Source organism: Xiphophorus maculatus, chromosome 13 (genome assembly GCF_002775205.1).
Source record: "Xiphophorus maculatus strain JP 163 A chromosome 13, X_maculatus-5.0-male, whole genome shotgun sequence".
In the NCBI taxonomy this organism is placed as follows: domain Eukaryota; kingdom Metazoa; phylum Chordata; class Actinopteri; order Cyprinodontiformes; family Poeciliidae; genus Xiphophorus; species Xiphophorus maculatus.
Genome location: NC_036455.1, coordinates 21,498,156 through 21,615,357, shown reverse-complemented (window position 1 = coordinate 21,615,357; position 117,202 = coordinate 21,498,156). Strand labels below are relative to the sequence as shown.

At 41.0% G+C, this 117,202-nt stretch overlaps 5 protein-coding genes across 15 annotated transcripts; 4 read left to right on the top strand and 1 right to left on the bottom strand.

The window, feature by feature from the left end:
• The first annotated feature begins 376 nt into the window (after positions 1–376).
• On the top strand, positions 377–20,068 carry col1a2 (collagen type I alpha 2 chain). 2 transcript variants are annotated; one of them, XM_023344976.1, is made up of 50 exons: positions 377–586; positions 2,190–2,191; positions 3,350–3,385; positions 3,789–3,872; positions 4,334–4,390; positions 4,570–4,614; positions 4,784–4,837; positions 4,923–4,976; positions 5,094–5,147; positions 5,240–5,293; positions 5,709–5,762; positions 5,921–5,965; positions 6,066–6,164; positions 6,266–6,319; positions 6,564–6,662; positions 7,287–7,331; positions 7,753–7,851; positions 8,276–8,329; positions 8,408–8,515; positions 8,599–8,652; positions 8,738–8,836; positions 9,520–9,573; positions 9,669–9,767; positions 9,869–9,922; positions 10,025–10,078; positions 10,187–10,240; positions 10,655–10,708; positions 10,801–10,845; positions 10,922–11,020; positions 11,116–11,223; positions 11,320–11,373; positions 11,469–11,522; positions 12,507–12,560; positions 12,664–12,717; positions 12,841–12,948; positions 13,074–13,127; positions 13,478–13,531; positions 13,627–13,788; positions 13,922–14,029; positions 14,271–14,378; positions 16,072–16,125; positions 16,219–16,326; positions 16,416–16,469; positions 16,580–16,687; positions 16,778–16,831; positions 17,432–17,539; positions 17,673–17,916; positions 18,017–18,201; positions 18,293–18,535; positions 18,634–20,068. In XM_023344976.1, the coding sequence occupies exons 1-50, from the start codon at positions 517–519 to the stop codon at positions 18,778–18,780; spliced, it is 4,056 nt and encodes a 1,351-aa protein (XP_023200744.1). In that variant the 5' UTR covers positions 377–516; the 3' UTR covers positions 18,781–20,068. The 2 variants fall into 2 exon arrangements, with proteins under 2 accessions (XP_023200744.1, XP_023200745.1); XM_023344977.1 differs by lacking the exon at positions 10,922–11,020.
• A 3,071-nt stretch (positions 20,069–23,139) lies between these two features.
• On the top strand, positions 23,140–36,888 carry casd1 (CAS1 domain containing 1). The gene is made up of 18 exons (XM_005802746.3): positions 23,140–23,761; positions 24,881–24,977; positions 25,759–25,879; positions 26,331–26,375; positions 26,471–26,533; positions 27,543–27,587; positions 27,704–27,827; positions 29,285–29,499; positions 29,600–30,019; positions 30,921–31,010; positions 31,106–31,225; positions 31,330–31,486; positions 31,844–31,923; positions 32,043–32,144; positions 32,230–32,370; positions 32,449–32,526; positions 33,946–34,038; positions 34,715–36,888. Exons 1-18 carry the CDS (start codon positions 23,521–23,523, stop codon positions 34,973–34,975), a joined length of 2,493 nt encoding a protein of 830 aa, XP_005802803.2. The 5' UTR covers positions 23,140–23,520; the 3' UTR covers positions 34,976–36,888.
• A 49-nt stretch (positions 36,889–36,937) lies between these two features.
• sgce (sarcoglycan epsilon) lies at positions 36,938–56,314 on the bottom strand. 3 transcript variants are annotated; one of them, XM_023344827.1, is made up of 12 exons: positions 56,150–56,314; positions 44,079–44,201; positions 43,251–43,408; positions 42,921–42,993; positions 41,594–41,792; positions 40,993–41,155; positions 40,088–40,302; positions 39,608–39,634; positions 39,021–39,209; positions 38,663–38,706; positions 37,950–37,987; positions 36,938–37,546 (listed from the first exon to the last, which is right to left on the bottom strand). In XM_023344827.1, exons 1-12 carry the CDS (start codon positions 56,184–56,186, stop codon positions 37,496–37,498), a joined length of 1,317 nt encoding a protein of 438 aa, XP_023200595.1. In that variant the 5' UTR covers positions 56,187–56,314; the 3' UTR covers positions 36,938–37,495. The 3 variants fall into 3 exon arrangements, with proteins under 3 accessions (XP_023200595.1, XP_023200596.1, XP_023200597.1); XM_023344828.1 differs by lacking the exon at positions 39,608–39,634; XM_023344829.1 differs by lacking the exon at positions 37,950–37,987 and having other exon boundaries at positions 56,150–56,313.
• On the top strand, positions 53,473–109,416 carry ppp1r9a (protein phosphatase 1 regulatory subunit 9A). Of its 8 annotated transcripts, none has more exons than XM_023344821.1 (20): positions 53,473–53,920; positions 62,574–64,067; positions 79,501–79,633; positions 80,242–80,362; positions 87,378–87,482; positions 91,889–92,024; positions 94,705–94,854; positions 95,943–95,996; positions 96,660–96,889; positions 97,976–98,072; positions 99,098–99,233; positions 100,787–100,866; positions 101,473–101,563; positions 101,644–101,701; positions 102,119–102,167; positions 102,403–102,447; positions 104,121–104,243; positions 104,414–104,437; positions 104,767–104,949; positions 106,158–109,416. In XM_023344821.1, exons 2-20 carry the CDS (start codon positions 62,676–62,678, stop codon positions 106,338–106,340), a joined length of 3,390 nt encoding a protein of 1,129 aa, XP_023200589.1. In that variant the 5' UTR covers positions 53,473–53,920; positions 62,574–62,675; the 3' UTR covers positions 106,341–109,416. The 8 variants fall into 8 exon arrangements, with proteins under 8 accessions (XP_023200589.1, XP_023200591.1, XP_023200592.1 ...); XM_023344823.1 differs by lacking the exon at positions 53,473–53,920 and adding an exon at positions 56,300–56,382; XM_023344824.1 differs by lacking the exon at positions 53,473–53,920 and adding an exon at positions 60,530–60,901 and having other exon boundaries at positions 94,708–94,854.
• Positions 109,417–110,511: 1,095 nt separating this feature from the next.
• On the top strand, positions 110,512–113,607 carry asb4 (ankyrin repeat and SOCS box containing 4). Its single transcript, XM_005802748.3, has 6 exons — positions 110,512–110,935; positions 111,114–111,413; positions 111,497–111,739; positions 111,839–112,086; positions 112,279–112,392; positions 112,501–113,607. The coding sequence occupies exons 1-6, from the start codon at positions 110,626–110,628 to the stop codon at positions 112,687–112,689; spliced, it is 1,404 nt and encodes a 467-aa protein (XP_005802805.2). The 5' UTR covers positions 110,512–110,625; the 3' UTR covers positions 112,690–113,607.
• The last annotated feature ends 3,595 nt before the right edge of the window (positions 113,608–117,202 follow it).

Here is a 117,202-nt window from a genome sequence, read left to right as displayed (position 1 = left end):
TCTTGTGCGTATTATACGCACAAAAGTATCAGCGCGCAGGGCCAGACGCCCATCGCCCTGCGTGCTGACCTGATCTGCACCGACGCTCTGTAAAAAGACTCGAGTTAGGCCTTCATCTGCCTTATAAACCTCGACGCTGTCCACGTCCTCAAAAAGAATGGATCTAATTAAAACGTTGCACTCGTCATCATCGCCAGAGCCTCTGCCAAACTGTTGCTGGTGGAGAGGAAAAAGGCAGGGAGATGCCGGACCACATGACTGCCTCCAAGCTGCAGAGGGATGGGAGTCAGATTGGGTTTCTCCTCTCCCATTGGCTGACGGGCCGACTTTTGACACGCAGACCAGGGACCCTCCTGCCGTATAAATAGGCCTGATAGATCTTTATTATTCTAGCATCACGGCAGCAGGCATCTGCTAAGTTTGGAGTTATTCGTGTCACCACAACTGTATGCCTGCTTAAAGGTGGTTTAAAGACAGGGGCTCTGCGGCACAAGGAGTCTGCATGTCTGCTTAGACATGCTCAGCTTTGTGGATACTCGGATTCTGTTGCTGCTTGCAGTAACGTTATATCTAACATCATGCCAATGTAAGTTTTGATTGTCTACTCTTTCTCTGTGATGGATCTATACTTTTTCCCCCTTTGGGTCCCTACTTCTTGAGGATGTTTTCGCTTGGCTTTTGTTTGGGACCTACATGATGATGGTCAACCTGAACTCAACCGGACTGAGCTCATGCAGAGGATTCTTCACTTTATCAAAGGATACAATTATTATGTGATTAGTTTTCTTTTGTTTTTGTCTCTTTTTTAAGGGATAAGTAAGAAAAATATTTATGTGGGTGAGACCTTCATAACAAGTCTCCCCCCATCGTTTAATGCATGTTGAATTAACATTGGCACTATCCTTTAGAAAAGTTGGATGGAAAGCTTTTGTGGGGCGTTGGACACATTGTTCCATCCACACAGCCAAGAAAGGCAGCTTTGCGTTTCACGTTGCAGTGTCTCCCCCTGGTGGCCATGGAGGCTAGTACCAATTTGGCACGAATTTAGACATTCTTTTGAATTAAATCAACAAGCTACAATTTGCCTAGTAAGAAATAACATATATAGAAATAGTACTAAATTAATAAAAAATTAAAATAAAAACAATTTAGTCTTTAATTATTTTTTAAAAGTTGTCTCTCTCTCTTAAAAGTTCCTGTTTTTAAGGCTAAAAGTAGCCCCCAAATAACAGAGAATTTCAAAGAAAATACCTCATACCATTCACTTAACTTTAGTTTGAGGTGTGACCCTTTGAGGCTGAAAGGGATATGAGGCGACCAGTCTCACATTAACGCTCTAGTATGCCACCTGCTGGATCAATGTGGACATGACATGCCAGAGTTCACAGGGAGGTCCCAGCAGCTCCAATCCCAGCCATGACCACCTGATCCCAAAGCCATCCAGGGAGGAACTGGCGTTCACCTGCTTCAGAGAATGAACAAGAGAAGCAAACTGTCATCAAGACAAACTAAATACCACCTTTGTCTTTTTCAAGGAGCTCAGCAACAGAATCAAAGCACATTGCAGTATACTGGAAGTATACAGATGTCATAGGAAATTACCTACATTTGGCCCTGTTTTCAGTGGCAGGCAAAAAATATTCTAGTCCCGAAGGCATACCCTGCTAGTTCGGACCTGTTAGCAATTTGCAGCTTTAATATCTGGAATGCTGCAGGTTCCCAAGAGATGAACTTCCATTACACGGTTAAAACATCTCAGAGTGGTTACAGTGAATCACTGAGTTTGTTGAGCCTGCAGCTCCTAGTTTTGTCTGAGCTGAGACGTGTTAGGCGGCCCACAATTTGAGAGGAAACTTGCTTGTTTTATTATATACTTTATATTCTTTAAATGTCAAGGAGGGCATGAGTGAAGGAAAAGCAATCCTACTACGTTCAGGCAACACAGAAAGCCAGGTTTTACGTTTCACCAGGCACAAAATATAACCAGTATGTCTTTATTTTAATATCTTCAATCAGTACATCATGTTTTTTTAATAGATAATGTATTATCTAATTAAAATAAGGATGAATACATCAAGATTGTTTGCTCTGTACATTATGAAATTTTCTAACAGAGTATTCCCTTTTCTCCCCCTGCCCTCTCCTTTTCCTCCCTCCTCGCCCGCATCATCATCTCTACAATGCCACAGCGGTTAGTATGCATGCATGCTACCATCATAACAACATATCTAAAACATAGCTTTACCTCATCTAGTCCACCTTGTCATGTCTTCCAAATCCCTTGAAACAAGTCAGGAAAAAGCCACTGTCAGCTACTGCTGACCTGTGTGAGCTGTCTCAGTTATGGCATGAGGATTTCTTTTAGACTGAGCTGAGCTGTTTCTCTCAGCAGTTTCTCTTTCTTCCTGTCCATCGTTAGGTAAGGGTCCTATTGGCTCTAGATCGTGTCAGTGAAAGCTAAAACCGTGGTGCAGAGGCACCCATGAGAGCCTGGCACAAAGGATCCTTTCTGAGGACAGCAGAGAAGGGGCCAAAGGGAGGTTTTTCACGACTAGCTGACTTTGAGTCAGTTTGGAATCTATATTTGCCTCTCGTTTCAGATAGATGCAAAGACCAAGGTCTGATCTCAGGCCTGTGAGCTGGAGAATAGAAAGAAAAGGCCATTTCTGTCTGATGCGCTCTGCTTTGATGGAGATTGAGGTTTGGCAGTTGGAGCTTTAGCAGCAGTAGCATCTTAAGGTGTACACTGCGTGGTTTTGGTAGCATTTTAGAATATTACTTGCCTTTAGAGCAAGAAATACTGTGAATTGTTTCTTTATTCTCAAGAAACGATTGAGCTCAACTTTGTTGTGCACTATGTTGAACACTTATATTATATACGCATTACACTGTTGAGGCCTTATCTTATTCTGATATTTTTGAAAGCAGTATTCAGAGTTTGTCTTTCATTGACTGAGAATAATCACAGGTTCCCACAAAGTAAGACAACAGCATGCTGAAATATCAATACATGTATTTATTTCCATTATATACAAGATTGTGTTTAGATAACTGCATGGTATAGGACGGATCTATTGGCCTAGAACTTGGAATGTTAGACCCACAAAGCACAAGGTTGACTAGAATATAGATTTGCCATTTCCAGTAAGATCATTTAAGATGGCCTTTAGCTTGTGTCTACCCCCAACTAATGAATCAGATTGTTCAGTGCATGTTTAGCGTTTTGACAATATAGCTCTCACTCATGCAATGAGGCCTAAGTCTCCTACTTGATTCCTGGTAGGAATACTTGCATCTTAAAGCTGTCTAATCTGTGTTGTGGTCTAACCAAGTGATTTCTGCGCTCCAGGGTCCCAGAGGAGACAAAGGACCTCGAGGTGACAGGGTAAGCTGAAATAAAACTCTGCTAACTTTGATCTGCCAAGTGAATTCACATATGCATTATTTGATGTGTGCGTTCTTTATGAAGCATGATTGGTGAAGTTTCTTGGTGCTGTCTGACCTGTCAGGCCCAGTTTGCCACTCCCCTTTGTTTATCGTGCATATGATCCCCTTGATGGGAATTTTAATATAAAGGTTTACAGGACAAAAATTTCGGGTTTTTGCTTGTATCAGGCGTGTCTTGCTACGTTACAGTCACTGAAAATGTTTCACAATGACAAGCATTTATGGTTTTTTTACAACAAATTTGCAGCATGTAGTTTTGTAGTAGTTTTGTCCGATGGCAAACATGCTTTGTTTGTTAAATCCGTAACACGTCATCACTCGGATTGTCTTCTTTTCTCCAGGGTTTTCCTGGCCCTAATGGAAAAGATGGCAAACCCGGACTGCCTGGCCCCGCTGGCCCTCCAGGCCCCCCTGGACTCGGAGGAGTACGTCTCCCTTTTACACTCAAGAAATACGCAGTTTTTCGAAAAACTTTCATGTATCTTCGAAAATAGTCTCAAGAAACGTTGATGTCACAAAATCGTGTCTTCATTTGAGTTGTATGACAGACGCATGTATGATTTTAGTCATTGACTCCTGACCTTTGCCCTTTTGAACTTTTCTAAGACAAGACATGCATGCTGCCAAATTAGGTCACTGGTGGGCAACTGGAATGTAAAGTAGGTTTACAAACGCTAAAAATGTCTTAGTCAGTAATATTTTAGGTAAAAACTAGTATTATTATTTTGTCAGAGAATTTCTTTATAATATTAGATTGTCTTTTATGTAAAGACTGAATTTACTGTGGCCCTGGTGAGGCCAATGTTAACCCTGGCAGTAGCATCGTAAGGTTTACTCATGAATTAAATTGAATTAATTATTGTTCTGTTTTTTACCTACTCAACAGAACTTTGCTGCTCAATATGATGGTTCGAAAGCCCCCGATCCTGGACCCGGACCCCCAGTAAGTTTCCTACCCTACCTCAATAAGTCCTATTTTGTCTCAAATCAATAACGCCAAATATTAATTTGTATAAACATCTAAAAGCAATCCAGATAAGCACAATTTATCTGCATTGCTTTCCAGATTAAATCCATCACAGCGTGACTTGGAATTAATAATTTCATATTTCTTCTTATCAGGGACTGATGGGACCCAGAGGTTCCCCTGGAATGCCTGGACCCCAGGTAAGGGCATAGTTCAAAATTTACCTTGAAATTCAAAATCTATTCAAATCCATAAAGACTTTAATAATCCGAAAAGACAATTAAAAAGACACATTGTTGAAAGAGCCCAGAGAGGCAAAGCAGAAATGTTCTTACATCAATTCTTAGCGATGTGTGTGTTATTCAACAGGGACCTCAAGGACAGACTGGACACGCTGGTGAACCCGGACAGCCTGGAAACGACGTAAGTGTACTCCCTCAAATCTTCCTACTAGCTTGAGTTGCCATTGCAATCTTTAAGTATTTAATGCTTGATTTCTGTTTTCCAGGGCCCTGTTGGAGCCCGTGGACCCCCTGGACCACCTGGCAAATCTGGAGAAGATGTATGTTTGTGACCTTTTTTCACCACTTCTTTCGATTTAATTTGAGTAGCTTCGGCAGTTGTTTTTTTTTTTTATCCATAAGCAGCTAATGGTGAGTTCTCTTCTATTGATTTATAGGGAAACAATGGCAGACCTGGCAAGCCCGGAGACAGAGGTGCCGCCGGCCCTCAGGTAAGTGGTTCTTACCGGGACACGGAGTTGTGACTTAAATTGAGATTCAGTATCTTTATTCCTTCTTAACCTTCTTTACTTTGGAATTGTAGGGTGCTCGTGGATTCCCAGGAACTCCTGGACTTCCAGGGATGAAGGGACACAGAGTGAGTGATTTACCTTCTTTTAACCTTTTCACCCTCGGCCTGTTTGCCGGAACTGGAACTTGGAATAGAAATTTATTGTGGCTCATCATTCATTATCTGACCCTTCTCTTTTTACCCCCCAAAAATTCCTGGATAATTTGAACATTTAAATTTTAATAGTGGTGCCTTTCATATTGACGCCTAGTGAAGGCCTCCTGTTAAAATTAATTGAGTTAAGTCTTCACTTGAACTTTGGCCATTGGGACAGAGAAATAAAGACACATTTTCACTTCACTCCATCTCCCTTCGAGGACTTTCCTATAACAGATCCTTAAAAAATAACACCTACTATATTAGATTTTTTTTTCTTAAGTGTTGACCTTAAGTTTGTCCTCTTAGTAACAGCTTTAATCATCTCTACTCTTCTGTGTTATAGGGTTACACTGGTATTGATGGACGTAAGGGAGAACCCGGTTCTGCTGGCGCCAAGGTACGGCACCATTCAACACGTAGATCACTTTCTCACTTTCTGCTCATCTTTTTATTTTTATTTTAAGCCTGTCTCTTTATTTGTGCTTATCTACTTCATATGTTAGCATATAATTACATATATAATGGGGATTTGTTTTTTTCCTAACTCTCCCATAGGGTGAGTCTGGTGCCTCTGGATCTCCTGGAAGTTCTGGACTGGCTGTAAGTTCACAATAAAACTAAATGTTCTTCATCTTATATTCCTGTAAGTGTTTCCATCAGCTGTGGTCTTGACTAACTCTGTTGGATGTTCGGTCTTCAGGGACAACGTGGTCAGCCCGGTGAGAGAGGTCGCCCCGGCCCTGCTGGTCCTGCTGGTTCTCGTGGTTCTGATGGCAATGTTGGACCTTCTGGCCCAGCTGTGAGTAAACCCTCTTTATTTCCAATCAAAGGAACAAACGAGAGACACTGTGGATGTCAGAAAACTCCTTACACCATGATTGTTCTTCCTCTTTTATCCAGGGTCCTTTGGGTGCTGCTGGCCCCCCAGGCTTCCCAGGCGGTCCTGGACCCAAGGTACATGTCTTGTCACTTCCTGTTAAACAGCCAAAAATCTTGTCACAAAAAAGTTAGAAAACAACATAGTCACACATATACCTTGCAGTCTTTTTTTTTTTTACTAAATCTCCAAATGAGAAGCACAAGTATTGTATATTTTCAGCAATATATACATTTTTGAACACACACTTCTTCAAATAACATTTAATTCTTCTCTCTACCTCCAATAAATGAAAAATAATTCAAATATTGTCATTAACAGGGAGAACTTGGAGCCGCTGGAGGCACTGGCCCATCTGGACCTCAGGGATCTAGAGGAGAGCCCGGATCCAACGGTGTTGTTGGCCCAATTGGTCCCCCTGTAAGTAAAAAAAACAAGAAATAGTCAACTGGCATATTTTTAAAACTATTTTTTGTCTGGGAGATGACTCTAAGTCCTTGATATACTACTGAACACCGGAAAGAGGCTTGTTTTGTAGTTTCTCTTTGAAAATAAGGGGTAACTTCTATTATATTTAAAAAAAAATCATTCTTGTTTTGGCATGTTCATGTTCTAACATGTACTTCTGTGTACTGATTTTTATGACTCACTTGATATATAGAAATAATAGTTCATATAATTTTTAAAACCGAGAGAGGAATAGTGCATCTATGTTATGTAATTATATTGTACTGTTAGGGGATTCAGGCACTTGTGTAAACATTTCATTTGAAAATATTCAAACATCATAAAGATTTATTAGACTTTTTAGATAATCTTCATGTACTAATTAGGTTTTCATAGTACTGTATGTAATTAGACTGAAATCAACTGTATGACCACATTGTACTAGAATTAAATTTGAAACTCACTGCATTCTATAGAGCTGTATTTTAACTGAGATTGCTTGTAAATTGCCTTTTGATAAGTTAGATTAGTTGTAATTTGGGGCTATATAAACATAAATAATTAAATCAAATTAATTTTTCTCTACTTTTCCCATAGGGCAACCCTGGTGCTAATGGTCTGAATGGAGCCAAGGGAGCTGCTGTGAGTATCCACTCTCTTACTGAATCAGTTTTTGGTGTGTTCTATGATTTGCATACATGTAAATCATTTTTGCAGTAGGTTCTCAGGCCTACCTTAAGAATGTAGAAAGCTTTATACACCAAATACACTCAGTCTATACAGTCCCTAAAAGAAAAGTGTGTACTTCCTTTAGTTGTTGAGCTGGACTGCACCCTATATGAGATTTTAGTTGCATACCTGTCAGCTTCTGTCTATGTATACTCAATAAGTTGGATGCATTAAAAAATAATCTCGCTTTGTAACACCTGACACACACAAACTCAACCGTTTTTGTATTCCTGTTGATGATCAGTTGGACGTCAAAACCAAAAGAGGGCATTATGTTGAACTCTGGCTCTGAAAGATTGATCAATGCTGACCTGTCACCCTTCCTACTGTAAAGGGAACCCCCGGTTCTGGTGGAGCTCCTGGTTTCCCCGGACCAAGAGGAGGACCTGGACCTCAGGGACCTCAGGGTGCTGCTGGACCAAGAGGACTTTCTGTGAGTATAAAACTCTCTGGAAAGATGAATCCACTGGATCAACTGTTCCATCATAACATCCATATATCAGCCTCACACATCTCAGCCTTCGCTGATTCTGACTTCTTATTTCAACTGGTCTCAAGTTCCAACATGTTATCTCTTAACTTTTTTTATTAATATAGATATATATATTAATACACGTTTATAGCACTTTCCGTATGCACTACTACAATAATAATGGAGTAGAAGCAGTGCTTGTACTGCACAAGCTTTACAAAAGAAAGCCTTTTGCTTTGCAGGTCCAAATGCAGACACAATGCTACTGTTTAGCAATGCACACTAATCACAAATGATGCTTTACTGGTAAATGTTAAGAAAACACTTATAACATATATAATTTATCTTTGGTTGAATTGCATTTCTATTTCTCTGTATGTTTTAGGGTGATCCTGGTCCTCAGGGTGTCAAGGGAGACACTGGTGGCAAAGGAGAGCCTGTAAGTTTAAAAGATGATTTATTCAAAATGCAAAGCAAATCTGTTCAAGACGCTAAACTTCATTACTGCCTCCCTCAGGGTAACGCTGGCCCTCAGGGACCTCCTGGAACTCAAGGTGAGGAGGGCAAGAGAGGACCCACTGGTGAGATTGGTGCTAATGGGCCTGCTGGCAGCCGTGGTGCTAGAGTAAGTGTCCTACCATAATCTGTTATGGTAATGTTTGACCTCTGACCTAGCTTCAGTAGCTGATAGCCATGTGTCACCCTCAGGGTGCTCCCGGAAGCCGTGGTCTGCCTGGTTCCGATGGAAGAACTGGCCCAATTGTGAGCATTACGCGAAAGACACTCAAACATCTGTCCATTCAGTGAGCTACTATTTCTAATTTTGACCACTTTTTGACCACAACAGGGTATGCCTGGTGCCCGTGGTGCTTCTGGTGCTGCTGGACCTCGTGGACCCCCTGGAGATGCCGGTCGTGCTGGCGAGCCTGGCCCTGCCGGTCTCAGAGTGAGTGTTTTTAATCATTTCTTCATGTAGAGCAGTGGTCCCCAAACTACGGCCCGCGGGCCAGATGCGGCCCGCCTCCACATTTGGTCCGGCCCCCTGAACAATACCAGAGTATTTTCATATATGTGCATTTTTATTTGACAAGTTGGACTTTTGCAATAAAATAAATGTTCCTTAGTAATGAACTTTATTTATTATTAACTACTAGTTAGTAACTGTTTTATACATGCATATAATTGACCCTAACCCTTTTTTTTATGTGGAGAACCCAGTGTTATTTGGTTATTATTTATTTCATAAATAGTGTTATTTCCTGACTTTTGTTCTCTGAAGAATCCAGAAAAGGTTATTTGATTGTGCTTTCTGAAAAACAATACATTTTTATGTTTAGCACTCTTACAATCGTCACACTTTTTCTGTTACAAACTGACCCCGGGCCCCCATCAGAGAAGGGACAAGTTATGTGGCCCTCACAGGAGAAAGTTTGGGGACCCCTGATGTAGAGGAAGAATAGACCATCCTAGAGTGACAATGAACTTGATTTATAAAGGGACAATGCACAACTCAAACATAAATGTCATCAACCGATGCACTGTACCAGATTATAGCAAAAGCTAATTCGCTTCTGCGGTCCCCCTGAAAATGTGGACTCTTCATAACTTCTCCATGTTTGTTTTCTAAAGGGTCTCCCAGGAAGCCCTGGAAGCTCTGGACCCCCAGGAAAGGAGGGACCTTCTGTGAGTAAACCTTAGTTCTACTCTCTCTAGAGAGTTGCTGCTGGTCTCATGACTGTTTCTCCAATGGATTGAGGTGACACTTCTTCGTCTTCCAGGGTCCTGCTGGACAAGATGGCCGTTCTGGACCTCCCGGCCCAACTGGACCTAGAGGCCAGCCAGGAAACATTGGTTTCCCTGGACCCAAAGGACCCTCTGTGAGTGGGCATTATGCAGGACCTGAAGAAAAAAAAGAGCAGTTCAAATTGTACGCATTTGTTTCAGCTCCGTCTTACCTATAAATCCCGTTTTCCCTCAGGGAGAGCCGGGCAAACCTGGAGAGAAGGGACCTAGTGGCCCCACTGGTCTGAGAGTATGTCAGAGAATATAATGTTATGAAAGCATAAACATTTGCATAATTTCTGTTTCAGTTGTTCAGTGTTGCTGTATGCTTAGTTGCTATCTCTGTTATCAGGGACCCCCTGGACCTGACGGCAACAACGGAGCCACTGGCCCCATGGGAGCTGCTGTAAGTGTCTCTGCATAAAAGGCTTACTGTAATATCCGTTCTTGCAAATGAACCATGCAAAATATGATTTCAGCATCCATTTTCAAGAATGTTTTCTCCTTGATGTAGGGCGGTGCTGGTGAGAAGGGAGAGCAGGGACCAGCTGGAGCTCCTGGCTTCCAGGTTTGAACATTTCCCTTCTCTGATTACCAAAATGGAGGCAATACAAGGAGATAAAAGCATTTCTGATGGCTACATATCGTCTTAGCATTGAATGTTTATGGACATCTTTCTTCATGGCCACTTAAGACTGGCCTGCCCTGATCTTAATAGCTTCAATAATCTATAAGTTCCATCCAGATTTAGCAAGTTAACCTTTAGCATTTTCATGTTGTTTACACTGAGGGCAACATCACCATTTTTGTCTGTTTAGTGAGAAATATTCTGAGGGTTTGAGTTTTAGGTAATAATTTGACAGTAAAGAGCACTTTGATATTAATTTCTGTATTGTTTTTTGTTTTGTTTTTAAATTATACTCAATTTACCATTTTCTTGTTTGACGCTGTTGGATCTTGTGTTGACACTTGGTGTTTGTAGGGTCTGCCTGGACCTGCTGGATCTGTCGGTGAGGCTGGCAAGCCTGGAGAAAGAGTAAGTAAATGAACTCAAAACAAGTTTCGCGGATGAAACACAAATATTGGTGCAGTCTAACCAAATCTAACCAAAACGATGTGGTGCTCTAGGGTATCCCAGGAGAGCAGGGAGCCGCTGGACCAGCTGGTGGCAAGGTGAGGTCACTTTGCTTTCACGTGCATGTACAAGAACCAGGAGATCAGAAATTAAATAAGCGTCTATACTCTGCAGGGAGAGCGTGGTAACCCAGGTGCTGCTGGCGCTTCTGGAGCTCAGGGACCAATTGGACCCCGTGGACCAGCTGGAGCCCCTGGACCTGATGGTGGCAAGGTAATCCAAAGGAAGAAAAAATTGTCAAAAACCTATTATGATTTTTAAAAAATGTAAGGAAGATAAACAGATTTTTTTTCCTTTTCTGCTGCTAGGGAGAGCCAGGAGCTGCTGGAGCTGCTGGGGCTGCCGGACATCAAGGATCTGCTGGCATCCCCGGTGAGCGTGGTGTAGCTGGTGGTCCAGGAGGCAAGGGAGAGAAGGTAAATTTAAGAGAGAAAAAAATCTACCACATCCACATATTTTACTATATTCTGTTTGAAAGTTACAGCCCGTCTAACTACTGCTTTCATTCTCAGGGAGAGACCGGACACAGAGGCCCTGATGGAAATTCTGGCAGAGATGGCTCTCGTGTAGGTTAAACTCTCCTGTTCTTTTAGGATACACCTAAAAACAAAATATTGGAGCCTGTACCCCTTATTGACTATCCCCTTTAATCTCCTACCAGGGCCCTGCTGGACCTCCTGGCCCTCCTGGACCCACTGGAGCCAACGGTGATAAGGTCAGTTGGTGTATTAGTTGTGAGAAATAGATAACTGACAAATCTTGGCAAATATCACCAGCGCAGGACTATTCCTCCCAAACAAACAAATATCAACAAAAATAAATGTAAGCTATGAATGACTCCTGCCAACACTTACCTGCCAACACTCAAGGTAGACTTCTTAAACCAAAGCTTTGCAACAATAAGCTATCAGGAGAAGCCGTTGGGATTACAGAAGTGTAAAAATATGAATTCTGAACAAACCTGTACTTCGTTTTCAAATCCTTTGCTTTTCTCTGCGGTAAAATCCAAATTAAACCTGCAGCAAATTGCTATATTTATAGCAACAGTCTCACTGCTGCCATCTGGTGGCTGTTTTATAAACTGCAGCAACATTCCAGCTGCTAACCTAGCAAAAGATGGCAGTGGATATGATTCAATAAAACAACGTCCATACATATTTTTTTTTCTTCTTCCATATCTGTAATTATTTATAATCCATTTTGTTAATTTAAAAAAAAATAATAACGTGACTATTTTAATATGCACATACAGCATTTACATATATTACAGAACATATGCAAGGAACATATTTTCTGCTTGGTATCTATTCATATAAAAAGATTGTATAATTCAGGACTGTCAGGCTCATTTTCACTTTGGGACACATCAAGATCAGGAATATTCCCAGAGGGCCAGTTTTGACCAAATATACTGCTAAAATCCATTAATAAGCTTTAAAAATATTAATACAAAAGCTGTGTCTGCATTCGATAATACTTTTTCTTTTCACATTAATGTTATTTGGCAGAATATGGATAAAAAGTGCTTTGACTTTATTGATTAAAATAATATTTAAGCACACACCTGTTATCTTGAAGACTCTATTTATGTGGCCCTGTAGAGTTCAGACGGCCACATTAAAAGGCATTGAGTCTAATGCATATGTTGCAGTTGATTAAGCGTTAGAGTAATTCTTATCCTGTCTTTTGTCTCTTCTAGGGTGAGGTTGGTTCCTTTGGACCCTCTGGCCCTGCTGGACCTCGTGGACCCTCTGTAAGATAGATTTCCTATTATTTACATACCTTAACTACATCATATGTCATTATAAAACAAGGTCTTAGGGAGCCTTTTTTGACAAAGTTCTTCTTATCTACAGGGTGAGCGTGGAGAGGTTGGACCTGCCGGATCCCCCGGATTTGCTGGACCCCCTGTAAGCCTGATTCTTTCATAGGTTAAAATTACAAAGAGATTTGGGTTAACGCATATACTGAAGATTTGCTTAACAAGCACAAAAAGCTTGTCCGGACGTTTACATCCTTTGGTTCTCCCACAGGGTCTTGATGGTCAGGCCGGAGCCAGAGGAGAGCGTGGACCTGCCGGGGGAAAGGGAGAGTCTGGATCCGCTGGCCCTGCTGGACCCGCTGGACAGTCTGGACCTGCTGTAAGCACACTCACAATCTCGCTTTCTTACTCTTGTTACGATTGCAGTTCAAATAGTGTCATAGGGTATGGTGAGATTTGAAGAGATGAAGAGATTTTTCTTGTTTGTTTTTTTTTGCTATCTAGGGCCCAGCTGGCTCTGCTGGACCTCCTGGTGCTCGTGGAGAAACTGGCCCTCCAGTGAGTACTCGATTAAAAGCTCAAATGCAGTACCATATGTTGTATATCCACCTGCAACACACATGCTTTCTATCATCGCTTTTCAGTTCAGTTTTGTGGCGTACCTCCTTATTCCAAATAATAATTGTGATACAGCATCGGTATCTGCTAAATTCAGGGATATAACACACGTTTAGCTTTTATAAATATCACACTCCTCTTCAAAAAATACACATAAAGCTTAAAGACTCTTACTGGATAAGATATATTGTATTAATTCCTTGTGTTTGGTTCAGTTTTTTTTTTATTTAAAAAGCACACGCACACCTATAAGACCTCTGTTTCTAACCTCTGTATGTGTTTTTGTTCAGGGTCTGACTGGTTTGCCTGGTGCTGCTGGCAGAGTTGGTGCTCCTGGCCCTGCTGTGAGTACTTTCATTGTGCAATTCTCCATAAAACCAAACACACACACAAATAAGCCACACATTACACAATGTACTCCTCTCTCCTTTTTCCCCAGGGTATTGTGGGACCTCCTGGCCCCTCCGGTAACGCTGGAAAAGACGGACCTCGTGGTCTCCGTGGTGACTCTGGTCCTGCTGGTCCTTCTGGTGAGCAGGGAATGGTTGGACCACCTGGTCCTCCTGGAGAGAAGGGACCCTCCGGAGAGTCTGGCCCCGCTGTAAGTACTACAAAATCACATAAAAGAAATATGGAGAGGGAAGAAAAAAATGATGAGAATTTAATGAAATGTCCCTACACATCGCCTCAAATTGTTATGGTGATTAATCATGAGTGTTTGTGCATATCGTCAGGGACTTCCTGGTGCTCCTGGACCCACTGGCCCTCTGGGAATTACAGGATTCGTTGGTCTGCCTGGTGCTAGAGGAGATCGTGGTACACCTGGTGGTGCTGGTGCTGTGGTAAGTGCAAGTTAGTACCTAGACACCCCCCTGCCTAAGGACAGGGTAAAAAGCCATCTTATCAATCCCATGTTATATCTCAGTAGCACAGAAATGTAATAAAACTGTTCAAACAAAGGATCACGGATCTTTAAACAGCCCCAGTGATAAACTGGAATATACTTCAACTGATAATTAGCATCATATCTGCTTCAACATGTGTTTTGGTCCATGTCTCATTTTCTGTTTTATAATATTCCAGGGAGAGCCTGGTAGACCTGGACCCGCTGGTCCATCTGGAGCCCGTGGTCCCCCTGGTAACATTGGCATGCCTGGTATGACCGGACCTCAAGGAGAGGCTGGACGCGAGGTAACACTTAGTCAGAAATTTAGCCAGTTAGCTAGTTAGTTCTTGTTCAAAATGTTGAAAGGAATGATTGCTTAAAAGAAATAGCTGATAGCTCCTAGTGTAGTTATTTTGAAATATATTTAAACTCTATCAACTTATTTCTCAACCAATGCAGACTCATTTTACACAGAACAAGCAACACAACTAGCCTAAATGAAACAGAAAGTCAAGTAACTGTAACCAAACCAAATGGAAAAAAGTATGGAAAGTCGCTGGTATAAGGAAGCATCCTATAATTTCCAGGTTCCACACAGCACCATTTTGCTTTACCTGATGACATGTATTCATATTTTTAATAAAAACTACATTATTTGATCAACTAACAAGACAATGCAGACAAAAGTTTAAGAAGTCCATCATTCACAATAGTTCAAGCCGTAACATTCAACTCATCATTATAATTTTTTGTGTGTACTATGAGGCAGATTGATTTCTCCGTCAATAATTAAGTATGAATCCACTTTTAGAAGCAGTAGACTGACTAGTTCACCTCCTTAAGGGGTAGGTGAAATGTTTTCCCATTTTCTGACAACTTCAACAAAGCCGCATGGTTAGCCTGGATATGTTGCTAGGCTATTTCCTTGTTCTTATTCTCTGTATGCATTCCTGTCTCATGGGCAGATAAAACCTCATTTGCTTCTCCCAGATAAATCAGATTATGAGCACATTTTAGCAACAACAACAATGACATACTTCTTACTTCTGATTCTAGTAACAGGATGAATTATGCTTTTTGTCAAATGAGAATTTGTGTCTAACTATGATTTTAAAAAAGTCTAAATACAATCCAAATGCACAAGACTTATGTTATTTACAGATAGAAAATGGTTAAAAAGATTTCAGAATTGTAGAAAAATATTTACAACCCTACTTGCCAAATGTGGGTCATCTGTAAAAAATAATAATTTTTAATGTAGGCTATTTGATTGGCTGAGCTAATGACAGATAACATCTTTGGTAACTTTTATTGCGGTTTGTGCTTAAATGTGTAACTATGCTGCAGTTTCTTCATAGTATCAAACACCAGCAGGAATATTCTGAATGAGAAATTTTAGAAGGCAAATTTCAGCTTTTAAAAGTCAAACCTTGAAGTGTACTTCGAGGTTTGAGACAGTCATATTACAGCTACTGTAAGATGAAGAAAAGTGGATAAAACTCTCAATGCTTCAATAAATTTCAAGTTAATACATCATTTATTGAATTGGCATACTTATTCACAAAATAGTTGTAGAAAGAAATGGGTTATATGTTGATCTAGATACTACTTTTCTTCATTAGTCCATGACTTAACAAGTATAAATTATGTCCGAAATGCAGATAGTAAGCCTACCTGCCTATGGTCAAAATTAAGGAGATTATAAATTTCAAGCTTCCTTCAAATGATGCTATTGATGTTTTGTCTCTGTATATACCCAATCAATATATTGGATATACTGATTTCATTCCTTTTACTAACATGAAAAACAGAAATAATTACATTAGCAGTGGGTTTCATTATTGTAAAGTAGACCACTACAACTGTATACACAGAGAAACTGGAGCTAATCAAGAAGAGTTAAGGACAACATCACTTGCTTTAGCATCTCATATGTATATTTCACAAAGTTTGTTAATGAATGTTTTTGCCTTTATACCCACTCTTTCTCCGAAACAGGGTAGCCCTGGTAACGACGGACCCCCCGGTCGTCCAGGTGCCTCTGGATTCAAGGTAATGTCCTGAGGGTACATTTAAACATGATTGTTTTCAGGAGAAAAACACAGTACGCTCTGAGCTGCCTGTTCTCTTGTTTGTCATGCTTAGGGAGATCGTGGTGAGCCTGGATCTCCTGGTGCCTTGGGACTTGCTGGTGCTCCCGGACCTGCCGGACCAACTGGAGCTGCTGGTAGACCTGGAAACCGTGGAGAGGCTGTAATTATTGTTCTTCCTTGTCTATTCAAATTGTTTACCTTTAAATATATCAGCTTGTCTCATTCATATATTTGTTGATGTGTCCCTAGGGCCCATCAGGTCCTTCTGGACCCGCTGGACCTGCTGGAGCCAGAGGCGCTCCAGTAAGTACAATAAATATGCCACACAATTTGGTTCCATGAAACATGACTTCAACACATTTCTATGACCTTGTGTGACGACTGAAATAAAGGCTGATATCTGTGTGTTGTAGGGACCTTCTGGACCCCGTGGTGAGAAGGGAGTTGCTGGAGAGAAGGGAGACAGAGGCATGAAGGGTCTTCGTGGACATCCTGGTCTCCAGGGAATGCCTGGACCTTCTGTGAGTATCATTTTATTGACTCTGGTGTTAATTTTGGAAGATGGAGGGCATATAGAATGTGTATGATTTGGGACTTTCCTTTTCCCACAGGGACCTCCTGGTGAGAGCGGTCCTGCTGGAGCCCTTGGACATGCTGGACCCAGAGTGAGTTTAATCCTAAATTAGAGACTATTCTTTATTTGTTCTTGGGGTGATCATAAGTGTGAAGCCACTGTCTTACCTAAAACTTAGTTCAAAGTTGTCCAACATAGTGGTGTGTTTTAATTAAATGTGGATTTTTTAACTTCCCATTCATAAATGCAGCAATAATCTTCTTGAAACTCTTAGAGGGAAAGTCTCAAAGAACCCCCCACGTTAATGCAGGACAACCTCTATTTGCAATCATGGTGCTTTAGAAAAAAAATGTTGCTATTAGCGTGCACTGCTGCTTGAACTTAGCATCACAACAAGCAGCAACTACTACAGATTTTCTGGCTTGCAACTTGAAGGAGCTTATCTGGGGTATTGACTTCACTCCCAGGACTTTAGCTCTGACTTTCTTGATAAATCAAATGCAGCATTTCTTCACATTAGCAGATTTCTTTCACACAACATTGCAAAAAAGAAAAAAGAAGAAATGAAGAAAAAAAGAAAGAAAAAAGAAATGAAAAGACTTCTTTGACACGGGGGCTCCAAGTTCCATGCATGCTGTAATTGTTAGCTGTACATTATTCTAATAGCTGTAAACAATCATCTCTTCTTTAGGGACCTTCTGGACCCAATGGACCCCCTGGTAAAGATGGTAGAGCTGGCACACATGGTCCTATGGGTCCTCCTGGTTCCCGTGGACCTCCTGGATATGTTGGACCAGTTGTAAGTTTGACTTTCCTTCACCTATGTATCAGTATTTTAGACAGATTTGTGTGCTACGATTTGTGTTCTATGTCTAAAGTAGAAGATTCAGATAGGTTTGCAGCCTATTGATCAACTGTCATATCCATTGTAGGGCCCTGCTGGATCTCCTGGTCTGCCCGGACCTCCTGGCCCATCTGGTGGTGGATACGACGTCTCTGGATACGATGAATACAGAGCTGATCAGCCAGCTCTCAGAGCCAAGGACTACGAAGTCGATGCCACCATCAAGTCTCTCAACACTCAGATTGACAACCTGCTTACCCCCGAGGGATCCAGAAAGAACCCTGCCCGCACCTGCCGCGACATCAAGCTCAGTCACCCCGACTGGAGCAGCGGTAAGCAGCTTATAGGCCCTGATTTAGTATGATGCATTTATATTAGCTTTCCACCCTCCTCCAAACCCAAAACATTCGACTGATGCCTTCTCCTCCTCAGGATTCTACTGGATTGACCCCAACCAGGGCTGCATCAATGATGCCATCAAGGTCTTCTGCGACTTTACCACCCGTGAGACCTGCATCTATGCCCACCCAGAGAGCATTGCACGCAAGAACTGGTACAGAAGCACAGACAACAGGAAGCACGTGTGGTTCGGAGAGACCATCAACGGCGGTACCGAGGTGCGAGGGGGACGCAGTCAAATAAGAATGCCTACCCTGAATTTGGCAGTCCTTTGAAATCCTAACTTTTCTGCTTGGTTCTGTCCTGCAGTTTACCTACAACGACGAGACCCTCAGCCCACAGAGCATGGCCACGCAGCTGGCTTTCATGCGCCTGCTTTCCAACCAGGCTAGCCAGAACATCACCTACCACTGCAAGAACAGCGTTGCCTACATGGATGGTGAGAGCGGCAACCTGAAGAAGGCCGTTGTGCTCCAGGGCTCCAACGACGTGGAGCTCAGGGCCGAGGGCAACAGCCGCTTCACCTTCTCCGTGCTGGAGGATGGCTGCACTGTAAGTACAGTTTTTGCTTTTTTAGGCTCTTTGTAGACATTGAACTCCACCGTTTTTCAATGTCTAATTTCCATTTTGTTTTTCTTCACCTTTTGCAGACACACACTGGTGAGTGGAGCAAGACAGTGATTGAGTACAGAACAAATAAACCAACTCGCCTCCCCATCCTCGACATTGCACCTTTGGACATTGGTGGACCTGATCAGGAGTTTGGTTTGGACATTGGCCCAGTCTGTTTCAAATAAATAGACTCATGATAAATTAACACCAAAAAGAGAGAAAGAACAAAAAAAAAAGAAATCTCTGCCCTTCTCTGTTTTTTTTTGTACTGAATGCTGACTTCTCTGCACATCCACTTGCTTAAGATGGGCAACTATCGGAGAGGACCGAACGGACTGAACGGAGATTTTGTGCAATGCAAATTAATACAGCCAAACCCAAAGGGACGCGGGATAACACCTTGTTGTGGAACATCATGGCATCTTTTTTTGTAAAAAATAAAAGAAGTGTAATAAAAATGCTGAAAGTATGCATCACTTTTTGTGGTCTTTGTATATCTTCCAAAGAAGAGGTTTAAAACCACAATTTCCAAGAACAAAAAAGGTTTGAACTACCTCATGCCTGTACTCAAAGAAAATAGTATTGACAAAAACCTGAGTCCACAACCGAGATGTTAAGACTTCTAATGCTTCAAGCTTTGTCCTGCTTGGAAGGTGCTCAGTTACTTGAAGCAGAGACCTATGGTGCTAAAATGCAGCTGTGGAACGAACCACTTTTTACTGTATTACTTTGTATTGACCTATGAGGAGTCTAACATCAATCCCGCTGATACTCCCCCACTTTAAGCAGGTGGAATGTTCCTAAACTCTTATGTCTAATGTCTGTTTTCTGTTTTATATTTTTTTTAATTTTCTGACTTTTCTTGTCCTTCAAAGTTTTTTCAGGCTTTTCTTATGTACTGCCCCAGTTCCACTCGCAGTGTTCACATTGACAGCACACTTTTCCTCCAGTCCCAAATGGTTTTCAGGCGGCCTTTCTCTCTCTCTCTCAAACAATGACACCACAAAGTCTATTGTACCTATTTTGTATATGTGAGATGTTTAAATAAATTGTGAAAAGTTCTGAAATAAAGCATGTCCAATGTTCCAAAACCCACAAACCATGCAGTGACTTTTATGTTTTAATGACATCATTGAAGGTGTGTCACTGTAATGTATTATTATTATTATTTTTTTTTTTAGTTTCTTTTATATATAATTTCATCTGGTCTTAGTTGTGCTGACGATTTATGTATCAGCATTGACTTAAACATCTTCCTATTGTGGAAGCAGAACACTATCATGAGTCACATCCCCCTTTATGTTGCCTCTCATCAGAACATCCAACTTTAATGTATAGTAAACTTCTGTTTACACTCTCCATGTCATTGTGTGATTTCTAATGTGCATTTTCTTGTAAATATGCATTCTCCAATGTAGCTTTTTTTCCTTGCATAAAACAGCTTTTGCATCCAAATAAACCTCTGAGTTTGGATCAAGGCTTAAACTGTATTGATGCATGACTATAGACATTAGCTTCTTTATATGACCCAGCACTGCAGACATTTTAGTTGTTTACTTGACTTAGAAGCACTGGGGACAGGTATTTAAAGACCCTTTGGAGACTTATTAGTGGTGCCAATACTGCTGAGATAGGCTTCAGTACCACGAACGGTACAGGAAATAGGCGGGGAAATGCCTCGAAAGAAGGGCGCGACGGATTTGTAAAAGCTGCAACTCACGTCACTGCTATATGTAGACAGCTGCAATACCAATTATAACCACAGGATGGCAGTGAGGTATAAATGTTTCTTACACTGCAAGAGCTGCCAAAAAGAAACACGTTGAGCACTTAATTTTAATACAACTGGCATTAGATTTATAAGTGTCAATGAGTCGGAGTAAAAGCTAATTTATATTTAGAAATGTAAAAAATAGCAGTTGATGCAAAAACACAGACAATTATTGATAATACAAACACTGAAGGGAACATATGACAACAAATATCTGGGTGCAATGGTACCGCAGAATCTGCTTGAAAATTCAAGGAAGACATGCAAAAATGAAAATAGTGCTACAGCTTTGGGGAAAATTCAGATAATAGATTCATGAATATTCTATATAATTCACTTGAAGTGTCATGTATTATTCAGTGTGTGGAGGTCTAGGGTAACACCTATTCAAAAATCTACAACCCTTACACATACCACAAAAATGAGAAATTACAAATTAACTGTATTTAATGTTACACGTGTTAAAACTTGCCGGTTTGATCAAATCCAAAGTTACAATAATTATGTCCAATTTACTGAAAAGCAATATCCTAGAAGTGTTTACAGAAAAGGCAGTTTATAATTTAAGGTGCAAAGAGAATGTGTGGGTACAACAAAAAGGAGTTTGTGTATTTCAATTTGGGTAATGGCTTAGAACAAAGTCAAAATATGAATGAAATTTTTTTTAAATTACAATAAAAAATACTTAGGAGAGACATAAAGCTGAGGATGTATGAGTTTTAGTGATCACTAAAACCCTTCAAATGTTATACTTTGCAAAACCTTTTCATACAGAAATGGGATGTTTTAGATTTTATGTTTTGTTGGTATATGCAAAATATTTAGGCAGCTTGCAAAACTAGTTTGTGCAATTTTATGCACAACTAAATTGACCCTTGTATCTTCATCAAAATGGATGGCACACCCTAATGAATTTAGAACATATCACAGTTTCTATGGCAGTCTATATCCATAAAAAAGTCAGCCACACCTGTACAAAGTAACCATTGGAATCCTATTCCTGTAGGGCAGATTGCACAGTGACACTTGTATTGTGCGTTGTGCTGCCGACCATGAGTGTTTTGTTCTGTTCTAGTGGGGATTAGTGTTGATTTTGTCAAGGGTTTGTACAACCTTAGCCTTTTTTCTCTAGAGTATGACTATGTGGTCAGACCAGTATTTTCTGGGGTTTTTTGCAGGCATATGGGTGCAGTTGTTTTCCAGATTTTCTGGCTTTTTTAACATTGCCTCAGAAAAAAAAGAAACAGGCCAATTATTTTTCAACCTAATAGTACTAGTTTGCTTTTTCCTTACTATATCCTGAGCAACGATACAATGTAATTAGTTTAGCTTCTCTAAACTTTACCTTAATATGGATCTTAGTAGAGATCTTAGTACAGTATTTTCACCAGATGACCAATGGTTTTATTACATATGGACATAGTGGTCAGGAGTTTACACACTGATCGTGGATACAGAAGGTTAAACATTACACTTTAACAAGATTTGAGTGCTGTTTGTTTGTTTAATGTATAAATACATCCACACTAATGTGCTTAATAAAAAATATCTTTAAGACACTTTTTGTAAATTCTTATTTTAAAGACCCTATCCTCCCTTGTTGACAGAAATGTTGTTCATCTAATCTGTTTGGTTTCACTGCTCTGGCTTGTAAGCATATGTAATGCATTGGTAACCGTGCTGAGGTTTGGATTTTGTGTAAAAATGAACCAGTTAAAGCTTAGGACAATTTGTGGCAAACACCGCCTTGTTTGAGAACATCTGCCACGATGAGCTAAATCGATAAAGAGCCAAGTAGAGGTCTGTTTGGCCAAATGAGCAGCAAAATGGCCAAATGGCCCACACCCATGTTTTCACATTGGTTTTTAGCCCTTCCTCCAGGAGTGAAGGTGTGTGAGCGAACCAGCTGGAAAAGCAGAGTCAATGTTTGTCCTATTAAAATCACATGATCGTCATCAATGTGTTTGGTTAAGGTGGTTACAGCACACGGCACACAGAACTTGTAAAATACTGAGGTGTGTTCTTCTGTTTTCATCCAACCATAATGTTAATAGTGTTTCACTGGTAAAACCTCAGACTGTGTGCTATAATTTAACATGTGAGGAAAACAAGTAACTTATCAAAGAACTACAGACTGACAGAAAAGTCATACAGTCACCCACTTTAAAGTATGAAGCACTCAGAGGAAATATTCAAGTAGTGGAGTCCTAGCAGAGAAGCTGGGCTGTAGGGCGAGCAGATAGAGCATCCATGGGAGCAGCCAAGAGTCCCATGGTAACTCTGGAGGAGACCCAGGTCACAGAATCTGTCAACGTGATTTTCGTGCTTTCCACTTATTTGCTGCTAATTGAACATTGGCATAAAGAAAGAAACAGAATGGACAAAAATATCAGCCTCTAGACATAATCCAAAACACTTGCAGCTGCAATTGCACTGAGAGATGGTTATTAATTTACTTGACATTACCTGACTATTACTCAAATTATTAAGTGTAAAAATAACATTTTAGCACTTTGTATAATTTTTCTTCCGTTTCAGAATGATCGACTACTTTGAGTTGGATTATTGTATGAAACTTATATAAAACACAGTAAAGTTTGTGATTCTGAATCATCAAAATGTAAGGCTGAAGGGGTACAGAAACCTTTGCGAGGCAAATTTACCCAGACTTCACCGCTCAAGGTTTTAGTATTGGACTTTGCCCAGTAGATTGTACGTGGTTTATAACAGACAAAAAGGTATGCTCCGCCCAACATAGCATTTTCAAAAACTCGAACAATCCTTTCTAGTACTATTAATAACAACAACAATGTTTAGCCCTAGACTTTACTAGCTCCAATCCCTATATTTTTGAAACCTAAAGACAGAAGGTATGCAAGACTCTGCACATTGTTCAGGACAATCCGGTCTATCCAGCTCGAACGCTAAGAAAGATTCACAGTATTTTTAAATGCCACTGTCCCCAAAAGGAGAAGGCGCGCTATATTTACTGGAAACACGGGAGTTTTAAAAATTGCACTCGAGGCACTTGAAAACTTTTCTTGTTTTCAAGACTGAAAGGGGGCACGGTTTTACATAAGCTTGGGAAAAAGTTAAATCGTTAGGAATATAAACAGCCATCCTGAACAGTCGCAGCGAGTCTGCTGAGGCGGTGATGGAGACCGAAGAGGAGGCAGTGCTGCATGAGCCGAAGCGGACAGGTGGTGTTGCGCCGCCGCCGCTGCTGGACGACACAGCTGCCTGTTGTCATGGAGGAGCAAAGATGGCGGTCCTGGCCTATAGCCGGGGCAAACGCGAAATAAATCAATATTTTACAATCAAGAATGCTAAATTGATATCACTGGCGGCGGTGCTTTTGCTGCTCTTGTTCCACACGGCTTTGCGGCATTACGGAGGTAAGTGGAGCGCCGCTATTTGAACTGACTGTTGATGCTCCCCACACTTGACACATGCTAACAGCAGCTAGCTCACTGTTTGGGTCTGGGAGCGCTTCGGCTCGCCGGTACAGCGCAGTGTTAGTTTCATGGTAGGTGGGTAAAAAGATTGGAAATGGCATAAAATGCATGTAATGTTGAAACTAAACCAGGCAAGGCTCGCAGCGGAAGCGTGGATGCTAGTTAAACGTGCTAGCTAAATACGAAGCTAGCATGCTGTAAACTCTACTGACTTGTGTCAAAACCTGCTTTAACATTCGTAAGATTGAAATGTTCATGACGCAAACGCCGGATAAATAGAACCAGTAAACTAGTTACTCGTAGCTTTCGTGTTTTTCTTGTTGGCTTAGTGTTGGGCAAAGTCTTGTAAAACGCATAGAAAACTTGAGAAATAACCCTTAAATATTGTCATTACAAATGTAGAATTCTAAAGGTGCATTTCTTTTTCTGAATATTAATAATAATAATAATAATAATAATAATAATAAGAGGAATAAGAATAGTAAATAATTATTATTTAATTTTGTTAGTAAAGTGACTATTTAAAAAAAATCTGAAACGACAAAGTGTAGTGTTTTTTTAATCATTGTCTTTAGCTAAGCTTTTTTTTTTTTTAAATATAGATTTTTGAACCGGAACACAGCCTCTAAAATGTATTTGAATTACGTAATAGGTCGTGGGGAAATGTAAAACTATAAAGTGTAGTCATAGTGTAAAAAAAATCCTTTTTAATATGTGTGTCCTGCTACCAGTCTAAAGAGACTTATACGCTAAGCAGCTGCTCTGAATAGGTGGTGACAGTAAAGCCTGTGTCAGTCACCAGCTTCCGTCAGTCTTTCATGTTTTGTCAGTTTCAGCAGACAGGGTCAGTTGCAGCTGCATTCATTTTGCACATAAATGAATAGCCAGAGTGAATTACACTCAAGCCAAATTGCTCACGGCTTTGTTTTGTACAAAGCCACCCAACCGGAGCTGTGTATTGTATTGTCCTGTGCTGAATGAAATGACACAGTACTGTTTGCACATCAGTGAAAAGTGAGTTATTTGCTGTTCACACTTAGATTCTGTGTGTGTCTTTAGGTGGAGACTCATGTGAATGGCTGCTGTCCAAAGGACGCTACTTGGGGGAGAATGCATGGCAGCCTTATGGCTGTATGATGCACAAATACAAAAGCATGTGAGTCATACGAATAGCTGTTCCTCTGTGTGTTTGTTTGTCTGCAAGAATGGATGGGCAATAGTTACATTTAGTGAATTAAATGGAAATGTTTGCGTCGTTCCTACCTCAAAGGTTTGCACAATATGCAAAGATGAATGAAACATAAAGTAAAATGTTCCGACATAATTGGAATCAACATGCAAGTGAATGAAATATTTCAAGCAACTGCGAATATGATCTATTTGTTTTAAATCAGATTTTTATCGTTGTGAAACAAAAACAAAAAAACTTTGACTTCAACTTTTTAAATGAAATTGACTAAATGTTTTGCACCACATTCTCTTTAGTTTCCTTCAGATTTCTTTGATATGAGTGCATGATGTTTAGGCCTGAATGCTGAAAATATGAGGATGATACTACCACTACCTTATTTCTCATTAGGACTACAGCCGCTACCATAATTTGGCTTTTTGCTCATCATTATTACATTTTTTTTTATGGTTTTTAAGCTGATAAGACTATAATTTTCCACATTACCTCAATTTTTTCTGGTTGAAACATGTTGCATAGATCAGACTTTGGTGGAGATTCTTTACATAAACCCGGACGTTCAGTCACTCCTGATTGTCAAAGCAAAATATTAGCTCTGATTTAATCTTTTAAATTGAACTGATGTTCTTAAAATGTTCACACAGTGTTGCCACTTACTGCTAATTTGGTAACATCCAGTTGCTACTAAGAGGTTTTCACATTTATACTTCTGATTTACACATTCCTCACTGATGTTTTTGTCTTGCAGTGAAGCCAAAACATGCCTTTCCAAGAAAAGGGTGGTCTTTGCCGGTGACTCACGAATCAGGCAGCTATTTTACTCCTTCGTCAAAATTATCGAACCTGAGAGGACAGAAGATGGAAACAAGGTATAATCGCTAGACATGGCATGTTTCACACTCGGGGGGCTATTAGAAATATTTCCATTCCGGTTTAACAGGATACATTCTACCTGAATCCCCCTCGGCAAATATATGTTGGTTGTTTAGCTCTAAAGCCCTATAATTAGATCTCAGACTCTTCCTGAAAGATAAAAGGATTGTTTTCCCATACCCTACGAAGTTGAGCCGTTTCTGCTAGAAACTTAAAGCCTTCCTGCTTGCTTAAAAGCGAGATTTCTATTATCTGTTTCAGCCTAAATGTTGATAAATTACTGTGCTTGTTCTATTTTTGGTAAATGACTCAAACTCCTGATATGTGCAGCAGAGTGACAGACTAGTTTTATTCTGAGCTGAAGCAAGCTGGTGAGAGGAGAGTGAGAAAGGAGAGGTCATTTTCCAACAGACCCTCTCTTTGTCTGCTTGCATGTAACGCCTGCAGCATGAGGACATCTTCTTTCAAGATGAGAAGTCCTCTCTTAATGTGGTGAGCTTTCTATAGAGTCACTGTTATCTTTCCTGTTAAGAAGAACCTTTGATAAAAAAAAACAAAACAACTTCTTTTCTTGTTTTTATTTCTAGAACTTCCTTTGGTATCCAGAGGCAAATAACTCGATGAAGGACCGCGTGGTGTCATGGACGCATGTGAGCACTGACAGCATCAAGTTCTATTTTCCAACACCACTTGAACGATTCTATGATAGATCCATTTTCTATCCTCAAAGCAGATCACTTTTTCTCTGTCTTGATTGCTTGGGGCAGATTTTCCTCGATCCTCTTCATATGTCACGCAACACCATGCTGTGTCATATCTGACTGTAGATATTACTCAATCTTTACGTCTGTATTTTCGTGTCATGAGCACAGCAGGCTGGTTAAGGAGGAAGTTGTTGAAATGTTTAAAACAGTGTTAAGTTATGAAGCAGTATTGCAAGTTTTGGATGTCTCATGGATGAGTTTTTCTTTTTGTTTGTTTTCTAAATACTACAAAGACATGGCCGTTCTCCTGAACTGACAAGCCGGAAAACAAGAAAAAGTCGCTAAGATGAGAGGATAATGAAACCTTTTGGCCAATGTCTAAAATCCTATCTAGCAGTAAAGTTATACTGCATATTATCCTGAAAAGCCAATCCATATGGTGAAACAAGGTAGAGACAGGGTTTACAGTGGAAAATCTTTATTTTTTTATTGGGGGCCAGGAAGCTGTTTAGAATTGATAGGAAGATGGATGGAGCTAAGTATATGGCAGAGGAAAATATATCACAGGAACAAACACTTGACACTGTAAATTCAGTCACAGTCCAGGTCTAAAACATACATCTTTGGCAAGACTTGATAACTGTTTCTTGCAGTCATGCATCATTGCATCTGAAATTGAGTCATTTTGCAACAAACACTTGGCAAAAGTCTCTCTGCGGAGTTGGTAAATGTTTGCAGATATGATTGCAGCAACTGGTGGTTCTCCATATTGATTCAGTGGAGCTAAATGCAAATGTCTGAAACAATTTCTGGCTTTTTGTCAAGGAAAAACTCCCAATTAAAACAATGTATAAAACCTTCACATTTCCTTTTTATTGTTGACTTAATATGAAAACAAATGAGGTTGTCTTCCTCTCATGTAAATCTGTCAATACTCTTAACCTTTGTGTTGCAGGAGACCGCTGCGAAACCTGATGTTGTTGTCCTCGGAGCGGCAACTGTAAGATGTCTAAAAGAATGCCTGTCAATATTTGCAGATCAAGTAGTGCATAGAGCAGCAAGGTGTTTGCCAAATACCGTCTGTCTTACTCTCACTTGTTTTGTCACTTATCACAGTGGTCCATCAAGTTGCACAGTGGCAGCAGCGAAACCCTGCAGCAGTACAAAGCAAATCTGACAGCAATTGCTGTGCATCTGGATAAACTGGCTGAGCATGCGGAGATCTACTGGGTCCTGCAAGGTGAGCTCCGCTCCAAGCAGATTACCCGCTTGGAAACATGATGATGATTAACTTTTACGTCAGTCAGCCTGGTCACTATTACTGTCTGATGGCTTCGCTGCAGCAATAAATCTCATGTGCATTCTTGTAAAATGAGATTACCGTACTTTAAGTGGGTGTAAACATCTGAACACTATTAGTGTTTCTGTTTTGTCCTTTGCTTTCTACATTGACCAACACTATCATTTGAAACCACATAGATAGGAAAACTAGGAACTAGACTATCAGTATTGTTCCTGGAAATTGCTGTTGAATTTTTTGACAAACCAACAAACAATATGCACTATATCAGTTGTGATTAAATGACATTTTCCTCAATACCTCATTTCCCTTCCAGAATTTGCGTATTCGTGTAGCTATTCAAAAGGAGGAAGAAAGTGGTACAAACAACTCTAATGTGAAAGCACGGTTTTTACTTTAGAGTGAAAACTTAAAAACTGAGAGCTGGTTATTCCTGTTTGAATTAATGTAGCTCTACCTAACTTTTATGTTCTTGGCCATAAAGTCCTATATCAGCCGAGAGTTCAACAGTGAAAGTGTTTCTAAGTCCCTGAATTGGCCAGCAGAGTTTTGACGTGTTGCCAAGGGTGTAACTTTGTGTTGCAAGTTGGTGGGGATGCGTTGTGGGCAAGAGGAGGGCGTTGTTGTGCCCACAGTTATGCGATTGGAAGGCTTTCTTTAAATGTGAATGCCATACATTCTTATTCAATAAATGAGGATGTACGTCCTGATGAGGCTTGTCAAATTAATAGTACCTTTTTAAAATAAAAACCTTTTAGCAGCAATTAAACATACTAAAGGATATAAAGATGTTAAAACATTAGTTGTCTTATTAATCTATATAATGTCTTTCACTTGGTGACGGAATTACTAAAAAATTAATTTTTCAGTCATATTCCAAATTATGGAATGAGCCTGTATGCTTGCTCAGTTCTTGCCTACAGTTGAAAAGTTACAAAATTCACTAATATTTTCTGTAAAGAATGATCACAATGATGTAGTTGCCTATATCATTGTAGGCAACTGCAATATAGTTGCCTACAATATCAGGCAACTATATTGTAGTTGTACAGGCAACTACAAAATTAGGTGCTGTTTTTGAGCACCTGATTTTGTCAAGTGCTCAAAAACAGAGACAAGAGAGGACAGTTGGGGAGTAGAGTGACCATCGATGTTACTGGATTGGACGACGTCTATTAGCCGCTACAGCTAGTGACGTTTACCTGTGGACGCCATTGCTATGCATTGAGTGATGTCCACAAAACCATACTGTTCTAATGCAAGAAGAGCAGGGATCTGTCACTTAAAATGGTGGGAGCCCCAATATTTCTTATCCACTTGATCAGTTTTACAACAGAAAGTGGTCAGTAGTCAAATGTGTACCATGTGACGTACTGCCATGCTGTTCTGTTTTGCAGATCCGGTATACGAGGACACGTTGAGTGAGAACAGGAAGATGATCACCAACCAACAGCTTGACCTGTACAATCAAGCGGCGATGGAGGTGCTCAACAGCAGCAAGTACAGCAGGAGGTCTCGGGTCAAGCTGCTGGCGGCGGCCCGTGAGGCTGCTCTGGAAACGATCATAAACTCAGTCGATGGTTTACACCTACCAGAGGGCACCAGGAATGTGGTAGGCAGGGCATTTTTTTGGGGGGGGGGTTATTTTTAATGAGATTTTTTAATATTTCTCCTGTTAGTTTTTTTTTTGACGTGTGAAATCATCCCTCCAGGGAGCCATGGTCCTCATGAACTCCCTTTGCAACAAGCTGCTGAGGCCCATCGACGGCTCCTGCTGCCAGCCCATTTCCCCGCCAAACCTCATCCAGAAACTGTCAGCTTGTTTCTTCCTGGGAGCAGCCGTCGTCTTCGTGGTCCTCCACGTCCTCGGCTGCAACCGCCATCGCCGGCATGCCACTCCCGACGTGGAGAGCCTCGAGGAGAAGAAGCCTGCCACTGCGGCCGCGCCCCTCGGACCAAAGGCTCCTTTCCAGGCTCTCTGCAGGATGGGCGTCATAATGTTGTACTTCTACCTGTGCGACCGAGCTGATGTGTTCATGAAGGAGCAGAAGTTCTACACACACTCGGCGTTCTTCATCCCTCTCATCTACATATTTGTGCTGGGAGTGTTTTACAGTGAGAACACCAAGGAGGTGAGGAGACGCTTTACTGCAAAAAACACCCATTTTTAAGTATTTATAGTGCAAATATCTTAGTTTTATCTTATTTCAAGTGTACTAACAAGTAACTTTTCGGAGCTTGTCTTGAATCAATAGTTCCTTAATATCGATGGAGAAAAAAAAGTACTAATTATAGGTGAAATAATGTGCCACAAGACATATTGGCATATAACATGAGGGAAAATGTCTTGTTCCCCAGCCACTATATTTCACTTATAACTAGTACTTTTTCATCAATATTAATAAATTGACCCAAAACAAGCTCCTATGTTAAACTGAAAAGTTGCTTGCAAGTTAGTTTTTGTCTTATTTCAAGTGTACCAAGATATTTGCAATAGAGACTAGACCAAAAATACTTGGTAAGATTTTGTGTTTGCAGTGTTCACTGTAGAGGTTTCTTGTCTTAATTCTTTGAAATGCGTAAACACGGTTCCCACAGTCCGGAAAACTCTAGGGGAAAAAAAATCTAGCATAGAAAAATGTTTGTGCTTTCAGGCTTTAGAGTTTTTATAATTAACAAGAAAAAGCCCACAAATCTATATAGGATGTTTACGAGCCTAAACGGCCTTTCAGACCTATGTTGAAGGGGAGCCTAGAACATACACATAGATGTGGTTTAAATGAGTAAATGGGTCAAACTTTACCAAAGACTGCTCCTTTTTCAGTTTGATATTTTTGCACTGATTACGAATCTCGTTAGTTGAAATGTAAACTTGCTCTGCAGCCGTCTGCTGTTGCCTCACTGGCTTAAAAAAAGTGCACCCATTCAGGATTGTGATGATTCAGCACTTTTCATTCAAGTTGAGTGTCAGATCTGACTGAAAGATCAATTTTTTTTTTTTTGTTTAATCATCTTCTTTTCTTTGGATTACAGGCCAAGTTGCTCAACCGAGAGCAAACGGATGAATGGAAAGGCTGGATGCAGTTGGTTATTCTTATCTACCATGTTTCGGGAGCAAGTGCTGTGAGTCCCAAATGTGTTCCCTTTACATGCAAGCTGTTCTTTGAGTCTGATGCGGATGTTTAATAAATAACAAAAATGTTTGTCTTGTATTACAGTTTGTTCCTGTGTACATGCACGTGCGTGTATTGGTAGCAGCATACCTGTTTCAGACTGGCTATGGACACTTTTCCTTTTTCTGGCTCAAAGGAGACTTTGGACTTTATAGAGTGTGTCAGGTAAGATTACACTCAGTTATTCTTTAACCTTTTTTAGGAATCCCCAACTTGAATGACATGTGTGTGCCTATGAGTGTTATTTCTTTTTATGTGTATGCTTACAGGTGTTGTTCCGGCTAAACTTCCTTGTGGTGGTACTTTGCATTGTAATGGACAGACCATACCAGTTCTACTACTTTGTCCCCTTGGTCACATTCTGGTTTGTTCTCATCTACGCCACAATGGCCATTTGGCCTCAGATCCTTCAAAAGAGGACTAACAGTAGGTGTCAAATATGAGATTATTATTCATTTCACCACCAAATTTGTATACTTTTTTTTTATCATTTTAAAAATTACAAGTTTTCAATGAAAAGTTTACATATGCCCGTAACCGGCATGACTGTTATTCATTTTGGGATTTCAAAGTAGGGTTTGGACCATTTTTCAACTTCAGTTTGCGTGAGCAAGTTTGAAATGATTTTCTTTAGAGCTAAAAGTAATGACAATATTGCCCAAAACGAGTGCATGTAAACATTTCACCAAAACTCTATTTGCATTTGGTTAACAGTACAAATATTGCATTGTGTGTAGTTTTAGAGATGAGTGTCTTTTTAAAGAAATCATGTTGTCTGGACAGGTAGTGGTATCTGGCATCTTGGCATTCTGGCCAAGTTACTGGGCCTGTTGCTGATTATCTGCTTCTTTGCCTTCTCACAGGTGGGTTCATTTACTCAGCTTTACTTAATTTTATAGTTACAAATTGGTACAAGTCTTCTGTATTTTGGCATGATGTGCAGCACTTTTAGTTTGATCTTCATCTCAAATCTTGCCTCCAGAGTCTGTTCATGAGCGTGTTCTCAGTGTGGCCCGTCTCTAAGCTGTTTGAGCTGAACGGAAGTGTCCATGAGTGGTGGTTCAGATGGCAGCTGGACCGATTTGTAAGTCAAATGTGGCGACCAGCGTACTTTTAACCAGTTTCAGTTTTACTGTAATCTGAGACGGCTTCAACTTGTTGGCACGCAGGCTGTGATTCATGGCATGGTGTTTGCCTTCATCTACCTGGTGCTGCAGAAGCGTCAGGTGTTGTCTGAGGGGAAAGGAGAAGCTCTTTTCCCTGCAAAGATTTCCAACTTGCTCCTTTTCTTCTCGGTGGTTTCCTTCATAGTAAGACCTCTTCACATTTTGTTTCTCAGTCGACCTATGTTGCAGAAATGTGCCTAACCCCTCTTCCTCACTTTCAAGACATACTCAATATGGGCGAGCAACTGCAAAACCAAAACGGAGTGCAATGAGATGCACCCTTACATCTCTGTGGTCCAGGTACAGTCTTACATTGTTACATTTGGAATTTTCTTAAGTTACTTGTTGCAGAGGTATCAACTCAGCATGGCAACCTTGTTCCCAATAAGAAAAAACGTCTTAAGCTGATGTTAAAAGCATCAGATTAACTTTTCTGGCGTGTGATTAATGCATCTGTGTACATAGGGTTATGTGACTTGGCAGGAGTTGTCTTGCTAACTGTTATGAACTCATTTAGCATTCCCTGTTCAGGCGAACCACAGCAAACCTGCTCACATACTTGCCGGTAGCTTTGTGTTTCCTTTCAAAATACAAAATGATGAGATAATTTCAGGTGCATGGGGAGTTGTCTGTTTTTCAAGATAAAAGAGTTGCCTAAAACAAATGTAGACATAGATCTACAAATAGCTACCAGCTGGATCTCATTCCTTTCAAAATGGCTTTCAGGTCTTTACACAATATGACAGTCATAACTTTGTGATGCGATAACTTATGTTTGAACATAATTATTTCAGGATAGAGTGATCAATTGTATTTTTAAAGCTATGAATTTGATGCTCAAGTTTGCTCTAAAACACACTGGGAACAGGCTGGGATATGGAGTCAATCTAGCACATTGGAAAAGCCTCCCTAAAAACCTGATGTTTGCCCAAACCGGTTATGTAGCAGCTAAACAGACCCATAACATAATATCACCACCACCATGCTTGGTGCAGTAGAGGTCAGGTGTAAAAACCTCATTTTGACTCCTTCCAAACACTTCTTGTCAATTCTGTAATACCAGTTGGTTCAGTTCTCGTCTTGCCTGGACATAAATGTTTCCTCCAGCAACATGGGCTTCTCCACGGGGGCAGCTGCGCTTTTCAATCGAGCCGTTTTGGAGCAAGGGGGTTTTTTTGGGTCAAGGTCCTCTTAATCCACTATAAATGACACAATTTTTCACTTTGAAACAGCTTGTACACCAGTGCTGCAGGTCAATGACATGGCACCCTTGAGCCTTGGTAGTCTTATCTCCATACCAAAGCAAGACACTTTCTCCAATCTGATTATTTTGAAGTTTCCTTTTTTAGAACCCTCAATGATTTCTTTGAACTTTCATCTATCAATCAGATCATTTCTTGCTGGCAAGGAGAAACTACTAGCAGCCAAACAATCTTAATCATTCAGCAGTTATCATGCCTTGACCTTATCGACTGAAGACAGTTGTTTTGATTTTGCACCAAGTAACTCCCAGGCCAGCACCATTAGGAGAACTTTTTTTTTAATGTATTCAAATGTTAACTTACATTTGAAATAATGAATGTAATAAATTACATTTATGCCCATGCTGAATGTTTTTACTCTACCTAATACCTACTTCCAAAACTTGAAGTTTCATAAACAACACACCGGTGTTTTCCTGACTTGACTTAGAAATGTTTCCATTTTGTGTGTTGACAGATTTTGGCCTTCATTCTTATCAGGAACATTCCTGGCTACGCTCGCTCTGTTTACAGCTCGTTCTTTTCATGGTTCGGAAAGATCTCCCTGGAGGTAAGATGGTCCCGTCTGCACAGGCAGGTACATGTAATAATTCAGAGTTGCATAATACATTGTAAATAGTGCATTAAAACAGTAAGTGATGGCAATCTTTAGGTGACTCTCAATTCAGTAAGATGTAAATAACTGCAGTAGTTAAATATAAGTGTTTCTTGTATAAGGTACAGTCATATATTTCAAATATTTTTAATTTTATTTGGTTCACCACTATTGCAAACTCCAAGTTTCTGATTGTCATATTAAAGATATAAAAAATAACATCCAGTGTTTATTTCTTATATTCATACAGAACAATAGAAAGTAGTTTACATTAGGTAAGAGGAGTAGATAACATGACCAGTATAGTCCATTTCTGGATTCGAACTATTTTTATTTTCTTGCATAAATTTTACTTTCCAAAAAATATATATTTCGGGGTTTTCATTAGTAATGTCATAGCTGAATAAAAAGACCTGAAATGCTTAATATGTCCTTCTGTCTAACAAAACTGAATGTTTCACTTGTTGAATTTAAAATGTTCAGCGCTATTCAAATTTGAGTTCCTTTGTCAACTTGGGAAAAAAAAAAAAAAATACAGATCTTAACTAATTGAGTTGGACTTAAAGGTCTGAACATGTTGTAAATCTTAAGATGGACCTGAAAATATGTGCTTTGACTTTGTCGCCCCCAGCTGTTCATATGTCAGTACCATATCTGGCTTGCGGCAGACACCAAGGGAATCCTGGTCCTGATCCCGGGCAACCCTTCGCTCAACATCTTGGTGAGCACCTTCATCTTCGTTTGTGTAGCTCATGAGGTTTCTGTCATCACCAACGACCTGGCTCAGGTGGTGATCCCCAAAGACAGCATGGCCCTGCTGAAGAGACTGGGAGCTATGGGGGTCCTGAGTTTATTTGTTCTGATGTCCCAGCTCCTCACACCTGGAACTTAAAGGATACTTTGAGAGGACTGGGTTACAGTCTGGGGGCCTGCTATGACTGAAGTGGCAGATAAAAATCAAACTGAATTTTTTTCTTTCATGCTGCTGGTGGCCAGATGAGACTCGGTAATGTTATTGGCTGCTGTAAAATGAGAAATCTCGGCAAGAGGAATATTTAAAAGGACAGAAACACTGAAATGTTTACATTACCTTCATGTTAGACTTGGAGACCCAAAACCACTTTCTCTGGGCTCAGGACCTCATGCTTGCTGTGAACTTCGCAGCACTTCTTCTGCTTAGCCAAACTTGTTTGATATGAAGTTTGTTCCTCGTTTCCTCCGAGGATCTCTCCGTCCACGTGGCAGTAGGACCACCAGCATATTTGGAACTTTTTCTCTTTTTTTCTTTTCCAAATAAGCTGATCTGCATAACGTCTCGTCATTGACCTTCTATATTGCTGGTGTGAGATATTTACACAAGGAACAAAGTGGATCAATGTGGACTGATAACAAACCTGCCGAGTGTATAGTAAAAAAAAATGTCAGTGCAATTGTTAAAATTTTAGGGACTTTTTTTAATTTTTTTCATTTAAAGCAATGTTTGAGATTATTGCGTTTGCAGAAAGTCGCTGTAGCTCAGAAATGACATGTGACATGTACAGTATTTAATGACTTAAATTAAGCTTATATTTTATACAGTTTTGGCTTTGTTTTGTACTTTGCGTCCATAACTGCTGTTTGTGAAGTATCGCATTAAGAATTTTGTACCCAAAATACCCTTGTAGACAAGGTTGAGCCTTTCAGTCAAATAGTTGTGTCCTATTAGCACCACATGCTGTGTAAATATATGTATATTTGTATGATACAACAGATTTATTTTGTACAGCTGTTCATGTCCTGTCCTTCAAAACATGCCTCATACTAGCTGTGGTGGAAAATGCACAATATTGCACATATTGTTCTACTATAGAAGAAACAAACGTCCTTCCTCAGACCGACCCCCCCTCCCAAAAAAAAGATTTGTTTTTTTAAATAATTAGGTGAAGGCTTTTTGATATTTTTTTCTTTTTTAACTCCAGACGGTTCTGTAAACAGCACATATTCAAGTGTGTTGTTTAAGCACTTGAAATCAGGGCCACTTCAGCATTATAACCACTTTGTAATGCACTGACAGACCTAAAAGGATACTTTTATCCTGCATAGATGAAAATATTGTTTAATATGTCTGTTGCCAGGTGGATAATTGGTTCTTTGCCTGTTTCTACTCATTTGAGAGGAAGCACTTTTATTTTGAACCTGCTTTTTATTTTCCACTTTCATCTTTAAGATGAAACCCAGATTTTAGTACATTCTTGTTTGGCATATTTATTTCTTTTTTTTTGCTTAAAGAAAACGGTTATATTAAACTTGGTGTTTAATTGCATCTACCGTTGGGTAGTAAAACATTGCGTGTCAATCATTTTGTATTTATGTTTGTTTTGGGGTTTTTTTTCCCAGGAAAATTAGGGGACACATTTCTGTTTTTGTTACAATCTGCAACTTTTGAGGCTGTTCACACTCTCAAAGTGAAACAAAGCCAAGTTGACCTCAAAATTTCTACTAATAATCAGAACCTTGTATAACTTTCAATAATATGGTATTTACCTGCTATCATTTTCCTTTGATATATGTATAAAGTTTACTGACCTCTTTTATTGATCAACAGCAAAGCGGTACATTTGGCAGTTGTTTCATGCCTTAATTGATCTGTGTGATCACGTAAAAGCAACAAATATTACACCCGTTTTTAGGGCCTAGTCAAATATTTACATGTTTGTTTGTGGTGTCTGACAATGTGTGGAATTGTCTTCATATTTATAAATGCCTTTATTCTGTTGTACATTGTTTTAAAAAAAATCCCTTGATTAAAAAAAAATGTTTTGGGGTTTGTTTTTCTTTTTTTTTTTTTGGACATGTGTATTGGTCAAAACCATAAAATATTTTATAAAGAATTTATTACCAACTTAGACATTACATAAAATTGACACATTACAAACTCCATTTTCTCTGAGGTCCATATGTTTAACATATACACATCTTATGGATCTGCTACTCCTCTGTTACAGATTCTCACCAACCAGGAATGATATGTGACCGAAACCTTCCATGTGAGACATGCAGGTTGATGACCGGGAATGCAAAATAGTTCAAATATTGTGTGCGATGTTCTCACAATGCCCATGTGTCGTGAATTAACACTTTGCATGCCAGCAACCCACTCATCTGTTGGATGGAGTGTCGCTGAAGTAGACATCAACACCTGACATAGAGGGTTGTGCCTAAGATGCTAAAGGTTACACAGTTGGAAGCATCATGAGTGGAAAAAGAGATGCATTAACCGCCACTGACATCACTGTTGCAGTATTCGGCAATAATATGGCAGATACATGACTTGTTAATATCATGCAGCCCTAGTTTGGCACAAATGTTAGAAAACACACACACAAAAAAAACCCAGACAGATTGAAGGCAGTTTCTACACTGGCGGTTCTGGTCATAGGTTAAGGGCTTCAGCCACCTTCCTTTCCTCAGGGATACCATTTACCTGGGATAGATATCAGAAAAATGTTGTTACATCCTGCTGCACTCTTAAGAGATCAATCAGATTATGTATGGGTGGGTTATCACAGTATGGCCCAGGTTAAACAGTTTTTAAAAATGCTAAAATTCACATTTCGGTAATTTTAAATCCTTTCAGTGAAATGTCAGAAAAAGTATAAATTTTCTCTTAATTAAAAGCATACTGTTCCACTTCTCTAAAGAGAAGAACAGCTCAATTCTACGACTATAAAATTTGGTACATTTTGTGCAAAATCTTACCGGTGATATATCAGGTTATCATACCATGACAATTTCATACTGGCCCATAACTAGGTGGAAAAAAAATCCTGTACAATCCAAGGAAAACTATTAAAATGACACAATCATCTCAACATAATTGCACCTACCTCCAGTCTTCGAAATGTTGACATGACATAATTATCTCCTTTGTTAGCAGTAAACAGAGAGCAGTTGGTTAGTGCATCATGCAGCTGATTGTCATGCTCACTAGAGGGCGCTCACACACCGTCATCATAAGGGTGACAAACTGAGGATTCTTCTCCAAAATGTGTTTTGTTTCTTTGTTTAGGAAATATTCTAAGTACATCCACTGACCCATACGTATCTAGGAAGCAGATATAACGTGATTATTTAAATAATCTTAAGGAAATCAAATGAAGTGGCTTTTATTTGCTGCTAAAGAGAAACACTGTGGCAGTGTGTGTGTAAGATTAAATTTGAATGCTTAGACTTGTCTAGTCAGAATTCAGAAAAATCTTTTACTGTTTCAGTTTTCCTCATTTTATTTTTAGCTACTTTTTACACCTTAAACATTTGATGTCTCACTCGATATAAGTACATTCAAACAGTGCCACTTTTGCTAGAGATGTTTGGTAAAACCCTCAATTTGGGACATTAGTTATTTGTAAAGTTTCTGGTAGAGTGTTGTCACTTTTGTTACATTTTCAAATAAGGTTGACGAGTTTTGACATGGTGTGATTAGGGATGCTCAAACAGCACAACAAACATGCAGTTGCATGCAGAATGAGCCGTGTGTAGTTTGCTGTTATGTCTGTCTGAGTAACAGACTGCATTTTATGACGCCTATGAGCATACTAACCTGATGGCCTCTGCTGTGGTATTGTAATCTGATTCTGCAGATTCCTGAAGACAAAAACAGACAATAGGGTAAATCATGCAATTTTTTCCAGTGATTATGTTTTTTGGGGGTTTTTTCACACTTTATACTATTATTGTCTACAAAATGCATCACAGCCTTTTCTCTTTTTGTCGGATTACAAAGACAAATTTAAGTAGTGCATAATTATGAATTGGAAAGAAAAGGACTTTGTGCTTGACAATCGCATAAAATACATCTAAGCATGTAAAAATATGTAAAGCTTTAGTATGACTCCTATAAACTTGACGTCTGTGTAGTGACTGAACAAGCACGACTCCAAGCACATCCCTTCACTCACGCCTGTGTCTGCATGAGAGGCATGCTGGTGGTCTCGTAGTTGTCGGGGTGAATGGGGGGCACCACCTCCCCGCTGACCGGGTTGAAGACGGGCAGGGTGGACAGAGGCCAGGAGATCTCACGGTTCTTGGACATCCCCCGCAGCTCCTTGGTGGACTTCTGGATGGAGCTGTGGTGAACCAGCTGGATGCTGGAGAACAGAGAAGCGGTGAATATTTGTTGCAGTGTGTTACTTTGTGTATGGCATGGTGAAAGTTTTCTCATCCTGCACTTCATTTGTGTTCATGCACAAAATAAACAGAACGCCCACCCTAATCTGGAGAATGCAGAGGAGGATTTTATTTTGTTTGACAAAATTGCTCGTGTTGAATTATTGAAGTCTTACTACCCCTAACTCCCTACAGCGGGTCATTAATTTTCAGCAGCCCATTAAATGAATGGATGGCAACACACAGATGAGCATATGAATGGAAATGAACAGCCATAAGTGACAACAGAAATAACAAAACAATAACTAAAGAGAGGGAACAGAAACAGCCCAAAAACATAAAGGGGAAAAAAAAACCACAGGAGAGGTAAAACACTTACGCTGGTGTTTGCATGTTTCTTTTTTCCCTAGAAACAAAACAAAATGGATGAATTAAATACTAATATTAATAGTTGAAGCAACATCTAGACACAAGTGAATGAAGTGTTGCATTAAGTCAGAGTGGAAGTGGAAATGGAGTGGAACACTGAGTGAACAAACGGGGCGCTTCTCTTCCAGCCTGTAAATGATGAAACAACACGAATAAATGACTTTCAATGGATTGAGAAGCAACAACAACAAAAATCACATAAAGTAATGAGAAACTTAATATAAATGGATCACAATATCAGATGGTAATGACAAGCTGCAGCTTTCAGTCAAGATTTGATTTTTGTCTAATCAACCTGCCCCTATCTGGACCCTTCATTCCCATTTCTCATTTGACTCTAGGATTTTTCAGAAACCCGATCGCGACTTTTTTTTGAACGTCTTTGGGACGGTATTAGTGCAAAAACAAATGCAAGGCCGTGCACACTTACACCCCCTCCCGCCTGCAGCACATAGTGTAGCCGAGGATGAAGAAGAGGACGAGGGCCACGGCGGACGGAACGGCCAGCGTCACCAGGAAGTCAAAGAAGTAGTCTGGGCTCCTCAGAGACTCCGACGGGGGGTTGTACTCTCCGAACTCGGGCAGGATTCCTGTGCCCGGATCTGGGCGGGAAACGTACACTGGAACCACTTTGTTGATATCGACCTAGAACAGAAACTCAGCGGTAAGTTTTAGTTGATACAGTGTGGCTGATGTGATGAATTACAGCGGTTTCCACAGATACTGGAATGTCTGATCATATATTTTTCTGTTTTTCAAACAGCATTTTGAAAAGTCAAACTTTTTAATTTGAGTGTATATATTCAGTAGGGGGGGGGGGGAGAATTAAACATGACAAACAACCAGTCCCCACATCTCTGGTAACACATCCTTCCCAAGGATGTGGCGAGTGGCAAAACTCTGCAAAAACACAAAATCCTGCCAAGTATTTTTGATCTAGTTTTCTAGTAAAAAATATCTTCTTATATTTTAAACAACAATAAAACAAACTTACAAGTAACTTTTCAGCAAGAGATAAGAGCTTGTTGCAAGTCATTAATTCTTAATATTGATGAAAAAGTACTTGTTTACTTATAATAGTGGAAAATGCCTTGTTCCATTTATAATTAGTACTTTTTATCAATATTAAGTAATCATTGACTTAAAACATTAAGTCCTATATCCTGCTGAAAAATTACTTGTAAGTTAGTTTTGTCCTATTTCAAGTGTAATAACATATTTGCACTAGAAACTAAGCCAAAAATATTTAGTGGGATTTTGTGTTTTTGCAGCCTGTTATCGTTTTGTTAGGTGGCATTTTGGTGTCATGGCAGATTAACGCCGGTGTGTCCTCACCAGGGAGATCTTACACCAGTCGATGTGAAACTGAGCTCTGAATTTCTTGTCACAGCTGATGACAGGCTCCATCTCCTGGCTGCAGCGCAGCTGGTTATGTGGGTTCTCCACCTCCCGCAGGCACGACGAGAAGGGAACGTCAGCGCCGACCATCACATACACACTGAGGAGGGGAGGAGAGAAGAAAGGAGAAGGGAAGAAACGAGAAGACAAGACTTATTTTCTATGTTTATAAGGAGGCTTGTAATAAAGCACTCCTGCTCCTCTGAGTTTTCTCCTACATGCTTTCATCTTCCGACACATTAGCATCAATCTTTGATGTACAGCTCACAGCAGGTCATGTGGGCTTCCCTCCCAACTTAACAAGCTGAGTGTCTTGACAGTGCAGATGGTGAGGTGTTTTTATCTGATTCACAGGGAACTGAGCGATCCTCAAAGCCCCAATTAAATAAAATGTCAAAGAGGAGCGAGTGGGCTGAGAATTTGTTGGCTTAGACAGGATAAGAGGCTGCTGGGGAAAAGTATCTTCTGAAGAATTAAACCTCGTAGACATGGAGCGCATCTCAAAGTTAATGATGCAAATCCAAGTTCAGATCCTCACCCTTCCTTTAGGTTGTTGATAGGCAGGGGCACCCGGCCGCCGCGGTCCAGCGCCGACGTGATGTTGATAGCGTTGAGCCGCTCGGGCTGCCACACGTTCTTCACGGCGCCCAGAAAGTCTCCCAGCACCTCGCTGGCCAGCATCTCCTCCACGTTCATGTTTTTGATGTAAAACTCAGCCTGGTAAGGCAGCGGGAACTCTGAACACAAACACAGGGAGGAGGACAAGCAAGAGGCGGGCTCAATGAAACGCCGGCGATGCAGATTAGACCCTGGAGCTCCTGGTGAGTTTTCAGGTTTTGGACTCCTTCTGGCGCCAGATGGCAGATGACATCACGCTGCACAAAGAGTGATGTCACACCAAGGCAGCAAACAGCTGCTGAATGTAACCCCCTTCATTGGTTTACAATTTAATGCATGCGCCGCGGCCGGGCAACAAGCCGGGCAACACACAGATGTGCTCCCAGAGGAGCATCTGCTGCCTTCCAATGGACCGCATTTCGCTTGAAACCGAACGTTATTATTCCTTTGCATAATGAGCTGCATAGTAAGAAGCAAATAGCATCACTTTTGTAGACCTTTGGATTGAAAACCATTCAGTTATAAAATGATCTTTGCAAGTCATTTGTATTTCCTATTAAAACTACTACTAAAATAAATGGGACAAGCATCATTACAGGAAGTTATTGCATCATTTCAGGCAAATTAGGAGATCCAGCAGAGCAGAAAAATATGTTGTACTACCTGCATAAGTAAAACAAGTTTCTGGACAATAAGCAATAACAGAACAGTTAGTCCCAGAAATGTAACTGTCAGACCAAGAGAGCTGAAACAATTAAGCACGATTAATCGATTGAAATAATCGCCAACCAGTAATCATTTAATCATTAGCTGGAATATAAAGACTCTTAAAAACAGCCATTTGTTGAAGGAACAACAACCTCAGAAAAGTAATTAAGCCAAAACTGTTCAAAAATATATACACATTTTGCATGTAAGATAAAAAAAAAAAACAACCTTCTTTGTCTATAAATATGTTCTACACAGAACTTCTCGAGTGGCATAGATTTAGCTTTTTATGGTTCAAATTCTGAAAAGAAGGGAAAAAAATCCTCTCAGAAGCACCTTTTGCTCTCCGATTATTAAAACAAAAAATAAAATAAGATTACTATTCTTTAAAGAGAGATTTGATATCTGTAGGCAATGAAAATGTTCAAAGGCCTTCTTTTTCATCCTGTTTTATAATACCAAATGTGCCATTAATTAATTAGCAAAACTTTTAAGTCTCACCTCTACTAGCTCTAATCATTCATAGTGGCGCCTCTTACCTTCTGTTGCCATGATGTTGATGACCAGGTTGTGCCGCGCCGTCTCAAACGTGCGTCTGTTATAGGCGGTAATCTGCAACACAGAGGTGAAAGTTTAAGCCCAGATCAGTGTAGCTTAGATGGCTGGAGCTCCCAGGACGGAGCTGAGCTCGATGCAGGATGTAAGGCGCCGTATAGAGACGTACATGAGCCGTGCTCGACACGCTAAGCCTTTTGGGAATGGAAATTCAACGTTAGCTTATGGGCCGACAAGACTGATCAGAAAACACATAAAAGAATTCAGGTCTGAAAACGGCACGCGTAGTATTAGAGAAACTCTGAGTCGCTCACCTCTATCACAGTAGGCTTGCCAACGTGCTCTGCAGTGGGGGAACCATAGAGCACGCCGTCGCCGTGAGGAGTCCTCTGGATGTAGCGCAGCCAGCCGGGTCTGTCGGGGAAGCCCTTCAGGTTGGTGTTGAAGGTGATCGGATCATTGCTGGCATCACCTGGGAAGAAGTCTGTTTAATGATGACTGCTGCTGCTGGGATTTGCTTTGGGTCAGAGCCAATTCCATAATGAGCATTTAGACCGACCAGACGAATAGCAGACATGTGGCTGAAGCCAGCAGAGAATCCCTCTCTAGTGAAACTGGAGATAAAAACCCAAACATTTCAGCTGTAATCAGCTGATGTACCAATTGGAATACAAAAAGAAATAAAAACAGTACTCGTGATTCTCTTTTCGACGCCATCTGTCATTAGCGGTTGTTGGAATCACGTTTGTCTGAGCAAGTAGTCGCTACAAAACAAGGTTTCGCTAATATATTAAAGCAACCACAAAATAAGGAGCTCATATTTTAGTTTTGGTATCATATTAAAGATGCAGATAAAATGGCAAACCTTGAGTCTTCTTCGCTTAGTAACAGCATCTACATCAAAGAGTGTTGCTGCTGTGTTCATTGATCTGGAACCCCAAACTGTGCTCTACACAGTTTGGGGTTCAATTCCCAACCTTTGGTGCTTCTGCATCATATTTCCCCGTCTTTTTTCTCTATCAGTGTGCTGTCTGATTACTGTGTTCACAACCGTTTGTTCCGATCAAGATGAAAATCAACAGATTCTCATCACTGGCTGACATTTTTGGTGCATCTCTAGGTTGTGAATGTTTGTGTTGTACCTGATTTGGGGTAAGGAGGAAACTCTCCTTTGAAGTGCTCTCTCTCCAGCACGTGGACAAACAACACTCCAGCTGATGGATAGACATTACGGTCTGCGTGGGATCTTGACAAGATGGTGACGACTGAAAAACACATTTCAAAGAACATGGAGGTTAGTTCCTCTTAGCCGAGCAAATTGTTAACGCTTCTTCTCTGCATGCATACTAGGGAATTTATAGAAAGGGAAAGTAAGTGAAGAAAACTACTAAAAAGCAGCAATAAGAATCCATCCAGAGTGCACTGGATCATTTTATGCTTTGAGATTAGACCCACAAAACTTAAAAAAAAACTACTTATTAGTCAGCACATTAAAAAAAAGTATTACATTTGAAGGATTTCTGAGTATGCTAATTGTTGTTTTTCTCCTCAGCAGCCTTCCTTTTGGCTCAACCTTTTAACCTTTTGCCGCATGATTTTCATAATCTCACTTTTTTTTCTTCTCCTCTGTACCACAGCAGGTGGAAACTCAATTTTTAATCACCATGGGAGACTGAGTGGAGAGCTAAGAAGAGGAGGAGGATGAGGAAGGAGCTGGGGGACCGGAGAAATGTGCTGTAAAGTGAAGGTTAGGGGCCACAAACCAGATTTGAGCTTCTCTAGCTTCCAGACAGACAAATTCAAGATGCACTGCACAGCTGGAAAAAAGCTCCTTATTAATTCCCACTGGCGAAATGCTGCATATTTAAATTTTTTTAGGCTCTTATTTAAGAAATCCTTTTGTAGATTCAAACCACAACTTGCATTTTGAAGTGATCAGTGTAGCAACCAGGCACGTGTAGAGGGAGGGGGGCAAAGAGAGGTTTAGGGCCTGCCCTTTTTATCCTTGATGCCCTAGTGCCCTTTTTGAGTTTTTGGGGGGGGTTTCAAAAAAGATTTTTTTTAATTTTTTTATTTTTAATCTGTATGTCAGATGGCCTGTTTATGCCCCTCAGCAATAATATTTAGCTAAATATAATAATTTAGTAAAAATAAACTAGTCTGGCTGCCCTCAGTCTAATAATGACTCTCAGAGCCTCCATGTTATTCCGACTCCGGGTCCATGGTGAGGAGGAGGAGGGCGGATCTGTGTCCTCTAACTATCAAATTATGGGCAAGAATATTTTTTCATACACTGGTTTGTGAGTAAAAACGTAGGTCTGATGCTGACGTTAGAAAAACTGTTTCTATTTATATTTTTATAATTGTCCTTGCAATAGCAGGACAACCCTCGCCTCACCCCTAAACACAGAAATGTTTCAGCTGCAGAGAAACTTCTGACTTTAACTTCATCATTCTGCTAGAAGACCGGTTCGCTACAGGCAGCTTGAGTCGGTCCACCGACAGATATAAAGAATATCTGTCTTTATATCAGACATCCTGATATAAGACACGGTACCTACTGTCACCGCGAGTCGCAACACAGCTCAAAGCCCCGGTACCATCTGGTACCGGGTGGTACCACCTACTGACTGTTCGCTCTGCTTCTCCTTAACGTTTCTACCAGGCAGGTTAAAGTCTCTGCTGACAGGATCTGGGCTGGAAATAAATATATATATATATAAATCTATATCAATCTATCTAGATAGATAGATCTAGATTGATATAGATTGATAAATCTATATCAATCTATATCGATAGATTGATATAGATTTATATATACATATATACAATATATATAAATCTATGTATCTATCTATAGCTAGATAGACAGATCTATAGATCTCTATCTATCTATCTATCTAGATATATGGGTAACAATTTACATAAATTGTAAATTGATCTTAAAAGCCATACATAGGTATATATATATATATATATATATATATATATATATATATATATATATATATATATATATATATACATAAATAAATATATATATAAATCTATCTATCTAGATACATAGATTTATATATATATATATATATGAATGTATAAATCTATATAAATCTATCTATCTAGATAGGTAGATTTATATAGACTTATATATATATATATATATATATATATATATATATATATATTTATTTATTTATTTATGTTTATAAGAACAATTTACAATTTATGTAAATTGTTCACCATATATCTAGATAGATAGATAGATAGATAGATAGATAGATAGATAGATAGATAGATAGATAGATAGATAGATAGATAGATAGATAGATAGATAGATAGATAGATAGATAGATAGATAGATATTTACACATCTGTAGATATCTATATATCTATATAGATGGATAGATCAGAGGAAACAATCCTTTGGATCCTCTTCGAGCTTCCTAGTGCCCCTAGTGACCCTTTGTCGCTCCCTAGTGACCCTTTGTCGCCACCTAGTGTTCCCTCGTCCCCTAGTGGTCCCTGTGTTCCTTTGTCGTCTCCTAGTGCTTCCTCCGAGTCCCCTAGTGCTCCCAGTGTTCCTTCGTCGCACTCTAGTGATTCTTTGTTTCCCCCCAGTGTTGCCTCATCTCCTTCTAGTGTTCTCAGTGTTTCTCAAGAGTTTCTTCCCCCTCGTGGTCCCCGTGTTCCCTCGTCATCCCCTAGAAGTCCCAGTGATCCCTCTGAGTCTTCCCCTAGAGCTCCTCCCGAATCCTTGCCTGTGGTTGCTCCTCCCTAGTCCCCGGCGGCACCAGAGACTCCTCTCCGCCGCCTCTGTCCGGCACCAGACTCCTCGCCGCCACCTCCTAGCGGCACCAGAGATTCCTCGCCGCCGCCTCCGGGCAGCACCAGAGACTAATCGCCGCCGTCTCCCGGCGGCACCAGAGACTCCTCGGAGCAGCACCAGAGACTCCTTGCCGCCTCCAGGCAGAAACCAGAGACTCCTCTCCTCTGACTCCGGGCGGCACCAGGGAATCCTCGCCACCTCTGGGCGGCACCAGAGAATCCTCGCTGCCGCCTCCGGCCGACACCAGAGACTCCTCGCTGCCGCCTCCAGGCGGCACCAGATACTCCTCTCCGCTGCCTCCATCTGGCACCAGGGACTCCTCACCGCCGCCTCCGTACGGCACCAGAGACTCCTATCCGCAGCTTCCGTACGGCACCAGAGACTCCTCGCCGTCGCCTCCGGGCGGCACCAGGGACTCCTCACCGCCGCCTCCGTACGGCACCAGAGAGTCCTCTCCGCAGCTTCCGTATGGCACCAGAGACTCCTCACCATCGCCTCCGGGTGGCACCAGGGACTCCTCTCCACCGCCTCCGAGCGACCGGCCTCAGCGCAGTGAACGGCCGCTGGATCTCCTCCGTGGGTCCCGCCTTCAGCGCCGCCGGACCTCCTACGACGGCCCTCCTCCTGCATCTCCGCCCACACTGTTGGGTTGCTTTCTGGTTTTGTGTTTGGACTCTTGCCTCCGCCCACTCTGGTGGGTCGTTTTGTGTTGATTTTTGGATTCTGCCCCCCCCCCATCCAGCGCCCCTCCTCCCACCATTGTTGTGCTTTTCGTTTCAGATTTGTTTTGGGCGTCTGGTAGCCGCCCTTGAAGGGGGTGGTACTGTTGTGATTTGAGTTCTTTGTGTGTTTATGTTGTGTTTCTGTGTCTTTGAGTGGCTGTGCTGTCCTGTCCTCAATTTGATTGTTCCCAGGTGTGTCTCGTTCCCTGATTAACTCTGGTGTATTTAGTGTCACCTGTGTCTCTGTCGGGTCCTTGTCAGATGTGTTCCTGACACAGAGGGACTCAGATACAGGTCCCGACTCAGAGGACGGTCACGAGTCAGAGGCAGGTCCTGACTCAGAGGCGGGTCCCAACTCGGAGGCAGGTTCCGACTCAGGGGCAGGTCCTGAGTCGGAGTTTTGTCCTGACTCAGAAGCCGGTCCTGACTCTGAGGCCGGTCCCGACTCGGAGGCAGGTCCGGACTCGGAGGCAGGTCCGGACTCTGAGGCCGGTCCAGACTCGGCGGTTGGTCCTGACTCAGAAGTCGGTCCTGACTCTGAGGCCAGTCCTGACTCAGAGCTCGGTAGTGACCCTGAGGCAGCTCCTGATTCGGAGACAGGTCCGGACTTGGAGACAGGTCCGAACTCTGAGGCAGGTCCTGACTCTGAGGCCGGTCCTGACTCTGAGGTCGGTCCAGACTCGGCGGTCGGTCCTGACTCGGAGACAGGTCCGGACTCTGAGGCCGGTCCTGACTCGGAGCTCGGTCCTGACTCGGAGACAGGTCCGGACTCTGAGGCCGGTCCTGACTCGGAGCTCGGTCCTGACTCGGAGACAGGTCCGGACTCTGAGGCCGGTCCTGACTCGGAGCTCGGTCCTGACTCGGAGACAGGTCCGGACTCTGAGGCAGGTCCAGACTCTGAGGCAGGTCCAGACTCTGAGGCAGGTCCAGACTCGGAGGTCGGTCCTGACTCAGAGCTCGGTCCTGACTCAGAGCTCGGTCTTGACTCGGAGCTCGGTCCAGACTCGGAGGTCGGTCCTGACTCAGAGCTCGGTCCTGACTCAGAGCTCGGTCTTGACTCAGAGGTCGGTAGTGGCTCAGAGGTAGGTCCTGACTCTGAGGCCGGTCCTGACTCTGAGGCCGGTCCTGACTCTGAGGCCGGTCCTGACTCTGAGGTTGGTCCTGACTCTGAGGCCGGTCCTGACTCTGAGGCCGGTCCTGACTCTGAGGCAGGTCCAGACTCTGAGGCAGGTCCAGACTCGGAGGTCGGTCCTGACTCAGAGCTCGGTCCTGACTCAGAGCTCGGTCTTGACTCAGAGGTCGGTAGTGGCTCAGAGGCCGGTCCTGACTCTGAGGCCGGTCCTGACTCTGAGGTTGGTCCTGACTCTGAGGCCGGTCCTGACTCTGAGGTTGGTCCTGACTCTGATGCCGGTCCTGACTCTGATGCCGGTCCTGACTCTGAGGTCTTCTCTACGTCTGGTCCACTGTAAAAGGGTTCTTGAGTTTGAACAATGTCCGAATCGTCTCCACAGCAGACAGCATGTTGAATCCATTTCCAAGCCTTTCTGAGATAGTCTTTCTGAAAATGAATTTTTCTAGGAGTGGCCAGGGTGCTTCTAAAACACTGTATAAGTTTGTGAATAACTATCGGGTTGTCACTTTTGATCATCTTGAACAGCAGTTCTTTAACCACATCGTCATTGCCGCTGAGAAGTTGAATGATGTCTCTGCAGATTTTTTTTTCCATGTCATCAAAAAAGACAAAATCTATATCCTTTACTTCCTCCCAGAGTCTAGGGGCAAGCCTTCTGTGGACAGGCTCGGTGTGCTTCTTTTTGTAAGCCCCATAAGTAGATCTGTAACTCGTCTTATAAATCAATCGCCAAAGAATTAAATACACCATATGTCTCCTTTCATTTTCGGTTCCCCGTTTGAAACCCATCTCGTTTGCGTCCCTCAAAAATCGTTCAGGATCCATGCCTGCCTGACTATAATCCTCACTCAAGCAATTTTCAGCAGAATACAAGTCCTCATTAGGAAAAAATGTCTTTCTGATCTTTTGTTTTGTAGATGCAAACATTTTCTTTGGAGGAACAGGATTCTCCAGGTGGCGTTTGAATTTTTCCACAATAAATTCGTGTCCTTCTGGGTAATCAAGAAGCGCAATCAAATTGAGTTCAGAAGCGAAGTGGAATGCATCTCTCGCAATGCTCTGGAAAATCCTCTCACTTAGTTCCTCTGACACTTCTGAAAGAACATCCACATTTACTTTTCCTGTTCTTCTATAAACTAAAAGCAAAAGTTTGCGATGTTGTTCGCAAAACGTTTCTCTGACAAGATGCATTGTTGGACCATCTGCCACTTTCTCAATGATTTGCCACAGAAGATCACTAAGGAATTTTCTCTTTTGGTAATCTGGCGTTGTATGGCCAGGATGAACTTTATTGGAGCAAGTCTTCTTAACTTTATTCCAAAAGGAGACCTTGGGTCTCACGAAAACGTCACTCTCTGAGCTTTGGTCAGCCATCTTTATCGGTCCAAAACGTCCAAATGAATTTTGTGTTGACTGACCAGAGAATTAACTGATCAGTTGGTCATGATATGGACTTTATGACATCACAGAGGCATCCTTAGAAGGGGCCTCATGACAGACATAATTTGAAGTCATGCTGCTAACAATGATGTCATCAGCATGACAACTGTTGCTAGGAGTAATAATAGCACACAGTGAGCATGCGCTATGAAAAAAAAAGAGAATCTGTGGGCACTATATACATTTTTCCCACAAGTCTGAACTGGAAGTGACCTGCGCAGCTTCGCCGGAACAGGGGGAGCCAGGGAACCATTGGTCCCTCCACTTTACCGCCCTACACATTTTTTTTTATATTAAGTTCCACTTTTCTGGTTGCTCCATAAATTTCGCCGCGCTTCTTCTCCTGCATACTTTGCGCTATTTTCACCATTCAACTTTTATATTATTCAGCTTGCTCTCCTAATCCCGGCTACATCTCTTGGTATTCATAACCTTCATACATTTTATAATATTCAGCTTTTTATTAATTTTTCGACCCGGGGGGGAAACCACTCCATCCTGTGGCAGAATTGAGAATTACAATATAAAATGTCGTGTTTCACAGTGGATGTTTTAGGTCCTGCCCATCAATGGCAATCTGTCACTGTCACTTTTTGTAGTCACCGTGCTAAACAATGCCTCCAAATAAATGTTGATATCTCAGGAACCATAAAAGGTATGGACTTCATTAACCCACCATTTTTATCAGAAGGAATAGGGGAACGGTTCTGTCTTTTTCTAATTCTAGGTTTTACATGAGTTTTTTACATTGCATAGAATATATTACTGTAACTCTACATGCAAGTGGAAGCCTAGATGCAACCATTAGTATTTTAGCTACTTTTAACCTTTTGTATAATTGTATCTAATAAACTGCAGTGACCCTATGGTTTAGGTCTTTAGCAATTTCTAATACTGTTTAGGTGGACTTTTTCCTTTATTCAAAAGCTTTTACTCCTCTTCAACAGTTTTTCTGTTATAATAATCCCATTTAGCACCTGTAGCATCATTCTCTATAAATGATGCGACAGGTTTAGATCTATGGTCTGTGTTACAATTAAACCATTTCTAGGGGCCCCTGAGTGTCTGGAGGCCCCTGAATGTCTGGAGGCCCCTGAGTGTTTGGAGGCCCCTGAATGTTTGGAGGCCCCTGAATGGCCCCTGAATGGCCCCTACCAGCAGCTATTGAGTTTTCTTTGCCTTGATATCTCAGTCTTATAATTCTAGGTCTCAGAGCTTCTAACATCAAACTATTATATAGAGTTAACCCCTTTGAGCTTTTTGGATCTATAAATCAGTCTGCAGCCAGGTTGTTCTAGAGGTTAAATAGATATTATTAGGGCTTAATTAGTAAAATGGCAGCAATTTTACTTATTTCATAACTTTATAACCTTTGACCTTCTCTCCTCTGATCTGTTTAACAGCTACAGTCTCAGATCAGCTCAGCCCTCCAGGACTGTCAGCAGCAGAAACAGAAACTTTATACGTGTTGGGGAAAATATAGACTATATTTGCTTTGCATTTCCCCACATGATGGCAATGATACAGTAGGATCCAATTAGATTCTTGATTAATATGGGTTGTTGCTATGTTGTAGTATGGAGTTTTTGTTCAATGTGCCCCTTTTTTAAATTTGAGCCCCTGCCCCTCCATAGGTCTCTGCACGCCCCTGGTAGCAACAGTCATTGTTCTGCCTTTGAACCGAGATGCCGCTTTTTGATTAGGAATTAATTTTCACACACAAAAAGCAAGCAAACAGGGTAACCTTTATGATACTCTTAACAAGTATCATAATGCTAATGATGTGTTAAAATCTTTACACAAATGTACTGTATGTCTTATTGCAACAGCATCATCTCACAATAAAAAATGTTCTCATTTTTAATTGATTTTTTTCTTCAGCTCACACCCTTTTAGACTAGCTTAGCTTAGCTTTTTAGACTGAAGGTGGTGATGAAGGTTGATTCAGTGTCTGGTGAATCATTTCTCTTTTGAGTTAGCCATATTTATTTATTTATTGGTCATTATTCTGCTGAAACAGCCAAACATGACATGTTTTCAATTTCCTGGCAGAATATATTAAATATTATATATTTTTAAACTGTTCATAATCCCCCTGCAGTCCCATAGAGGCTGGAAGTCAAATAAGACCCACAGCATCATTTGTGTGAATTGTTACAGAATTACTCTGAGTAATTCAGGCACTGCTAATTTATAAAAGCAATTATTTGTTGACGTGGGATATCCCCCCGTCCCCTCAATTAGTAAATGTACTCAGATTTTTTTAATTCCTTTTTTAAAAGGATTTTATCAAAATTCATTTTTACCAAGTATCCCACTGACTTAGAAGGCCGCTGTCCATTTTGATCTGTCTCTATGAAAATAGTACTGAGCCAAAAAAAAAAAAAGAAAACATTGATGCACACAGAATGGGACATTTACAATTCAAAATCACAGCAACACAGACGCTGACCCAGCCATATGTCTGGTGTCCCGAGGGGCGCAGTCACAGCTTGATACAATCAATAGCATTTAGCGGCCTCTAAATCTAAACCTGAGGTTCTGTCCACCACATCTCTTTTGAAGCAATCACCTGAGCATGACTAATCCACACAATAGCTCATCTGGCTGCAGCTATTGCGCCCAGGCCAGCAGGATCTGGGTTAGCTGAAGACCAAAAACAAAACCTCATTTAATTTCATCAGACCGGTTCCTAAGTAAGAATCCAGTATGAATGGGGGCGATTTATTTCTATTACCTGACCATGTGGGCCACGGCAACTATCCCAACATACAAAGAACCTCTTTCCGACACTCCGGAAAGAGTATGCTCCTGGAGGCTGGATGGATGTGGTGTAAAAATTTGTGAAAGGCAGAGAACATAAGTGAAAATTTAGCAAACCCATATCACCTCTCAATAGGATTAAAAGATAACCAAACATAAATCTTTCACTATACAGGAATGACTAAGGAGAAAATACACTCCTACCAAACCAATGGTAATGAGTCGAACGTATTGTCTCCTTTGGATTGTGTTTCACCTCCTTTCTTAAGCCAGCATAAATAAAGATCAGTGACTTTAGCCTCACTGGGGATCTGCTTATAGCGCTCAATCTGCTTATTTGTGGCCAGGGTGAGCCTGCCAAGCGTTCTCGAGATGATGAATCGCAGCGCGTCACCCAGGTGTATAATACATCACCAATTAAAGGTTAATGCTAAACTGTACACTGAAATCTGTACCTGCTGGCTTCAATTCTGGGAAGAAAAAAAACGAGAGAAAGAACAAGTTGGACATTACTTTTAATACGGCACAGATTCCAAAAAAACTCTGTCCCCAAAAATAATAATGAAAAATGTTCAAAAAATTTGAACAGAAGGTTAAAAAAAAAAAGACGTATTTGACAGTAATATAACCTGGTAGATCACTTACAGACCTTGAGAGTGATGGAAATAGGTAACCAGATTTAATGCATTTCTTAGCCAACCTTGCACCAGCTCATAGCATGCCTCTCAGGAACTCTGAGCTTCCATGACGGTTTTAGCCAGCAGAGCTCTCTAACTAGCTGACGGCTGAGGTAGAGGAAAGGAAAAGCGCGCCTGTCCTTCTGTCCTGCTGAAATGAGCCTCATATGCACACGTCTGCCGAATCAGGAGGAGTTCATGTGCTTCTTTGGTGCTTAGCAAGAAAGCAGAACCAACAAGGATTGCCACTGTTTGCGACTGACGCCCTGGCATGCCCCTGACGACCAGTTTGAACTTGTTATTCTGAAGTCACCCATGGAAGTGAAACTTGCTGCTTTCGCAACAAGCAGAAGGACAGGGCTGTGGACAACAGTGGACACGAAGCAAAAAGACCAGTCCTCTAGAGCGCTAAAAAAAAAAGAAGGTAAAAGCAGATTTTTTTCTAAAATTATTCGTTTTCGATTATTTAAAGCAACGAGTAAATGTAGGTATATTTTTAATCACAATTAGAATGAAATTTCTAGCAAGGACAACATTTAAAAAGAACAAAGAAGAAGCAGGAAGGTAAAAACAATGATGCAGCTATTAGGGGAGCTGGCTGAACTTGTCACTGTGTTATGACAGGGAGGGATGAGACAGCGGCTCAAGTGAAGTGCACCACCGCACAAACCCACTCACCGTCTTTGTACAAGGTTCGTCTTTGCAGCAAAGCCGCGGCCTGCTCCGAATGGACATTTCCTTCATGAAACTCTCTGAGTGTCACTTCTTGGGCATGCACAATGTAAGCTACTGGATCAATAAAATAGAAGCACGTATAAAACAAAGGGGCTTTTCTCAGCAGATTCTGGAATAATGTTCCTCCCACCTACACATAACAGCTTGTAAGATACAAGAAGAAAAAGCAGTTTTGCAAGAAATCCTAAATTTAGTGTTTTGTTATTGTTACCCCTGCTTAAGTTATGGTTGGAATGAGCCCGGCTTAACTGCGGATACATTTACGTTTTTCTGTACTTATAATGTAAATCGCGCACAAAATGAAAAAGTCCCTCCAGAAAAGCAGTACGAAGCTGCTAAATTGCTGCAGTTTGCATCTGAACACTGTTTTCATGTAGAACAATGGTTTTATTGTTACAGCACTATTATAAGTCAACACAGACACAGCCAATGTTTACAATCTGTGCCTTAGACTATCGCAACAAGTAATCATCTTTTAATGAGACCTTCTGCTTGACAGCCTTTACATTAAATTTTCCTTTATGTTTATCCACTGTGGTTTTGATCTGAGATCTCGCAGCTTTTGCAAGAATTGATTAACTTTTTATGTATTGGTTTCTATATTATACGACTGGACGGAAGTAAAAGGGGAACAGACGCTCACCAGGCTAACTTCTAGTAGCAATACAAGTTAATAACAATGGATTTACCTGCATTTTGTACTTAGAACTGTAACATACTCACTAAAAATGTGTGTGAAAGACCTACTGGATCACAGACAATCAGAAACCCCCCCCCCCCGTTTTTTATGCCGCTTTCGTTAAGTATAAGCACCCATATTGAATTTTGAGGTCAAAGGTGGTGGGAAACCACTCACTTTTCCATTCAAAATTGCACATTTTAGCACCTTTATATGCATTTTGCAACTTTGAACAAGAAACTTTCACCTCTTGGACACATATTTAAACCATATGATTCAACTAATCAGTGCCAGTCAACATACTGTATATGTTTACATATTTCTTTATTGTGCCTGTTTCTTTTTTCCTGTCAAAATTGTGGTACTGGAAAATCTTTGTATTCACCTAAGCAGTACCAGTATAAAAGGTACAAGCGGTCATGACTAATTTTAAGCCAGGTGCATCTCAGAAAATACTGGTTCTAATTTAATTTCAGCATAAGACATTAACCTCAATGTACACATGGTATTATATTGGCTTTATATTGCCTGTCTTTTGTCTCTCACCTTCCTCTCAAGACTTTGATTATTCTTGTTTAAACACCTGTATCCAACATATTTTTTCCTTCCACTTAACTTTCCATCAAAATGCTAAGCACTCTGTGAGCAGCCACCATTAGCAATTACCTTTTATGGCTTGTGGACGGTGACAAGCAACTTTCCCCGTGATTTCGTAGAACTTCAATGGCCATAAGAAAAGCCATTTTTGTTTGCCAATATTCTACCCAATATTCGGTGTTAATGAGCCGTAAGCCAAAATAAAAAACGAATGTGTCAATATACGTCATGTGAGTTTCATATTTTAATAGAGAAACTAAATAACTCTCGTCTGATAATTTACTGAGATGCACCTGTAAGTATAACTCGAGGAGCTGAACTACTATTAATCAAAAACATGAACATTTAGAATTATTGGTTAAGCGACTGAAACGATGTAACAGCATTATTATCGACTTCATAAAAAATGTCCTGCATACTACTTAATATTTTCTGGTTCTGTTTGTGTTCTGATGCATAAGAGCCCCGCTTTAACGGTCTAGCTGTCAGCTGGTAGCCATTTTTCCACGTCTCCTCCTCAGTCAGCCTTTTTGGAAAAAATGACCGAAGCAGCTAAAACGGGAGCGGGCTAACTAGCCAGCTAACTAGCATCGACGACGAAACGTGAACGACACATGATTGTCGGGTTAAATCGACACCTACCCGTTCCGAGCAACACCGTGGCAGCTGCAGCGAGCATGGTGTCAATCCTCCACGTCAACCTCGCATGGAAAGATATGCTTGGGGTTTTGTTTTTTTTAATCCTGTCGTCACTGAGGTTTGACAGCCATGATAATGTGCATCCTGCAGCATTCCTCCCTCCGCCTCCTTCCTTCGCTGGAATCAGCGCCGCTTCTTATTGGCTGAACATCTGGATGGAAATAGATGGTTGTCGCGTGAGTAGTGGACTAACAACGTGTTGTGCATAGCAAAAAGAAACGCCACGCCTTTACTTAAAAGACCCTTAGGAAGAGTTTCAGTTGCATTATGCCTGCTCGTTCTACTCTGTTGTATAAAGCACATCTCGTGAGACACACCCTCACTTTTAAATGCACTGGGTTTTTCCTCCAAATTCACAAAAGGTCATTTGAAGGCAGAGCCAGCCAGTCTCCAACACCTCCACACAGCTTGACCCCCCCAAGCACAGCTGAGGGCAAAAGGTTGTTTTGAAAGTCTACTTCAATCTGTCCCAGCCTCCTGCAGTGGCCGCCTTAGCAGACAGATGGTCGTGTTTTGGGCCGTGCTGGATCCCGGTCATGGTTTCCTAATGTGCTTTGGGACCCTTAATTTACCCCACATGCTCCCCTGTTGTCAGTCACCGCTAAGACTGCTCTTTGAAAGCAGCGATAAACATCTTCTGTTTGATAAATTCTTATTTGATACTAAATCCTTGGCTTTCGCAGCGAAAGCTCTGTGGTGATTTGCTGCTTTCTCCCATCTATCCCCTTAAGATTATTTTTAGGTTGCTTAGCAACATCTTACACAGCCGGTGTTTATACAAGTATGAATGCATCACAAGAATCATTGTATTTGTAAAGGAGGCGTTACACAGCCACCCGATCAAGGGGAGTGAGCCTACCGCATGTTTGGGCTGGAAAAAAGCTTGATTTGGGATTTTAATGTATAAATTCAACTTTCCTACACATAGGGGAAAAATGTATCTACTGTATCTCTCTAGACACTAGAGGCAGGTCTTGAAAATATAAAAATCTGGATGATTTTACATTTTGCGCTTTTAAATTCGGACTGGATAGAAGTTGTCATCTTAGGTTCTTGATCTTTGAAAAAGAAACTATTTAGTCTGTCACTTACACAGGACGGCATTATATTGTTCTTTGGTAATAAAGCAGAAAAACAACCTTGGTCTCATATTTGATGAGGATGTGTCATTAAAATTTTATAATAGAAATTATGTTCTAATTTCAGATCCAAAATACTTCCAAAAATAAACCTATCCTGTCCAAGAGTGATGTAGAAAAACTAATCTAATGCTGGGTTATTTATATTTTTTATATAATTCTTTATTGTCAAAAAGTCTCTGCCTGATCCAAGATGCTACATATATCAGAAATCTGACTATCCATCTGTTCCCAACAGAGCACTTCCCTCTCATACTGCAGGTTTAATGGTCTAAAAGTATAATGAGAGACAGATCTTTAACTGATCAGGATCCTCTCAAGTGGGACCAGCTCTCAGCCTATGTGCAGGCAAGTGGGTTAAATTATCCTGAGTTTTCTCTGTGTTTCTGCTGTTATAGGCTTAGGCTGGTGGAGGACATACTTCTCCTAACTCTACTACACTTTCCTATTACTCTCAATTTTTTTATTATCTGACATTGTTTCTCCTAATAACTTTATTTTCGGTTTTTTTCCCCCTTGGCTGGCATTCTGTATTGTTGTCATACTTTTCTAGAACAACATCTGAAGTGTTGCTGTTAAGTTCATGTTCTCATTCTAGAGATGATGCACTGGATCCTGGCGTTCTTCCTTTAACTGCTTCACTCTTCTAGAGAAAGAAACTGAATGAACTATTTCTGTGACTAACTGTGTGTACTGTCTTACATCCTATAAATTTTACAGCCGGTTTACAGTTGTGTTTCTCACCTAAATGAAGCCAATAAATGTAATGGGCTTTGCATAATGGGACTGAATTATGTGGTTGCTTTTCACAAAGTAACTTGTGCTGACATTTGCTGCGATTTGATGCTGTATAAACAAACCGAACTGGATTGAATTTAAATGGTGAAAGCTATTTCAAAAACATAAAACATAACGTCAACATTTTTTGTTTTTTTTTAATTCGTATCCAATGTGATAGACCGGCACTGTTAACGGAAAATATCTAATTGTCTAAATTGTTTAGAGTAAAACCTAAAATCAGTGATAAGCACTTGTTACGTTGTTAGATTGTCTGTACATGTGAAATTAACAGTGGTCTCTATTTTATCGCAACAGAATCACTGAAGTAAATCTGGACCGTCTGTAAAAGTAATCACACATTTCAGTGTTGACAAAGCTTCCCTGTTTCCTCGTGATTAATCACATGATTTTCTGCGTTAGGTGGTGTGTCTGTGAACTGCTGTGTGACCCAACCAGCTGGAAGGTCTGACTTGCATAGATCCCGCTAAGCATGAATGAGGAAAAACAATATTCATATTCCTAAATTATTTGGAAACTAAATTCTTAAACATTGCTTGTTAGAGTTAAGAAATCCAGACCTAGTGAAATAATGAGATTTGAGTGAATTAATGTCAGAGATTACTTTATATTTAGTTTTTATCCCAAACAAATTTGAACTGTCTAGTCATTTCCAATACAATCAAGGCATACATAGGCAGATGTTTGTTGTTAGTTCAGGACTAAACTCTAACTATATGAAATCATGTCACAGTGGGCGTATACGGTTTCATTTTACAGTTAGTGACCCAAAAATATATAAAAATTTCATGGGCATAAACAAAAAAGCAGCTTGTTAGCTATATTGGACTTTAATTGTTGACTCATGTCAATAAAACATACTTTTAAATCCTAAAAATGCAGAATTTATGATTATCTCAACTCAAAACACGCCTCTTTTAAATCTTAGAGTTTAGAGCCAGTTATTTAAAAGACTAGTTAAAACAAAAACAATTTGATATTTTATGAGTTTATTAATATGTGGCTATTGAAGGAGCAAATTAAGAGTAGCGAAGGTATTTTTAAAACTGAACGTTTGTCTCTAAAACATGATGTTGTAGTGGAAGAAACTAGTAATATGATGTGAACGTGCAACAGTTTTGAGCATTTGAAGTAAGTTCCTGTAAAGTTGTTATTTTGCAAGTAATAACCTTATGTGGGTTCTGCAGGTATCTAAATCTGGATAAAGAGAAAGACGTTTTGACTGAAGATTCAAGCTAATGACAAATCAGACCAGGGATAGTTTCAGAGTAAGGTTATGCCTAGGATCTCTTCAATAAATTAAACACACCTTGGCATACAACACAAGAACATTCATTCATTTATTTATGTCAGTCATAGCAACCCTTTAGGGGTGTCTGCCCCCGCCTGTTGCTAGAGGCTGCGGCCCAGAAATGTCTTTTTCCACCGTTCTATTTTCAAGCATTATCAATCCTGCTAAAACTTTCTACGGCTGATTCAGATCGCTGAATCAGCAATTAGTGCAACACTTGTGTTTGTTACGTCTGTCAAATGACTCACACAATTCAGAGCATTTCCATCACCAAAGTTCAAAATCTTTGGTGATTTTGAAAAGTAAAATTCTGCTGGAATTTTACTTTTAGTAACGAGAACAAGCGGGTCTGATCACATTCAGTCTGACTTAAACAAAATATGCCCTTCTTTGTGACGGAAATGCCTCATGACGGAAAAAAAATACACACTCGTGTTTGCTGGGATAACGTTGAACACAACGGTCATTTTTCATATCGCACGTTTTGTCCTGTTACCCTCGCAATGTGAGTTTGTTTTGCGAAACAAATTGTGCTCATTTCAGTATGGCAGAAAAACTGATCCAGTCTAGTTGACAATTAAACTTGTGTGTTTCTTTGAACTATCAAAAACACACACTGTAATGTACTGCAGGTAAGACCCTGACTACTTAACACAACCCCTTAGAACCCACATAATAATAATAATAATAATAATAATAATAATAATAATAATAATAATAATAATAATAATAATAATAATAATAATAATAATAATAATAATAATAATAATAATAATAATAAAATCCAAACTATCCCTTTAAGTTTAAATTTAAAGTTCTGGCAGTTGAACTGCAGCATGACATAACAGCTGTAAACTTCCCCGGCACCACTTCCTGGCCCCGGCACCGCCGTTTGGGAACCCTCTCATATGGACCACCAGCATCAGTGTGGTCCTTGACCCCACGCCACCCAGAGCGTCTACCGAGCACTCATCCTCCAGCGAAGTTACAGTCGCTGTGTGTTGGTATTTATGCCAGACTGCAGGCTCACTGAACTCCCCCCACCCCCTAGATTATCGGACCGAACCATTGCCGCAGTTTAGGTTTGAGCACCTGTCACATGACGCTTTCTATTTCCACGCCGCTCTTCATCGGCGCGGCGAGTTCGTGCGCTTGGACGCGACGTGGATGTGGATCGGACGCTGCCCTCCGGCGAATGCTGCGAGAGAGCAAGCTCTGAGTGAGACGGGCTGCCAAATTGCCCCGACACCCCTATTGTGCAACTGGCAGCATCACCCACTGCCTGCAATGGCGTTGAAGCGGCTTCAGTGTGTCTAAGCGGTTTCTGTAGTGGCGATTCCGTCCTGGACCACTTACGAGCGTGGGAGAGAAATGTTATTTTTGGGAAGCTTTTCCAGCGAGAGCATCCATATTTCCCCCCGCATTTGCCCTCTGGATTACATTTCGTGCCTGTTAGGAGCGTTGAATGTAAGTCTTTTGTTTTTTGTTTTTTTGTTTGTTTTTTTTTCTTCTTCTTCCTTGCAGTGGAGCCAGATCGCAGTGGTTTTGTGGCGAACAGTTAGAACTTCGCCGTCTTGAAAACACCGAGAACATTTGAGCGCATGTGTTCCGCCTGTTTTCAGAAAGGTAGATAAATGTAAGTAAATGCACGTTAAAGGGCTCCGGGGAGGGAGGGCAGCCTGAGCTGTCATGTTCTGCGCGGTGTGGCTGATGTGCGCTTGTTTGTCTGATTCAACCGAGTCAGTGCTAAAGCCTCACTTTTTTTTCCTCCTCCCAAACAACATTATGATCTTCTTTTCCCCCTCCACGGTGGTGCTGGAGATCAAGCCAATCAATATATTGCTTTACAAATTCACAGAAGTGAATTTCTAAAGAGTCCAGCTTGGTGAACAATGAATAGTGAACCAGGACATGTAGGTTTCAGACCTTGCTTCTGTTACTCTTACATCTATACCATTCAGGCTGTGGGTTAATGGATTTTTCATGTACCGGATGGTTGCTCCTGTGTTCTTTTTTTTTATTTCAGTATTTCCTGATGTTTCACCTCTCACAGTGTGGTATGCATTTCCGAACCAGATTAAATATTAATGGCTGTAGATATGGAATATTTGTCTGCTTTAATCCAGTATTACGGCGTCTGGAAGCAGAGAAATATTGCCAAAAGTGCCACATGTCTGCAGCAAAACATTAAAGCTCATAGTAAAGATTATACAGTCAGTGAGTGATGGCTGACATTTTGGAAAAAAACAACAAGCAAACAAAACACATAAGGCATGTGACGGCTTGAGAAGATAAAAGTGTTACTGTTCTTAATAGAGGCGGTTATCAAATGAAAAGAAAAAATTAGAAACTAAAATAAGTATATTTTGTACAGCTTTGAACACAAATGTAAGATTCTTAACATGAAGTATAGATTTGTAAATATCAAAGGGTGTGACCTAAAGACACTAACAGTGTAATTGAGGTAAAACCGCACAAAATTGTACGTCAAAACATTCCTGCAGTTAAAGCTTTTTAAATTAGAAGCACCGATGTTGACCTTCTCCAACATATTGCTGTTATTGCCGGTTGGCTGGCTGAATCAAGGCTAATGCATGTTTTACTTAATTATTTTTAAAAAATTGTTAGTTTTTTTTTTTCTGGTAAAAAATGATGGTTGCTTATCAGTGCGCTCATGTACCCTTTTTAAAACATTTTTATATGTACCATGAATCTGTGGTATTCTTATGCTTGCTTATACCTTGCATACAATAACATCAAGCAGTATATTTGTTCTACTTGTCCTTTGAAGAGTATGTAAATATGTAATTGATAACATAATGTATATGTTCTAGATTTTATCTATAATTGTTAACAAAGTTAAAAGTTAGCTACGTATGATTGTTTATGTGTCTGGAAGTACATCATGAAGTGTCAGGAGGAAGAGTGAGTTGGGCAGTACACAGAAAGATACAATACCTGCTTTTTCATTCAACATCCTCAGGCAGGACTCTTCATCCCAAAGTTGCCTCTGGTGCTTTTACTGATGTGTGTTTATCTCTGAGAAAACACTGTGGGTAGAATAAAGAAGTTCTGCATTGACTGTTGTTAAGATCAGAATATAAATTCAGTCTACTTACATCTCTTTTCCTCTCTGCAGGTGTGACTAGGCCTAAAGCACTGGAGTAGGCCCAACTAGACTTTGGACTCTTAATGAGGTCACAGCAATGCTGACATTGCCTCTAAACCCAAAGACATCATCATGCTGAAGACGGAGGCTTCGGGGGAGAGGACCAGCCTCCGCAGTGCCTCCCCCCACCGTAATGCCTACCGGGCTGAGTTTCAGGCACTTAAGAGGGCCTTTGACCAGCCTCGGATTGATGGGGACTCGAAGCCAAAAGACCTCGAGCGGGTGAAACAACCGAGGGGTCGCCAGTATGGCGCTCACGTCAGTCGCATTAAGGACATGTTCATGCAGATGGGCTCAGAAAATACAACCAGTAAAGCCAGGGGTCGGGATGAATCCTCGCTGCAAAAACTAGTGAAGCCCACCAACTTTATCAACAAAACTGATGGATCAGTCATCAAACTTCAACATTCTTCATCTGCTGAGAGGATTGGGGGTGCAGGGGCAAAGTTTTCCGAAACCAGGAAACTATTTGAACAACAGTCACGTGACCAATCCCAATCACCAGTCTTTCCCTACGGACGCGATAAGAGGGGCTCTCATGAACACCTTGACGACTGGAGAGGAGCGAGGTCCAACAGAGGCAGCACAGACTCTCTGGACTCTCTGTGCTCCAGAACCGAGGCATCATCGCCAACCGTTAGTCAGCTCAGTGCTGTTTTTGAAAATGCTGACCAACACAATCAAGGGGGGTCCTATAGAGGAGTCAGTAGGCGAGCCCTCTACTCACCTGATGGATCCTACCGCCAAGGAGGAGATCTCAGCGAGGATGAGTCACAACAATCTCCAATCCGCGGAAACTACCGGAACAAAATCGGGGGCAAGTTTCCTGCGTCTTCATCCACTGAGGACTTCCTGAGCCCCAGTCCTGGAGCAGATACTTCTGAAGCCAAAAAAGAGAGTTCACGAGATAAAGAGATCCAGGACAAAACCGGGGAAGCTTCTAGAAGAGACAGGCAAAATTTGTACAATGCTACCACCAATGGAAGCCAAGTTAATGGCTCTTGTGAAGAAGAAGAAAACCCCTCAGACTCACTGACATTTTTTGAGGACCAAGAAGTCATCAAAGCCTCAAAATTTACACATAGTACTGTGATTACTAATAAAACTTTTGAAGATGTTACGCATGAGCTGCTGCCCTCCACAACCCCGCAAACTGGAGAAAGCAAAGATGACGTGGATGCTTTGAAGCAGGAAACATCCCCTGAATCACCCAAGGACCAAATTGAAGTACCGGAGGAGGAATATACAGGAAATGAGAGGGTGATTTTCAACGCAGATGGGGACGCCTGTTACCAGGGATGGGGGGAAAGCTGCACCGATCCCGATGATGACCTGTATGGTGATGACGAGGATATTGTCTACGACCCAGGCTCCGATGTGACGGAGATCCCTGGTCTGCCGGAAGAAAACAAGGAGGACATCCCACCAAAGAGGAAGATTTGCTTCAGCACGTCTCCCATCACAGTAAGCTGGATGTAGTTTAAAAATGTTGTGCTAACGCACTGAGCTCAATTACACCCACAAACAGTAGACTATACAGTAGACAAACAAATAGTGGAATAAAACAACAATATACTCCATTCAAGAGTTTTTTAAAAAACAATCTATTATTTCAGCTTGAAACTTAAACCACAGTGAATTATTGCAAGTTCTTCATTGTGTTCCTTTCTTACATGTTTGTATAGTTTAATATCTTACGTGCTAATATGGTGGCAGATGAAACATTGCTCTCGGGGACTTTGACGTGTTTATGAGCACATCTGTGCATGTGTTAGTCATGCTGGTTCAACTCCCACGCAATTATAACACAAGACACTGTGTTTGTGTTTTCTCCTGCAGTGTTTTGTTTCATTTATTCAAATGGCAAATTCATCATGATATTGTTTGCATCACCCAGGCAGAATCCATGTAAACATTTTTCTGCATTTTGGCATTTGGCATTAAAGGGCATTTGGGGGCCCTTTAATACAAGTATTTGGTAGAGGCTTACACTAGCTTTGGAAAGGTGGTAATTACAAGGCAGTGGTGCTTGTTCCATCTGTCTTTTACTTTATTTCAATACTGTATTTAACGCTCCACTTCACATAATGCAGCAAGTGTTTCAAGAGATGGATTTGGAAGATTATGCAAAATATTTGCCCCGCTTTTGTCCTCCAAGTACTCAGCTTAACATTTGTAGGAGCAAACAACATGCCCTTTTCTTCTCTATTTTTGGTTATGCGGTCTGTCTGTGAAATCTAGTTTCTCTGCCTGAGACTTTCAACCGGTGCTTGGCAATGGGGTGAGATACTGCTTATGATGTGAAGCAGAATCTTGAGAAATGTAGGTTATTGTAGAAGAGCTGTAAGTGGAGCTGTAACAAACGACCAGGGTGGTTGTCACCAAACCCTTTTAACACATAGTATTGAAGCAGAACAATTAGCCCAGTTATGCTGAGGCAAAAACCTTCACGTTGGCTAACTAATTACCCTGAGCTTTCTCTGCAAAGTGTGTCATTTTGCCCTGTTTTTCTTCTCCTTTAGAAAAACACACAGAGAAAAACAGGTTTAGAGTCAATGTTGCCTAGTACTAATGTTTTGCTGTTTTATAAATAAAATAATATTGAATATTTTTGTACATCACTTATAAAACCATCTTAAATACATGTATCTATATTATAAAAATGCTTGTACATTAATTAAGAAAGTTAGAATACCTCATTAAATATTTGGTTTTTCTAAAAGAAAAGTTTCCATATTAATGGTTTATCTTTTTAATTTAAGGTTAATGGAACTTTCATTGCATGCAAAGACCAGACAGGCCCATTGTTTTATGCATTGTTCATAAAAGTTTACAAAAATGTGTCTATTACGGTAACTGGTTCAGGGGTGTACCCTAATAGCTAGTGGACCTCCTTAGGTTAAAAAAATATATATTTTGTGAGACAATTCTTGTAGTCAGTAACCTTTCTTTGATATCAATTTAAGGAAAGTTTGTCACTTTCAGCTGTGAGATGTGTATCTTATTCATCTGTCTGACTTTAGAGAAGTCCTTGTCTTTGCCTTTTGTCCCCTTCGGCTAAAGTCCTGCCTTCACATTTTTCTTGGAGAGTAACGGTTTTCTCCATCCGTGAAAGTTAAATGTGAGCAGTCTCTTTCTGATAGCTCAGGTATGCACCTCTTGTTGACAATGTAATGACATTTTTGGATTTTTTGATGCTACATTTAGCAGTCTGCTTTCAGGGTGAACATGCCTTCATGGGTAAGTTGTTTTGAGCATCTTCCACACGTAGACTATTTTGTGTGCAGTGTAATGATTAATATCAGATTAATTTGAGAGCTTTTTAAATAATTTTTCAGGCTCAGAAGCTGCTTCCGATGGCCTCAGACAGCTCTTTCGATGTCCCTGTGGTTTTCACTCTCACCTCCAACACTTGCACATAACAGCAAGTTTCTAAAGTTTACGGCAGCTCAAACCTCTATCAAAATGCTGAGTTGTGACTTGCGATGCTTTTCACCTGATGTGAAATGCCCGTTTGATTTCACGTTTGTCTTCAGTTTTTGTTGTTTATTTGCTTGATTTTTTTCAAGATGTCAGAAAAACAGCCAGACTGTGCCTTTTGGGAGAGTATTAACACAGTGAATCTGAATACTACAGCTCTTGTTGCCCCATTTAGCGTGCAGTTTTTTTGTTGTGGTGTTGCGTTTCAAGGCTTCTGTTTTCTATGAAAAGCCCTGACGCTCATTCATCATATTGAATATTCAATAGGGTTGCTGCCCCATCCCCACACGCAAACTCACCACCAATTAGACATGCACCCCTCCCACCTCTTCATTACACTCCCCCTCTGCTCTCAGCACATGAGGAACAAACAGGGTTCTGTCTTTTGTTCATCTTTATGGTGAAAGACACAAAGCTATTTTCTCAGCCCCCAGCACGAGTCCAGCTTGACCCCAGTGGGTAGAGACTGTAGATGGTTTCGAAATTCTGTTACATAATTCTGATGAAGTCTTAGTACTTATGCAATGTATTTCTCCTCCTTTGTAAAATGATGAAATTATTGGAAACTCAATTAATCACAAAGCTTTTAAGTTAGGTGTAGGAAGAAGGTGATACCATTTGAGAACGCCTACTTTGTTTTCTCTTTTCTAAGATTATCTGCTATCAAGAAGAAGATTTTCTGTAGTAGGTTTTTTTGTCTTCTTGAGTCTGGCAACACTGTTTAAGCAGAAACTGAAAATATTCGCTCTAACCCCTCCATTTACACAGTGCTGTTCATTAGTGAAACAGCAATGTTTTTTTTGTTGCGGTCCAGCTGCTTGTTTACATCTCTCCAGTTATCATTGTCTCCAACGGCGGCACTTTCTCAAACCAGGTCTTATGGTGAAGCATTTCGGGAACACGAATGCAGAACGCTCACCTGCATGCATGGGCAGAGAACAACAAAAACAGTGGCAGATAGCATTGTGCTGTCTGTGCTTAACACATCTTCTGATAAAAATACATTGTATGTGTCACATGAGATCTTGGTACATTGAAGACGAAGACGGGCTACTGTTTTCTTAAATTAGGTCAAAGCTAAGGGTCAAAAGCTCATGTGTGTTTCCACACCATAATAAGATCACAGTGCCACGCAGTGGCTGGGCATGACAATTACAGTGGATTCAAAGAGTCTTCGCTGTTTCATCTAAATGTGGAACTTTTCCCCAATCAGCATCCGAAAATAGTTTCCAAACAGCCTTCTTGCCCAAACTTGGCCTAAAATAAAATACCACAGATGTTCCTTTGACTTAACTCTCCACGGGGGCAAATTCTGGCCAGCTGCTTCAACATCAGATTTTCTGAGCTCTTGACAGACACGTCACTTTGAACATGACAAATACCATATCTGGTAAACATCAGACTATTTGCACCATCTGGGTCAAAGTTGGCCTCGTTCTCTGTAAATACAGGCTCGCTGAGCTGCTTTGTTGGATGTAAATCACAGCTTTTAACGTCCTCGCTGACCCACTAAGAAGTGACCGCTTTGAGCCAGCAGACGCAGCGGTTGTCTGCCATACCAAGCGGCACCAACCAACGGAGAAGAGTCGGGTCTCATACTAATTGAAACTGCAGAGTTTATCCCCGACATCCGTTCACTTGTTCAGTGTGTGGCCAACAGATTAAAGCGCGGGCATTAAAGTCGATTTGGTCCTCTATCACACATTTGATGTGCTGTTGTCAGGGCGCGTTGTGTTCAGCTTATCCGATGCAGAGAACCTAATGTGTGATCTGAATTTATCACGCACATCTCTTCCAGTTTGAATTTCCCGACCTTGGCTGTGTCTATAACCTAAAAGCTGCAACCGTCACTTGTTGCTGCCTTGCCTCTTGTCTTTTGCTGTACATCAGACGGACATCTTGGGTCTCTGCCTCTCTGCTGTGTCAATCAACTGTTGGGTTCTCTCCTTCTGCACGAGTGGTTTTCACTTTTTTCATAACTGTTTTGTGCCTGTAGAGCCACTGTGGTTTCATTAGTTGCGATACTGCAGCATCTTAATAGCATTAAATAGATGTGATGAGTGGAGCAGCAGCTAAATGGCCGCTGAAGTGGCTCTGTAATCGCCCCGCTCCACTCTGATGTCAATGATCATGCACACAGAGGCCGACGTCCATTAGTTTCTGCTGCTGCATCGTCACTGCAATCCTGAGTCGGATGGATCTGAGGTCAGAGCCGTGATCAAAGTGATATTTAACCGTCACCCCTACGTAGCAAAGGTTTCCTGAATGCAGACGGGTGTTTGTTCTGCCAAATGGATTTGAGGCATAAAAGGGTTTTGTTGACTATCCATATTTATTCATCTATCTATTGTTTTCCACTTCTCTTTGGGTGTAACAGGACCATGAGGGAAACACAAAAAGTTATAACGACTGTATTTGGTAAAGGATCAAAGAGAGTCGCTCATGCCAACACAACAGACACAATCCCAGCTCACATTCACTCAGTCCCACTCCACAGACTTGTCAGGCATTAAGAGGCGGTTATTTCTCTTGAGGATTTGGAAACTCTTTTATGTGCCTTCGGTTCAGGACGTGGCAGAGAAGCCCCCTGGCTGAACCAGTGTCTGTTCTTCCTTTTGCTCTTGTGTACAACAGTTCATTCTACAGATTTTTTATTTATTTATTTTTTTTGATGTGCGATCATGTGGGACTCCAAAGCATCCTTATGTGGAGCGTGACTTAATACAGTCATATAAAGGCCAGCTCAGATTAGATGAGCTGTGGCCAGCAACTTTGGCCTCCAACTTTGTTTTCTGGTGGACGGGATTATTCCACTTTAGGACAGCCTGCGTTTCTGGATGCAGATATATGGAATTACACACGACGTGGATTACAAACTATGAAATATTTTGAAATATCTTCTGGAGGAAACAAAATCAATGGACCCTTAGCTGGTTGCAGTGTTTGTGGAGCCTGTGAGCCAGAACGTATCAGTCAGTTCTGTCAGCAAGTCTGCATGTTTTCCCTCTGGGTCTGGGGTCTGTCTCCACTAGTCTTTAGGTGACAGGCAATGTACAATCTGGATAGGTCACCAGTCTATTGCAGGGCAGTACATACACACACAAAACAAGCACCCATGCATACAAATACACACACCCCTGGGCACTTTAGAGTAACCAATTAACCATAACATTTTGACCTGAATAGAATAGAAACAACCTTTACATGTGTAAAGGTTCACACAAAAAAGTTATTTTATTAGTATATAATAACAATAATAATAATAATAATAATAATAATAATAATAATAATAATAATCATAATAATAATATACTCTATAAGACTGTAACAGAAAATATTGTGCAGTTGTTAATGTTGTGAATGTTTTTATTAGTATTAATCATCACCTTCATTGGATCTTTGGTCTGCTTTAATAAGTGCTGGACTCTTATCACTAAATTCATTTTAATGTCGATATCCTGCACATTTACATTAATTGGTGTCTTATGTCTTAGTTATTTTCTATTAATTTAAAATAACACTGTTTTTACAGTGCTATAAAGTTGCCTATGTGAAAAATTGAAAAATCTTTGGCGGAGAAGTATTTTATTATCCAGCAGTAAAACTCAGCGGTGATGAAAGGTTTATTAAAAACAATCTATTAGATATTGGAGTTTTTTTCTATAACGATCCTGCTTTCAGATGCAGGAAAAGGAAGAGCTACAGCTCTGAAGCATTTTTATTTTTCCTTTATTTTTTCTCTGATGGATACAACTTTTGACTCAGATATTAATGACTGTGTTTGTACATGTATCCTGCTCACTCTAATTTTATTTCATTTTTTTTCTCCGAAGAGTTTTTGCGGCGCTAGTGGCTTGTATTTTTTCCACAGTACGCAGACAGGAAGGAGGGTGAAGAGAGGGGGGAAGACATGCGGCAAAGGTCGTCGGGACCGGGAGTCGAACCTGCGACGTCCGCGTTGAGGACTAAGACCTCCAAACGTGGGGCGTGCTAACCCCCTGCGCCACAACAGCACGCCCCCTCACTCTAATTTTAATGCAGTTGTGTTTTTGTTTTCTTGTTTCGGGGCCACCCGATCCTCCACGGGACATACATTTTTAATCATCCAGGAAAGACGAGATGGACGTTGTGCTTTTTGTGGCTGGTCAGGTGTTGTACAGCAGCCTCTGACATGACCAATCTTCCAGTGTCCACCTACCCAAATACCTAATAGTCCTACCTATGGTGAATAATATAAAAAAGCACACTAGGCTTCTGCTGTTCTGTCATTTTTAACAGTGAATCAAAAATAAAATAATTTGGAATTTAAGATTTTGTTAGAATTCAACAGGTTTTCCTTGGATATAAAGAGAATTGAATAATAATAAAAAAAGAATTCACTAAAACATACAAATATTTGTAGAATAGTTTCAATCAGACAAAGTTATTAAGCTTTTTGGGGTAGGCCTCTACCAGGCAGTGCTACATTGCATATAAAAGGCCAAACTTTCTTTCGTATTCCTACTAAAATGGGAAAGAAATTCCCATTTTCTGGCAAAAAAATGGCTCAGTCAGACCGAACTGAGTGATTTTAATTCTTGGCAGATTCTCAGTTTTATGGACTTTCACTGCTCCATTCTAATCCATGACTATCCTGCGATCTAAGCCATTCCCATGTAGCTTTGACTGTACGAAACCTCTGACCCAGTCTCAAGTCTTCAGAACCCTCTAACACGATTCCATCCAGGATTGCCCTCTATTTAGCTTAATCCGTCTTCCCATCGGCTGTACTGAATTTCCCTGTCCCCGCTGGAAGAAGAAGATCCCCACAGCATGATGATGCCATTTGCCACGTTTCATACTGGAGGTGCATTTTTTTAGGGCGATGTGCATTGTTAGATTTCCTCCACACCTCTCTTTCTATACCAGATTACTTTTTTTCCAATCTTCGTTTAAGGATCACTGGGAGATCCCGATTAAAAAAAATGTTTGCCACACTTTTCAGATGTGAACTCCTGATTAATTTTGAAAACCTTGTATCCTTTTACTTCCACTTGAACTATGCTGTGTGAGGTTATCACATAAACACACAGACGTTTGTAGTTGTAGCTTGAGAAAACGTGAAAGAGTTCATGGGATGTGTGAATACTCTTGCAAGAAAAAATAAGAAGTGGTCCTCTGCTGCAACTTAAATATTATTTTACTTCTTATCCCAACATATATATTTCCTTTTGACCATTTGATTTAGGACAGTTCATGTATCTCGCTTGCCGTTGGCTAGTAGGTTGGTTGTTAGTGGGAACCATGGCACCCAGTCGAATTGTGCAATAGCTAGAAATCAGCTTTCAGGTAAAAAAAAAAAGAAATAGGATAAGATTAAAAAAAACAAGCCTGTCACAAAAGCACCAATTAAATTAAACAGCTTTTGCTCGTTTTTTTTTTTTGATGAAACAGATCAGACACATTGAGTTTTAATTACATTTCCGCCAGCACTTTTTGTTCATTTTAAAACATCGACTTACATAAATAATCTATCTGCGCTGAATGAAAATCAATCTGACGTGGTAAAAAAAAAAATCTTCAGATGAGGATAGAGAAATGATGTGTCTCAAGATGACAGACGAGCTGACCTTGATGGGACTCTAAATTCCCCTGTTCTCACATTCGTCCCAATGCAGGGGACGTTTCGCTCGGTTTCTCTCTTTTCTCACATTCTCCTCCTCCCATCTGAGCATCTTCATAGCCGTCAATCTCTGTCTGTTATTGCCGTCATCAGCAAATGCCTCCTTCCCTCAGAATCCAGACACTCTCTTCAGCACCTGTCAGCTCCCAAGCTTGTGTGTGTGTGGGTGGTCACAGGTAGAGGTAATGAAATGCAAATGTGCTGAGCTGTTGCACCAGAACGGACCCTGTTTGCGTGTGTGTGTTTGTGGGGAACGGGGAAGTAGTTAATCCACTGTGAGCGTTTGTTGGGCTCGTGCTGCAGCACCATTTCTCCTGGGTTTTCCTGCCTCCCGTTGCCCCGGGCCGCGTCCCACTGTCTGGAAGGCGACAGCCTTGGCACCAATACAGCAAAGACCCAGTTTAATACCATCAGAGGCTATTTGCAGGGAACGGGCGCCATGCCGTGTCTTCTTAGGCAGGGACTCAGACAACCCTGGAGCAAATTACTCCTGGCCTCATCCAGTCCTGAGCCGCTCTCTCTGTTATTTTTTTTCTTTTCATTTTCTTTATTTTCTCTCTTATTGCTCGTTTCACTCTTCAATAGCCTCACTGTCTCCTGCTCCTCCAGTTCATGAGTCGAATGAGTCATTTTGTTTCTCTGCCTGTCCCTCTGGATTTTGCCTGCCCCTTATTTACTGCTGCTCTGTTTTGTTTTTTTTTAATTCGTAGTCCACCTTCTCTCCATCTCATCTCTTATCTCTTTTGCGTATTTGTTTCTCTTGCCGTTGCTCTCTCTGCTGAACAGCCTTATCCTCCAGCTCATCGTTGTCCATCAGAGGAACCCTGCTGCCGCATCACTTCACGGCTGAGCAGAGATGCTCGTCAGCACAGCTTCGACCTCTGTCATGATTCAGCATGTATAAATAGTTAATAAAATGAAAAATGTAGCACTTTGAACCATCAGAACAACATTTTAAACTCGAATCAGACTGTATTTCCTTCAGAAGACATGCACGGTTCACAATTCCCCTTTTATTAATGACATTTACATAAATGTAAATACTCTCCTCCAAGAATGGAGTTTCCTGTATGTGTGTAAAGACGTAGAGCGGCTCTTCTCTGAAATCAAGCTGCCCAGGACTCTGCTGCAGCAACATCCACAGGCACCAATAAACCGGTGCCTCATGACTAAAATCAATCTCTTCTAGACTGTGAAGCCTTGAGATAAAATAAAGAAGCCGGTCTGTTCAAGAGCAAGTGCATTCAACATTTTTGCTGTTGGAAGCTTTGTTAACTGGGAATATTGTGCATTTTGGAATTGAAGTGTGTTGCAGTCCTATTATTTTTACAAAGACCTGTTGCCATGAGACCATTTCTCCCATTTTGTCACATTTCAACCTCTACGTTTCACCTATTCTTATTGTAATTGTGTGTGACAGAGCAACACAAATTGGCACATAATTGTGTATTGTCGTTCAATCTGAAAAAGTGTCACGTTTGTGTTCAGCCCCCTTTTACTCTGATGCTCTAAATAAAATCCAGTGCAACAAGCCTTGCGAAGTAAATCATAAGCAGAAGTTCTGTTTGAAGTTTGCCGCAGGTTATCCAGAGGGAACCTCGAAGAAATTTGTTAAAGGCTGCAAAAAATGAGACTGACAACAACATTAAGCCTACAATCAGAGCTACAATAGAACAGGTTAGATCAAACCATGAAGTGCAGACAGACCTAACTCCATCAGAGAGTGGTAACTCTTAAAAAGTGATGTTCTCTTTTTGGTCCGACTGAATTCAGCTTCTTCCTGTGAAGATTTGGCAACAATTTTGGTGTTTTGATGTGCAAAGCCAGTAGGAACGAACCGCAAAAGGATTTCTAGTTGTAATCGTAACAAAGCTGGTCCTCCAAAAGATTGACCTGCAGGACCTGAGAACATAAACACGCTTTTCCGATTTGTATGTGTCATTTCTTTGAAAGCATTTTTCCATTGTAATGTGAAAAATGTCAAGTTGTATGAGTACTGTTGTTAGGTACTGTACATGTGTATTCAAACAAAGGAACAGAAAGAGGTTAAAATTGTAGCTTTCTAGACGTCTGCCGTGCCACAGCAGCTCCAGTAACAAGCTGCTCTGTTCAAGTGGAACTGCTGAGCCCAGCTGCCATATTTGCAGCTGAAGCTTTTCGCAGCTATAAACAGCATATGGATTTTCGAGGATTTTGGGAGTTGGGAGCGTTGATCCATGTGTTGTGTATGAAAATAATGTAAACCTTGTCAAATAGAAAGGGGAGGCGGAAATTTCTCGATAAAATGTTTTGCTTCCAATGAGATGCAAAGTGTAACATATGATTTTTATTGTTTTATTTCTGGAATAAAGATATGAAGAACAATAATAAAATAATATAATAGTAATACAAAAAGAAGTTCACTTTATAGTTACAATAAATTAAAATACAAAACACAAAAATGAGCATACATTAAGATGTACTTTGTATACTACCTGTAAGGGTGATCATCTTAAGCCACAAACATATGAAGTTTCCTTACAGCCAGAAGGTTGCAGGTCTAGTTTCAGATTGAGCCTTTCTGGTTAAAGATTTTCATGTCTTGTGAAAATCTGGATATCCCCAGATTAATTGGTTCTCTCTTTAAACCCCCCCAAAAAACATGTGTGTTGGATTAATAGGTGACTCTGTATTACCGTACAGTGAGAGTGTGACATGATAACGTGTATCGGGCTTACCATGTTTTCAGCTGCTGACTTAGAAGTCAGATCGGCCTGTGCAAAAGTAGCTTGACCATGCAGTTCCTTGCAAAGGTATTCACACTTAAATGTGACAATTCTGTCCCAAACTCGCCTGGATTTCCTTGGGATTTAACGTGGAGTGGAATTAAACAGATATGTGTGGAGTGTGGTGGCAGCTTCATATTTTGGGAATTCCTTTTTAGGTAGCCTGTGCAGACTGGATGGTAAGAAAGATGGAGTTAAATGTAGGAGAATCAATCAAAAAATCCTTATCGGTGCTTTAAAAGTCGGAACTAAACTGGAGTGGTTTACATCGAAGCATATTCAAGAGTTATAATGGTCAAGTGCAAGTCCAGACTTAAATTCAATTGAGAAGCTGAGCTGAGACAAATATTGATGTTTATTGTTCTCCCACAAACAATCTGAATGAGCTTCAGTGGACAAAGTCACTAGATATACAACACTAGTAGAGACATATCATTTTACAGCTGTAATCCTAAATTACTGGCCCAGTAGGCTAACGTCGAATCAATTCCGCTTTTCAGACTTTTATGTATTATGTATAAAATATTGTTAAAACTATATGAGCTACTTAATTTATAATCAGTACTTTGTGTTGTTTGTGGTTGTAATGTGGCAAAATGTGGAAAACCTAAAGGGGCATGAAGACTTTTGCAATGGAATATATGTCAATCTCTGGGTAGTCATAAAAGCTAAGCTGAACAAGAACTAATAGAACTATACTGCACAAATAATTACCTTCTGAAAATGGGTTAGTGTTTGGATACAAAGTCACTTCCATAGCTTGAAGGATTGCAGCAAGAGGACACGAATACATTAACATGTAAATGACTTTGTGTTGTGGTAAACCCTCCAAGAGACTTTTTCGGTTCAGCGGTAGAGCGGCGCGTTTAGTCGACTAAAGCCTCTTCACTAGAAACTGGATTACAGTCGAGAATTCCCAGGGAACACCCAGCTGTGCCTGAAAGTAAATGAAGCTGTGTAGATGTTTGTGGTCATCATTTCATTCTCGTTTAATAACAGATACCAGTGTTTAATTATACTTGCCAAAATAGTGACACACGTAAAATTGTGCTTAGTGAACCTGTCAGATTTTGGGCCAGTAACACATGTAAAGTCGGGCTGCCTCTTGTTTGTTTTTGAAATATGGGCATGATATATATAAAAAAAAAAAAAAAAGTTATTACATGGGGAGTGTGATATATTTACTACCTATACTTACTAATATATGCATGTAATTTATCGACACTTAAAATGCTTCTCCTTTTAAGTATAGCCATTAGCAGCAAGCAGTAGACCTGAACAGTCTGCCTCACAGCTGTCCGACTAAAAGTTGCCAACTGCATGTCTGGACTGGCTCTTGTTCCTCCCCTCCCTGTGGTAATAAAGGCAGCGGGCAGCAGCATCCCCTCAAACCGCCAAGGTTAAGTGCCGTCACACTGAAGCATCTCCCAAGTCAAAGTGTTACTTCCTTATTTTTTAATCCAAAAGCACTCTTTTGCTAGATTAATTTGCTGGTCAGATATCATACATGACCTGTTAAATTTGCTCCTTTTGATAGATGGATGTCATTGTGTAATAGACAACCAACTTATATGGTATCTTAAATATGCAAAATCCTAATATATGCACACTCACACACACAGTTAAACAGTTTTATGTCACACTTTAGTCAATGGTGTCTCACCGATGGTGTTTACTTGCTGGTATATATCTGAGAATGTGCACTATGGGTTTATATGTGTATTTTGATTTTATTGTGGCGCATGTGTTTTTACTGTTTGTAGTGTATTTATTTATGGTAGTAGCTTTTATCTATCTGTCTGCCTACTGATCTATCGATCTATCGAGCTAGTTTTAATGCAGTTAAGTGCAACACTATTATTACAGATAACAATTCTTGGCTCTTATGGGTTTCTAGATGGTCTGTTTTCAATAAAATGTAAATGAGGTCATCAGTGGTTCTGTTAGACCGGTATGGTAATTGGCCCAGCTCAAGGTGAGGAAGAGAGTGTCCTTTAAAACAAAGCAGTTCCAGTCCCTCAAAACAACCAGCAGGTTCTTGTTCATTCTTGTGAGGCCGGATGTTAGTATTACGGTCGTGGCTTCTAGACAGATGGACAGTGGATTTGTTTTTTTGGGAAGTGTTTTAAACCCTGTTTTAGATTTTTGGAGTTGTGATTTTTACAGCATCGACTGACCACACTGACCATGCTGGGTCGGCTATTTCTAGGAAATTGGTCTGCGTTCGGCAGGATGGAGACGTGCTGCTAGTTACACTATAAGATGTTGTTGTCTCGTGGGTAAATACTTCCTCTTTGTTGGCGCAGTCCGAATCCCTTTCCACTTTTCAATTCTTTATTTCCCTTACGCGTACAGTTTCATTTATCTTATCGCTCTCCGAGTCATCAGCACTTTTCTTCTTCATCCTTAGCCTTTTCTCCACATCTGTTTCTGAATGTTTTGTCCTTCCCCTCTCCCCATTTTTCTCCATCACTGCACCCCAAACCACTTAATCTCTCCTTGCCTTCCCTCACAGATCCACCCTCCTCTGTCCTTATCTTCCTTCATGACCTCCTCTTCTCTCTCAAGTGGCCTATCCACATGGTAATGTGTTTGCAGACAGCACACAGTGACTTAGGGAGGCCATTAGGGAATGCCCTGACTGCCTATAGCGGCGATGGATGTCTATGACAGTACAAGTGCTGGTGTTAGCATTTGTCAGCAGCCTGCTTGCGTGTGCGTGTCCGCGTGTGTGTCGATGTTCATTTTAAGGTTATAGTGAGGACTGAGACCTGATGCGACACCTGTTTATGGTGACTTCTCTCTGTTAGAAGCAAATATGTGCAAATTGCTTGCTGGACGTTTTGCTTACAGCCACCATTAGCAAGGATGTCATATTGGGATTTTTAAAAAATGTATTTTAACATTGTTTTAAAGAGTGGATTGATTATACAACAAATGACTTTAAATTCTAACTCCTACCCCTAACCCTTTAAAACAAGAATTGGGAGGACAAGATTAAATATTTTTTTGTTTTCTACAATCCAAATATGTTCAATATTATACACAGAGATATGTGCAGAAAACAGCACTAATACTGGTTAAATGTCCTTAATCAAGTTTCATCTCTGACACTGCCTGGATGTTTGATCTTTCTTTTGACATAATTGTTGGTTTCCTTCCAGAGACTTGATTTTGAAAGTACAGAATATTTCAAAAGTGTTGAAATCATTGTCTTTCCAGAAGCCTAATCTTAGTCTTCTTTACCAATTCTAGTTCCAGTTTGGATTAGTTTTTACCCATTTTTGTGCACGTTTTAACAATATAGATGTAAAGTTGAAGAAGTTGGAGGTAAACCTCTGCCTTCACTGTCTTATTTATTTTGTAACGAGTTGCTTTAAAAGTATGCACCAGTGGCACATGTCATTAAAAAGACCCTACACACGATGCTGCCCTCACCATGCTTAACAGCTGTTAAAAGGAAATGTTTTCTTGACCTTTCCAAGTACTTCAAAATAAATTAATCTCTCTGTCAGCTATGATTGTATGTAAACTTAATACTTTCTGCTTGTTTTTAGGTGCATTTGATACCTTCTTTTGGCCTAGTATTATGTGTTGGATTGTGCTGGTGACTGCGTGTGAGACTTCATTTACATGCATGCATCTTGCTTGCATGGAAGTGTTTGTGAATGCAGGGCTGTTGATCCCATTGAATTATTGATGGCAGGGAGGTCAAGGATGTCGCTCACTCTGGATCACACAAAGGACGGAATAGAAACCAACGTTGGGAGCGGCACGCCAAGCCACTCTACTCACTGGCTGCACGCACAAGATGTTGCAGTTTGTTGCATGTTTGCTTTGTAGTAATATTAGCCATAGATCTGCTAAAGAAAAGACATGTGGAAACATAATGTTTCGAGCCCTGCTATTTTTCAATGTTTCAGAAAACTGGTGCTCGCATGGGCTGCTTTGCCGAGCTCGCACTCCATCCTTCCTCACACATCCCAAGTAGATAAGTCAAAATTTGGCCTTCGGGTCTAATCAATGCATGTGCTGCAACATGGTGCCTTATTGATCCCCTCAGCAGCGTTCTAAACAACTCTTAATGATTGACGTCACGAAGCTGTGAACGGTTGGTTAGCTCTTTGTAAAAATCCTTGTTTACATGGAGACGGCACCGTAGGGCGGTTGCCACCAATTTTAATAAAAGCGGCCACAGTTTGTTTGGGTGCAGGCTGCTATTCGCGTCATGAACACGATCAATGACATCGGGCGATGACATGCAAACATCGCCTGGCATGTTTATCTGTCTGCTCGAACAATTTGCACAGCCATTTACTTCGATTTTCAGAATTAGGAGTCAGCTTGCTGCAAAGCACCCTGACACGCTCGAGTCAGCCGGTGCACAGCTTGGCCCCCTCTGCATCTCATCCTTCCTGCGAGCTGCGCTCCGCAACAAGCAGGAAAGATGAGATGTGAAGTGACAGCTGACTGGGGGAGAAGGACAAGCGGGATCCATCGCCCTACCATGTCCCTCTATACTTTAGCTTGTTTTTTTATGTTTGTTTTTTTTGTAGCTGGTTAATGTTGCTGTAATGTTTCAGTGTGTTAAGAAGTTGAAGTATTACAACTTTAATACAGGGTTCCTGTGAAGTCTAGGAAAGTGTGTATAAATATTAACATAATTCCAGAGATCAATCCATTTGTCTTTTAAGCTATTTTGCAGTTTAAAAATTGGCTAGGAAGTCTATTAAACAGTCATTTTTGGTCTGGAAAAGTCTGACATTTTGACATGAAAAATGTGTAGCAACTCTTTCAGTTGCATTGTTTTATTGTTCAAGCTGAAGAGATTTGTTGTGATATTCTCAACCATATATATATATTTATATTCCACATGTTACATATAAAAATGCAAAAAAAGCACCGATACATATTTGCGTGACCGGTATAAATTGCCATAAATTTAACCCATGATCTGCTGCTCCCGTTCTTTCTTTCTTTTTGTTTTTAGGTGTTCAACACCTACTCCAACGAGGACTATGACCGACGTAACGAGGAAGTGGATCCTGTGGCCTCCTCGGCGGAGTACGAGCTGGAGAAGAGGGTGGAGAAACTGGAACTCTTCCCCGTGGAACTGGAGAAAGGTGGGAAAGAATGTCTTAATGAGGAAACCGGTCTGTCAGTTACTCATTACACCTGAGAGACGGAAGCACCCACACACACGGGTTGTCATCGGGATGCTTTCTATTATTAACAATGTTCACGTTGCTAACATAGTGTACTAGAAATATTCCTAGTTGTTCAAGAAAAGCACGGAGATACCCCTGCATGCATGCATTTATAAAGAATGCGTCACCAGCTCCCCAGCTTCTTTTTCCACTTGTCTTGTTCTGCTGATGCATTTCCCCACGATGCAGATCATAATTGCCCAGAAACTGAGAACGTTGTAGGATTCCTCCATCGACTAACTGTTATGCAACCTGAACAGCTTGTAACTAATTCATTAAAGAAGGGGGTTGGAAGAAGTTCCAGCCAATTTCTTATTTTCCGTGAAGACGTTTGAACGTAAATGTCTCTTTCGACTCCTAACCAATTAATTATTGATGTTTAAATGCCTTCATTGAACAATATTTTCCACATATCCTCCTAAAGTTTTCCGGATTAGTTCCAAGCTGATTCTGTTGATGAAAAAAATGAAAACTTTTTGCTGAATTCCACTTGAATGCATATCGAAATGAACACGTGTGTCCAGATGAGGACGGCCTTGGGATCAGTATCATCGGGATGGGTGTCGGCGCCGATGCTGGCTTGGAGAAACTGGGCATCTTCGTGAAGACCGTCATCGAGGGTGGAGCTGCCGAGAGAGACAGCAGGTGAGAGCTGTGCTCATGTTGCTAACTTTGGTGCATTGCTAAAGTATTCATGCCCCTTCAACATGTTCAGATTTTGTTCGTACTGCAAACACAAATTTCAATATATTTATTGAGACTCTATGATAGACAAGCACAGAGTGGCACATAGAAACAGTTCTAACTGTGGCCTGTTTCTACCAGTGTTGCATGTCTGTAGACCTTTTGCATAATATCACAGTTTGTATCACCGTTTTAAGTCTTGCAGATATTCTCATTTGGATAAAAGTCTGTACTTTGACTGGGCCAATCTAAAGGACATATAGGTGATCTAAATCATTCCATTGTAGCTCTGGCTTTACATTTAGCGTCCTCCACCTCAGTTTCTTGTCTTTTGCAGCCTCTTACAGGTTTATTCTGATTTCCCTTCATTTAGCTCCATTCAGCTTTCTGCTCCTTGCTAAAATAAAACATCTCAACAGCATGATGCTGCCACCACTGTGTTTTGTTGTGGGACGTGCTGAACAGCAATGTTTTTCCTTTTTCTTTTTTTTCCTTTTCTTTTTGGTACATCAAGAGTTTTGCATGTTTTCTGAGATGTTCAGTTGCGGTCTCATCTGAAACTTAAAGCTGGACTCCTTGTCGCTTTTTGTTTGACAATCACATTTCTCTACTGCCACCGTGATTTTACTCTTGGATGTCGAAGTAAAGGGGGTTGGAAAACAAAAACTTTAAAAACGAAGCATATTTTTCCCCATCACACAAATCCCAGATAACGCGTCCAAAATATTGTGGTTGCAACCCAACAAATCGTGACAAATCTCAAGCAAAGACTCTACTGAAGATCCAATTCTTGGAGAAAAAAAAATCTCCCAGCTGTTGAAGAGGGTTTTTTTTTTTGTTGTTGTTGTTGTTTCTGCCAGCCCACCTCCACACTCGGTCTCTCTCTCCTGTGCACTCAGTCGGGCTCTGTCCTTGTCAGATTTATCAGCAGGGGTTCGGATTAGATCTACTGAGACACAAGGTTCTTATACGGGGATGTAGGTGTGTTTGTGCTGTAGGTATATCATTTGACAGAGATATTGCATTAGGGCGTACAGTTCCTCTTTATGAGTTTTAAACAGAATCCCCGTTCTCCCATCTTCACAGTGTGTTTCTCTTTCTATCTCTGGATGGTGCATCTGAGCGTGAACAGTGGAGAGCAAGCACTGAGCCAGGAATACAGGATATGACAGCCTCTCAGCAGGGAGGCTGTGATTTCTGCCTACAAACCGCAAGCTTCCATCCATCAGTGTGTTGATGTGGTTCCTGTTCCCTCTAAACCGATTAAAACATTGATAGGCTGGACCGCTCGCTGCTGCACGAGAGCGTGGAGCGCGCCGACGTCTGGATTCTGACGCTCTGAAGGTGTTAGTGGTGGGCGTGTTTTGTTCTGGGATTGATGTAACCCTTTAAGCAGCAGCCTCACTTGCAGTTTTCCAGAACACGACAGTGAGATTAGCTCAAAGTGCAGCAAGCAGAGGAGAAGCTGCTTTTTTGGCGGGGAGGAAAATTTGATTTACCCCAACCTGACAGTTCAGGCGACTCGGAGAAAAGAGAAAAGTGGAAAGAAAAAGTGGAAAAGACAACGGGAAGGCTGTGTTCGTGCACGAATGCATTTTTGTGTTCTTGTAGATCGGAGCCTTCTTCTGACTTGACTGTGAAATCAACCGTTCTCCACTGTTTATTCGATTGAGATAACGTTGCATTAATGTTCACTGAAAATATTTGGAACCGTTGGGAGTTTTTCTGTTTGATTACTCCTATTTTTCCATTGTGGCTTGTCCATTGTTTATCAAAATGCCTACATTTGCTTATGTGAAATACTGCATTCTCAAATTGTGCAGGTTCTTTGGAAAACAATCAGTTCTGTTGACTTTCTCTCATAGTCTGTATTTGGTAACTGGCCCATAGATTTACCTCAATGGATGGGCGGTGGTGAGTCTTGCAAACTCCTTGAACAAAAACATCTCGACCACCATTTTCAATTCACGACAAAGCCATGGTTTTTGGTGAGATGCCAAGCTTCAAATCAAAAATTTCAAGGTCAAACTTTGACACTTATCGCAAGCAGGGATGATTTTCTGTCACCCAATCATTGGAGTGTGTTGTGTGACGCCACTAGCTCTCCTAATCACACCCTACCACTGCCCCAAGTATCGACAACTGAAGGGGGCCCAGGATTGGTGTGATAAGGGCCACTTTTATAGTGGAAACAGACAAAATTGCACCGACCTGTGCCGAACCGCTCAGGAAAGGAGGTGTAATATTGCTCAAGACCTGTTCAGTTTCTCAGAAATGTAAAGAAAGGGATTTTACGGACTGGTTCTGACTCCTGCTGCCTCCTTAAATCTACCAGGGGAAAGTGAAAAATGGAGGATGAATCCAACAATGAGCATGTCTCAGCTTTCAGAACCAGAACCGTCACAATTGAACTGGAAAAGAGGTCCTCACTTTGATCTAACAGGTTCGTCCTTCAGACGACATCTGCATAAAATGAAAATGTTATTTTGATTAGCAGTGTAGTCTGTCGAGGTGATTTTGAAGGAGAGTGGAAAAAAGATAAGTTGTGTTTTGTGCATTGCATTAGAATACACATGTTTAAATCACAGTAAGATTTAGAGCATATCTGTAGTTTGGCCTCATTAATTGGAGGGGACTGACGTCACAATTTATCTGATAATTAGCATTGTGCCTCAACTCAGAATAATTATTTATTATGCCTTTTTTTTTTTTTAACCCTCCAGGGGGTCTTTTTGTGGGCTCTAGTGTCCCTTATATGATAGTGGGCTGACAGGAAACGGGGAAGGAGAGGGGGGAAGACATGCGGCAAATGTCGTCGGGTCCGGGAGTCGAACCTGCGACGGCCGCGTCAAGGACTCAAGGCCTCCAAATACGGGTCGCGCTAACCACTACGCCACCATGGCACGCCCCTTATTATGCCTTTTTTGATTAAAATTCGTTATTTCAAAAATACCAGAAAGTATCACAGTCATGCATGTACATCATTTTAGCATGAGCATGAAAGAGGGCTCATGATCCAAAATATCTATCAACAACGTATGATCTTGCTTTTATTACAATTAACTGACATTTTTTTTACTGTCACTTTATTTACCGTCTTACGTTTTTTTTTTTTACTGCTGTATTTTTTTGACAGTTCGATACACAGCAGTCTCAGCTGCAACAAAGTCACAGAGATATTTCTTTAGAACAGGAAAGTAAAAAAAAAAAGGGAATAAAAGTGTCTGAGCCTCTCACAGACACGTCTGCCTGCAGAACCGTTGGGTTTCTTTACGTCCATATGACACGGCTCAGCTGGACACTGTAGCTGTCACAGTCATACTAAATCCCTGTCGTTAGCTGCTGTATTCTTGGTGGACTTATGTGACATACTTGGAGAGAAACTGAAAACCCACAGTAGTGGACATATGCCAAAGAAAATATTTCCTTGTTTTTATCTTATTATTATTGTTGAATGAACTTGCAGCAAAACTTTAAAGGAGTTTGCTGTGTTTTAGTTTGAAAGGATATCTCCAAATTACTCTAAAATTAATATTTCATGACTTTATGATGTCATGAAATACTTTAACCAATTGGCATAATTGGTTAAAGTACACATTATAGCATTACATATAATGTTTGGCTCCATTTCTGTTGGTAGATTAAAAGAAATCAAATCAAGAAGCCCTTAGTAACTATTTAATAAAACAAACAAAATACACTCGGATTGATATGATAATGAGGACCCATTCAGTAAGAGTTTCTTTGTTGCATAAGAAAAAATTATGTTCAGTACCTTTCAGGCACTGAGGATTTCTAATAATAGTTTTCGAAAAAGAAATACTTTCAAGTAAACTGAATAGTTACCAAGACTATTCATTAAAATGACTTTCCTTGCAACTTCCCTGGCACTAGATTCTTTTTTTTTTTAAATCTATAGTTCAGTTTCAGGTCAAGGAATTTTGTAAGCTTTAATTTTTATTTTTTTTATGTACTATGTAGCCCGAAGCGATAGACTGCCTGGCCTCTTCATCCTTGTTAGCCTCCGTAGCTTGCTGTCATGAGGTGCGGTGGTGTTGGTGGTGAGGCAGATGCAGCGGACCCAGGTATGATGAATATGATGAGTTTAATTATAAATAAATCCAACAACGAGCAGCAGGCACCAGGAAACACAGACGAAACAGAAGCTAACATTGACGTAACATTGACGAGGACCCGACGAGGAACAAGGGACACAGGTGGGGTTAAATACACGGGAGGGTAGTCACAGAACGAGACACACCTGGGAACAATCAAGGGGAGGACAGGACAACGAAGAGACTAAGGACACAGAAAACTCTAAATAAACACAGAAAAACACAGATCCTGACAGTACCCCTCCCTCAAGGGCGGCTACCAGACGCCCAAAAAAAAAAAAACCACAACAAGGGTGGGCGGAGGGGCGCCGGATGGGGGGCCAGAGTCAAGAAAAACAAAAAACTACCCACCATCGTGGGCGGAAACACAAGAAGGGCCAAGAGTCCATAAACAAACAAAAAACTACCCACAGGGTGGGCGGAGGCAAAGGAGGCGGGAACCACGGAGGTGGTCCGGTGGTCGTCCGCGGCGGCGGGAACCACGGAGGCGGTCCGGTGGTCGTCCGCGGCGCTGGAGGCGGGAACCACAGAGGCGGTCCGGCGGCCGTCCGCGGCGCTGGAGGCGGGAACCACGGAGGCGGTCCGGCGGCCGTCCGCGGCGCTGGAGGCGGGAACCACGGAGGCGGTCCGGCGGCCGTCCGCGGCGCTGGAGGCGGGAACCACGGAGACGGGAACCCCGGAGGCGGGAACCACGGAGGCGGTCCGGCGGCCGTCCGCGGCGCTGGAGGCGGGAACCACGGAGGCGGTCCGGCGGCCGTCCGCGGCGCTGGAGGTGGCGATGAGTCCCGGGGGCCGCCCACAGACGGCGACGACGAGCCCCCCGAGGCAGGGTCTCGGTCTCGGGAGGAACGCTGGGGGTCTCGGTCTCGGGAGGAACGCTGGGGGTCTCGGTCTCGGGAGGAACGCTGGGGGTCTCGGTCTCGGGAGGAACGCTGGGGGTCTCGGTCTCGGGAGGAACGCTGGGGGTCTCGGTCTCGGGAGGAACGCTGGGGGTCAGGGTCTCGGGAGGAACGCTGGGGGTCAGGGTCTCGGGAGGAACGCTGGGGGTCAGGGTCTCGGGAGGAACGCTGGGGGTCAGGGTCTCTGGAGGAACGCTGGAGGTCAGGGTCTCTGGAGGAACGCTGGAGGTCAGGGTCTCTGGAGGAACGCAGGGAGTCTCGGTAGGAACACAGGGAGTCTCGGTCTCAGGTGCGCCGGCTGGAACGCCGGCTGATTCGGCCTCGGGTGCGCCGGCTGGAACGCCGGCTGATTCGGCCTCGGGTGCGCCGGCTGGAACGCCGGCTGACTCGGCCTCGGGTGCGCCGGCAGGAACGCCGGCTGACTCGGCCTCGGGTGCGCCGGCAGGAACGCCGGCTGACTCGGCCTCGGGTGCGCCGGAGCGAAGCCTTGGAACCGGCCGCGTAGGCGAGCCGCAGCGAAGCCTTGGAACCGGCCGCGTAGGCGAGCCGCAGCGAAGCCTTGGAACCGGCCGCGGGGGCGAGCCGCAGCGAAGCCTTGGAACCGGCCGCGGGGGCGAGCCGCAGCGAAGCCTTGGAACCGGCCGCGGGGGCGAGCCGCAGCGAAGCCTTGGAACCGGCCGCGGGGGCGAGCCGCAGCGAAGCCTTGGAACCGGCCGCGGGGGCGAGCCGCAGCGAAGCCTTGGAACCGGCCGCGGGGGCGAGCCGCAGCGAAGCCTTGGAACCGGCCGCGGGGGCGAGCCGCAGCGAAGCCTTGGAACCGGCTGCGGGGGTGACAGCTCCGGAAGGCGACGAGGGGCCGGGTCCACCGGCGGCTCACGTCGCTGTCTCCGGGCTGACCGTGGAGGTGGCGGCTCCGGAAAGCGACGAGGGGCCGGGTGCACCGGCGGCTCACGTCGCTGTCTCCGATATGGCAGCGGAGGTGACGGATCCGGAAGGCGACGAGGGGCCGGGTCCACCGGCGGCTCACGTCGCTGTCTCCGGGCTGACCGTGGAGGTGGCGGCTCCGGAAAGCGACGAGGGACCGGGTCTGCCGGCGGCTCACGTCGCTGTCTCCGAGCGGGCAGCGGAGGTGGCGGCTCCGGAAAGCGACGAGGGGCCGGCTCCACCGGCGGCTCAGGTCGCTGGCTTCCCGGACGGAGGTATCGACGGGGGCCATATCCGGGGGGTGCCAACACCAGTCTTGTCCCCCGGAATAGCTCCCGCTGCAGGTCGGCGAGGGCTTCAGCCAGCTCCCTGTCCTCCCTGCCGGACCTCCGCCTCGGGCCGCTCTGCCCTTTAGGAGGTAACCTCCTGAATGCTGGGTCCATGTAAGCAGCCTCACCGATCGGTCTGGTCGGGTCCTTCTGTCATGAGGTGCGGTGGTGTTGGTGGTGAGGCAGATGCAGCGGACCCAGGTATGATGAATATGATGAGTTTAATTATAAATAAATCCAACAACGAGCAGCAGGCACCAGGAAACACAGACGAAACAGAAGCTAACATTGACGTAACATTGACGAGGACCCGACGAGGAACAAGGGACACAGGTGGGGTTAAATACACGGGAGGGTAGTCACAGAACGAGACACACCTGGGAACAATCAAGGGGAGGACAGGACAACGAAGAGACTAAGGACACAGAAAACTCTAAATAAACACAGAAAAACACAGATCCTGACACTTGCTTTTTTTTTTTCCTTTTTTTTTGCCTCATCTTTTCCGTCTCCTGATTTTGCAGGAATCAGAAGTTCCCTTTGTGAACTGTTATTTTCTGAAGCAGCCGTGTTGCACTTTATAAAATGATTTGAACATGTATGACATGGGTCAGTGAACATGAAATTAATGAGAGAAAATTCGGTAAACTTCTCAGGCTCATTTCATCGTAACCCAGCGTTTCCTGATGCCTCTGCTTGTGCCTGTCAGGATCAAGGTGAATGACCAGATTGTGGAAGTGGATGGGACCAGTCTGGTGGGTGTGACCCAAAGCTTTGCTGCTTCAGTCCTGAGGAACACGTCAGGAGTCGTTCGGTAAGAAAAACTCACTTCCAAATAAATTTGGTTCTTGTGAATTTATGTTAAGTATAAAACATATATATGACTTTCTTAAATCATATATAAAAACCTATTTGCTAGAAAAGAACTTTCTATTCCGGTTTGTATTGTATTTGGATTTTCTGTTTAAAATAAGATGTAAGAAGAAGAAATATTATTGATTGTACAGCACTAAGTTATCAATTTCTTTCTTTGGTTTCCATATCTAAGCTCACCCTTGCAAACAATCCATGCTTGAACTATGGGGGGAAAAATGCAACATATAAACAACAACAAAAATCAATTCATGTAATGCCTGAATACCCCTAAAACAAATAGGAGAATGAGCTCTTATAAACATTAACAGGGAGTCCAAATTTAAATTTGTTGTGCATTTTCTCTTTTCCAAACTGTCAAAGTTATACTCATGGGCTCATGAACTTGCATACACCCTTACCGATTGTTGGTGAAATGTCACGTAGCAAGTTAAAGAGAGAATACACACTTTTCATAATGAGAGCAATATCCTAGAATACTTCTGGTTGAGTATCTGGCCAACCTTGTTGCTAAAACTTCACAAACCGATTGGTTTCCTGGCAGTTTTCAACTATATTTCAGAAATTGGCTGAGGTCAGATTTGATTCAAAATCTTATGGTGTGCCTCATTGCTCATTAGGTACATGCCTTAAAGCCTGAATCAGCCATGGCTACCTTAGAAAACACGTGTTTTTCAGACGCATAAAAAAAATCTGAAAAAATAAAAATTACTATCTATCCGAAAAATGTGAACAGAAACTTAAAAAAGTTGTTGTGCAAGCAAAATTCAGTGATGAAGAGACTAGGGGAAAACTTCACTTAATGATATATCTGTGACTAGTCTATTTTCATGTTTAATAAAAGAAAATGGCAGCCTGCTTTGATTCAACAAGACACATTTAGATTTGAAATGTTTTAAAATTGCCCTCGACCAGCAGGCGTCTGAACGCTGCAGCTCTGAATTCCTTTAGCCCTGCTGTCATGGTGCAGAAATCACAAAGCCGCCCCTCAAGTCGCCATACTCGCTGTGAAAAACACAGCGAGTATGGCACACACACACACGCACACACACCCCAACACTCAAAGCATGGCAGGAAGGCTTTGATTTGAAAAGCTCAAGCTGTCCTTGGCAACAACCTGCCATACCAGCCTCCATCTGATTCTTGTTTTTTATTCTCCTTTGGTTTGCTTAGTGTTTTTTCAACATTCGCTGTGGTTTCTAACCTCCTCTCCTCTCATTTCTTTTGTCTCTTTGACTCAAACGTCCAAAGAAAAGTCCGACACACTGTTTTTGCAGGTCATAGTTGAAGACTTCTAGTATGCTTTATGATTCATACAAAGATTTTTCTCGCTTTAAACTGTAGATGCACTAACATCTGGAGAGCTGTCTGTGTTGCGGTTAAATAACCAATAAATTGATCGGGTTTTGACCTCTATTTATGTTCTAATAAGGCAGAAATGTCAAAAGATGGATTATGTTGTGGAAATGCAGCCCTGATAGAAAACCTGAAGACATGTCCACTAGTGTCACAACACACTGCTGTCCCAGCAGATGCTGTTTGCTGAACTAATATTGACAGTGGAGTTTTTCCACACAGCAGGATGTGTGGGGGTGTGTGTGGGCGTGTGTCGGTGATGCAGCCTTGAAAAGGTTAACATCTATCATCTGCCCGTCTATCCTGGCCACACAAATGTAGAGATTAATAAGTGAAGAACTAAAAATCATGCAAATGTTCAAACTGTAACTCAGAGTTCCTCCGTCACTCAAGCAGCAAATTGTGATATTTAAAACCAGAATGTAGATGTTACGTTGACAAGTTAGAGCAGGTTATTTCTGTCTCTCACTCCCCTGTGTTATTTCTGACCAGATTCGACTCTTGCTGCCACCTCCTCACTCGCACTCAATATTCAATCTTCCTCCATCACATTTCACTCACTCCTCCTCCTCCTCCTCCTCGGTAATGCTTCCCTCACGTTGTCTGATCACCAGAGGTTTCGTGGCCAACTGTCCCAGATTTTCGTTTTTAGCTAAATGTAACCCAGATTTTCAGCAGCGAATCATCCAGGTATTAGACAGAGCCTCTCCTTGTTTCATTGATTACAACTAAAATGTAGTTTAAATGTGGTTGCAAAACAGGTGGCATTTCTAACAGAAAGTGGTTGTAGTAAAAATGCACAACTGCACGCTGCAGAGGAAGAAACTTTTTCTGGTTTTGTTTTTTTGAAACTGTTTTCAATCCTGATTTTTTTATGTATTTATTTATTCTTCCAGATTTAGCTCAATGAAAAACAAAACAAAACTGGTTTCTATTAAGTATTACAAAGATCTCATGGCCTAATTGTCAACCTGGGAAAAACACATTTTTGCCAAGTTGACGTATTTGACTGTATTTTGGATAATATTGAAGGAGTGCTAGACATTTATTTGAAGGAACACATCTACAGCATCTTCTCCTCAGCCAACACCATGATATTCTTTATGTTAGAGCCATCCTTGTTTTAATTGGAGTGCAGAAATAAATCATTTCTGGCAGTGTGTGCGGTTCAGCTAATCCAGCACCCTGTCTGGCTGTGTCAGAGCAGGAGGAGGCAGCTACAAACCGAGACAAACTCCACTCGCACGTGGAGAGAGGCTGTTTCCAGGTCATCTACTCCTCAGACGTCCCCTCGCTGTCCATGAAGGACCTCACTGTTCCAGTGCCCTTTCAATCACTGTAGATTTTTCTCTTTCTTCTCCATGCCCTGTCCTTCAGTTGTTCCTTCACATGTAGATCAAGTGTGCCTCTCTGCTCTCTACCAGCCCTTAGAAATATCTGAACAAGCTCGGGGGAAATGAATTCACTTGATTGGGTCCTATCTTGAATCCACTTTCCTTTCTCCCTCTCTCACGCGCACAGATTGGACCTCGCTCACACATGCACACGGACACTTGGACCCCGCTGTCTTCAACATTTGCTTTAATTATTGGCCTATTATGTTAGCTGCAAGGAGAGGAAAGAAAATTGGAGATAATGACATTTTTCGCCCGATTTGCAGAAACAACGCATGCGGTGAATCAAAAGGTTTAAGCTGAGGAACATGCGACTTCCTACAATCTGGGAGCCAAAACCTAAACTTTAGAAGGGTCGCTCTTTTTCATATTGAAGATTTGAGTAGGATATTTTTTGTGTCCCTACAGAGGCACAGTCTGTTTTTTTTTCTTCTTCCTTTGGTTTAAATCCCTGCCAGGCTAATAGCTGGCTGCCCTGCTGTGCTGACTGGCTTTGCACATTATTATGCACATCCAGTCCCCTAGCCTTGCCCTGATACGTCAGCAAATATCGCTGTCATTGCTATTCGGCTTTGGGCCTCTGTTTCTCTCTCGTTGACTGCTGTTGTTGCCTTGCCTCCCTGTACAAAAACACAACACGATCCAGGTCACCGGCACTCGACATGCACGTCTCCTTACATATTCACTGGAAACACTATCAGAAATTGTCGAATGTATCTCTAGTGTTTCGTTGTTTAGCTAAAAGGAGCTGAGTTACAGCTACTGATCAGGTAGATCAAACTCAACTTAGATAATATTTATCCCCTATATGACAGTATTTCAAGATCACATTTTCCGTTTTGTTTTGCTTTTATTTTTTGCTCTAAATTCTTACATAATCAAGATAAAATCTAAAACAATAATCCACACCTGCCTATCGTGACATCACACAAGGTATATGGTATGGTTATTTTGAAATGTGTAATTTTCTTGTTTGTTCTTTTTAGAGAACCAACATTATATTATATTATATTATATTATATTATATTATATTATATTATATTATATTATATTATATTATATTATATTATATTATATTATATTATATTATATTATATTATAGGGGTGGGTATTTATTGTATCGTTTGTCATTTATTGTGATAAATTTCTTTCTTATATGAAAATTTTGCTTTATTATCACAATAAATAATAAAAGTAATGACATCTAGCCCCCCAAAACTGTCCATATTGTCAGAATGGCCAATGAAAACATCAATAAATATTAATTAATTTGAAAATATGGTTAAATACAGTTAACGTGGGTATTCTGGTGATACCAATCAAACTGCGTTTTGTGATTGTTGTCCTAAAGAAGCCTGTTGCAAATTTTTGAAGAGCAATGTCTAACTTTGCGGCGCTATGATTGCTGTGTCGTGTTGTCACTGCCATACATTTAACAACAAGAGAAGTACTAAGTAGTTCTTATCGTCACTTTTACCGTTATCACAACATTAACACAAAATACTCTGGTAAAACCTTAAGTCCATTTCTCCCATTCCATATTATATTGTATCGTATCATATTCTATTATGTTATTTAACAATGCTTGTCCATGCAGCTTTGTGATTGGCCGAGAGCGCCCAGGTCAGCAGAGTGAGGTGGCCACGCTCATCCAGCAGACCTTGGAGCAGGAGAGGAGGCAGAGAGAACTCCTGGAGCAGCAGTATGCCCACTATGACGCCGACGACGACGAGGTAATTACACATATCCTTACCCCATTGGTGTAATGTTAGCATCACATGCACACAGGACTGGGAATCCTAGTTTGGGTCCTGAAAGGCCATTTATTTTAAGTTCACACGCTCCCAACAATTCATGCAAGTGACAGTGTAATGAAAAATGAGGCTTCTGGTTGTCACTCTATGCTAATCAGCTTCTTTCCCGTGACAGCTGGCTTGAAGTATCAGCTTATTAACTCTATAAAACTGACTGACAGTGTAGGCTTTTGATGCTAACATTGAAAAACATGCTCTCTCACAGCCATGCAGACTAAGAGGATGCTCTGAGAACTGCATCACTCAGCATTTCCCTCTGGTTCTGATGCGTAGTCACAGCACATTTTAATCCTCCAGACACTGAGCTCCTGGCATTGCAACTCATGTTTTCTTTGGTTTTGAGCTAAATAGAGACAGTTACACTTTGCATCTGCATGAAATAGATCACTGGAAGAAGCAAAGATCAGTGCAAATGTAAAATGCATGCAGAAGAAAGGCTGTTGTCTAGTCGTGTTTCTGCGTAGTGTTTTATCCATGCAGTGTGAAATCTTTAATTCCCTGGTGATCGTTGCGTATAAAATGGTTTTGCTTTAAGAATCTCCTTTTCAGGCTGTTGATGCTGAATTCAGCACTTTTGTAACTATAGCAAGACATAAATACAAGACTGCCAAGTGTCATTAAAGCTTCATCAATTTGGCTATTAGCAGAAGGCTCACCAAGCTGTGCAGAGTCAGACTTTTGCACCTAGATTACCTCTCTTTACATGTATTTCCCCCTCTCGATATTTCATGATGTTGATGCACAATGGCTTTTAATAAAACAAGTTCAGATTTGTATTAAAGATTTCAATCATTCCTGGCATGAAAAGATGCAGTGCCTTGCGAAAGCATCCACGGTAAAGCTTCTTCGTCGTAAAATGATGAACTTCATTTTGTTTTATTGGAATTTTATGTGATACAAAATAAAACTACAAACAGTACATTATGTATTTTTGATAGCTTTTGGCTAAGGAATAACTTACCCTCTTAACTATCATCCCCAAATAACATATAAGTTGAGGATTTCAAGACGAAACCAGTGTCCTTGTGACAATTAAGAGGTTTTTAAAAGGTTAGAATAAATTGTACCTTTTACTGTATATTTACGTCACATTTACTTAAACAAAAACAATCAAAGTCAGAACCAGTTGGAAAGCTCCTTCTTCACTTAAAGTATCAGTGTCCAGAGTTTAATTCCATCGTTAGTGCGGTATATGGGAATGTAATGTAGGACGATGGCCCTGTAGCCACAAACCAATCAGACTGAGCTCTGTTTATATGAATAAAGGGGATAGGTGCAGGGAAGAGCAGGAAAAGAGACGAGGAGGCAATGTAGGCCAATATAATGAGATCACAAACCGTGCCTGTACAAGAGAAGGACAATCAGAAGGAAATTTTAGCCAACTGTGCACTACTGAGTGTACTATGTCAGGGTTTTTTAAGATTTAGGGTAACATCACTGGAAAGATTCGTCTCTGTTGGTCATCAGCCAAAAACTGAATTTAGGTTTAATGCACAACAGTCAATGCCAATGTTCATTCTTTTACAGGGTATTTTGAGAGGGACACGAAGAAACACAGTAATGGCTTACATAAATGTCAAATCCGGAGATGCATTTTAGCCATTTGAAAACATGCCCCTCCAGACGTCACTAGTTTTACCTTCTTAGAATCTCTGCACTTGATGTAATATAAAAATCTGACATCCATATGTGTCGAGAATAACATATCACCACTGCTGATTCAGGAAGTGTTATTTCATGATTCTTTCACATTATTTTTCAAGCTTCTTTTTCTTACACCAAAGCACACTGCTAAACCATTACGTAACAGGCATTGCAAGCGTAGCTTGTGTGAAACTGAAACAGAGCTGAGTGTAGATTTAGGAAAAACCCTTTTCCATTAGCCCTCAATAAAAAAATAAAAACTCTGGGCACATCACTGTAATGTGATGTGCTGCCCTATGGAGTTCAAAGACTAGCTACATTTATTTCTATGTCTGAAGCAGATTGCAGTTTGTAGATAATGGCAGGTTTAACCTGCAACCTGAATTGAATTCTTGCTTATCCATAGACAAGAACCGTCCATAGCAATGTTCCTTCTTTTAGCTATCAAGTCGAGTCACAATATGGGTCACATTGTTTAGCTTTAACTATGTTACTATTTCAGTGGTTTGCTTAGTGGGGTAGAGTATTGTACCCATATTTTAGGTCAACATCACTTTAGAGTTCCTTTGAGAGTTCCTAATATTCAAGAAAAACAAATAATTTCCATTTAGCTTTATATTAAATTTTTCAGTCTTTTGTTGATATCAAGGGTTATGAATACATATAATAAATATAATTGGCAAAACTCAGCATCTTAAGTTGTACTTTTCACAAATTTCATTCATGGGATGGAAATCAAAGAAGACTCTTTGAACTTTAAAGGTTGCTGGCTTCTATTTTAGACTAAACGTGCAAACCAGGATGCTGTGTGCTCTCCAACAAGTTCTTTGCTTTAAGCTCAATCAATCTTCTGTCAAAGGGCCAAAGAGAGAATTGGGGTTAGTCCTATTTATGTTTGTTGTGTGTAAAGTATTTGACAGATTTTTTTTCCTTCTTCTTTTCATTTCTTCTAAAGCAGACGGGGGAGTATGCCACCGATGACGAGGAAACGGGAACAACGGCGGGTGGCGAGAAGAGCATAGAGGTGTTTGATCTGCCGGAAACGGAAGAGATCTTGTCTCCTTCAGAGTTGGATGCCACTAAGCTGTACCAGAAGTTCAGAGAGGTAAACTCGCTTTATACAGTTAAATAAACATCTCTGAAGGCAGTTTGAAGAAGTGACAGGAAGCAATTAATTTTAATTCTTGTTATTGCTTTGTGGATAAATGTTAAGCCAAAGTGAATTGGTTATCGGAAGATTAAATTCAATTAAGCCACAAAAGTTAATAACACGATGCTATTCAGCACCTATTTTTTACTCTGCAGTTTTGTGCTCTTGCCAAGAGAGGCGATCTGCTTACCTTCTCAAATTTCCAGGTGGTTCATGAGTGATTATAGGTGTGAATACAATGATCGCTACTAATGAGCACGTTTAGTTGGATCTCCCAGGAAAAAACGACGTTGCTCCTCTGCACACTTTCTATCCGAGATCCAAAGACACTAGCGCTACCTCCGAAATGTAAGCTCATATGAAAAAACTACGGCGATAAAACGGAACATTAATTTATTGTCAGGTAGCGCGTTCGCACTCTTTAGGCTGCTGAGTGGCTGGTAATATTGATTGATCACTGCACTGCTGTGGCGCATTTTCCCCTTTGTGAAGTTCCACAGTGGTTATATAACACGTTTAACAAATGGCTTCAACTGCACAGCAGGCGCTGCTGAGGAGACCGAGAGGAAATAAAATAAAAACCTGCTCTCAGGGTTTTTCGCTTGTTCTTTTGAACCCCTTTACTGTATCTTTGCCCAACTCCTGCAGTGCATTGGTAATTACTTTAATCTTTTTCTGCTGAGCTTAAGTTGCAACATTTTTATTGCAGCGCCATACTTTACACCACGATTTACAAATGCTCCATCATTACTCCCAATTCTGCTTTCACCCAAATATGCAACTCTGTGCCCATCCAATGTGTTAAAGATTTATATTTTAAGATCTCCCTGCTTTTAATGTTTCACCAGCTTTTTTTTCTCCCCCCGTTCTTTCCTCTGGGATGAAACGTCAAAGTGGGAGCTGGGAGGACAGGGTCGGCCGCCTCTGCCACTCAAACCGGATCGACAGCAGAGAGCCTGCGCAGCCATGCATTTGATTTTCTGACCGCCATCTCTCTCCTCTCTGACGTTTTCTCACTTTTGCCCTGCTTGGACTCTCTGCAGCTCCAGATCAAGCACACAGTGACAGAGGCCGAGATCCAGAAGCTCAAAAACAAGGTAGGAGACCGAAACGTTTGTGGGCTCTGTGGAGTAAGACGCTGAGGTTTGTCAAAGTTTTGCTATTTAGATGTGTGAGAAACACACAAATGCAGTTTACTGTGCAGGTCTTTCTCATTCTACACTTTGTTTTTGGTACATTATCTCTTTATTTATTGCTACCAAGCATCCCTTTGGTAAAACTGCGGAAACACAACGTAGTTATTTGGGATTCTCTTCTCTCCCTAAATGCTGAAGTGTGCCGTTATTTCTGCTCTTGCTTCTCCACTGAAGGCTTTAGCCCATGCATGTACGCAAATTGATTTCAGTAATTCTTGAATTAATGAGTTGGCAGCTGAAGTGATCGAATAAAGTGGTGCCTGAAAAGCCTATTAAAGTGTAACGATGCTCCATTTTACCATTAAAAGTAAAGTGGTGCTATTTGAGCTTTCAGGTCAGATTTTCTTCCAACTTTGTCTCATTGGTATCGCCTCTCGTAACATTCTGCAGATTTTAAATGGCATTTTGCACCATTTTCATAAACATACCTGTCTTTACTGTGGCAGGAACTTTGATATCCCCTATTCAAGTCACCAACTGTTTCATTATCCTCGCAAAATCATTTCAACAGAGAGACTCTTTTGAGTAAATAATGTAAATAATGCTGTTTTTGCCCGCCAACAGTTGGCGTCCGTTGAGAAGGAGAAGCAGCGCTGGGAGAAGGAGAAGAGCCAGCTGAAGGCCAGCATTGAGGAGAACAAGGAGAGGATGCTGAAGCTGGAGAGCTACTGGATCGAGGCGCAGACTCTCTGCCACACCGTCAACGAGCATCTGAAGGAGGCCCAGGCCCAGTACCAGGCTCTGGAGAAGAAATACAACAAGGCCAAGAAACTCATTAAGGACTTCCAGCAGAAGTGAGTGAACACTGAGGAAACTGTTTCTAGATTTAAAACGAGCCGTTTACGGCATCTTTTTGCATCGAGTGAGAATTTTATATAGTTTTTTTTATTCACAATTATTTATTTTGAGTAAATCAGACATGTCTAAATGTACTTAAAGTATTGAAATCTTTCAAAGTGTTTACATTATGGAAAGAAACAAAAATTAGCTTAATGGGACGTTGTTTCATCCCTTTAAAGCAGTCGAAAGGCACAGATTTCCAGCTTCGCCTTATTCATCCATCATCTTTTGAGAAGCTTAACCTTTGATGAATTTTGAAATGCAACTGGTCTTAGTGAGCTCAGATGTACTAAAGTACTAAAAGCGTTGCATTAATTGATGTTTTGTGGAGCAAAGGGGAATGAAATCCTGACTTAATGTTCGAGCATTTTCAAGGACGTTTCTTTTGTGCTCGGTTATCCGAAACTGTCTCAAACAAATTGAAATTGGAGTCTGAAATCATGCCGGTTTTTGAAATGGGAAATGTGAAGAATCCAGAAAATGGAAAGACGTGTCTAAATCTAAGTACATAAAGTAAGTTTAAAATGAGTACGTCCAGACTTAAAACGTGCACGGCGAATTTCTAGTTGCATCCCATTTCTGCTGTGAGAACCGCGAGCCCTAGACTACTCGGGCTCGCAGTCTAGTGCACTCAGACCGTCCTGCGCTTCTGTTCCATAATTCTTTCAGTCAGTACCATCAGAACCTCTACTGCTCAGAGCCACCCTGATGGACTCTAATTGGCTCGGCCCCTGCAGGCCAAATGGAAGCAAATTGATGAAACAAAACCCTCCGTGCTCGTCTGTGGTGGAAGAAAGCACTGCACAGCAGAGGCACAGATTTGTCAGAACAACGGCAAAGCAAGCGGAGGGGGAGAAAGACGCCATTCTTCCCTTCGAGAGGCGCACCTCGTTTGTTGTGTGTGATTGTATAATGCCTTGCTGTATTGCTAGTTGCTCTGAAAGCATAATTTGTGTAAAAAGAAAAAAAAAACAGTTCCTGTTTTCACTTGTTAATACACAGCTCCCGGGCGCTCTGCCATTTACTTCTTGTACTTTCAGAGAGGTGGAGTTCATCCAGAAGGAGGATGCAGAGAGGAGGCGGCTGGAGGAGGCTGAGAAAGCTCACCTGGCTGAGATCCAGGGACTGCAAGTTAGGGTAACAGGACTATCTTCATCCGTCTTCTCTCATCTCTGTCGCAGAAAACGTCTTAATTTCGATAGAACAAAGCGGTGCGGTATGAAAGTTTGTGTGCATAAATAATTAACAAGCGTTGAGTCTCAGTTCCTTTTCATCGTTACTGTGCGGGTATTAAAAATGTTTTGTGTAAAACTGATGGAAGGTTCTGTATCAATATATCTGATCAGGTTGCCCACCATGCGATTATATCACAGTACTAAATACATAACTACTCCAGCTATTCCTATTATGTGTGTGTTGTTTCCTCTTTTCCTGCCCTTGTTTTCTGTCTTTTTTATTTTCTCCACGGCTGAATGGACAGTCACCCTGAATGCCCCCTGTCATTACTCTGCACACTGAATCCATGCCCCTACTGTCCTGCTGCGGCGCATTGTAAATGATGAATATTGAGGATTAGGCCGAGAACAAAAGCTGTTAATCTGTTCAGTGTTTCTAAGCAGTCTGGGGGGGGAAACAAAGTCTGGAATTTATTTAAATTATTTTCAACTCTTGAGTGTGGAAAAGTCTTTGCGTTTCCAGGCTATTTTTACTCTCCCGCTTTCTAAAAGTTCAGTCCATCCATTCATGTCTGTAGGTCCGTCCATAAAACCATTTTTTTTTCTGTTGGTTTGTCCGTCTATCTGTCCTCACAGCCACCCAACTATTTTTTTCATCTATTTTATCTGTCTGTTTATCCTTCCCTCTTGTGTTTTTTGCACGTTCACCACTTTACAGACATGTCAAAAATATATCCAGAGTGAACTTCTTAGTGAATTCTTGGAAATCTGACTAAAAATAGAAGAACGGGTGAAATGTAGGTCTTGTAATGTGGAATTCTGGAAGAAAAAGGAGTTTAAGATAAAGCGCGAGCTCAGCTTATCCTCTGCAACCAATTTCAAACCAATAAAAACCTGAGTAACGTTTATTTCGGAGCTCTAAGGACGCTGTTTTGACTGGTAAATGCCCGCAGATCACAAACATTGATCGGTGCCTATCTCCTACAGATTGCAGCATTGGAGTCTGAGTTAATGCAGCTGATGAAGCAGAATGGCATCCAGGTCAACAACAACAACAGCAACAGTTCTGAGAGGCTCAGCGCTCAGCAGCACAGCCCGAGCGGAGCTGCAGCTCAACCTAGAGGTCTTTATGGGAGGGCACTGGTTTCCACTACATTTTACTGCTTTTTTCCCCCCCTCTGTGCACCACTTCTGTCTTTGAGTGCACAACGTAAGCATTTCAAGCTACTCCAGTGTTCTCAGAACAGTGTTCTGCTGTGAAGGAGCGATACTTTCTTCCTGTTTTTGTCAGTAGTAATGGGGGATTTTAGAATGTATTTTAGACAGGGATGTCTAAAATAACTTTTAAGTTCCTGCATCCTTAAAATGCAGCTTCAGCGTGAGTTTAACTAGCTTAAAAAAGATATCAAATTTCTGACGAGTCATCTGGAACATGCATAGTTTTATCAATTGTTTGTTAGGATGTGTCTGTGTGTTTGATTTGACAGATTCAGCTACAGGGTTCAGTAAACCTGCTTTTTTTTTTACCCCAACTTATTGTGTTTTCATGTTAGCTAAAGCATTTGGCCAACGTGTTTATTCTCTATTTTGATGTAATTCTGTTCACTATATAACCCTGTCTGAACACCAGGTTTTTGCAATGTAAAAAAACAATATATATAAAAGGATTACTATTGTCTAACTTTTTCCACCTTTTGTACAAACTAATTCATGCTCCTGGCAAATGAAGACTTTAAATTCTTTACGTTAAACCAAGAAGTTTGTCTTTAGCAGAATGAGGCACATTTCTCCACAGATAAGGCCACTCCAAAAAATGTATATTATGTTCAGTTGGGAAAAAAAAAACAGTTGATAAAAGAAAAAGATATTTTACTGAACTAAAATCCTCTTAAATCTCGTAGAAGCATATTTTGATGTGACGACGACACATTTAAACTATTGGCCGCAATTTGTGACTGTAAATTTAAAATAGGCAAGACAGAATATCTGTGATGTCACTTAGTTAGTTGTTTCTCAGTGAAATGGAAAGTGATTTTTTTTTTTCTGTTATCCTGTAACACATGCGCTGTAACTCCAGTGTAGCAACTCGACGTTGGACGTTTTAGCAGACCAGATATCCGCCTTCGGTACTCAGACGGCGCACGGCGGGCATTTGGTGCCGTCCTTATACCAAACGCGAACACACGTCCAACCCCTGACCTAAATCTCACTTTAAAACTTCCCGCCAACCAAAACTACGGTGTAATCCACGTTTAAGCACATCTGTCCGACTTTGTTCTCCTCGAGTCTCTTTAAGCTCCGCTGGCTTTGTTTCAGTGGTTACATCTGTCATAACAGAGTCGGCTCTAAGAAGTGCCACGTCTGATGGTGTTAGAGCGATTGGATCTGAGCCGATACGAACCATGCAGCATTCTGCAGCGTTAAAACAAAGGAGGAATGTGACAAAAAGAAAAAGACGGCCTCTGTTGGCACGTGTGCTAGCACTTAGGGGATCAGTAGACTAAAGAATTATTTGAAACTTTGTTAATAATTCCAATGAAGGTTTTGCGGCTTAACTAAGCTGACATGTTCTTTAGTGACATGAAAGTTTCCCGCTTCAATAATGCATCAACCTGGTGGGCAGAAGCCTTTCATAAGAAAATCACTGTTTTCACTCTGTTTTTGTTGCTACTCTAGAAGTTGACGAAGGATCCCCCCACTCACCCAGCATAAAGACAGGCTGCACCGGAGACGGCATCAGTTTCCAAGAGGGACAGGTTTGGATGAGCAAACGCTGTCATTTGACCTCACCATCGTCGCAAGAGTTTTATCCAGCGGCGCCTAGAGAATTGATCCACCAAATGATCCACTCTCTGCTGAATTGCTGCACGTCTGCGTCTGTTGTCTCTTATTAGAATAATTTCTGTGTATGAATTTGCTGCTTTAATGAAGTGTCTGATGCTGTCGCAGCTTACTGTCCTGCCCAGCGGGATAATAACATCAGCAGTGAGGGTTTTTATTTATTTATTTTTTTCTGGATGCTGGCCACTCATGTGGCTAAAGCTGTCACTTAACTCAACTAGACCAGGAAGGAGTCCAGATTAAGGGAACAAGTGGAGATGAAAACTGGCAGAAACAGAAAAGCAAAGGCGCCTACATAGAGAAAAAAAAAGAGGGGACAAGAAATTGGACATGGGAGGGGGAAAGTATGTCAAGAGACTTCTGTCAGATTACTGTGCAGCCCTAGTTGTTTGGATCAGATGGTGCATATTTACACTTTTCTTTCCATGTGTTTTTTGTACCAACCATCACTATTTTCTCCATTTAGCCTTATTTCATTATTCTTAAGTGACCTACTTCTGTCTTTATTGGTGTATCTTCAGATTTCTGAGGCTCTTGGTAGTCCAGCACGTAGTTGCTTTGGATCGGTTCGCTGCGATTCGAAAGACGGTTCCCCCAGAAAAACACAACATGGTGGGTACATCTGCTGGCATGCTTCTCTTGGGTGTCCCAATATTTGATTTTTCTCTCATTTCAATATACATTTTTTGCAGGTTCTCAGTCAGTTGGAGAGTCAAGCCTGGACGAACACAGACAAGCTCCAGACCCTGGGTAGAACAAACAATAAGACTGCTTCATAATTTTCCTATTATCCTTTATTATCGCAGAAAACAAAAAAATAAATCAGGTTAGTGTTTTTAGGAAAGTCAAAGCAAGCAAAACGTGCAGATGGAAAATCTGGTTCAGGAGAGAGTTGGGGAGAAAAACATCGACCAAGGAGATGTGTTGATCAGCAGCAGAGACCTGAAACTTCATGAGCACTCATATTGAACATATATGGCAACTAAGAAATTAGCAAATAAAAAACAACTGCTGAAAGACAACAGGAAATTAAACAGAAAGCAGATTGAGCAGAGTAAAAACTACAGCTTTTTATGAAGAAATTTATACAAACCCTGAGGCGATTTGCATTGTGGCAGCTGTTTAATATTTCTGTAATTCCATCTAGTATTGTTGTTTCTCTTCCAGTTCCACAGAACCGTCAGCAGATGGCAGTGTGCCGAAACCAAAGGATAAGGTAAATGAGCTTTCCTCTGTGCTACGGAAACGATGAATCGCTTTCAAGCAGCCGTGCAAAAAGGACATTACAAAACTATTTTTATTTGTGATATTAATTTAAGAGAGGCCTCTTTAGTTTTTCTAAAACTACCATAATCTATATTTGTAAGCTAAAATTACAGCAGCTCTGCACACGTTTGGTGAAAAATCTTTTTATTTTTGCACTAATGCACTGTTTTATGTCTGTTAAACAGGGCTCACTTACATGGCCCCAGTTCTTCTCCTACTCATATTATGTGGTATTGTATAGGATCATGATTTGTTATTTATATCCCTATCCACTTAAAACGGGAATAAGATGTTTCTCTGTGGGGTAAATCAGAGACGAATCATTGCATAACCTTAAACGAATCATTATCTACAAACGGAATCAGTTATTAACTCTTTGATTTTGCTCATTGTATTTTTATTTCATTTTTTTGCATGTGGGACTTTGCAACAAAACGATTTCTATCGGATCTGAATAATATAATATTAATGAAGGAGATTACGTTTTTGATCCTGAACAACCGCTGTCCTTTTCTCTCTCTTTCTGTCTCTCTGAGGACGAGCTCATCTGAAGATGAGTGTAAATCAGAAGATAAATCAAAGCAGAACTTATGTGCACATGAGAAGCTTTTAGGTGAAGATTTAACTTTCAGAGCTGAGAGTCTTAGCCCGGGAGATTAGTCTGACTTTTAGCTCAAACACCGCCAGGGCTCAAATAATCCTTCTAAGCTGCTGAAGACAAAATCATTTTATTACATTTGATCATGACAGACTTTGAAATCTGCTCTCAGTTCAGGAGTAATATCAATCCCAGGTTTGAACAAAACCATTAAAATGTTCAGGCTTTGTCTGATGATATGATGATGTGTCATTTTTCTTTATAATAGTTTGCTTTCTCTCCTAAAAACCCCCAACATATATTCATATTTATTTTCAGGGCCTTGCGAATACCCATAGTTCTTGAGCTTTTCCACATTTTGTAATAGTCAGGTGGCAAACTTGATATTGTTTAAATAAATTGTGTGCTATAGATGTACACAAAATAATGCTAAACTAGGAATTGGAATGAAAATAAGAACTGGTTCACATTTTTTGTGTGTGGATGTTATACATACACTTTTTGAGGCGTGTCTCTGTCAGCTTTGCAGCTCTGGAGACTGAATGTTCTGTCAATTCTTTAAAAAAAGAAGAAAAGTTCAACCTGCGTCAGGTAGGATAAAGAAAGTCTGTAAACAGTCTTGCCACACATTTTCAGTTGGATTTAGGTCTAGACTTTGACTGGGCCATTCAATCGGGATCATTTTTCTGCAGGAAGGCAAACCTTGTTTCCTTTCCAGCCTCTCACAGCCATCAGCTTGTATTTGTAATGCATATGGTTAAAAATCCCTACATACATAAACTATTCAACGACAATGAAATAGAATATTTAGAAGCATAAACAAACAAAGAAGTTATTTTTCTTCTCCTTTGCAATGATGCCATATTTTGTGATGGTCTATAAAGCAAAATAAAATATACTTTGTGGTTTATTTGCAGTTGTGATGTGACCAACTGTTCAAAAGTTCAATGGGATGTGAATATTTTAGCAGAGCACTGTGGCGACACATGCAACAATCTGAATTTATTTGTACTTTCAGTTCATTTAAGAACCTTTCATCAGAAGACAATTGTATATCACCTGATATGCAGTTATTGCACTGATTTACTCGCTCCTCATTTCCTCTCTTTACTTAAGAAATACACCCAGCTGCTCACCCTTGATTTGACTATCCACTCACTAATGATACATTGAGTTACTTTACACCAATAGCACTGCACCGAACCATCAGTAAAGCTAAAGTACTCCAGTTAATCAGCTAAATTCTGTCTCAAAGCCAGTTGGCTCCCATTGCAAAACTCACTAAGTGCAATTCTGACTATACAGGCGCCAACCGTTGGCGACGACCTGAGCGCCAGCAGCAGCAGCAGCTCGGTGGAGATCAGTGGTCTGCTCAGCGCCACCAGGGTGTCGGGGCGCTCACACACCCCAGTGCTGTCCTCGGAAGAGGTAAAAAAAAAATACGCTAGGAAAATACTCTCTTCCTCTTAGGAGGAAGATTGTGATTGTGTTTTTTTTTTAGATATTCTACTGTTTTTGCAGTTTAAGCTAACTCGTTTCTGCTCTGTTAACAATACGAGTCATCTTTTCTTTTTTTTTTTTTCTGCTGCAATGTTCAGAGTCTGGATATGATAAATGATGAGGTGAGACTAAAGCTGCCGGCCTGTAGAGCTCATGTGTGTATTGTGTCCATATTGTGCTTGAACTACTTTTTTTGTGCGTGCGTGTTGTGTTTTGTGTTTTGCTGTCGTCGGAAAACGAGGACCGTTTATGCATGTTTCTGACAGATTTCCACTTTAAAGAAATCTTATACTTGAAAAATCCATTGTTTCACAGAGCATGACAACAATTAGTCAGTCAGTTCACTGTTAATTTAACTGCTGCTTACTTCATCTGGACTCATTTTGAAACCCATTTTGGTAAATGTATTTTTTTGCACCTAATGTGCTTCTATATCGTGTGAAATGTTAAGATTTTAGATGAAGCGCAGCCTTTGAAGCAGCACCAGTGGCAGAGCCGCAGCATTACGGACTGGACCTCGCAGCAAGTGGCGCGCTGGCTCACAGGCCTCAATTTAGAACACCATATCCCAGAATTCACTGCCAAAAACGTAGACGGGGAGCAGCTGCTGCAGCTGGATAGTGCTGAACTCAAGGTGACTTTGTGTTTCTGGCCTAAAAGAAAATGTTGACAGGAAATGTAAATGCATCAGTAGTATGAGAATAATAAAATATCAAATGAGTTCATGTCCATTTCAGTCCCAAAGCTGTTTTATTCCAGAAAGAAGTTTACATGCACTCATTATGGGTAGGATTATTATTCAGGTTTGGTGCATTTATTGTAAATTTGTCTAATAGGGACAAGGGTCAACATGACACACATGAAGCCTGACAAATATTTTGGTCAATATGTAACACATTCCAAGGCAGATAATTGTATCCATCAATAAACTTTTGGCATATTTCTGGAGGAATTGATATTTGTCACCAAACTATCTGTAATGTATGTTTGGCATAATTTTTCTGTTGGAGAAAAATGTTGGAGTGTGTTCAAATATAGCCTCTGATTTGAATTCAAATGGAAGAAGTTGGGGAATCTGTGTCATATTCGTATCTGGAATTTTAGTGTCATTTCTGTTTATGTTTTGATCATTTCATTATTTCCATATTTTTTTGTCATTTAGTAGTTTATTCCTTGTGCGCGTTAATTTATTCTTATTGTTTATGCTTTGGATTTATTTCCGTAGAATGGCACCTCTTTGTTTACTGTTCATATTAGTTTCAGGTTTTCCCCTAATGTTCCTCCTTCCCCAGCTGCATCCACTCACCTGTCATTAGCTCTTTTGTTCCCTTTTATCATTTCCACCTCTCTATATTTAAGCTCCTCTCCCCTATTTGAAGACACATTTGAATTTTTCGACTTAACTTTCTTCTTCTTTTTTTTTTTTTTAAATTGATGAACAATGCTAAAACGTTTCTGGAACAGTCTCTCCAAAGCCCCAAAATTAACACTAATAAAAATTTATAAACCATGCATAAATGTTGGGTCCATGCCTGGAAACCAACCAGTTTAAATAAGCTCTACTAATTCTCTCCAGAGCAGTAACAAAGTTATGCCCAAACTTTATTGATGCCACATTTCTTTCGATCGCTGTGCTCTAATAAATAGTTTATGGTGGACAATATATTTATACCCATGTTGGGTGCCTGGAAGCTTCTCAGTACTTATAAACAGGACTTCTCCACAAACAAAATTAAAAAAAAAATAACATTTTGATTAAGCTGTATTAAAAGAACTGACAATCTCAGGCTAAAACAAAATAAAACAATGTGTTTTTTTTGTTTTGTCTTGGGTTTTTTTTAGACTCTTGGTGTGACTTCTTCCCAGGACCGCTCCCTGATCAAGAAAAAGATCAAAGACCTCAAAGTTCTGATGGAGAAGGCCCGGCGCAACCAGGAGAAAGTGGAGAAACAACGCGAGAAGAAACGGAAGAAAGAGCTGGAGCAGCAGCAGAAAGATGCATGCAAAGAAACCTCCACGGAGTGAAAAGAACCCGACCTCCTGTTGTTGAACTGTAGCGCCACACGGAGTAGCATCTCGCGGAGCAGAAGGTCAGCAGGTCCCTCGTAGAAACCCAGCGGGACGCCTGCTCTGTAGTTCTCAAAGTTGGAGCTCCACAGCTGACCGTCAGAAGGGGCTGAGTGACCTATTCCCCTGGCATACCAAAACTAAAACTAGCTTTTGGTTGGTGGAATCCTGTCCGTCATTTTCCCAGTTTTCTCTCCCTTACCCCCTGTCCATCCTGTAATTTTACCCTTTTTGACGAGTTATTAAGTTCTATTTATTTTGCTGTTTATAGCTGTAAATTGGGTTTTATTTATTCATATCCAGAGTCAATCTGTGATGAAGTTCATCTCATCTTCCTCCCATATCATCATAGACAAAACACATGTTCATGTACAGTGATAAACACAAATACAGATACGTCTAACGTGCCATTTTAATAGACTTGTGAAAACCTAAATGAGCAGAATCTACTGTTTTTGTGAAGCAGGTCAGGTCTGCGAGGTAGATTTTAAAAGGACATCCCTCATCTCCCCCCACTGGGTGTCTCCATGACTCTTATTTCTTCCACCCAAGGAACCAGAACAGAGAGAGAAGAAGATCTGTTGGAGAACACTGGAAGTGCAAACACTGAAAATGTTGACTTTATACATCAAAAAGCAGCTTGACTGATAAAAGACGTACTGTATTCACCGGGCTGGGTTTGTAAGTGATTTTCAGGTACTGTGCAAGCAGTGAATTTGTAACCTAATCTAATCCTCAAGAAGCTCATTTACTGAAACGTCCTACTCATATGCATAATGTTGCTCCGACTCCACTAATATCCTGCTTTTGACCTCGTTTTGTAAGTCGGTAATAAAGTTAAACCCCGCTGCTGCCTTTAGACATGCTAGAGTAGTTGAATACTTCCTGAGCTCTACCTGCTTCTGTGTGCGTGTCGAAACAAATGCTAAGCTAATTCTCTTATATTCTTTCTTGTTGTTCTTTTTGATAATTCACATGCAAACATCATGCCTGACGCTGTAATGTTACACTGGAAATCCACATTGATTAGAGATGTACCGATTAGACTTGTTGGCCAATTTCAGATGTCCAGTTTTTCTAAAGCTTGATCAAGCAATGCCAAATTTAGCTGTATTCAAATCTGAAAATGTAACAGCATTTTAAAATGTTTGATAAAGCTTCGATAATGTTAGTCACCATAAGAGCTGTTCTATTATTTTAAAACAGAAATAAAATGGTTACAAAGTTCATGTTTTATGCCATAGTTAGCATCAGGATTAACACAGCTAGCATGTGTCATATTACAAAAAAACTGTGAGATTTACACACACACACACATGCACACACACCCCCACACACAAACACTCATTAACAAAACATCTCCTAATTCAGAATATTTAATAACATAGAGTGAAAGCTGAATTGGATAACATAAAGCAGCTTTGCAGTACATTTACCCTTCCTGTTACATGCTGAAAGTTTTGCCCTCTCTCATTCTCTTGCAGCATGAGCAAATTCTAGATATGCCAGGACCTGCTGTAAAAGAAAAACTGATTCCTGCAGGATCTAAAATAATCTACATTTAGCTAGATTTGACTTGAATCTACATATTTCAGTGGTTGACTAAACTCACCACTAAGTTTGAAACTAACAGTAAGTAAATTATTGATGTCTAAGGACTGTAGCTACATGTCAGAGCTAAAAACATCAACTTTAGTTGCTAAAGTTCTATTTAATTTAGCTTTTTTTTTCCAATAAATTAAATATAAGCTTTTAGGTAAGTATGTTAATGACTTACGTGAAGTTTTCTTTGTACAAGTCAATGTATAATGGTCTTAAAACGATCCTACAAGTATGTTGTTGTTATCACAACCTGGTAACAAGGTAACACAAGATACTGTGAATTTCCCAATTGGAAAAAAGATCGGATTTTTGAGTTGGTTGGAAATTCCTTGTGACTAATTAAGTTCTGATTCCGGTCGCTAGCCGATCTCTCGGTGCATCTCTATCAACAATGTCTTATCCAATTCTGTATTTGATTCAGCTGAAACCATAACCAATACTTGTTAGGTTGCTTCAGAGTTATTTAAAATGCTATTTAAGATTATGAAAAGTATGTTTCTTGTTTCCAAAGGAGCATTTTGTAGGATTTGCGCCACATGATTGGAGTAAGCCCGTTCTGTTCAAGAAGCCTTATTGACTTGCTGCTAACAGATTAGGAACAGGCATTGTCGCAGCATCATCAGTCACTATTATTTATCTATTCATATATTTTACTAAGTATATATCTGTTGTTTTCTTAACTTATAAATATAAAGAGTTTTATTAACAGCTAATAATGATTTATCCAGAATTGTACGAATATACCCTTTTTCCAAATCATGTATGAATCCTCCCATTAAAACTCAAACGGAAAATGAGAAGTTCATCCAAAGAGAGAAGGATACACAGTAGTAATTTCCTGTTGTGCTTGTGGTTTTCCTCTCTTGCAACCAGAATGCTGCTCCAGCGCTACTGCTAACGAATAATTCCTACAAAATATTTTGTAACCCTCTGTGAATACACAGCAAACTGGACTCCTTTGACTCATTTCTTTTGTATGTACAGTTAAACACTAAAAGCAATATGGTGTAAGGATCCTGCAGAAGCCTCGTTTTATATTGTGTCAGTGTGTTTGCACAGTTCGTCAGAAGCTTGAGGAGACCCCGAGCCACCAGCGGGACTCCGCGGTGCATCTTCTCTGATGTCTTTGATTGACCTTGCCCGGACTGACTCATCCCATGTATGGATGAGACACCGGTGTTCCTGGCAGGCCAAAGAAATGCAGATGGTTCAAGTATTGATCTGGAAGTGTTTGTCTTTTTATGTGCATTGAGAGTGAAAGAACGTTGCCATTGACAGTAAGTCCTGCTTTTACCCTTACAAAGCTGCCCCACTTTGTCTTTGCCTTGCTCCTTTGGTTGTTTTTTTTTTTTGTTTTTTTTTGCATTCAGCAGAGTTTGAAAGGGTAGCAACCTGTCACGCTAAATAAAATGTGCGGTCATTGTCCACAGTTTGCCTTGGTTATTTCTTTGTTCCTCTTTAATTATTTTGATTTTCTTTGGACATAAACAGGTTTATTTATCATAAATAACCTACCTATCAGTTTTTTTACCTGTTGCAGTTTAAAAAAAAAAACCTCTGCACATTTAAATTTGATGATAGGGCAGAAAATACATGTCACAAACAGAGATGTATAAAATATTAATGGATGACGCAAAGACTTGGTGTGACCACAAGATGCGATTAATTACAGCAGTGCTCTAACAGGGAGCTCTGGATATGTTTTGTTTACCAGAGCTCCCTGCTCAGATAAACAGAGCTGGGAGATTTGTATTTCACAGTACACCTTTTTTCTACCTTTACTAATTTTTCTAACTGCAGACATGGGAAATTTTAGTCATTTTCTTGAGGCTTTTTTTTTTTTTTTGTGACCTTTTATCCGTGTGTCCTGTCATCTTTCACAATTTGAACATTTGCCTTCTGTGTCACGTTACATTAATATCCTAATGAAACAGGAAATCATAGATAACTTGGTAAAGGCTTCTGGACACTGATCAATTTGAAAAAGAAATAAAGTATAACAAACAAAACAACAACAGAAGCTACTTTTTTTTTTGCAGGAATATTTGGGGGTGCAAATAACTGTCGCCTTCTGCTGTGTTTTTTATTTGATTTTTCTGCTGTTTTTGTTTTTTCAGAACTTTTTCTTTTGATTGAATAAATGTACTAAAAACACATTGTTATATAAAGTGTGAGAACATTTCAAAACATTTTGTTTTCAAGATATTTCCAGATCTATAGCTAGAGGGTGCTGTTTGGGTGTCAGATAGAAACAAACTGCCGAGTTTTCTTTGCTAAATTATTGATGTGCAAGTTTGGTGCCTTTTGATTCTTGAAATACTTTTAGCAGATAAGATGTCCCCAGAAAATAATCTGGTTAAAGTAAAATAAAAATAAAAATCATCAAAGTTCCCCAGAGCCTTTAACATACTCAGAAAGGTGGTTATTTATACCATGTGACCTTCCACTGAATGACAAGACATCTCAGCCGAACAGCTGTTCTACGGTGAGCAGGCACCGACCTCTATGCTTTCTATTTACGTCTCACTTCAGGAGTCACTATTTTCTCCCTCGTGACGACACGCTGCTGCCGCTCGCTTCCCGTCTTCTTCGACTGCATTTCCCTCCTCCTTCCCAAAACAACTCCCATGGCTAGGTTCTAATGGTTGACATGCTTCTTGATTCCCTTATCGCTACTGTCTGTATGATCATATCCAACCTCATACATGCTTTGTGGATAATAATAGACCCCGAGGAGGTCTTGGGAGGACAGAGTGACTTTCTGCAGGATTGCATGGAGGAATTGAGCCCCAGGCAACTGGCAGTCAAAGAGCTAAAAGAGAAGTTCCTGAAGGCCCTGCAGGAAAACAATGCTGAGGAAGTCCTGCAGATTTTGAACACTGGCAAGCTTGATATTGACACAGTGCTGGAGGTGGAAGATCCCAGTATGTTATTGGCCTCTTATAAACAGGGTAAGTAAAAATGACATTTTCCTTATTTCCCTCCATAATGATAGTAATGTATTAGTTTAACCACTAGGTGGTGCTAAACGCCCACAAACATTAAATCACTGAAGTAAATATAGTAACTAAAATTTTAAATGAGCTTTTTTAATAACTCAAAAAAGCTCTATTGATTTTTTTTTTCCAGGATACTGGTTGCCAGGCTACAAGCTGGAGAAATCCTGGGCGATGGGTATCCACGTGTGTGTGATGTACAACGCCGTGGAAACAGCGCTGGTCCTCCTCCAGAAAGGTGCGGCCATCAACAGTATGCCCAATGGGAAGATGCCCCTGCATGTGGCCTGCGAGGTCTCCAACAGCGACTGTGTGGCCCTGCTCTTGGCTTACGGGGCAAAGGTCAACAGCCTGTCTCTGAGCGGTCACACTCCTTTGCACTACTGCATCACCAGGGAGTCTGTGGAGTGTGCCAGGCAGCTCATCCTCAAAGGTAGAACTGCGAGGGTGCATGCGTGTGAACTGGCCTAGGAGTAAATGAAAATGTTCATTCACTGATAAGCGTTGCTTACGAAGGTGCAAAGGTCAGCACAGCCAGCCACAACAACGAGGAGGACACACCTTTGCACACAGCCGCCAGATTTGGGGTTCCAGAGCTGGTGGCGTTGCTTCTGACCCACAGGGCCTCCGTGAACACCCTCAATGCTCTCCAGGAGACCCCCTTAATGACTGCAGCCTTTTGGGCTTTGGACTCCAAGGAGCAAGTCTACAGTCAAGATCATCATTTCGTTTGTCGCCTTCTGCTGGACCACCAAGCGGGTGAGGGGTTCTGGATCCACTTCAAGGCTGTAATGTGTGAAAAGCTTTTTTTTTTTCTTCCCTTTTCTTCTTATTAAAAACATTATCTTTCTGTTGCAGATCCCAACCTGAAGGAAGGGGATAATAAAACAGCTCTCCACATGGCAGCCTGGAACTGCGATCACGTCCTGATGCAGATGCTGCTGGAGGCCGGAGCGGATGTTCGAGCCATGGACATCAATGGATGTGCTCCCATTCAATACGTCCTCAAAGTGACAGGAGTCAGGCCTACGGCCATTCCTGAGGTCTGCTTTCAGCTTCTGCTGAACTATAACGCAGCGCGGATCTATCCTCCGCAGTTCCACAAGGTACCAAAGTGTGCAGCATTCATGTCCCTTTCATTTTTATGTTTTATGATTTTATGTCAACAAGTTGTGAAGTTGAAAGGAGGGAATACATGTTTTTCACACCGTTCACAAAAAAGAGACGGGTTGAAGTTCGAATGACAAAGTGTGAAAATACATTTTAAGGCAATGGATGATGGGTAATGTTTTTGACAGGTACTGGAGTCCTGCTATGACTACCCCCAAGTTGTAGAAATTCTGGTGAACTCCTATGAACATTTAAAACCTACAAGAAAGTGGAGAGGAGCTATTCCCGACGACTGCTATGAGGTAGACCAGTCTTTCTTTGGTTCACTGAGACTGGAGAAGCCACATATGCAGCCTCTTTCTTAAATGTCACAAGCGATTCTTTGACTTTGGGTTTCTTTGTTTTGGCAGCGACATAAAGGCTTCTATGACTCGATGTTTGCTGTTTGCACCAACACGCCACGCAGCCTGCTTCATCTCACCAGATGTGCCATCAGAGCCAGTCTGAGAGGGTTTTGTCAGCAAGGAGTTGATCAGTTACCTCTGCCATCGACTATGAAAAAATATTTATTGTTAGAACCTGAGGGCATACTTTACTGATGAAGTGACTTTTTATCATATTTAGCTATGTTGCTGGGACAATGATTTTAGTGAAAGAAGGTTTAAATCAGATAATGTTTCTGTCTGTATTTATAGATGTAATGACCAATGAGGAAATCAATCCCCGTTCTTCCATTCTTTCACCTCCCTGCTTTAAAGGGCCTGTTTTAGTTTTGCCTGTACTCATTTTCAGTTATTTCGTTTCCACACTTATTTCTCAGCAATGTTGACCAATGTGGCTCCATGCTGAAAGTGCTGCAACACGCTGAAGAGGATCCAGCGCTACCTAGCAACTGGCTAGGCCCAATGCTCGCTCTCAAACTCATGATATTCTTATTTCAGAACAACACTCTTGACTGATCACTTCACAATAAGTGTTTGTTTTTCCACTGGGCTGCATGCAGCCAGGGACCCAGGCCTGTTTTTGTTCCCAGCTTTCTCACCAACAAAAAGTTCATCTGTTCAACCTCCCTCTTCAAGACATGTTCCAGTTACCTACACCTAAAATTGTTCCATGTTAGACATATTTTAATATCAGATAAAGATAAGGCAAGTAAACACAATGATGATTTTGTTGATTAAAGAAAAAAAAAACTATTCAAATCAGCTGGATCCTATGTAAAAGTAGAATTTCTGGCCTTGGTTAAATTACTAACTTTGATTGACTGAACTTTGTTTAGTTTAATTAACACCCAGGTCCGGTTACTGCTTTACCAGTAACATCGAGAAACCACTTCCATAGATCCCGTCAGACAACATGCAGAAAGCTAAACAATCTCAACAATTCTATATGACCAAAAGCCCACAGCACCATGGATCATACTTAGCGTAAACAGGTAAAAAACAATTTTTTATCTCTTAAAAGTTTGGTTTACGGGCGTGCCGTGGTGGCGTAGGGGTTAGTGCGACCCACATTTGGAGGCCTCAAGTCCTCGACGCAGTTGTCGTGGGTTCGACTCCCGGACCCGGTGACGTTTACCGCATGTCTTCCCTCCTCTCCTTCCCCCTTTCCTGTCAGCCTACTTCGTAAAAAGGGACTCTAGAGCCCACAAAAAAGACCCCCTGGAGGGGTGTAAAAAAAAAAAAAAAGTTTGGTTTACAATTATCAAACAACAGATATACAGCTGATTTTGTTTTTACAGTTTAGTTTCTGTAGGTTTGTTCTTACATGGCCTGGGGAAACAGAGCTGAAGCACATCAGAGAGGGATGGGGAGAAGTTTGTGAGCTGTGTATGTTTGTTTCAAACAAAAAACAAAAACAGTTTAACTCCATATTACATTCCTCTATAGCCTACTTAAAAAAAAACATCATTGGCCTTCACCCACTCTAGTCGACTCACCTCTGTGCATGCAGCACAGATAAAACAGGTTTGAACCAGTTTTATCCTGCTAAAAATCTGGTATATTTAGATAAGTCACACAAAAAAAACTCACTATTCTAACCACCTAATATTTTATCTTGCTTTTCCAAAGCTAATCGGAGTATTTATCAGAAATACATAAGTATTTCTTGTTGCATGGATGAACCAAACACTGCTTTGCGTAAGTCGTTTATCACCAACAAGGTTTATACTGTTGAGGACCTTCTACCCGATCATAGGTCACGCCTGATAGGCGAGTCTCTGACTTCTATTTTAAACCTTAATCCGGCGCTGATGTGTTTGTGCATCAAAGAACCAACACAGGCAGAAACTTTGACAACTTTGCAGGCTTGGAAGCGCAACTCTTTTGGTTTTGCTATCAGGACAGCCTGGGAGCAAACATGTCTCAGCCTATTAAGCAAATACATTACAGAGTCAATACGAAAATGTCATGAACTCACATGCTCTCTTCCTGTATGTGAATCAGCTGCAGCTTGTAACAGTGTAGCACAAATGTTAACGGTATAAAATTATGTAACATTAAATTTGCGGAAAAGAACTTGGTCTCCAAGCTCATAACAAAGCAGAGATCCAAAAGAAAAGTCTCTTGTAGTTCTCTGTGTGTGTCAGATCAGAGAACATTGTCTGCATGACTAAAGTGTCAGACTTAAAATAAACCAATGACTGCCAAGCCACATACAGACACTCCTTCTAAAACATGATAAGGGGAAAATTGAGTCATTCAGTTGCAGACAGAAGCTTAGGATAGAAAGATTATACAACAGTTTCAATTAACGCTCAAAAGAAAAAAATAAATAGGTTTGAATTTATTAATTTATTGAAGATTTTAATGGCTAATCTGACCCATTCTCAGAGAAACAATCCAGGCTAAAACAATCTTCGTGTAAACGGTAGTGGAAAACTGGTGTCACGTAAATTGAGGGTCATTGGCTTGGAGAAAATTGTCACCTTCAAAAAATGCTGCAAATTGCGGCTACCCTCATGGATAAGCAGAGAAAGATTTCATGGTCAGACGGGATAAAGAACAAGTTATACGTGGAGAAGCCACACATAGACACTCACACAGTTATTTGTGGAGAAGTGTGTTTTGAGGTGTAACAGTGTAGCAACTGTCAAGCATGGTGGTGGGAGCATCATGGTGAGGGTTTGGGATTTTTTGTTTGTTTGTTTTTGCTGCCAGAACAACTGACGCATTGTACAAAGCAGAATTATGAAGAAGAGGACTTCCTGTTAAATTCTTCAGCAGTATTGTAATCCAAAATGCACATTTAGAATCTGGAATCGTCCTTACCTCAAGTCTGAAAAAAATTATCCAGCTGTTGGTCGACGCGATTGGGGCGTCTACTTCATTTTTCTGGGTCCGTTCCATAAACAAAACAAACGTCCCCTCTCAACTGATTTACACGGATTACTGATTTGGCAATTCATGTAAATCAAATTACAAATTACTGATTTGGTCAAATATTCCATTGGAACTGAGCGAGACGCTCCCTGAAATTGTCAAAGTGAAACTTTCCTTTAACCAGACTTAAGAGGGAGTGTTAGTATAGATTAAAATCTTTGCGTATTTCATTCAACCTTGTGTGTGGATATGCAAAACAACAGACAAAAAAATGTTTTAAACCAATTCTTTTGTTCTTTAAATTGTATCATCTTTTCACACCAGAGTGTATTCAAACATCTGAATCTATCTGTTGAAGATGCGTAACAAAGAGATTTATGGTCACCTTCCAGCTGAAAGCTCCTTTATTTGCACATCTTCCAATGATCCAGTTTTAGTAGTGCAGTGATATGCATTGAGAATGCTAAAAACAGAGACGAACAAACAAAAAAGGTGACAAAACCACAACACAGTATCACCATGCACGCTAATGAAACTGTCTGACAGAGCTGAACAGTGTGTTCCCAGCGCCTACTGGCAGCCGGCCATCAAAAGCCACTGGACTGTGTCTGCTATGGCGACGGACAACCCGACCAAAGTTTCCAAAAACAAGAGAGAAGAGGAGGAGGAGGAGGGAGACAACAGTTTAGCAGAATCATTACAGAGGCAGACAGAGCTGTTTACACACCAGAAACATTTTTATTGCTGAATTTTGTATTTTTATTTTCAAGTGACAACAGAGTTGTAGTTTCATGCAAACCCTACGGAGGTTACACGGCAGTGTGATGACCGGTGGCGGCAAAGTTTAAAAAATGAAAACTATTTTGAAAGCTGCAAAAATAACAATTTAACAAAATGGCATAATGGGAGGTAAAATGAGTTGTATTTTTTTACTCCAGTCACTGGTCCGTTTTGTGTCGAATCACACACTGAGCTTTGTGGCAACGCTTGGCCTTTCAGTCATTCTTGTAAAAGCTGAATATTAAACAACCAATATAGTAATACTAGACGCTTTAAACAAAATGTAGTCAGACTGGTAGATGATTGGGACCAGTAACATGATATCTCAGTGTGTAAGGCCATATCACCTAGATCAATATAGCGTTCCTCTTACACCGCGTTCCAAATTATTATGCAAATTATATTTTCTCTGATTTTCTTAAATGGTCAATGCAAATGATGGTCAGTATAATTTTCAAGTCATGAACTATTACAATATAAATCAAATTTTACTGAATAAAGCTCCCAATGAGAACAGTATTTTTTTCAAAACTAAAAAACTCAAAATGCACTGTTCCACATTATTATGCACAGCATATTTTCTAAACATTTTATGTTTTATAAGGAACTGCAAACGGTCATTCTTTGAATGTGCAGCATTAAGTGGTCACATGTACTAAAATCAAAAGCTATTTCAATCAAAAACATCTTAACAGACCCAGTTACATGTTAACATAGGATCCTTCTTTAATATCACCTGCACAATTCTTGCATCCATTGAACTTGTGAGTTTCTGGATATTTTCTGCTTGAATTTTTCTGCAGGATGTCAGAATATCTTCCCAGAGCTGCTGGTTTGATATGAACTGCATTCCACCCTCAGATCTTCTGCCTGAGGAAACTCCAAAGGTTCTCAATAGGGTTGAGGTCAGAGGAGGATGGTGACCACACCATGAGTTTCTCCCCTTCTATGCCCATAGCAGCCAATGACACAGTGGTATTCCTTGCAGCATGAGATGGTTCATTGTCAT

Coding starts and splice junctions, on each gene's coding strand:
- col1a2 (XM_023344976.1), top strand. CDS start 517: ATGCTCAGCTTTGTGGATACTCGGATTCTGTTGCTGCTTGCAGTAACG. Junction 10,709..10,800: donor CTGGCAAGCCTGGAGAAAGA/GTAAGTAAATGA, acceptor GTGGTGCTCTAG/GGTATCCCAGGAGAGCAGGG. Junction 16,327..16,415: donor CTGGAAACCGTGGAGAGGCT/GTAATTATTGTT, acceptor ATGTGTCCCTAG/GGCCCATCAGGTCCTTCTGG.
- casd1 (XM_005802746.3), top strand. CDS start 23,521: ATGGAGACCGAAGAGGAGGCAGTGCTGCATGAGCCGAAGCGGACAGGT. Junction 32,371..32,448: donor TCTCGGTGGTTTCCTTCATA/GTAAGACCTCTT, acceptor CTCACTTTCAAG/ACATACTCAATATGGGCGAG. Junction 34,039..34,714: donor TCGGAAAGATCTCCCTGGAG/GTAAGATGGTCC, acceptor TGTCGCCCCCAG/CTGTTCATATGTCAGTACCA.
- sgce (XM_023344827.1), bottom strand. CDS start 56,186: ATGCTCGCTGCAGCTGCCACGGTGTTGCTCGGAACGG. Junction 44,202..56,149: donor CACGGTGTTGCTCGGAACGG/GTAGGTGTCGAT, acceptor TGTGTTTTTCAG/TCGTCACCATCTTGTCAAGA. Junction 39,210..39,607: donor AGAAACATGCAAACACCAGC/GTAAGTGTTTTA, acceptor TCTGTTCTCCAG/CATCCAGCTGGTTCACCACA.
- ppp1r9a (XM_023344821.1), top strand. CDS start 62,676: ATGCTGAAGACGGAGGCTTCGGGGGAGAGGACCAGCCTCCGCAGTGCC. Junction 92,025..94,704: donor ATGACGCCGACGACGACGAG/GTAATTACACAT, acceptor TTTCTTCTAAAG/CAGACGGGGGAGTATGCCAC. Junction 104,950..106,157: donor TGGATAGTGCTGAACTCAAG/GTGACTTTGTGT, acceptor GGTTTTTTTTAG/ACTCTTGGTGTGACTTCTTC.
- asb4 (XM_005802748.3), top strand. CDS start 110,626: ATGGTTGACATGCTTCTTGATTCCCTTATCGCTACTGTCTGTATGATC. Junction 111,740..111,838: donor TCTGCTGGACCACCAAGCGG/GTGAGGGGTTCT, acceptor TTTCTGTTGCAG/ATCCCAACCTGAAGGAAGGG. Junction 112,393..112,500: donor TTCCCGACGACTGCTATGAG/GTAGACCAGTCT, acceptor TTGTTTTGGCAG/CGACATAAAGGCTTCTATGA.